Source organism: Sarcophilus harrisii, chromosome 4, assembly GCF_902635505.1.
Source record: "Sarcophilus harrisii chromosome 4, mSarHar1.11, whole genome shotgun sequence".
Taxonomy (NCBI): domain Eukaryota; kingdom Metazoa; phylum Chordata; class Mammalia; order Dasyuromorphia; family Dasyuridae; genus Sarcophilus; species Sarcophilus harrisii.
In genome coordinates, this window is record NC_045429.1 from 417,633,200 (window position 1) to 417,777,378 (window position 144,179).

At 38.3% G+C, this 144,179-nt stretch overlaps 2 protein-coding genes across 2 annotated transcripts; both read right to left on the bottom strand.

The window, feature by feature from the left end:
* Positions 1–866: 866 nt before the first annotated feature.
* On the bottom strand, positions 867–59,287 carry TSPAN2 (tetraspanin 2). Its single transcript, XM_031967351.1, has 8 exons — positions 59,109–59,287; positions 38,299–38,401; positions 17,103–17,200; positions 15,120–15,194; positions 10,414–10,506; positions 8,351–8,422; positions 7,909–7,995; positions 867–1,147 (listed from the first exon to the last, which is right to left on the bottom strand). Exons 1-8 carry the CDS (start codon positions 59,175–59,177, stop codon positions 1,082–1,084), a joined length of 663 nt encoding a protein of 220 aa, XP_031823211.1. The 5' UTR covers positions 59,178–59,287; the 3' UTR covers positions 867–1,081.
* A 9,043-nt stretch (positions 59,288–68,330) lies between these two features.
* LOC100927276 (lys-63-specific deubiquitinase BRCC36) lies at positions 68,331–69,938 on the bottom strand. The gene has a single exon (XM_012549624.3). The coding sequence runs from the start codon at positions 69,844–69,846 to the stop codon at positions 69,061–69,063; it is 786 nt and encodes a 261-aa protein (XP_012405078.1). The 5' UTR covers positions 69,847–69,938; the 3' UTR covers positions 68,331–69,060.
* Between the last annotated feature and the right edge of the window lie 74,241 nt (positions 69,939–144,179).

A 144,179-nucleotide genomic window follows, 5' to 3' on the forward strand; every position in this document is an offset into this window, starting at 1 on the left:
TCATTACATCCCAAAACACACAGGAGGGCTCCGAAGAAGAGCCCGTTCAAAGGCGTGGCAGCTGCAGTAGCTCGAAGAGGAGGCAAGAAAAAAGGAGGATGAAAAGGGCTACCGAAAATCTTTGCTTGCAGAGCTAGGGAAGTGTCTTTCAATCTGAAGAATTACAGGGACGCAGGATTGTCTGTGAGCCAGGCATTTGTTTCCAAATGGGGATACACACATATACAAACATCTCTACACATTGTGTGTGTGTGTGTATATATGTATATACATGCACACAGACATTGCATATATACATATATACATATTGTGTATATATATCTTGCATATACACATGTGTCTATATATATACTATATATATATACACACATTGTACATATGTACACCATATATATATACACATTGAATCTATACATATGTCTATATGAATGTGTGTAAATTACATATATATATATATATATATATATATATATATATATATATATATATATATACACATACACTTTAAGAAAGAACATTCAAATTTAACTGTCTTTGTTCATTTTAGTTTTGCCACTATTTTGGGCTCCAAGATTCTCCTCGGACCCATCACACATCCATAGTGCCCAATTAATTCCCACAAACAAATTCTTTCTCCTCTTCCCCTGAATCCCTTGGGCCCTCACTGCTGGTGTTTGATTTTTAGAAGCTTTTCCTGGCTTTGAACATTACCTTCTCAAAGTGAATCCTTGCTTTTTGGTTGCTGTTGTTTTATAAGCTGGCTGTTATCCCCCCCTCCCACCCCGATCCCGTGTGATCACGGAGAGAACCAGGAATCCCCCAATGAAGGGCTTTCAGCATCCCCTGCACATACAGATGTTGTGCAGCTGCAGACAGAGCTGACAATGTTAGGACACAATCACCTGCCCCCATGGCAGGAAGGCTATGTACCACACTCACTCACATACATGTGCAAATGTACACTAGAAGCCAAATTGTTTTAGACCTTAATGCCTTTTCACTTTAACAGCTGAGTAAGATGATCTCTCTTGTGACATTTAGTTATAAAGTCCTGGATTTTCGATATCATGCAGGTGGAGTTTTAGATTACATCTCTTGAGTTACGGATCACACAGCAGAGGACCATGCTGAATATCATGCCGAAGATCTGAAACAGAAGGAACAGTGTGTTAATGGACAAAAATGGTCCTGGGCTGTTGAATGTCCAGGGAAAGGGAAGAGTGAGATCTGGTCCACCTGGGACAAACTGATGAGTGCTGGGACTGGTCCTCTGTCCTATTCTAGAGCAGGCTATCTCAAACTTTTGGGAGAAGTCTGTGGACTCCTCAGAATTGTGCTTTTAAGTAAATCAAATAAAATACAAAGGAAACCAACTGCATAAAAACATAGTCATACAAAGTTATTGTTGTTGAGTCATTTCAGACTCTCTACGACTTCCTTTGGGTTTTTCTTGGTAAAGATGGTTTGCCATTTCCTTCTCCAATTTATTTTACAGATGAGGAAACTGAGGCAAGCAGGGTGGTAAGTAAGTGAAGCCAGACTTGTACTCATGTCCCCTTGTCTCTGGGACTAGTACTATATCCATTCCCCATCTAGCTGCCCTATAAAATATTTATCAATTAAAAAAAATCGAGTTCACTTTTATTCTGGGCATGGTGGACATTGAAATGGGCACTGTTGTTTCTGGTAGCTATTCTCCTCCTTCTCATAAATAATTGGCAATAATAATACAAGGAGGCTTTATAAAGAAGGATTCAGAGGAATTTTTTCCTCTTCCTTCTCTCCCTCTTCTTCCCCTTCTTTTCCTCATCCTTCCATCTCTGTCTTCTCCTTTCCCTCTTTTCATCCTCCTCCTTTTCCCCCTTCCCTTCCTTCTCATCACAACATATGTGACTTTGTGGGAAACACATTATCGTTGAACCTCAATTTCCTCTTCTGTAACATAAAGTTGATAGCTTATGTTTGTAAAATACTTTAAACTTTTCAAAGCATGTTCATGTACATATTCATGTATACCATTTTCTAGAAATTCACAGAAATAGATAAGATAGGAATTGTGCCCTTTTTACAGATGAAGAAACAGCCTCTGAAAGTGATATTCATAAGAACACCTAGTAAGGAGATGTGTCAAATTCAGGCCTTTTGAACCCAATTCATAACATCATCTCACTGTATTATATTTGAGATAGTGGAGTTAGGAAGACTAGAGTCATCCAAGAACTAATTCATACTGGTAGTTCTTGTTCTTCTTGTTCTTGTTCTTCTTCTTCTTTTTTTTTTTTTCCTGAGGCAATTGGGGTTAAGTGACTTGCTCAGGGTCACACAGCCAGGAAGTGTTAAGTGTCTGAGACCAGATTTGAACTCAGATCCTCCTGACATTAGGGTTGGTGTTCATACTGGTTCTTGATACCTAACTGTTAAATTTTCAAAATGAGCATTTATACCTTGGAAACAGGCAAATATGAGAAGTTAGGGCTTGATGTTTTGATGATAATCTAGACTTAAGAGAGTGATGGAGATTAAACTTAAATGTGTACCATGCATACATTTTTGTTTTTCAGAGAGTTAATTGTTAAATATTTATCAACATTTCCTTGGTTCTGATTCATACTAGCTGTGTGACTCTAGACAAGTCACCCAACTCCTCAGTTTCACAGACAGCTCTCTGAAACAATAAATTATTGATGGACAACTGGTTTATATTAGTAAAAGGATTTTACAAAGGATTTTTTATACACTGATAAAATCATAATTTTAGGAAACCCACTCTCCATAAACAAAACAAAGCAACCACAAAAAGGTAAGAACAATGTTCAAAAGGAAAATAGTTTTTCTTGTTTGGAGGAAAGATTGATGACGATGATGATAAATGACATTCAAAGCACTTTCCACACATGACCTCACTGAATCCTCAAAACATCCAAATGCAGTAAGTACTACAAGTATGATCTACTCCATTTTACAGATGGGGAAACTGCCATCTAAAGACATTAAATGTCTTGCCCAGTATCACACAGAAAATAAAAGTCTGGGGTGGGGTTTGAATTCAGATCTTTTACACTCCAACAGTAATAAACAAAATCCAACCCAAAATACTATTGCTCAACCCCCACTACCATACAATAAAGATACCCCATTTCAATCCTGACCTACACAATAATTATTTAACAAATCAAACAACTCAATAGCTGTAACAACCTCAACTTCGAGGGACATCATAAATCAAATCACTTCTATTAACAAAGTAAATACCAACATACTAAAAGTCACCAAATTCCCTGCCCAACTCTCCGGATACTCCTCAGTAGCCATAGCCACAGTATAACCAAACACCACTAACATTCCTTCCAGATAAATCAAAAATACAATCAATCCCAAAAAAGTACTACTTAAACTTACAACAATTGCACAACCCAAACCTCCACTAATCACAAGACTTAAACCGCCATAAATTGCACAGGAGAAGGCTTAGAAGCAAAAGCAACAAACTCAAAAATCAATAACAAAGACAATAAAAAAATTATCATCATTTCCATAATAGTTAGTATGGACTCTAACCATAGCCTATGGCATGAAAAACCATTGTTGTAATTCGACTACAAAATCTAATGACCAATCTACGTAAAACTCAACCCCTATTATATCATGCTGCCCCAATTGAGGGTTATTGTTAGTGGTCCTGAAAATAGGAAGAGCCATCATATTTTTTTCCAGTGGTGTTTTTAGAGACTCATCCCAACTCAAGCATAATATTTTAGTTTAACTTACAACATTGTCATTTTCATCTTTATTGTTGTTATGTCCACGGCCACATTTTTGTATAAAAATCTGTTGCTCTCTAAATATGTATGTTGCTGGGGAAGGTTCAAAAATTTGCTGTGCTAAGGGCAACAGTAAGAAGAATCTTGCCTCTCCATTTCAAGGTTATTGCTAAGTACAGTGGTTTCTTATAATTTCATATGACATTTACTGAATTCTCGTGATGTGATATGGTATTTGTAACTTCTTATTTTCTAAGGAGACACAGTCACAACAGGAAGTACCTAGTTGGTTGAGTGGGTAGAATGCAGGGTTTGCAATTAAGAAGACCTGAATTCAAATTCAGCATCAAACACTAATTAGCTATGTAACAATGGGCAAGTCACTTAACTACTGTCTACCCTAGTTTCCTCATTTGTGAAATAGGGATAATAATAATACTTATCTCCTAAAGTTGTTATAAGGATAAAAATGAAATATTGTTAATATTCTATAATATATAATATTATACATAATATTATATAATGTGATATATAATATTAATAATAATATTTGTAAAATTTTTTTGCAAACCTTAATAAATGCATTTATTTGCAATTATTGCAAATAAATTGCAAACCTTGCAAACCTATATAAATGTTATCATCATTATCATTGCTATCGTCATTGTTGTTACTATTATATTTAATTAAAAAGAAGACAAAAGACTGCTCCTGCCTAAAATTATCTCTCCTGATCACCTGCCAAAGTGGCTGGCCTGGTGTCTTACTCAGTTAGAAACTCCTCTTAAAAATAGTGCTTGGGGTCAGACCACAAAGGCAAGTCTAGAGTCTCCAGAAAGCACTTAGGAAAATGCCTAGAAAAGAGAATGCTCTGGGAGAATTGAGCCCCCCTTCCCTTCTTTATCTGGCAAAGTGACCTCATAGAGGCACAAAGAATCTGGCTTTACAAGGATGGAGCAGAATCCAAAATGGCTAGAATTGCCTAAATTAAACTGAAGTCTAATGAGGTCACATGATTTGCTCTGACTGGGATGAGGAGAAAAATAGTCTATTTCTTGTATAAGAAATGGAGCATCAATAAGTTCTGGAATAATTAAAAAAAGAGTAAGCCCTAGATAATGATAATTTGGGTCTGAGGCAGGTGTTGGGGCAGTGGAGGTACCTAGGGGAAAAAAAGAAGCATGTATCTTTTTGATTCCTTTTTTTGGTCCTCCTAACCCACTCCCTTCATCTCACTCCTAGCTCTGGCCAGGATCCACAAGCTACTGAATCCACAACAGGTGGGACACTTTGTATCATATTCTTTAAGACAATGTAGGGCTAAGAAAATGAAGTGGTGGAACCTTAGTGATGTAGAAATAACCTCCAGGTTACGGCCTTGGGAATGATGCAGGGAAAACCCCAATAGTAGTAGAGACCCCAGTCCTTTTCAAGAAATCCCCACGCTTGGGAATGATGGAGTCACTTTGGGAATGAAGTTATTGGGAGTGAAGTGGTACAACCTTGGAAAATGTGTGTGAAAGAAAGGGAGTTGGACCTGACATTTTTATTCCACTAAGTTATCCTTCAAGGATGTCTATTTGTCCTTCAAAGATCTGGGCTGTTATCTCACACCTGGACTCAAACAATGAATACTTCTTAGTTTCATGAAAGAAGAAAGGAGGTGGTTGTAAGCCCTCATTACCAAACTTCCCACCAATCATGCGAACCCAATCCCATGATGCCATTTTCCCTGCTCTGTTCTTTGTTCTGTACTCCCCAACTCCACCTCTAACAGTTTTCCCTATAAATTTACCTACTTTGCAACTTGCTCTTGGATATTTTTCTTTTTTTAATATTCATTTTTTTATCAAAGTTTTTTATTTTCATAACATACGCATGGATAATTTATCAATATTGACCCTTGCAAAATCTTGTGTTCCAAATTTTCCTTTCTTTCCCCTCACTTCCTCCCCTAGATGGCAAGTAATTGTATATTTTTCTTCAGCCTCTCAAATAGCAGTCATTTCTGCTTTGACCAGAAATCCCACATACATTCATTCATTCATTTAGATTTTTTTGGGACTAGGCTAAAGAAGAGCTTCTTTGCCTCAATTGTACTTAGTTTTAATCCCTGAATGGGTACAGCCTCAGTCAAACTAAGACCCATCAGCTTAAAAAAGCAAAGGTCTCCCTCCCATTGCATTCAGGGCCATCTATATCTGACCACTGGACCCAGAAGGCTGTTGGGGGGGAAAGAGAGGCAGGTGCCCTTGCACAGCCTCCCTCACTGAAATCCGACTCCCTTGTGTGTCATGGCATCTCCTCCCTTATGCCATGGTCCTCTTCGAGAATGAGGGACAAACAAAAACAACAACCTTCTAAGCACCGCATGGTTGGGGAGGCATCTGTTAGTCGCCTTGGTGACTAGATACCTTTCCAACCTGTTCCTGGGCCATTTCAGTCACGTCTGACTCTTTGTGACTCTGTCTGAGTTTTTCTTGGCAAAGATAATGGAGTGGTTTGCCATTTCTTTCTCCAGCTCATTCGACAGATGAGAAATTGAGTTAAGTGACTTGTCCAGGACACATGCGAAAAGCTAATGAGTGTCGGAGGCTGGATCTGAACCCAGGTCCTCCTGATTCCAGGCTTGGAGCCCTATCCACTGGGCCATCTAGCTGCCCAAGTTCTAGCCTACACATTTGATAATGATAATAGCCACAATAACTGATATTCATATGATGCTAACTATGCACCAAGCTCTGTTCTAAACACTTTACAATCACTCTCATTCACTTCTCACCACAACCCTGGGAGATAGAGGCTGTTTAAGAAAAGAAGGCTTGACCTCCTGGCATCCACCATAGCTAACAGATTTTGGAAACTCTAAGTCAGTGGTTATCAAACTTTTGTTTTCAGTATCTTTATCCTATTAAAAATTATTGAGGCTCTCTCCAAAGCGTTTTTGTTTATCTGGGTTATATTTATAGACATTTACCATATTGGAAATAAAAACTATTTTTGAATTTGTAGACCCTCTAAAAGGGTTTCAGAGATCCCCAGGATGCTCTAGACCATATTTTGAGAACCACTGAGACTTAGAGTCTAAGTGCTCCTAAAAATGTAGGACCAAGATACCCTCTCTTGCCAGAGAGGTGGGTGGGGGTATGGGTTAAGGGCTTCTCCACCCTTATCCTAAGTTGTTGTTTCCCTCTGAGATACAAGGGATTGATGGAAAGCCCCATTAGATAGCAGAATGGAACGGATCCAACAGTCCTGCCTCTTGAGAATTCACAGGATGGAGATTCAGTCTGGGATTGGGAGAGAGCCTCATCCTGCCAGAGAGGAGCTTTTCCTAGGGCTCTCCCTGCTTTATGCTTCATCCTGTGAGGCAGAGATTTACTGAGTCACCAAAGAAAGGCCACAGGGACCTGGGTAAAGAATTACAGCTTTTAACAAGATTAAAAACTTGGAGTTTGTTTAGCTTAATTACAGGTGGGAAGGATTAGTCTGATATTAGGTTGCCTTGACAGTCAGAAGAGACTCAGAGTTAGAAGGTATATGTTCAGTTCTGGTGCTAGATTTCTAGAATGAGTAGCTATAGAGATGGTGGATGTGCTTAAACAAAATTGGGCTATAGCTATTATTATAATTACTAATAATATTCATAAAGATAAGGATGACGATAGCTAACATTTATATAGCACTTTAAAGTTTGCAAAGCATTTACTTGTTATTTTATTTGATCAGATAGGTGCTATTATTATTCCCATTTAACAGATGGGGGGAACTGAGACACAGAGAGATAAAGGAACTTGCCAGGTCACACAATCAGTAATTATTTAACACAGAATTTAAACTCAGGGCTTCCTGATTCCAGGTACCCACTGCATTGACTGTACCTCCTAGCTGTCTACTTAGAAGTGAGTACCACAGGACTGTGGACTGGCACATCAAATTGATCTTGTTTTTTTTTTTCAAACTGACCCAGGGAACAAGAGCTGTGACAAACTGTTCCAGGCTCATCACTGATACCTTGTTTGGAAAGCTCTTCCAGGATACAGTCATAATCTAACTGAATACTAGCTGAGTCAAAAAATCTGGGGCAGAAGGAGTTTAATTCACTCCTCAAGAAACATGAAACAGTCAGCTAGAACATTTTCCTCACCGTGACGCCAGCTATTCCGATCCCGACAATCCCGATGAGCTGGAGTTTGGCACTGATCACGTTCTCAATCTCATCTATACAGTTCTTCTGTGGGGAAAGAAGATGGGCATTATAGGAGTTTCTTTTTTTCTCAAGGTACCTTCTGATGACTCATTAGCCTGACTTACTCCCACAGAACATCAGATAAAAAACAGTTCTTGTAATTCTGAGTTTAGGATTCTATTCCCTACACTAGACAGCCTCTCAATATTGGCAATATTGCAAAGATGTCCCTTTATCATTCTTCAGGACATTAATATTTCTTTCATTTATGAAACAACTGAGAGTGTGAGTGATTTTCCAGACCCCCTGAACTAAGCTCTAAACCTTTCTTTTCCCTATTGAATGAACACTCTCTCTTCCCTTTATATCAACAATGTTGGAAAGACAAAGAAAAACTTACTTTGTGTCCTAGGAGCTCCTTTGGGCATGTGGATTGTACCTGATCAGGACTTTCTTTTCCACAGCATAGAAACTAGAAGGAATCAGAAAAGAGAGTTTAAAATAAGGCAGAGAGGAGCAGAGAAATTCAGGCATTTTCAAGAATAAGCAGAGCACCTATTTAGTAAGCCTGCAATGAGCTATAGGGGTTATCATTCAAATAATTATATCTAAAAAGAGGAGGAAAATTGGAATCAGATAAAAAAATCTGTTGGAATTCTGATTGTCCCAAATCTGTGGAAAAAGCAAAAGTCTATTTTACTGCATTAAATGGAAAAACAGGATTCTCAGAAGTCATCTTGGAATTGGATGGTAGTGAGTGATACAAAAAGTCCAAGTAGTCTAGGAAATCAGTCATTGCTTTATGTGAAAACTGCTTTTTTTAGCCATTAGCATTATTCTTCTCACTTCTTTTAGGGAGGGTAGATTGTGGTACTGACTGATTCCTGCATCAAAACCTTTATTGAACAGGATTTAGAATGATGGCAGCAAACTCTTGATATGAGAAGCTCAGGGCTTGCTGCTCTGACTACAGACAGTGCCAGTTCTCATTGCTGGGAGACAAACAAAAGAATGATGGAGGCTGTTGGCAGAATTGAGAGGGTCTGTTCAAAGCATTCAATCAGAGGAGCTTCTATACTGATTAAAAACAGTGGATAGTCTGAATCCAGAAAATTCACAAGTAGAGCTATTCATCCAAATGGCCAACACATTGAAGTCTGGATGGAGAATTGAGAATCCACCTCTTTTCTAAAAGCTTCCCTGTTGTCTAATGCCAGTTACTATCTATCACTCTCGTCTTTACCTTCCCAGGAGCAAATTATCAAAAAATTTCAGAAGTAGAAGTGGTCTTAAATATTGGATTAGTGAATCCCCTTACTTTATTGAGGAAAAAAGAGAGATGAAGTGAATTCATTGGGGTCACAAAAGGTAACAGCAGAGCTGGGATTATAACCTATGTTTTCCAATTTGTAGCCCCAGGAGCTTCCAGTCTTCCTATGTCTACATCAGTGTTGTCCAATCAATCATGATATTTGGGTGTTTGAAATATATAGATAGAATACCAAAATGCTAGTGTAGGAGCTAAAATATGAATGAGGAAATTGGGGCAAAATAGAAGAAATTAAGTCTATTTTCATTATAAAATGACCATAAATATTTTTATAGTATATTGTTTAATCTGTTAAATTATATGCTGTACTGATTATATTCATGTATAAGAATATTTATACAATGACTATATAAGATTACATACTTATGTATAGCATGCAAATATGCTAATGTGTGAATATAATCAATCCTAGCATATAATCTAACAGATTAGATAAATGAAATAATAGATTAAATTATAAATTATTTAACAGATTAAATTATGTGCTAGAATTAATTTTATTAACTAACATTGTTATATATGAATTAATTATAGTATATCATATATACTATATAATTATTACATATAATATAAATCTACTAGCTAATGGATTAAATAATATGTTAGTATCATATTAATATATTAGCATATGATTACATATATTAAATTATTAGCATTATATTAGCAAATATTATATATACTAATATTAATTTGTTAACTATTAATATATGACAATAATTTTAAAATGGGTGGGGAAGATGGATATTGCTACTGTAGAAATTTTCTCCTAAAATTGTTTCATTCCTGTATAACAACAGGTTTCCACAAAAAGCTAGCTTGGCAAACTCTGGGCTCTTATCATTTGCACTGCTGTAGGGCTCTTACTGTAGGATGAGATATTTTTAGAGTGCACTTTCTTAGTACTTCCTTAGACAGAGGACAGGTACAGACTGACTCCAGGTTTTTTGCTCTTTCCCCACCCAGTGCATGAGACAGGATTCTGCACATAGAGGGCGCTCAATTAATGGCAAAGTTTATTTGCTGGCCTGCTTTTTCCTCTATCCACAAGTCAGATTGATGTTGGAAGACCTGGTCCAGGGACCATCTTTTGAAATGAGGTCAGTGAAGATGAAAAAATAAATGTAGCTACTTACTGATGAGTGGAAGGTGATGAGAGTTTTGTTCATTTTATCTTTAAGGTAACCGTTATATGCGTCTTCATACATGGTTTGAACTTCTCTTATAGCCTACAGAAAAGAGTCAGAGAGAATGACAAATTTCAGATTGTTTCCTGGCCATCAAAAGCAATTCCCTGCTTTTCTTCTTCTTCCTCCTCCTCCTCCTCCTTCTCCTCCTCCTTTTTCTCCTCCTCCTCCTCTTCTCCTCCTCCTTTTTCTCCTCCTCCTCCTCTTCTCCTCCTCCTTCTTTTCCCCTCCTCCTCCTTCTTCTTTTCCTTTTCCTCCTCCTCTTCCTCCTTCTCTTCTCCTTTTCCTTCTCCTTCTCCAAAACCAAAACAAAACAGAAAAGGCTTATGATTTTTTCCCCCCTGCTATTCTATATGTTCAGCTCAATTTTGTTTTTAGAGTGACAGGATACAGTCTATAGATTGCTTTAGGGAAGCTGAAAGGTATTTTGATTCAACAATTATTATACTAAGTGCCACTATGTGGCAAGCTCTGAGTTAGGTGTTGGGAACATAAAGAAAAAAAACAAATTCTGCTCACAAGGAGAATGCTCAAAGGATACTAATGTAGACAAACACACACAATAAAAGAAAAATGAAGGTGGGAGAGAGCACCATGGGAGGCATCAGGAAAAGCTTCCAGGAAGAGGTACTAACCTTGAAGGAAGACAAGGGAAAACTGAAATGAGGTGGGTGAATATTTGGAGAATGAGAACTAATTTATGCAAATGCAGAATGGGACATGGAGGATAGTGTTTGGGAAATAGCTAGTACTGTGAAAATTTGAAGAATATGAGAACAATTAGAAGGTCATTAGGACAGAGGTGATGAGCTGAGGTGATGAGCTGAATTAAGGAGGTGATTGTAGAGAGAAGGGAAAAGAGTGAGAATTGTGAATGTAAAATCGACAAGGCATGGCAAGGAACTGAATATGGGCAGGGAGGGTATGAGACAGAAAAAAGACATAAAACTAACTATGAGGTTCTAAAGATGGATAACTGGGAGAATAATGGTGCCCTCAACAGAAATAGGAAAATTTGGAAGAGGGACATGTTAGAGGTGAGATAAAATGAAGTCCATATCTAACAAATTAAGTCCGAGATGACGATGGCATATTTAGGTGGTCATGTTCAGAAAATGGTTATCAATCTGGAACTTGAGTCCTCAAGAAAGACTAGAGTTGGAAGTACAGATATGGGAGCTCCCCACATGAAGATGATCATTCAACTCTTGGAAGCTGATGAGATCTCCAAGAAAGCGTGTATAAAGAGAAGAGTAGAGACTTCAAAACAGAAGCCAAGGGGACACCTTCACTAAGGTAAGAAAAGATAGCTGATGTTCCAGGAAAGAATATTGAGGAGTGGTCAGACAGGAAGGGAGAAGGGGACCAAGAGATAATAAAGTCACAGAAACCAAGGGAGGATATCTAGGAGGAAAGGAATGGGCATTAAAGGCCATATGTAGTGAAGACTAAGAATGGCCATTAGGTTTAACATTAAAGAGAATTTTGGTAACTTGGGCAAGTCCAAGAGTAAAAGATGGAGAAGAGAGTGGGGAGTGAGGAAGCAGCAGAAATGGATCTAAATGACACTTTTGAAGATTGTCAGTGAAATAATACAATAATAATAGCTAGTAATTATGTGGTATTTTCAGGAAGGAGAAATACAGGATAATAACTTTGGAGACTGGCAGGATCATATGAAATTTTTTTAAATGGCAAAATCTGAGCATATTTGTAGCTAATGGATAAGTAAAAGATGAAGATGAACATGAAGGAATGATCAATGTGACAAGCTACTGGAGGAAAAGGGAAAAGAGAGGATGGAAGACATAACAAAAAGAACTGGTCATGGCCAATTCTTTTTCAGAAAGAGGAATAAAAGAGCAGAGAATGGGTAAAGAATATAAGGGTTTTAAAGTATGGAGCCAGGAAAGAAGAGGGAGCTTTTGACAGATGTCTCTATTTTATAATAATCAGAAATAGCTCTCTTAGATTAGCAAAACATCTTAAAGGTCTCTTCTCCTTTCTGATAGTTTGTAAGAGGGTTCCTCATTAAAGTAAAAAAATGTTTCACTCATAAATATAAAACCTACTTCCTTGAAAGTATTTTCCTCCTTTATGTGAAGCATGATTCACAAATTCAGAGAAACCTCAAAATGGCTTCTTATGACCACCCTATCACGCTTCAGGGAGCTATATTTAAGTCAGGCTAAAAAGATGATTACTTTTTAAAAATCACTATATAAAAGATATTTAACATATTCTATGTTCTTATAATTATTTTCATTGCTTTTATTCTATTATTCTGTCTCACTCCTAACTTTACTCTTGATCTTTTTAGCATGACCTCCAGTCCTTCTATCCCACCCCATTCCTCTAGCCTTGTCTCATTTCTAGACTTGTAATCCTTGTTTTGAAGTCTTGACTCAAAGTTGTCCAGTTTAACACTATAATATGTATTTTCTACACTGAAATCCTTTTTCTTCTTGTCCCTAAATTCTCACTGCTTGAATCTTGCCAGACCTATTCCTAGATTTCCCCATCATTGATTTTTCTCTTCCTATTCATATGCTACTGAATACTGCTAGAGAAAGTCAGGTATTTATGCTGATTTGATGTACTACAAATTGTTAGGTGATCTCAATTAGGTCCCCAATGATGCACAAAAATTCTTTCTTCTATAACTATCATATTCACTGAAGTATTCCAAATTTTGTTGTCTCTTTTCAAGTCCTGCTCTCAGCAGAGGGCTTTACTTCTTAACTATCTCTATATCGTTGATTATTTTGTCCTTATATGTTTTAGTGCCTGAGAAGGTGACTTTTCTTCTTACCAAAGCAAACCCAACCTTATCTTTTTATATTTCTTTGCAGAACTTGATCCTTCATTCTCATATTTATTCTCATTCTCATTCATTCTCTCTCTCTCTCTCCTTTTCCCTTTCTTCTCTCCTCTCTCTCCCCTTTCCTTCTCCTCTCTCTCATTTTCTCTTTTCTATTTCTGTTTATCCATTGTATCTTCTTCTCCCTCCAATTTTCCTTTTCCTCTGCTGTTGCTGACAAATATGCCCAAGTCTCCTTTGTCCTTAGAGGGAGATGCAAAGGTCAAATGAAGCTTTGTATCTTGTCATATCGTTGGTTTCTTCTCTCACACCTAAAACCTTAGGAGTCTCCATTCAGGAGGCAGCAATACAGTAAGAAACTGCTAAATTAAGTTAGAAGATCCAGGCTGGGCCACTTAGCTATCTAACCATATTATAGGAACTCGGGGAAGTCAATCTCTCTAGGTCTCAGTTTCCTCGAAAGGGTTAACCTAGATGACTTCACAGGTCCCTTTCAGTTTTAAATATATAAACCTAGGATCTTTCCCACTCACTTCTCAACATATCTTGCAATCTGGCTTCCAACTCTACTTCTCAACTGACACAATTCTCTTCCAAGTTACCAATGATCTCTTAATTGCTAAATCCAAAGGTCTTTTTCTGAGTTCCTTTTTCTAGTTAAGGGCAGTTAGGTGGTCCAATGGCTAGAGTGCTGGGCTTGGAGGCAGGAAAACTTATCTTCCTGAAGTCAAATCTGGCCTCAGACACTTACTAGCTGTGGGATCCTGGGCAAGTTGCTTAATCCTGTTTGCCTCAGTTTCCTCATCTGTAAAATGAACTGGAAAAGGAAATGGCAGACCACTCTAGTATCTCTGCCAACAAAACCTTAAATGGGACCACAAAGAGTCAGACAGGACTAAAAATGACCGGACAACAACATCTTACTTGAACTCTCTGAAACTCTCCTTTTGGAGATAGTCAAACTGGAAATAGTCAAACTCTCCTTTTGGATCCTCTCCTCCCTGGATTCTGTGTCTCTTGGTTCTCCTCTGATCCATTATGGCTACTGTATCTTAATGGTCTTTGTTGGCTCATTATTTGCCTCTCACCTGCAGGGCTGGGATAACTCTTGCCTGGAATATTCTCCCTATTTGAATCCCTAGATCCTTCCATGGCTCAGCTCAAGAACAACTTCCTCATCTCTCTAGATGACAGCACTTTTTCTTAGTTCATATTATCTTATATTCATTTATCTTGGTACATGCTGAATCCCTTAGAAGAAGGTCAGCTCCTTGGGGAAAAGGATGAATTTGCTTTTGTATCCCCAGTATTCAGGATACCAATACAAGTGTCTGGCATGAAGTCATTGCTTAATAAATATTTGCTGAATTGAATTGAATGCCATTTGATCTCCCAACTTCTTAGGAAATTTAGAGCTTCTCTTCCTTTACTCCTTTCCTGTCTTTCCCCTCACAGTTTCTCTTTGGAATCTACAATTCCCTGGCTGGTGTTTCAGTACCCATAATGCCCAGGATGAACTTAAAATCTCGTACGTCTGACAAGAATCAGGCCAAATTTTTCTCTATGAAAATGTAGCAAGAACTCTTCTCATTCTTGCCTTCAAGGGATAAGGATCATTAAACAAGAGATCAGATCACATGTTTCTCTTTTCCCCATAATTCTAATCCCTCCTTTATTTCCAGAGTGAGGATGCCTCTGATCGTTGCCTGTTTCTTGCTTTGGTTGTTCCTTGGTTATTCCATTTTATTTTGGGGATTGGCAATGTTACCCATATGCTTTTGGAAAGAATGCTTTAAACACTAAAAAGCAGATACTACAAGTTATTGTTACTTACCATTCCTTTGCCTATAAATGCAAATACTCCGGTGGTTACCTCTGCAGCAAAGATTACCAGCAGGCAGGTGAAAAACTGTAGAAAAGAAATATTGATCCCATTAATTGGGGTAACATCTTTTTAAAAATTCAAACTCCATTCTTAAGTCACTTTGAAAAATTCACAGGGTTGGAAGTAATTCATCAGGAATTTAGCAGGAAAAATTTCCCTCCAAAAGACATTAGGGCTTCTTTTTCTGGATTATGGGGAAGCAGGATATAAGGTTCTCTGGATAGATTTTTGCCTGGGCCTCCCTAGATTTTCCCCAATACAATCCTGGAAAGCCAAAGAGAGAGATGCTTGATTATCTCTTCCAGCTCATGTCCTATGCTTCTGCCAACATAGATTACATGGCATCCTTTGGACAGCTCCCAAGTTCCATATCAGCTCTTTTCCCCAGATGCTATTCCCTGTGTCCAGAATCCTCCCTATCTTCATTTTTACCTGTTGATACCCCCCTCATCCTAGCCCCAGATCAAATAATAATAATTCTGCAAAACCTTCCTTGATTCCCAGATCAAAGGGATTTTCCTTTCCTTTGAGCTTTTATCACTTTACACTCATCATAGGAACTTAAATTCTATTTTGTCACAGGCATCTGTATGCATGTCTTATAATGCTTCTACCCACCCTGTACAGATAATATTTTTGAAGTAAACTTATTGATGGTAAAAGACATGATTTCTTTATTTCTATTTTCCAAAATCGCTAGCCCTGAACATATGGCACATACCAAGTACTTCAATGATGAATGAATTCATATTCAGACCATTTCTGATTTCTTTAATTCTTAGTGTCTATCCTATTACTATGTATTGGGGGAATGGGTATTCATATATTTTATATGTGCTTATGTGTGAACATGCTGTTGGTAATCCAGCAGAATGTAAACTCCTTGAGGGAAGAGACTATTTAATTTTTGTCTTGTACCCCCTACAGAATACCTGCCACATAGGAAGTACTTGATAAATGCTGGTTGATTGATTGATCTCTTTTGTTCATCAGATACCAGCACAGATTTTACTCCACCAGGAGTGGGAAGACTTACTGTCACTGTTAAATAGAACGTGGGAGAGAAAGAAGAATGGGAACTATGAATCAGATGTCATTTCTGACACCTAGAGATTTGAAGGAGAAAGAACAGCTAAAAACTCTACAAAAGATACACTGTTTTCTGATAATTACTACTGCCTCTGATTCCCCATGGAGCAATACAGAACATCTTCTTTCTTCCTTCTCCCTTCCCTGTCACAGGCAGTTCTGAATCCCGCTGCACATTTCCTGAACTCACTTGATTTTAGTTTAAAAAAGAAACTACTCACTAAAAGAGACCTCAAGAGGGACATCCGGCCAAGTTGGTGATTTTACATACTCACTGTTCTTGTAAATAATAATTGTGTCCTGGCTAGAAGGCTGTCACTTATGGAATATCACATATATCATAAAATAGTTTTTTAAGGAGAAACAACCATAAATCCATAGATTTTTAAAGAGATTCTTCTTCCTACTTTCAAGAAGATGATTTGATTGATTAATTGATTGAGAATTAGTCTCCCTATCTTGGGCTAAGAGTATGGTTACACATAGTCTTGATCCCAATACTGATCGGTGCAGAAGAGTTTTCTTTCTTCATTTTTTCAGTCTGGGTCTCTCCTTAGGCAGTCTCATGGCCCAGAAGCTGAGTGCACCAATGCCATAATAAATAAAATTAGTCCCAGAACTCTTGAACTCAAGCAATTTATCAGTCTCAATCTTTCTTACTAGCAGAGATCACAGGCTTGTGCCATCATGACTAGCCACATGATCTCATTTAATTTCATATCATCCTTATGAATTGAGAAAACACAACTACAAAGAGAAAATCTGAGCTCCAGAGAGGATGCGAGAGCTCCCTGGCCAAGCAGGGAAGCCACGGTGGAACTAGGGCAGAATCCCTCCACTTACTGATCCGAGCAGACACTGAGACTCTCGCACAGCTCCACAGCACCCGAAGAATCCCACGGTCATCATCAGTGCACCTGCTCCAACAAGCACATACAGCCCTACCAGAGAGAGGAAAGCAGATGCATCAGCAAAAGAAGGCTAAAGTGATTTTAAATATTTTGGAAGAAAAGTAGGGCCTGAATTTTGGTTTTTTTTTTATTTATTTTTTTTTATTTAATAGCCTTTTATTTACAGGATATATACATGGGTAACTTTACAGCATTAACAATTGCCAAACCTCTTGTTCCAATTTTTCACCTCTTACCCCCCCCACCCCCTCCCCCAGATGGCAGGATGACCAGTAGATGTTAAATATATTAAAATATAAATTAGATACACAATAAGTATACATGACCAAAACGTTATTTTGCTGTACAAAAAGAATCAGACTCTGAAATATTGTACAATTAGCTTGTGAAGGAAATCAAAAATGCAGGTGTGCATAAATATAGGGATTGGGAATTCAATGTAATGGTTCTTCGTCATCTCCCAGAGTTCTTTTTCTGGGCATAGCTAGTTCAGTTCATTACTGCTCCATTAGAAATGATTTGGTTGATCTCGTTGCTGAGGATGGCCTGGTCCATCAGAACTGGTCATCATATAGTATTGTTGTTGAAGTATATAATGATCTCCTGGTCCTGCTCATTTCACTCAGCATCAGTTCGTGTAAGTCTCTCCAGGCCTTTCTGAAATCATCCTGTTGGTCATTTCTTACAGAACAGTAATATTCCATAATTTTCATATACCACAATTTATTCAGCCATTCTCCAACTGATGGGCATCCATTCAGTTTCCAGTTTCTAGCCACTACAAAAAGGGCTGCCACAAACATTCGTGCACATACAGGTCCCTTTCCCTTCTTTATAATCTCTTTGGGATATAATCCCAGTAGTAACACTGCTGGATCAAAGGGTATAGGGCCTGAATTTTGGAAACTTTCAGTACTGTAGACCACTGATTATCAGCATTGTTTTTTCAGATACTCTCTGGGTGTGTATATATGTGTATTTTGAGAGTGTATCTCTCTATCTCATGACTCTCTATCTCTTTGATCCCACTCTTTATGGGCATGGAAGCTTTGATCTCCATCTCTGATCTGGACTTGTTTTGCAGCTCCTTAGTCAGTCTGGTGACCTCCTGCTCCTGGGAGACTTGCCACATCAAGGTGGGACTTAAAGTGGATATCCAACTGACTTTCTGGCATTCTAAAATTCAGAATTCTAGAGCTCAAGGGATCCTTCAGCCTCAGTCTACCCAATAGTAGAGATGACAGATATGTAGCACCCTGCCCGACCAACTTTAAGAAATCACATAGAAATTAGGAATTGGAGGGGACCATTGGATCATGGGCTCATGAATCTAGATCTTGAAGGAGTCCTAAAAGTCCATCTAGTCCAAATCCCGTATTTTACAGAGGAAGAAACTAATCACCAGGAAAATTAAGTGATTTGCCTATTGTTACATAGATAAGAAGGCATCAAGCTTGGATTTGAACCCAAACCCTAGATTTATAAGTCTCTGACTCCAAGGACAGTGATTTCATTATTTCACCCAGGATACCACATTGCCTCCATCTTTGGAGATGATATGAAGAAAAAGCAGCAGGGCATTAAGAATGGCTGGTAGATGGTGAGGTCCTGGAAAAACAGAGGGAGTGAGACAGAACGTAAAAAGAGAGAGAGGCAAGGATTAAGGAAGGGAATAGACACTCCATTTCAAATGCTTAACATACTGCCTTAGTTTTCCTGGTGACTAGTTTCTTCATATATAAAATGTGGGGTTTGGACTCGGTGGACTTTTAGGACTCCTTCAAGATCTAGACCCATGAGTCCATGATCCAATTCCCAATTGCTATGGAGTTTCTATAAGGTTGGCTACACACCTGTCATGTCTGCTATTGGGCAGCCTGAGGCAGAAGGATCCTTGAGCTCTGGAATTCTGAATTACAGAAGGGCAGATTGGGTATCTAGCCTAAGCATTTTATAAAAACAATTTCATTCGATCCTCACAACAACCCTAACGACCCTGTGGAATGGATGCTATCGTTATTCCCATTTCATAGTTGAGAAAATATGAGGCAGACAGAGGTTAAATCACCTGTCCAGGATCATACTGCTTATAAACATCTGAGGCTGGACTTGAACTGGTCTTTTTGCCTCCAAGCCCAGCTCTCTCTCTACTGCATCATTGAGCCATTTAGAAGTATGTTTACAATTTTTTTTTTTAAAAAAAGGAAGAATAATAAGTGATCATAGAACTGCAGAATGCTAGAGCTGATAAGATCACCTAGGGCAAGTCCATCCAGTTAATCAACAAGGAAGGAAAGGCTATGAAAAGGAAACAATGGTTACCAGGATTGTTGTCCTAGACCCAGTCAGGAAAACAGTCCTGGCCCCAAGTCCTGTTCTGTGATTTACCATAGTCCTGTGAAACCCACCCAAATTCTTACTCTCAAAGTGATGGCTTCCAGTGGTTCTCAAAGTATGGTCTAGAGAATCCTGGGGATCTCTGAAACCCTTTTAGAGGGTCTACAAATTCAAAAATTCAAAAAATTCAAAAAAACCCAGATAAACAGAAACTCTTTGGAGATATCCTTAATCATTTTTAATAGGATAAAGATACTGAAAACAAAAGTTTGAGAACCACTGGCTTATTCTATATGGGACTGCTGGACGGTACAGTTCATAGAGTGCTGAACCCAGAGTCAAAAAGACCTGAATTCAAGTGTGGCCTGAGATACTTATTAACTATGTGATCCTGGGCAAGACACTTAATCCTGTTTGCCTCAGTTTCCTCAATTGTAAAATGGGGGTAATAATAGCTTCTACCTCACAAGATTGTTGTGAGGACCAACTGCGATATTTGTAAAGCACTTAGCACAATGCCAGACACTATATAAATGCTACTTGTTATGCTTATGTAACATTTTTAGTTTTTCATCCCCATGAAGATTCTCACTGCTCTGTGAGGTGGGTAATCTATCTATCCATCAATATTTCTTAAATAACTTATTAAATTAACTTATTAAATAACTTAAATAACTACTTACATGCCAGGTACTGTGGGAAATAAAAGGGCAAAGATGAATCTCTGTCCCTGCCCTAATGATGTTTGCCTTCTTTTGGGAAGAAACATTAAGTACTTGTAGAAGTAAATAGAGATGTCAGGTCCCAAAAGTCTGAATGCAGCTTTAAATTTTAATGGCTAAAATTTCACTTAGACCTTTGGGAAACCTTTCATCTTGTATTTTTGGGACACCCTACATATAGAAAGTAAACAACCAAAGTAATGTTGAGAGGTCTCTAACAGTTGTAATGGGGAGGGAGCATGGAGAAGGAAAGGAAAATGTTGGAGGTGGCTCTAGAAATGAGCTTTGGGGGAGCTCAGAATTCTTAAAGACAAAGAAAAGAAAGGCTCCCACTCTGGGTGTGGGTAGCAATGTATAAAACCATGGAGACTGGAGATGGAATGCTTCTTATACATGGAAAAATAAAAGATAGGCAAAAATAAAATAATTTGCTCCAGGTCATATGGCCAGTGGTATAACCTTGATAGACTCAGTCCAGTGTTCTTTTTTTTTTCTGTGCCATTTTTGCTTTCTGGTCTCCTTAATGATATTATTAGCTCCCTGATGACACAGACTCTACTTTATACTATCCTGTGCTGTAGCACAGAGCTAGGCACATAATTGCTCAGTAATGAGGCGCTGCCATGGAGAAGGAAAACAAACAAATCACTGACCTAGTGTAGGAAGCAGAGCCTTCTATTGGGATACTGGTGAGATCAAACTTGTTATTTCCTTTGCTGATCCCTAGATGTAATAACCCAGTGTGTGTGTGAGGCGGGGGGAGAGAGGGGGGGAGTAGCCCTCTGCCCGCTTCTCAGAATTCCCAGCATACTTAGGTTTCCTCTTAAGTCTGTACATTTTGATTGCATGAGTCACCCTGAAGCTACTGGTCTCGTTCCCAAAGTATCCTGGTTTAGTAGCAACCTGGCTGAAGGTAGAAGATGGGAATTGTAGGATTATGGCATTTAAAAATGTCAAGGATAGAATCGAATCTGATTTATAAATATAAGAGCCATTCCCCAAGTGATAAATAGTCAAGGGATAGAAACAGGCAGTTTTCAGGAGAAAAAATAAAAGCTATTTACATTGCTCAACTATGACCTCATAACCCCATAAACCATAGCATGTCAGTGGTGTCCATGGGCTTTTCTTGGCAAAGATACCGGAGCAGTTTGCCATCTTCTCCTCTAGTGGATTAAAATAAACAGCAGAGGTTAGGTGAATTGCTACAGAGCGAGTAAGTGTCTGAGGCTGGATTTGAATTAAGGTTTTTCTGACTCCACAGACCCAATGCTTTATCCAATGAGCCATCCAATTACCTCAAATATCATATAAGAAAAAATGCTCTAAATCACTATTGATTAGAGAAAAACTTAAATAACTCTGAGGTACTGCCTTACACCCATCAGAAAGGACAAGCACTGGAGGGGAGAGGGTAAAAGTAAGTATACTAATGAACTTTTGAAGGAGTATTGAACTGCCCCAAGGCCATAGCCTTTGATCCAGCAATATCACTACTAACCTGAATCCTTGAAAGGATCAAAGAAAAAGGAAAAAGGCCTCTATGTATAAAAATATTGATAGAAAAGAACTGGAAATCAAGGGGATGCTCATTAACTGCAGACTAGGTGAACGAGTTGCGGCATATTGATTGTGATGGAGTAATATTGTACTGTGAGAAATAATGGGAGGGGGGTTTGGAAAAACCTGGCCAGACTTATTTGAACTGACTCAAAGTACCATGAAAAGGATCAGGCGATCATTGTACACAGGAGCAGCACTGTTTTAATGCTGTGACTTATTAGTAAATAAAACTGTATACACACTTTTATTGACTGTGAAGGATGAGGGTATTCTGATCAATACAGTGATCCAAGAGAGTTATAAACAACTCACAATGAAAAAATGCTATTTACTTCCAGAGAGTAAACTGGTGAACTCTAAGGGCAAACTGAGGTATAATTTTCTCACCTTGTTTTTCTTGCTTTTTAAAAAATATGGCTAATATGGAAATATGTTTTGTGTGATTTCAGATGTATAATTGATAACATATTACTTGCCTTCTCAGTGAGTTGGGAGAGGAGCCATAGGGAAGGAGTATATTTGGAATTCAAAATTTAAAAAGGAAAGAATGTTCAAAATTAATAAATGATAAACTTAAATGAATGTTAAAGAAAACTGCAAGGACCTTTTGAGCCCAGCTAGTTTAACTGGCTCTCCTTAAATAAAAGGTAATTAAAAGGTACATGAATGTAATTATCAGATAAATTAAAGGTACTAGAATTAAGAGGAGTTGGGCAAGGCTTCCTGTAGAAGACAGGATTTTTTTTTCTGAGGCATTTGGGGTTAAGTGACTTGCTCAGGGTCACACAGCTAGGAAGTTAAGTGTCTGAGGTCACATTTGAACTCAGGTCCTCCTGACTTCAGGGCTGGTGCTCTATCCACTGCACCACCTCGCTGCTCCAGAAGGTAGGATTTTGATTGGGACTTAAATAAAGTCAGGAAGGTCAGTAGTCAGAGTGGAGGAGAGATAGTATTCCAGGAAAGGAATAGCCAGAGATAGAATGCATGGAATTGAGAGATGGACCAATCTGGTTTCTCATAATAATCCTGAGATAAGACAGGGAGGGACCTATTCTGTCCATTTTGTAGATGGGAAAACTGAGGCTGACAGGGGTTAAATCATTTGCTAGAAATTCAGAGGTCATTTAAATCCCAGCATAAGGCTTAAAAAAAAAAAACAAACCAGCACAAAAACTCAGTCAGTAATGACAATCATAAGATATCAATCTCTTTCCTTGCAGAATTTTGTTGCCTTCAGCTAAGCTGGCATGTCAAGAACCTAGTTCTTAAGAGCTCCTGCCTAGAACTTGCTGACAGCTAAATCCTGGTTTAAATCTTGGAGATGAAGAACTGGAAAGGGACCTCATCTCTTCTAAGTCCCTTCCTCTAGCATCTTTGGCATATAGTTCCAGGGACAGACACAGGACTGCTTAACAAATCTATTGACAAGGCTCAAGCTTGGGATAAGTCCAACACTAATACAGTCTGGTGAGCCCCTGAGGAACAGAGGGCCAAAAAAGATGTAAAATGGCCAAATAACGGGATCAGTCTAATGTCAAAATAAATGTTTTTCTCTAATGCAAAATGAGACCACCTGAAACCGCAGAACAATAGTTTGGTTGGATAACAGGAATTTTAAAATCTAAGCATTGGACTTTACATTACATTTATGATAAATTTTCAAATAAATTCCATTATACTAGAATCAGGTCAATATATTTTTCATAGCCAGACTCTACCATCCAACAAGCTAGTTATCCTTTCTAATTTTCATTTAAAGAGGCAGAGAAAAGGAAGGACAACTTCTTAGGAGACAGCCTGTGGAAGGACAGGAACAAAGAAAAAAACCAAAGTAGGCCATTTTGCCTGAAATGTAAAGTGGGTGAGAGGGTGTCTGTGCTTTCAGTCATTTTTCAGTTGTTTCCAGCTCTTCATGACCCCTTTGGAGATTTTCTTGGCAAAGATCCTGGAATGGTATGGCATTTTCTTTTCCCGTTCATTTTACAGATGAGGAAACTGAGGTAAACAGGGTTAAGTGATTTGCCCAGGGTCATCCAGTTACTAAGTGTCTGAGGCTGGACTTGAACTCAGAAAGATGAGTTCCTGACTCCAGGCTCAACATTCTACCTAGCTAAAGAGATGAACTTCATTAATCTGGGAAATTCACTTATAAGGAATAGACCATTCCCTAAGGATGATGGATAATGTATTTCTGTATTAATAATCATTAATTATAATGATTTTTAGCTTTAAAAAGAAATGGCCAGAGTTGCCTTCAGAATGAGCACTTTCCCTCCCGTATGGTACACCACCAGGAAGTTCTCTTTAAACATTCCCAGTGACCATCAAAAGCTGGCTGTAGGTTTCAAGATTCAACCCAAGGAGTGTCAACTTTGGGCCTTGAGCTCTGGGCCTGCTGAGTTGTTCCTATTTGTGTGGGCAACCTCTTCATGGAGAAATACTGCTAATATCCTCCAGGTGCAGACATGACTTCATCTCCTAAAGCATGTGCCTTTTCTTTATAGCTTCTTGAGGGCTGATGGGGTCACACTGCCCATTCTGCACTTGCTCTGGGACCCTTAGAAAAGCATCCCCAAAGAAGGTAGGAAAAGTTTAGGTAACTTTCTTTGAGGGACTCTACTAAGTCCACTGAAAAAAGAAGTACAGAAAGTCTGGCAAGTAAGAAATGCCTGAATCATCCTGCTGCCAGCCCTTCAACTTGTCCCTTCTTCCAAGCTACCAGAATTTCCCTTCCCTACTTTAGCAACCAGTCCCAAAAGACTCTTAAACTGGTTTTTTTTGTGGGGGAAGAAGAAGGAAAAATCTCTTAGGTAGTCTGGTGAAATCTATGGATTCTTTCTAAGAATAATGCTTTTAAATATGTAGGAGAAAATATACAGTGTTACAAAGGAAACCAGTTACACTGAAATAAAAATATAACTTTTTCTCCAATCTGGTTCAAGGACACTCCGGAGAACCAAATGTAGCCTTTGGGACTTAACAGAGATACACAATGAATGTGGGACTTGAAGAGGAGATCTGATTAGCAAGATCCAGTATTTGAAGAGCTGCCTCCCACCAATCACAGCTGGGTTTTGCCAACCTCTTTTTTTATTACAGTATGTTCTTTGTTGAATCTTTTTTCCTACTGGTTCCTTAGAAACCTCTAATCCTTCAATCCCCCACTGGACACTGAAATTGAATATCTATCTGGCATCCTGGTATCTTAGGAACTAACTACACTTATAGAATTGGTTGACTGATACAGAGAAAAAAGAAGTAATAAGTGATCCCAGAGAAATACTACTGACTTATAGGGATAAATATATTCTCATCCATTCATTCATTTATTGAATGCTTATTAAGTTCTTTCTATAAGCACAATGCTGTGTGAGAGGTAAAATTTAAGTAAAGCATCCTTCTGGACATATAAAGATGGCTTTCTTGAATTATAGTAGTGAAGAGGAAGAGAAAGAAAGAATGATAATTGAAAAAGACAGGAGAATGTATGAAAGGTTTTTTTTTAAGGATAAGGGACATTTGAACATACTTTCAGGCAAAGGGGAAGCTGACAGCAGATGAAGAAAAAAAGAAAGGGAAAGGGAGCAGGAGGAAGGAGCAAAAGTGGGAAACAGACAAAAAGAGATAGAGATGGGGAGAAAGAAAGAAGGAAAGGAGGAAAGAGAGAGACAGAGATAAAAAGAGATAGAGATAAGAAGAAAGAAAGAGGGAGAGAGAGATAGAAGGAGAGAGGGAAGAAGGGATGGGAACAGGAGAGATACATACATAAATATTCAGACCTTAATATCAGACAAACAAAAGCTAAAGGGGAGGACATCTGGAGCAAAGTCCTGGAGGGAGTAAGAAGTAATGGGTCTGAGGGAACAGATAGGATTATTAGCCTTAATAACTAGAAGGGAAGAAGGTCAGAATTGTTGATTGGAGATTAATGCTGAGAAATTTTAAAGGATGTTTCTCATTTTTTCTTCCTTTTTGATCTGCTTTTTCTTATGCAACATGAAAAATGTGGAAATATATATAGAAAAATTGCACATGTTTAGCATATATTGGATGGGAGAAGGAAGGGAGAAAAATTTGGAACACAAGGTTTTGCAAGGGTGAAAACTGTCTTTGCATATATTTTGAAAAATAAAAAGCTAGTTTGGAACTATGCCCAAAGAGTTATCAAACCCTTTGATCCAGCAGTGTTTCTACTGGGCTTATATCCCAAAGAATTCATAAAGGAGAGAAGAGGACCTATATGTGCAAAATGTTTGTTCTGCCTTTTAGTGGCAAGAAACTGGAAACTGAATGTCTGCCCATTAGTTGGGGAAAGGTTGAATAAGCCATGGTATATGAATGTTATAGAATATTATTGTTCTGTAAGAAACGACCAGCAGGATGATTTCAGAAAGGCCTGGAGAGACTTAGATGAACTGATGCTGAGTGAAATGAGCAGAGCCAGCAACAACAATATTATACAATGATCATTTCTGATGGACGTAGCTCTCTTCAATGAGATGATTCAGACTTGTTCCAATAATCTTGTGATAAAGAGAGCCAGTTACACTCAGAGAGAGGACTGTGGGAACTGAGTATAGTTCACAACATAGCATTTTCACTCTTTCTGTTGTGGTTTACTTGCATTTTAGTTTCTTTCTCAAGTTTTTCCCAGTTTGATTTGATTTTTTTTGTGCAGTAAGACAACTGTATAAATATGTATGCATATATTGGATTTAACACATATCTCTACCATGTTTAACATATATTGGACTACTTGCCATCTAGGGGATGGAGTGGGAGAAGGGGGGAATTGGAACATTGCAAGGATTAATATTGAAGAATTATCCATGCATATGTTCTGAAAAATAATAAGCTTAAATAAAAAAAAAAGAAAAGAAAAAGCTATTATTGAAAAGAATTTTTTTTTTTTAAAGAACGGATGAATGGGCAGGAGAGAAACTACATTAAGTGGCTTCAATTTCTTGTTCCTGTTACATAATAAAGAGATTAACTTCCTAGGAGGTAGAAAGCGAGTCAGCATAACCTCTTGATATTCATCTCAATAGTTGAATCTAGGAAGTTATGATATATTTCCTGTAATAGCTACTTGAACCCAACCAATCAAGTTTAACTATTTTTACCAAGTAACAATGATATTTTAATGGACTAATTGACTTCATTGCTTTGGAATGGGGCTCTGAAAAATGCTTCATTCAGCTAGAACTGAAATCTCCTGGTCCAAAAGCACTCAGTGATTTTTCAAGATTTAGCGCTGATATTTTAAAACTTCATATTGCCTCAGAGTCCTTAAGTGGTATCTCAATGCATTTTAAATTTTATTGCTAAAAGATAATTATACCTCTTATTTGAAATATAATCATTATTTGTAAAAAATTGATTTTCAGTGGACATTATGGGAAGATATGGAAGGGGAAAAAAGGAACTGTAACTCTTTGGACAATGAGTTCCCTTGTTCTCAATCCTATGGGGCTTTTTGCCACAAATGTAAGAGGAGGCAAGAGTCAAAAGACCTGGATTCCAATCTCATGTTTATCATTACACCTACCTGAGCCTTAGTTTCCACATATAAAAAAATGGAATGGAAGGAAGTTGGACTAGACAACTTCAAAGTCTTTTTCTGTCAAATATTTTGTGATTCCATAGTTACCCAGTTTCCTGAACGAAGAAAGACCTGAAGTATCATTTGCAGCTTAGCTAGGTACTGTCTTGGAAAGGGAAAAATAGACAAGGAAGGAAGAAAGGAAAATAAATGAAAACAAAATGTACTACCAAGGGGCACTCTGTGGTCACTAAAAGTGACAGAATAGATATAGGCTCTCCAAAGAAGTGGTCTAATAGCATCATACTTTATACATTATATCTAAATTACTGATCATTATGATTTTGGTTTGTATCAGAAGATTCGTAAGATTTTTCAATTGGGATAAACAGAAATGATTTGGAGAATTGAGGTGGAAGACTTCTGTTGCACTCATGGGTCTGTTGCTAATTAGCTGCTAGAATTTGTGTACATCCCTTAAACTCCAGAGACTTAGTTTTTTCATCCATAAAATGAGAGAGCCTGCTTTATTTCTAAGGTTCCACTCAGCTCTAAATTCGATGACCTAATTCAGGAATATATTTCTGACAGTATTTCTGACAGATAGAGATTCAGATCTTAAAATATACTCACTGAAGGGTTTCTGGGCTGTGTGACTCTGGATAAATCACTTATCCTGAAGTCTTAGATTCACAAATGGGGAAAATAAGAACATGTACCTCTCAGATTGGGTATAAAAATTAAATGAGACAATATCTATTAGGCACTTTGCAAACATTAAAATATTCATTGTCATTAATTATTATCTCTTTTGGCAGTAGATTCGATCTGGAACAACTTTAATCGTTAGAAAGTTTTTCGTTTTGTTGAGTTTAAATCTGTCTTTCTGTTTCCCTTAGATTGTGAGCTCCAGAGAGAAGGGATTGTTTTTTGCCTTTCTCCTTTTTCCAGCACTTAGCATAGTATTTGGCACATATAGGCATTTAATAAATGCTTATTGATTTGGCTTATAACATTTCTCTAATAGTTCTTTTTTTTTTTTTTTTTGGCTGATGGGGTTAAGTGACTTGCTCACAATCACACAGCTAGAAAGTGTTAAGTGTCTGAGGCCAAATTTGAACCCAAATTTGAAGTCCTCCTGACTTCAGGGTTGGGGCTCTATCTACTGTGCCACCTCTTTATTAGTTCTTTCTGTACTTTTAGAACAATACTTAACTCCATTCCCTAAAACCTAGAATCATTTCTTAATTCCATAGGGCTAATTCATTAGGTAGGTGATGGGAGTTTGAGTCACCATTTGCCTCAGTTTCTCATCTATAAAGGATAAATTAGTATTTTCAAACTGTTCTATAACTGTCACTTTAGTCAGTTACTCAGTCTCAAACTATTTTTGACCTTTCAATGTCCTATTCAGTCATTCAGTGAATTCCTGTAGAATACTCACTTTGTTTTTCCAATCAAGCTCGATTTGGGCATTAGCCTCCAACTGGCCACCCTACTCCCATTCTCCCTGCTCCCATTCATCCTTCCCAGCTCTATTTATCTTTCCTTTCAGTCTTCTTTCACAATGCTCTCCTTCATAGAGTCATTATTACAGTCAAGCTGGACCACTATCTGATCCTATCTGATCTGTTCCTATATACTTCTGTACCCACTTTTGCTCATGTCTTCCTTTACACTTACTATTTGCATGGCCTTAGGCAAGTCATGAGGGAGGCTGGGAAGTACATGGGACAGAAGATGGACTCTAGATTCAAAGGAGCTAAATTCAAATCCTGCTTACAATGATTCCTGCCTGTGTAACCATGAACAAATTACTTAACCTCCCTGGGATTTATTTCCTCACATGTAAAATATGGGGATTGGGCCTATGATCACCCCTGATTCTTCAGAAGAAGAAATGTCCCCCTCCCTGAATCTCACAGTTCAGCTCTGCTTTTCCCAAGCATCTGTCTCATCTCTCTTATACTACTTCTATAGAAGTATTTGAGACAGATGCTTCTAATAGATTTTAAGTTTTTGTCACTTTTCATTTTTGTAGCCTTGGTTTTTGAGCATAGGTGAATTCTTAAAATATTTGTTTTGTCATTTTTTGGGGGGGAGGCAATTAGAGCTAAGTGACTTGCTCAGTCACTCAGCTAGTAACTGTTAAGATTTTGAGATTGGATTTGAATTCAGCCCAGTGCTTATCTACTGCACCATCCAGCAGCCCCAGTTTTGTCATTTTATCCCTCACTTTATAAACCTTTGCTGGCTTTCACTGTTGCCAAGCTCAAGTCCCAAACAAATTCTGTCATCTGGAATTCAAGGCCCCACACAATATGATCCTGAGCTATTTTTAGCTCACACCCCACTAGGGACCCTCCCCTCCTGTCAGACTGGTCTACTTACTCACTGTCTCCCAACCATATCTTCACATTTCATCCTGCAAGCTTCCATTCATTCTCTTTCCCCTACCTGGTATGTTCTCCTCTTCTCTGCCTAGCCAAATTTTCCTATTTTCAAAGTTTGGGACAAGTCCAACTTGCTCCATTAAAGTTTTTTCCAGATTACTCTAGTGCACAGTGAATACTCTTTTATTTTTCTGAACTCTCAATCATCTTTCTGAAACTCAGGCTCCCCATCTATAAAATGGGGATAATAACAGCATATACCATTATAGAGTTATCGAGAGGATCAATTGAAAAAATATATGTAAAATGCTTTGCAAATATTTGTTGTTGTATCAATCATTTCAGTCATGTTTGACTCTTTGTGATGCCTTTTGGGGGTTTTTTTTTGGCAAAAATAATGGAGTGACATGCTATTTCCTTCTCCAGTTCTTTTTACAGATAAGGAACTGAGGCGAACTGGGTCACAGAGCTAATTAAGTGTCTGAGGTTAGATTTGAACTTCCTGACTGCAGACCCAGCACTCTATGCATTATGGCACCACCTAGCTGCCCTGCTTGCAAATATTGCCCTTGCTAATATGGTGCCACATAAAGTTAGACATTATGATTATTGACATTTCTACTTCTACTACCAGTTACCCAGTTAATTTGTCCATGTTTTTCCATAGAGTTTAGGTTGGAATGGATCTCAGAGGCCATCCAAAGTACCTCATACCTGAAAAGAATCCCCACTACTGCTTCCATAACAAACAATTATCCAAATTTTGCTCTAGGAACACTCAAGGTCTTCCAAAGGCAAGCCATTCCATTTGGGGGATCATGCCAGTTTTTCTTGACCACAAGATCATAAATCTGTCTCTTTGCCCCCTCCATCTGGTGTTCCCAGTTTTTCCCACTGGGTCCAAAATAGATGACACATAATCTTTCTTCCATTGACAGTCCCTCAAATACTTGGAAGTCATAATCATGTCTCTCCACCAAATTATCTCTCCTTTGGACTCATAAGTATCTCTAATTCCTGGAGCCCAGTTTGGAGTGACATGTTCTCAAGTCTCCCTACCACTGTGATCGCTCTCTTCTTTATACCTTAGTTTGTTAGTACCTTTTCTAAAGTGTGGGGCCCACCCCATATTACAAATGTCATTCTATGGAGATAAAATACAACCTTGAAAGTCTTGGACAATTTTCCTTCTTTCATGTGGACTACAGCTGAACGAGCTACTGATTCACCTGGAACCTGGAGTCAACTGAAACCCCTAAATCTTTTTCACATGAACTCCTTTATAGCAGTCATTTAATAAATGCCTGATTAACTATTGAGTGCCATCTAATTGATTTTAATCAATTGATTTACCATAAGACTTCACATTGAAATGGCAAGGTAGACAGATAAAGTTCTGGCCTTGTAGGGAGAGAGGCAGACCTAAGTTTGGCTCCTGACTCAGACACTTATTGGGTGTGTAACCTCCTTGAACATATCTGTGCCTCAGTTTCCTCATCCATAAGATGGAGATATTAACACCATTGTGCTAAGATAGGCATAATAGCATCATAATGCCATAAAGAGTTGTGAGAATCCAGTGTGAGAGTATGTATAAAGTGCTTTAGAAAGTATTAAATATTAGCTATTATTATTACTATTTTTTCTTTGCATCCTGAGCATAGTGACTACTTAGATTGTGATTTTGATATTTAATAAGTGCTATTGAGATTGTACATGTATAACTTATATCAAATTGCTTACTGTCCAGTAAAGGGGGAAATGAAAGAGGGAGGGGAAAAATTTGGAACTCAAAATTTTAAAATAATGAATGTTAAAATTTGTCTATATACATAATTGGTAAAAATAAAATTTTATTTTAAAAAATAAGTGTTTATTGAATTGAACTTTAAATTTTGAATTGAGTTAAATTTAAATCCTATTAAATTTTGGTTCACAAGATTTGAATTCATCTTAATTAGATCTTATATTCCCTAACTAAATTTGACCTCTTAAAGACAGCATCGATACTGTCTACTTTTTTTTTTTAATTTCCCACAGTGCCTAGCCCAGTACTTTATAAATTAGCTCCTCAATAAATACTTCATTGACTCACTACTCTGTTATTATTTTCTAAAATTAGAGTATGGGCTAATAATGCCAAATATCTAGAAGAAAAACCAAAAAGACTTTGCCAACTCCCTGGACATTTCCAAATATCCAAATGCTTAGTGGCACATGGGTGTTGCCTGTACTTCTTACATATCCCACATATGACCCAACTTTTAAAATAGTTTTCTTTAATATTCTTGGGCAATTTCTCTGTTAGGCTCATTGAAAAGTCTTTTTTTTTTTTTTTAAGAACTTCATGTTCTCTTTCTCCAAAATGTAGGAGAAAGTACAGGAGGTAGGCAGATTTACCAAGCAAACTTCTGAATATAATGACTAGCTTATGCTTTTCTATGAGAATCAAACAATCTCTTTTTCCTTCCTGAGCTCCTACCCAAGGGTGGACCCCCTGCCTCCTCTGGGCACAATTGTACTTTCCAAGCATTAAGCCTCAAGGTTCAGGGCTGGAAAATCCTGGCAGTCAGAGTAGAGGGGCCAGCACGTCTGGAACAGAAGAATAGGCCAATGTGATTCCTGGGCACACCCTGGATAAACACTGCTCCCTCAGCCCCATGCTGAGGGCTAGACAGACGGAACACTCAGGAACAGCATGCTCTGGGATTTGTAGCAACAAACCGAGTCCGTGGCTCCACGTTGCTCTGCCCTGATGGAGACAAAGGAACTTCTTGCTTTCTGGCTCTGGATGGAAGGTTAGAATTGGGTTGCCTGCGTGACATCAGGAATCCTGCCCCACTGTCTGAACTACACTCCCTGTACCTCCTCAAGCCCTGCCCAGGCTTCCAGGCCCAGGAATGATTTTACTTTTGCCATAAGGCTTTCCCCAAACACTCTTAAGCCCACAAGCCTCTTCTATTCCTCCAAACTCATAATGCTAATTGCTTGGGCTCTTCCATTGGTTCTTGACAACCACTCCCCCCAAAATACTGGAAGGCATTCAGAGGAAGCCAAGCTAGAATGTTTGCTACGTGAGCGCACTTGTGGGGAACTGGAAACTAGAAGGCACCAGGAATATAAGATAACTGTTGTCAAGTACTTCAAAGGTTCCCTTGGGGAAAGACCATGAGGTTTAGGATCACAGGATCCAGAGCTGGAAGGAACCTCAAAGACTATTGAGACTCATCCCTTTATTTTACAGATGAGGAAACTGAGGGATCTGTTTAAGGTCATCAAAGTAATTCAAGAAACAGAATTTGAACCCAGATCTCCTGACTCAAGAGTCAGTGTTCTTTCTTTCCACTGTATTCTAGTGCCCTTTTCTTACTCCAGAAGCTCCAGAGGCAGAAATAGGAACAATGATGAGAAGCTATATTGAGGCAAACTTTAGGTCGGAGTCAAAGAGAAACAAACAATGATAATGATTCAGAAGTGGAATAGGATGTTCTGTGAAGAAATGGGGTCTCCCACAATGAAGGGAGAACAGGGAGTTCCTGTTCAGGTCTGGCTTGGACTGCTATGTGGCTGCTGAGGTGTCATCTTTCTCAGGGGTTCTGGGATTGATTCTGTGAAAACCAGTCCCATCCCACTCTGGGGTTCTGGGATTGATTCTATGAGAACGGTCCCATCCCACTCTGGGGTTCTGGGATTGATTCATGAGAACCAGTCCCATCCCCCTCTGGGGTTCAGGGATTGATTGTATGAGAACCAGTTCCATCTGTCTGGGATTCTGGGATTGATTCTGTGAGAATGGTCCCAAATCGCTCTGGGGTTCTGGGATGATTCTATGAGAACTACATTAAAGGGGAATCTCATTCCCTAAGAAGGCAGCTGTGCTGCTAGACAGGCAACATTTCAACTATAAATACTTAAATTAGAACTTTACAGAGACCTTGGGACTCTATTATCATTATAGCACTCATCTGAACTCCTCTTGTCCTTTCTTACTTCCAAGGATCATCAATTCTCGCCAAACACCGTTCAGTCCTTGGATGCAGGGAAGCTGCCCATGCATGGGTCAGCTGTCATGGGACACTGAGCTGCCCCTTACACATCCTCAAGCCTCTTCCCAGCAGTTTGTGGCAGCCCCGGGGAGAAAGAGAAACTAGAAATCAAGAGTGTCATTTATTTATTTTCTTCCATTTCAATTTCTCCAAAAACTATAAGTGATAAGGGCCAGGGCAGGACTGAGTGGAAGGGGAAAGGGTCCCTTGAGATTGACTGGGACTACAGGGCTTGTTGTATTTCATTTCTATCCCTGGTATTTATTACAGTGCCCTGTACATTATAGTTGCTTAACAAAATGCTCATTGATTAATATATTTATTTTATTGGATCTGTGGAAAGAACAAAGTCTCAGGAGCCAAAGGACTGGGATTCAAATCAGGCTCTGCTACATACAGGTAACCTAAAACCTCAGTTACCTCACATGTGACACAAAGGAGTTGGACAATGCAGCCTTTAAGATCTATTCCAGATACAGATGTAATGATCCCATGATTTATGCTCCTTACAACTCTGGGGAGAGAGGTGCCTCATTCCCATTTTTTTGACCAAGCTTGGGGTTTCTTAGTTTAGGGATCTCCCATAAAAGACAGCCTCCACTCTCCCCTTCCCCCATTGCATCAGTTAGGTCTTTGAGGGAAGGGACTAGCTTTTCCATTTTTCTGTATCCCTAGAAGTGCTGGCTCATAGTAGGTGCTTAAGAAATATTTGTTGATTGATTGCAGCAGTTTATATTCTTAGAGAATTGCCCAAGACATTGAAAAGTGAAATTGCCAGGGTCCCATAAGTAGTGTTTGTTGTTGTTTGTTCTTCATTCTGGAAGAGGACCATGACATTGGTGAGGAGACATTTTGATATGTGGTGAATTGGATTTAAGAGGGAGGACTGTGCAAGTCGTCTGCCTCACTTTCCCCTCCGGAGCCATCTGGGTCCAGTGGCCAGATACAGATCAGGATTGGATGTGGCCCGATTCTGAGACCAGCTGCCTATTTAGTGAGCCATACAGAGCTGATATTCCCATTTTACAAATAAAGAAAGTAATACTCAGAGAAGTAGTGACTTGCTTTTGGACACACAATCACTAAATGGCAGAGGGGAGATTTGAACCCACTTATCTCTTAACCCCAACTACAGGACTCTTCCCACTATACCACATTGCCATAGCTGGAATTAAGTGTTGAGGACCACTGGTACAAGTCCTCCTTTATCATTATAGTCTCTCATATATCACACTTATTTGTCTATTTGTCCATTCCTCCAATTAGACTATAAATCATTCACAGGCAGGCTTTGTATCATCAGCCCTGCATGCTCTTTATTTCTGCCACAGAGAATAAGGGAAGCAGTCGTGGGAGCTTTCTTACTGAGGGCTGGGTCTAACTGCATGGGGCTGGACATATGGGCAACTAGGATACTGCCTGAGGAAGCTGAGTTCAAATCTAACCTCAGACACATTAACTGTGTGACCCTCAGCAAGTCACTTAATCTCAGTTTGCCTCAATGACCTCACCTGTAAAATGGAGATAATAAAAACACCTGCCTTCCAGTGTTGTTGTGAGGTCTTAATGAGATAATAATTTGCAAGCTCTTAGCACAGTAACTGGCACACCAGTAAATACTGCATAAATGTTAGCTGTTATAGAAACAGGCAGATGTCCTCACGACCAAGTGCGGCAAATTGAGGCGATTCCTCACCTTGCTCAATGACCCAGAGCCCTACTATTTGTACTGATACTAAATGAGATGATGCAGAATGATACAGATGTAAAAACCCTAGAACAGTGGTTCTCAAACTTGTTTTCAGTATCTTTATCCTATTAAAAATTATTGAGGATTTCTCCAAAGCATTTTTGTTTATCTGGATTATATTTATAGACATTTACCATATTGGAAATAAAAACTATTTTTGAATTTGTAGACCTTCTAAAAGGGTTTCAGAGATCCCCAGGATTCTCTAGACCATACTTTGAGAACCACTGCCCTAGAACCTAAGTTACTGTGGGTGGCTCTCTTAAGCCTCAGTTTCCTTAACTGCAAAGTGAGGAACTTGGACTAGAGGGTCTTTAAAGTGCCTTCCAGATGAACAACTATGACTATGACTGCATCACCTTCTGAACCTTGAGCCTTGTCCTTCACTGCTCCTCTCAGAACTTGGGATTTTGGTGCATCTACTTCAGAAACTCCTACCCTGCCTCTTTCAGCTCCCAAACTAGTCATGGCTTTTGATCCTGTTTTGTTTTCACGATATTGCCCCCTAACCAGAGAGGTAACTTCCTCCTTATCTCTCTTCCCCTCCACTAATCCAACTCGTTTTTCCCAAACTGAGGAAGCTTCAATCCATCTGCCCCATAGAACCTGCTCAACCACAAAGACTCCAGACCAATCTTGCCCAGCTTGGGGCAGTGGGAAGTGTGTGGCTTTGCCCACTGTGATAGAAATGTTGAATGACATTGCATCCAACTGGAGAGAGGTTTCAGGAAAGCATCCTCAATGCCCTTTTAAACCAACCCCAAGGAAACCAGCTGAGTACATGGCAGTGCCGAGGGCCAGTCTTGTAAGAGAGGGCTTGGCAGAGAACTTGAAGAGAAGGAATAGGAACTCTAAGCTTCCTCTGAGGTGCCTTGGTGAGGTGGCTGGAGCTTGGTGAGGTCCCAGGGCACCATCTTGCTGCTCTCTGTGGGACATAGTTCTGCCTGTGATTCACTTGGTGACCAACTCCCCTGGCCCCTATCTTCATGAAGCCCTTTCACTAATCACCGCCAAGCAGCTGGATGCTCTTCTGCCCTCTGCCTTAAAATAACCATGCACCAAAAATGAAGGCAAGAGAAGTAACTATTTTCTAAGTCACAGCTGGCTTGCTCTTAATGGAAACACTTTATTAAATCAGGTGAGAGAATATGAGAAGTCCATATAGACTGGAGTGATATTAGGTTAGAGATATTTTGGTAGAAGAGACAGCATTTAAAAAATAATTTTAAAATATGGTCAGTCCCTAACTGATAAATAATTGACTATTAATGACATTATGGCCACAATCTCATCAGTGCCCCTTTCCCCAGAGAAGCAATGTGACAGAAGGAGAGGACATTGAATTTGGGAGGCAGGAGGGACCTGGATTTGCCTCCTCATTCTGGCATTTATTGGCTGGGGAATCCTGAGACAGTCACTGGTTGAATCTCTGTTTTCTCCTCTATAGAATAATAAGATTTTGAGCTGGAAAGGATCACAGAATCTCAGGTCTCCAAGACTATTTTGAATCACATCTGAACAAGAATCCACTCTACATAGAAAGTGGTTGTCCAGCTTTTGCTTGAAAGCTGCCAGTGAAAAGAAACTTGTTCTCTCCCAAGGCAACTCAATCCACTTTGGGATGGCCATTTGGTTCAACTCCTCCTTTTTTTTAAATGGAGAAATTGAGGTCATAGAGATTAAATACTTACAAAGTTATAAGATCATAGAACAGAAACTAGATCTCTGAGTTCAAATACTACCTCAGACACTTAGTAGCTAAGTGATCCCGGGCAAGACACTTGTTTGTTTTAGTTCCCTCAACTGTAAAATGGGGATAAAGATAGTACTAACTCCCAGGATTGTTGTGAGGCTCAAATGAGATAATATTTGTAAAGCATCTGACACATTGTATAAATATGAGTTATTATTATTATAAAGACCAGACTTGACTTTAGACCTTATCTTGTCATCCTATGTTCGATTGGCTACACCGAGGGAATTATTGATGATGCTCTTTCAAGCTTGATCAAATTTCTTAGACTTGCGAGGTCTCAGATTTCTGATCTATAAAAGAATGGGATTCAAAGAGAAGCTCTCTAAGATTTCTGCTAGTGCTAAGACCATACGACTGACTTTTGAAAAGCAGCCTGGGCCAACAAATCCCTGGGATATCAGGTTGTTGGGCAGTTTCTGAGGGCTTGGGGCACTGCTGACTCCATCCTTCTTCCTGTTGGATATTAATATGGAAATGACTTCAGAAGGGAGGCACCATTCCCCTTGGCTTTGTCACTGTACCTTAAAGAGTAGAGGGTTTGGCAAGGGTAAGGGCTGGTGAGGGAATAGCTTTCCATCTGACTTGGGGGCTGACATCTCCTATATGTACTATCTCCTCCATTAGAATGAGAGCTCCATGAGCAGAGACATTTGTATTCCTAGATCTTTGTACATAGTAAATGCTTAATAAATGCTCATTTATTTATTTTCCCATTTTCCTCTTGGAAAAGTGGAATGGAAACTGTACCAGACTGACAGGCAGAACACTCAGATTCAGACACTGAGTCTAACACTGACCTTGGATAAATATGTCCTAGAATTTCTCTGATCTTTCATTTCTTAATCTGTCAAGTGGGAATCATTATACCTTGCCATTCTCTGCCTTTCTGGGTTGGTGTGAGGAAAGAGCTCCAAAAATTCATTTTTGTTATTATTCCTCCTCCTACCTTCCCCATTCCCCATCCCCACTCCCACCCTTGTCTATCCTAAGCTAAGTTTAGGGAATCTGAATTCACTTACCCATGTAGAAATACTCAGGAGTTTTACCCTCTGAGGACAAATCCTTCACTATGCCTCCAAACCGAAGCCACAGGCCAAAAGCAATGACAGTGGATCCTGCCAACTGAAAGATAAACAAGATCATTAATATCTGATCCAGCAGCTCTGTGAAGGCAGCTAAAGGTGCTGCCAGTGTAAGAGAACAGACAAAACGTGGATGGGAAAGGTAAGAACACCATCAATATAAAAATCAATAATAATAATAACCAATATTCACTATATGGCTCTAATATTTACAAAGCACTTTCTATACACTACCTCATTTGATCTTCCCAATAGCCCTGGGAGGTAGGTGCTATTATTACCATTCTTTTACAGATGAGGAAACTGAGGCAAACAGAAGTTAGACAGCTAGTGTCTGAGGCTACATCTGAACTCAGGTTGTATGATAATAATAACAGCTCATATTACTGGAGAGCACTTTACAAGATTTTCAAAGTGTTTTCCGCACAACAACCCTTCAACGTATGTAGTACAGGTATTATTATCATATCCAATTTTCTAAAGCTCACCAAACAACTTGCTGAAGGCTTCAGAGCCAGGATTTGAACCCAGCTCTTTTGAATCCAAGTTCAGTTGCTCCATTACACATGTTACCACAGAATAGGAAAACTACTTTTTTTTATTTTCATTAGGAATTATTTAGGACAGCTGGGTGATAGTAGATAGAACACTGGACTCATCTTTATAAATTCAAATTTCTCCACAAATTTTTAGCTTTGTGATCCTGGCCAAGTCATATAATCCTGTCTGCCTTAACTTCCTCTATGAACTGGAGATGGAAATGGCAAACCACCCTATTATTTTTGCCAAGAAAAAAACCCAAATGGAGTCAAGAAGAGTCCCATACGATGAAACAAAAACAGGAATTCTTTCCCCCCTTTTCCCAAGTCTACATTGCTGGTACTTTGAGCTTGGCAGAAGGCTCTCAAATAAGACGTGAGCCCTTTGTCATGTGGACCTACACAACAACACCACGGAGTAAGAAATGTCAGTAGACACTTTGAGAGCTGCAAAGTCACACTGAGTGAAATAATCCCCTAAATCCTGGGGTGGAGAGATGGGGGAGGGGAGAAAAAGAACCAAACCCACAAAGTAGCTGACCCACAGATCTTCTGAGTCTGCAGTCCCCAATTAGAAAGTTTCCTCAGATGGAGCCCATAACCCTTTCATCCCCCACACCCTCTCTGCCCATAGCTATTGCCCACTATACTGACAAGTGATGATGGTGCAGGGAGACAGCCCAGGCATATTTTTTTTGGTTGCTATTTTGAGTTTCCATGGAAAGTGAGAAAGGAAAAAATAATTTTCTGGAAAAAAAAAAAAGCAAAAAAAAAGCATGGTCTGTGTGCCGTGTCGCCTGAAGTGGAGTCTGAATTGCTGGCCCAAGCAAAACTTGGGCAGACTCTGCAGCTGGTAGAGTAATCACTCCACTTCCTTTCTTTCACCAATCTGAAGCCTTCGATTTGAAGGCTAAGTTTTAGAAGCTAAAGCTGGAAGTCTTCCTGCTCCCATAGACCTTGTCTCTCCAGAACTCTGGGATATCTGAAGACTGGCCAGTGGCCTCGAGGTTGTGAGAAGGCTTCCCGTGTCCTCAAACGGCCTACTTGAATTTTAATGAACTCATCGATGAACAGAAATTTATTGAGTACCAACCGTATGCAGATGAATCCTGAGATCAGAATTGACATTTTATAGTCAAACTCACACGAAATGAACTATTTGCAAAAAATCTTATTCTCAAGCATATGTGAACACACATACACATACTTTCTCCCTCTCTCAAACATATATGAAAACATAACATATGTTTTTTCTTTCTTCTCCTTTTCCTCTTTCCCCTTTTCTCTCCTCCCTCCTTCTCTCTTCCTTTCCTCCTTCCATCCTATCTTCCTCTTTCTCCTCCTTCTTTCCCCTTCTTTCTGTCTCTGTCTCCTCTTCTCTATGTCTGTCTGTCTGTCTCTCTCTCTCTCTTTCTCTCCTCTCTCATCTTCCTCAAAAAAAAAGGCTATTTATATGAGATTCAGGAAGTATCTGGCCTATATGTCATCTCAATAGAAGGAGGGAAGAAACCTTTCTATAAGTATAATAACCAGACCTGTCCCAAAATGAAATCAACCTTTTCAAAAAGTAATAGGTTCCCTCTCACCAGAGGACCTTAGACAAAGGTTTGATGGATATTCATTGACAGGTATAAAGGACTTTCCTCCTTGGTTCCCTCTGACTAGTATTTCCTCTGAGATTTTTTCTAACTCTGGAGTTCTGTGATCTTTGAGGACTTCTTCCATGTCTGTACCTTCCTTCTCCTCCTGCTCTTCTTCCTTCAACTTCTCCTCCTTGTCTCTCCCCCCCCCCCCAAATCCAAGCTCAAATCTAAGAAGATGACCTAAGAAAATAAAAATAATGTTGCTCTAGCAAGGAAAAGAAAAGTAAGATCACCACATCAGGAGAGTCCCAGCCAGTGGACCCTAATATGAAATAACTGGGAGACTCTTTAATACTAGGAAAGAAGGCTAATTGAATAATGAATATGATACATAGCTGTGGAAACAGGGCCTACCTGCTTTTTAATATGATTTTTGTGCTTCATAGAATTTGATTTGAAAGCATGTCATGGCATCTTCATTTTCAGTCCATGAAAAGAGTGGAAAGAACTGAGCCGGACAGAGCTTGGTTTGGAAGGAGGCAGTAATGGGATTGTGGGTTTCCCCCATGTAAATAGAGGGTTTATCCCCAAGATTTGTACCCTCCCTGGCCAGGACAGGAGGTTTCTTCTATGGACCCTCTGAGGGAAAAACCTCATGGCCAAAAATAACATATTTTAGCCTGTGGAATTATCTTAGGGAATGACGAGTTTTCAAAAATACAACGCAGAAATGCTATTGATAGAGGAAACCCGTCCAAACCTGTAACCACGGAGAACCCTGAGGAGGAGGAGAAGGAGGAGGGAAGGAAGTGACATGGGCAGGGAGATCCCACGGTGGGGCCACATTTTTGGAATCTCTGTACACAAACTCTAATTTATAGCTGTCTGGGATTATTCCACCCAGACGGAACACATTTGTCCACTCTGGCACTGATGGATTTGATGCCAAATGGAAAATCAGAAGAGGGGTTGCAGTTTAAAGTCGCCAGGCCACAAAGGAGCTCTGCCCTCTCTCACCCACCCCCTGAAACCACAAGGATATCCTCCAGGGTCCAGGGAAGGGTGACTGACATGAATTTCGTCACTATATGGCAGAAGGGAACTGGCTTATTGGCGTGATGGCTCACCAGCATGCACATGCATCCCTGGGATGGTTCTGACCAGACTCTTTTAAACTTAGGGTGAAGGACAAAGCCAGTGCTATCTTGCAGTCATTAGTTATTCCAAGCACCAGGCTCTCACCAGCACTCTGTCAGAAAGATCTGGGGTTCAAATCCAGCCTCAGACACTTAATATTTCCTAGCTATGTGACCTTAGGTTAGTCACTTAACCCCAATTGTCTCTCCCAAACAAAACAAAACAAAATAAAAATCCAACAGCAACAAAAACAAAAATAACATCAGGCATGATTCTGGTACATTTGAGTTCAACAAATCCACAAGTGCAATAGGGAAAGACCCTGTGATTTCACCAGCATGGAGAATTCCTTTTATTTTACTCTATCTACTATTTACTAATTTATTTTCTCTATCAATCTCATTATTAACACTATTTTTAAGTCTAGACAAATAATAACAATAAATCAAGCCCTGACTTGTAGCAGTGCCAGTTTCTGAGGTATAAATGTTCACATTGAAAACTTAGAGGCTGGCTCCAGCTAGCTCCCTGGTAATAATAAATCCTTGGAAGCATCTGAAAGTAAACTAAACTCCCTCTATCAATGAAGATCAAAATCTATCTTTGGTTCAGTAATACGCAGGAGCATTGCTAGGCTCAAATGAGATAATGGCTGTAACGAGCTGAACAAACCTTAAGACACTATATAAACACCAGTTATTGTTATTGTTGTTATTATTCTTATTAGCTTCCAGTTGCCAGGCATCCAGTTTAGTAATGATTTAATTTCTTCTACTAAAGTGTTAAACTCAAGCAGAACCTATAAAGAGGTATCCTGGTAAATGTTTAAGAACTCAGATGGGCGGTGGAGAGGGAATATGCGTGCAGACACACTTTCACATTTAATCTCATTATTAACACTTTTTAAAGTCTAGACAAATAATAACAATAAATCAAGCCCTGACTTGTAGCAATGCCAGTTTCTGAGGTATAAATGCTCACATTGAAAACTTAGAGGCTGGCTCCAGCTAGCTCCCTGGTAATAACAAGTCCTTGGAAGTATCTGAAAGTAAACTAAAGTTGTGACTTACATGGGATCACACAGCTAGTATCAAAGATGAGATTTTATTAAGATAATACATTTAGAGCCAGAAGGGACCCTGGGGGCATCAAGCCCAACCATCTTCTTTTATAGACGAGGGGAAAAAAAAAAAGATAAGGAACCATTTTCATGTTACCAATCCCTGGAGAGGCTCCATGAAGAAAAGAGAGCTGGTCTCAATCAACTAACATTTTTAGAATTAGAATGAGAAGACCGGGGTTCAAGAGCTGCTTCTGACATATACTGACTTTTGTCACTTGGTGTCTTAGCTCTCAGGACTATAAATGGCACAGAAGGTATGGATCAGTACTGGAGGAGTCCCAATACCAATTAAATCACAAGTCTAGCCCTACTCCTATTCCCTATTTCCTAAAACAGAGTATGGTACATAATAGGTATTTAATAAATGCTTGTTGAATTAAATACTTTAGGAAAAATTTATGGTAGAAACACTATTACTTTTTTTTTAAATTAAAGCTTTTTATTTACAAAACATATGCATGGGTAATTTTTCAACATTGACCCTTGCAAAGCCTTCTGTTCCAAATTATCTCCTCCTTCCCTCACCCCCTCCCTTAGATAGCAGGTAGTCCCATACATGTTAAATGAAACATTATTACTTTTGCAGAGACTTCTATGATTTTCCACAAGTCAAAGAGGCAGGTTGCAGTCCACATGAGATGGGCTTTGCTAGCATTATTTGAGCCTGAAGGATTCTTACTTTCAACAACCAATGCCCAAAATAACACCAGCATTTGAAAATGGGACAACTGTAAGCGGTTGGGAAAATTATGTTCACTGTTTATGCAAGGAAGAGAAGGAAGATGGAAAATACTAATGGAAAGATATCAGTGGAAGAATTTGCCAGTGCCATCCAAACCAAGAGAGGATTGTATATTTTCATGTGTAATTTATAAGAAGAAGCTGGATCTCAAGAATTTCAGTAGCTAACTATATTTCAGAGAATTTTCAGAATATGAAATTACAAATTACAAGCATATGTCTTTAGAACACGAACTGCCTCTTCAAGAAGTTTTTTTTTTTTTTTTTAAATCAGAATAGAAGAATCCCAGAAGGGATTAGAAAGCATTTAGGCAAAGTGGATGAACAAAAATATTTCCTTTAGGTGTGGCCATCTGCCCAAACCATGTCAATTAGAATGAATAAGAATTTCTTAATGGATTTCAATTTTATTATCCCTTTTCTGAGGATTGTTGATGAAGTGACTATATTTGAGTATGTTTAATATCAATTGTCAATTAACTTCTTCAGCATTTCTTGAATAAGTTCCCTTCTTTTTACTCACATTGCCACCATCCTCATTCAGGCTGGCCCCTGTCATGTTAGAATAGTCTTGGTACCTCTGGTGTCTCTCTGCCCTTATTCCTTCTCCTTCTTCATCACCACTGGTTGAGTAAAACACAGCTCTGAACACATTACTCAAAAATCTTCACAGGTTCCTCATTGCCTAGCAGCATATAGGGAATAAATTCCTTCTTTAACTTCCCACAATCTGAATTCAACTACCTTCTCTTCTATGATTCTTTTAAACCTGGATTATTTAATGTATGCTCTGTGTCATCATCTCCCTTCTCATACTGCTGTCTTCTAACTTCTTTCTTCATATCAATGCTCTCAAGGGATTTAGAATATAATTGGGAAGAAGGAACTGAGACATGTAAATAATGGACGCCCCCCTTGTCATCTCCACCTTTCAAAACATCTCCCTTCTTACAAACTCAGATGACACTTCCCTTATTAATGTCTTTTTTTTGATTTCCCTCGTCTGAAAATCATTTCTAACTTCTATGAGATTTAACATTAGGTACCTTGCCTATATGATTATCATTCTAATTTATGTTATAGTTATGTATGGCCATTATATCCTATTATAAATGATAAACTCTTTGAGGGAAAAGGCTGTATTTTTATTTGATCATTGCAGCCCTATCCTTATTAAAATGTTATTTTAGAGAAGGCAATGGTGAGGATCATAGTGGGGATGAGCAGGCTGCAACTTAGAAACAATGAGGAAATCTCCAGAAGAACAGGAGTGAAAGTGATAATCAGAGAAATGTATAATAAATAGGAAGAGAAGAAGGGTTGGTGATGTATCAAGGGTGAGGGATGACAGGTGGATGGCCAGAATTTTCCACTGATATCCAAGTGATATCAGGAGAAAATAAGGAACGCCCCAAGCATGTTAGGTTGGCCCTCTAAGGCAAACTTCTGAGAGAACATGAATAGGAATCACAGAACAGACAAGCACAAATGGGCTGTGATCTGTGGAGAGAATTTCCAAGTGGATGAGATCACTGATTCATGTGCTACATGTTGTTGTTGAATTAGATCAAAGCGAAGGAAATCTAAGACCACTTTATGATTCACAAGCATGATTAGATTGTTAATCCAAGCAACTAAATGATATGCTGGGTTGGAAGTTAGGAAAATTCAGAAACTTCCTAGCTGTGAAACCGGGGCAAGTTATATCACCTGTCTGCCTCAGTTTTCTCATTTGAAAAATTTAATAATAATGGCACCTGCTTCTCAGAATTTCTGTGAGGATATTCTTTGCACACCTTGAAGTGTTATAGCAATGCCAGTTAATGTTATTATTGTTTTTATTATTTTGTTTTAAAGGACAAATGGGCGTTTGTCCAATTGTGCTAATTGGGGAAGTTCCTTTTCCTTTGCAAGGTTCAGTGATTGCTGCAAAATGACAGGGGTGGAGCAGATGATCTCTGTGGGTCCAGCTAGCCCCAACATTCTGTGAACAATAACTAGTACTTTGAGCTCTTTGAGATTAAAGAGTCTGACAAATGGATCTGTGGGAGTAGAAACTCTGTTTAATGTGGTAATTTATTCATCTACTTCTAGCATAGCTGCTCAACTTTAATCATCAGGCCTAATAGTGTTACTCTAATCAGACAACCACAAGGTCTTGAAAATACTATTCACAGTACTAATACAACATCAAAATTTCTCCCGAAGTCCTTTCTCCAAGAGATACTTGAGGAAATTTCTTAAGTAAGAGTTATTGTCTCTCCTAGGTCTGCCTTTGGTTAACCCATCTGAACATCTTTATGAGAGGCTGGAGGTAGAGAACCTGAGTTCTAATTCTGATTCTGCTACTTCTTAAGTATGTGATCTTGACTAATAAATAGAAGGGATTTTTTTCCCCTTGGGAATCGGCTGGTAGATGTATTTTAGGTCCTTTCTTGCTCTGAGATTCTAAAACTGAGTATTTTTGGACCTCAGTTTCATCATTTGTAAAATAGTCACATTTCTCTAAGGTTCCTTCCAGATCAAAGTTCTGGGATTCATTGAACTTGCATGTCAGCAATAGTGACAGAGAACCATCATGTGTCCTGGGAGCAAGAAAATACTGATAAGAAACAGTGGGTTCAAGAATTCAAATTTGCTCAGGAAACACTATACTAATACTTCTGGGAGTACTTTAGAAAGCTTCAGCCAAATATAGTCAATCAAATTCTCTTCCAGTGCAAAAAAAAATGGCAACGTTGGTCCCGTATAGCTAACAATTCATAATCCTATGGGTCTCTGTAATTTTTATACTGGACAAGTCATTTTAGTATAGGGGATGAAAAATTTCCTTCCATCAAAGCAGGATAACAAATATCTCATAATTCAATAGTCATGGAGAGTTATTACCTTACAGATATTACAGATATTACCTTTTATGGGTGAGGAAACTAAGATTCAGAGAGTTTAACTGAATTGCCCATGGTCATATAATTGGTAGATGACAAGAAAAAAAATGGGAATCAAGTCTCTCCCAGCTCCCACTCCAATGTTCTGTCGATCACGCTCCACCATTTTACATACAGCTTAGTCTGCCTTAATCTCTACGGTAAATTCAAATAAGAACAAAAACATCATCTCAGGCCTAGAGCTGTCTTCATTAAAAGCTTTTACTTGATAATTACTCTTGTTGGGAAATCAGATCACAGATGGGAGTTTCATTGCAGGGCACTCTTTCCAATTCTGGTCACAAGAACTCTTAGGAGTTACAAACCAGAAGCACATTTGCTCTAGCACCTGATGTGGCATTTTTTTCAAGGAAGAAGAAAAAGTAGGTTTTTCTCCTATTATTATGTAGTATCGAAATTGGGGAGATGGCAGGAAAGGGGTATGAATATAGGGGATTTGAGAGAAAAAAACAACATTCTGGAAACAAATATATTGCTTTCACTTGGAAAAGAATCCAAGGGACCACTCAACTGAGTTTTTCCCAGCAGGTCTAGGTGAGATAGAATTGGGTAAGATGCTAATGGTTCATTAGTCTGGAAATACAGAACACTGAAAGTACCCTGAGCTGCTAAGTTATACTTCTTTCCTCATGCTCTGCATGAGGCTTTCTGTGAAGTTCCTGGAGGACCAGGATTGCATCCTGGGCCATCTCCAGTTGTCCTGATTTCTATCTGGACACTGGACCCAGCTGGCTCTGGAGGGGAAAGTGAAGTGGGTGACCTTCACAGCCCTCCCCACTTAAATCCAGCTTACTTGTATGTCATGGCATTAGCTCCCTGATGTGGGAACAAAGGATAACAACCATCAAAACAACAGCAGCAGCAACAGCAACATCATCTTCAGATCAGGTTATATTTATATAGTCAACATTTGATTCCCTGAACTAGAAAAGCAGCAGATGGAAAGTCTAAATTGTAATTATATGATCTTGGTGTGGAAGGCATCTTTTTTTTCCCTTTCAGTTGACAAATTCTGCTTGATATGAATCAGGGATTCTTAACTTTTGGGGTATTATGAATCCCTTTGGAAATCTGGTGAATTCTATGGACCCCTTCTCATAATAATTTTTTAAAGGCATAAAATTAAATATATAGGGTTATAAAGGCAAGTAATTATATTGAAATATAATTATAAATTTATAGCTGTATATATAAAATCAAATACAAAGACACCAGGTTAAGAATACAGATCTAGGGATAGCTAGGTAGCACAGTGGATAAAGCACCAGTCCTGAAATCAGGAGGACTTGAGTTCAAATCTGGCCCCAGACACTTAACACTTGCTAGCTGTGTGACCCTGAGCAAGTCACTTAACCCCAACTGTCTCAGTAAAAAAAAAATACCAGATTCAAATCATGAAAATTATTTGAAATAATATTTTCTATTAAAATTAACATGCAGAGAGAACTGTTCAGTTCTGCACACATTATATATTGTGTGCAATATTATATATTGAGATATATTGTGACATATTTAACTTGTATAGGACTGCTTGCCATCTGGGAGAGGGGGTGGAAGGAGGGAGGGGAAAAGTCGGAACAGAAGTGAGTGCAAGGGATAATGTTGTAAAAAAATTACCCAGGCATGGGTTCTGGCAATAAAAAGTTATAGCTATTAAAAAAATTAACATGCATTCCTTGAATATGTATCATTTGGTAATAGAGTGGAAGTGATAGGGGTGTGAATGATGGTGGAGGAAGAAGGAAATAAGAAACTAAAATGTTAGCTTTAAAAAGGGATTCTTTATCCTGCAATACTGACATACCCCATGTTCCTATCAATCAGCAAGTAAAGCATAGAATTACTGTGATATTAAAATTTAAAACAACCACTACAACAAACCTGCCCAAATCAGAAGGAGGAAGATAAATTCTCTTCATTCCTACACTGTCACGGTGAAGGGAGATGACTGTATCTTTTTTTCCTCCCTTTTTATAACACTGACCCCCATAGTTCCTGGCACAGCATCATGCATGCTATGGGTCAAAGATGAAGAAATGAGTGCCCTCAAGAAAGGTAATGAGAATTTTTTCATTCTGTAATTGATGTCCTCCCCCTCAGCTTTTCTCACATTCTCCTACTAGCAAAGACATTGCTAAGGGCATTAAATGGAGTGTATAGAATAAATGCTAATTTTATTATCAGGAAGACCTGAATTCAAATCTGCCTCAGACACTACCAAGCTATATGACCCTGGGCAGGTAACTTAACCCTGTTTGCCTCAGTTTCCTCATCTTTAAAATGAGATGGAGGGGACAGCAAATCACTCTAGTATTTGCCAAGAAAACCCAAAATGGGGTCATAAAAATTGGACTCTATTGAAAATAACAACAAATATGGATAGACAAATACGTAGCTCTGTAGGTAGATATAGTTTCTTGTTTTCTAGATTGCCAACATTTCTACTATTTATGATTGTTTTCACCATTTTTAGCCATGCCAGGAGTTGAAAGCAAATAAAGAAAAAAATGCTTCAGGAAAATATTGGTTTAGACATGGCAGGAGTGTTGGTGGCAACAGCTCTCTGTGGTCAGCCCAGTTAGCATTATCTAGGCAAAATATATGCTGTGAAAAAGCTAGCTTGGACAGCGTTCACTAGGAAACATTGGCTTATAGCTTGGGTTTTGATAGTGCTTTTCCTCTATAGCATTTTCACAGTGACTCATTCGGCTTCACCACATCCTTATGAGCTCAGTAAGGCAAGTGGTATCTACTCTTCTGAAGAAAGGGAGACGTTGGGTTTAAATGCCTCCCTAAAGACAGGCAGGTCAATGGCCAAGTTTGCTTAGCACCCAGAACTTCTGCCTCTCCTTGTAGGTCAAATTCTGCTTGATTTGAACCAGGGATTCTTAACTTTTGAGATGTTATGAATCCCTTTGGAAATCTGTTGAATTCGATGGACTCCTCATAATAATATTTTTTAAAGGCATAAAATGAAATATATAGAATTATAAAGGCAACTGATTATGTTAAAATACAGTTATAAAAATAAATAGCTGTATATATAATGCTGTTACTGAAGGGGTCAGAAACCCAGGGCACACTTGCCCCCTAGAGCTCTCTGCCAAGAGTCAGAGGCTCAGAGCTTTGGTCTGCTTGGTGTCTCTGGCATTATTTCTGCCAATCAGCTCCTCTGGGCAGGATGCCCACAGGAGCCGATGAGGCTGCCAAAGTTCTCCCACTTTCCCCATAGGAGAACTACTGTTGCCCCAACTGGGCCCTTGACCCGGCACTTATGAGTTGCTACCACCAACCATCTTTGCCAGTCTGTTTCTCCCCACTACCGTGAAGCCAAGTAACAAGAGGGGGAAAGAGAAACCTGGCAACTCTTACATAGGAACATATCTCTTTGGGAAACTTGGATTAAATAAGTCCATTCAATTCTCTTTATTCTAATCCATCCACCAAATAGATCTAAAATCCCAAGTGTAACTATCTCACCTGCCCCTCTCCCCCATTCAGTAAACTTCAATGGCTTCCTATCATTTCCAGGATCAAATATATTTATTATATTTATAAAATTATAAAAAATATTATATTTATAAAATAAAATATCTTTAAAAATGGGGTTCACGGGCTTCTATAACCTGTCCCTCTTGTATCTTTCCAGGATCCTTCCACCAGATTTATCACGATCCCTTGTGCAATACAATCACCTGGACCTCCTTGTTGCTCCTTAAACAAGACCCTCTTTGCAGACTCTGGGTATTTCCCCATACCTAGAATGCTCAATTTCCTCATCTGTGCTTTCCTAGCTTTCCTGGTTTCTTTTAAGTCTCAACTAAAATCCCACCTCCTACAAGGAGACTTTCCTGAATCTCCTTCATACTAATGTCTTCTTCTCTGTTGATTCACTCTAATTTATCCTGCAAAGAGCTGGTTTCTACATAATGGCTTTCTTTGTATTATCAGTGCCTAGCACAGAATAGGAGCATAATAAGTATATGTTGACTATGTGCTAGATATGGAATGATTTTTTTTTTCTGTCTCAGACTTATGATTTCATGCGTAGGGAACTCCAAGTGTGAAGACTCCCTCCCCTGATGCAGATCTGTAACTGGTTTGTAACTTGCACTCACTGATTGCTCAGATTACTACTTGGTATCAGAGACAGGATTTAACCAGCTCTTCCCGACTTCGTGGCTAGCTGCTTTTCAGGCACCAGGGATACAAAATAAAAAAGACGAAATGGTTCATTTGCATGATTGTGACTTTATAGAGGAAGAAGAAATACTGGGTTGGGAATCAGGAGGGCAGGGTTCAAGATCTATCTTGAACACTTTTGTGAAACTTTAGGCCAGTCTCTTAACTCTATAGGCAACCAATGGATAAGCACTGGATCTGGAGTTAAGAGGACCCAAGTTCAAAGCTGGCCTCAGAAATGTACTAGCTGTTTGACCCTAGGCAAGTCGATTAACCTGATTTGCCTTAGTTTCCTCATCTGTCAAATGAGCCGGAGAAGAAAATGGCAAACCGCTCCAGAATTTTTGCCAAGAAAACCCCAAATTGGATCCCAGAAAGTAAAAACACAACTGACGTAGCTCAACAATAACTTTACCTTCTCTGTCCCAGATTTCTCCCCTGAGGCATGATGGAGTTAGACCAAGTCTGTTTCAGTTCTATAATTCTGAGAGTTTCTCACCATCTCTATGATATCAATAATAGAAATGCTAATGCTACATTAAGATTGAAATTTTATGCTACATAAGAAATACTTCCCAGACATCAATAGTTTGGCTTGCCATTATTTAGTTGTTGTTACTGTTTTTAAGTTCTACACTGCTTGAATGGGTGACAGATTTTTCCTGGCATTTAGCCTCAAAGTTTGGGGCTTTTAAAAAAATACTCTTTAGTTTTTCCAAGAATAAGAGAAAAGATGGAAAATGGTGTTTTTGTGGGAGAGAACCCCAACCCCACACTAAGCATTTTTGTTATTCCCTGTAGATCATTCAAAAAATATTGTTTTCGTTCAATTCAATTCAATTTCATTAAAAAAATACAATCTTTCTTTGTTCCAGTATAATATTAGGCATCATATGGCAGACATTGTTTCCCATTAGTCTTTGTCTTAGTGTCTAGTGCAGTGCATCTTACTTGAGGAAAATCAAGGCAATCTGGTTGAAATGCCAAGTAAAGGAAGAGGAGTAATGAATAATAAGGTTGGAAAGGTAAGTTTGTGTCAGGTTGTGAAGGACCTTAAAAATAAATGGGATTTTCTATTCAATACTAAAGGCAAAAGGGAGACACCAGGTAATTTATTATGCAGGACACAAATGTGTTCAGCTCTGCACTTTATATAGAGGATAGCATGGAGATTGAGATTTGAGACAGAGATCAATTAGGAGGTTATTGTAAAAGTCAATGTGGAAAGCATTGAGGACCCAAGTAAAGGTAATGGTTTAAAGAAAGATGAATACAAGAGTATTTTAAGAAACAGAAATGGAAAATTTGGCAAGTGACTGGATATGAGGGATGAAAGAAAATAAGATGGTGAGAATATCATTGAGGTTGTGAATTTGGGGGGTGATCCTCTGAACAGATATGGATGTTTGAAAGAAATGAGTTCTAGGGGAAAGATAATGAATTCCGTTTCCAACATGGTTTTGTCTGAGATTCCTATGATATCTAATTTGAAATAATTAATTAAGCAATAGAGATCGAGCCCTGGAGCCCAGGAAAGAGATGAAGGCTGAGTCTTTTCTAGGAAACTCTTAATTTAGCCAAACTTGTCCTCTGCAAGATTATCTTCTTCTATGTTGTTTCTATCTTGAGAAAATTCAGTAGATGCCAGGCCACCGACAATACTTTTAAAGTATCTAGAACAATTCTGCTTCTTTTCCACTCTGAAAAGGCACAAAAACAAAGAAGTGTCTATGGGCAACAAAGCAAAATGCTTTGAAGCTGTGGGAGACTGGTTTGTTCCTAGTAGGGGTCCCAATACTAATAATGCAAAGCTTTCCCAATGAGTCTTCTCTCTTCCAATCCATCCTTCATATGAATGTCAGAAAAATCTTTCTTATGTATAAATCACACTGCTTCTCCACTCAAATACCCTCAGTGACTCCCTATTACCTATTAGTGAAATTAAAATTTTCTTGTATTCAAGGCCCTTCACAATTTTCCCACCCTTATTCCCCTTTACTTCCTTCCACATATTATTTTGTGTTCTTGCCAAACTGGACAACTCTTGGCTCCAGGGACACACACTAGGCTTTCCTGTTTTGGTGTCTTTGCTCCGGCTTTTTAATATCCCCTGTCTAGAATGTCTTCCCTTACCTCGTCTCTTCACCTGTCCAGCTCTTACTCTTCCCTTAAAGGCCAATGCAAATGCTACTTCCCTTGTATAGTTCCTCCAGTTGGGTACAACTTTCCTCATCAGATTTCACATAATTCTCTTATTTCATAACTTTCTAGCATAACTACCTAGCATCGGGAAATTCTGGGTATTAAAGCTATCTGCTTTAATATCTTATTCCCCAATTAGGATGTAAACATTTTGAGGGGAGAAACTGGTATATGTATACTTTGATTTTCACCCCTTTCCTCTCCCCCAGCTCTCCCCCAGTCCTTACTTAGTTTCTTAGTTATACACAGCAGAGGCTTAATGATATATGTTTGGTATATTGTGTTGCAGTTATTTTTTTACTCAACAGATCTCTCAGAAAGCAAGTTATAAAACCACAGATACTATCTCCTGACACTACATTGTAGCTGGATTAAGTGGGGGATGAGATAGGATGTGAGCTGAAATTACTCGGAAAAAGTAAAAAAAAAATTCCATTCCCAATTCAATGACATTAGTAACTCCATTGTGAAATATTAAAATTAATTAACAGAGTTTGCTTGGAGTCCTAGAAAGAGTGTGGACCTGGGAGGCAGGACATCCTTGAGATCGAATCTTATTTCTGACGCATTGGCTCTGTGACCCTGGGAAAATTTCTTAATCTCTCTGAGACTCAGTTTCCTTAACTGAAAAATGGGGATAATATCTTTAGTGCCTACTCCTCTCACAGAGATGTGGTGAGATCCAAATGGCTTGTGCTTTGTAACACTTAATGGGCTATATAAACGTCAGCGTTATCGTAGTTGTGGACATGATTTTCTCTTCTCCACCCCAATGAGGGTGATAACGGCCTGCTCTCTATCTCCATTGCCCCACGAACAAGGGTCAAAAGCAAAGTGGAACGGCTCTGTTTGCCATATATGGCATCTGACTTTCCTCATCTGAGTAGCTCTGTTTCCTGTTGGGTCAGTAGAGCCTCAAGAGCCCAGGGTACAGAGCACAATGTGAGGAAAATGCTGAGCTCACAACAATATACCAAGGAATAAACAGCTCTTAGGTTTGTCTTTAAATCACCGTAAGTGGACAGGGTGGGTGGTGGCGTGTTATTCATATTGCTATGCAACAGGGGAAAAAAAATAAAGGTGATTTCACCAACAGCCCCAGAAATACTTTGTTCTATCTGTCTGAATTTAGACATGCTAGAGGGAGGGCTTTCATGTCAGACATCAGCCACAATATCAGAAAGTAATTCCAGGCTAGTGATTGCTGATTGTTGATTTTTTCCCCTCTTGAAATTCCACAGTGAATATATTTAGAGGCGCTCAGGGAAGGGAGTATGCTGTCAGAATGGGTTTGATAGAGTTCAATGTTTATAAAGCCAGGATCAGAATCTTGGAAACCAACTCGCCACAGGACACAAAATGATTCCTCAAGTTGTGGATTAAAAAAACTACACCTTGTAGAAAAGGCTCAGGGCCAGCCACGACACTGGAGGATGGGGAGATCCTAAAAAGGAAGAGGAAGTGCTAGCCTGCAGAATTCAGGGAGCGTGTATCTCAGGAGAGCTCAGAGGTACCTGAATACATATGTAAATAAAAGATGTTTAAGGACAGTCACCCTCTCAGTTTTCAGGGAAATAATTCTTCATCCCAATTCCCAACAGCACCCTATCGGCCAAATCGCTTTGCTCAGGAAACAGCTACTAGACGAACGAGGTGAGGATTTTTCTGGATTTTGGCCTCCCACACAAAGTGGAGGCAATTATTTAGGTAATTTGTCCCAAGTAAATGCTGCTTGCCAAATCATCTCTCCTCTTTACCAGAATGTGTTATATTGCTAGGTTGGGCTGGGTTGGCTGGGAACAAGGACCCTGCTTTCTCCTCTGGGATCAAACAATGTAATAAATTTTAATAAAGGTACCTAATAAATACTTGCTAAATTGAATCGAATATCTGAAAACTAAAAATGAACCAAAAGGCAAAAAGCAGAACATAAAGGCAAGTAAGACAGAGGGATAAAGGACAGTTGAGATCTGCACTTTTGGAAGGAGTTTCCACACTGAGATGACAGTCATTAAAACACTGTAGAATAAGGCAGACCAAGTGACAAAGGGGGAGAGTAAAGATTTTTTTTCTCTCAAGATGCAGCTAATTAAAGTCACTAACCAGACTACCTATCAAAAGGCATACTATATTTATCCTCCCTCATAGCTCATCAGGTTCCCTCCTTTGTCCCCCGCCCCCTAACCTGGCAATGCCCTTTGCTGTCTTTTATTTAGTTCGTACTTATCCTTCGATGGGCCAGGTGTAAGGGATGAAGTGTGAGATTTGGAGTTGGGAAGACCTGAATTCAAATCCAATCTTAGACACTAGCTGTATGATGCTGGGCAAGTAACTTAACCTCTGTTTACTTCAATTTCTTCATCTGTATGATGGGGATGATAATAGCACCTGCATCCCAGGGTTGTTCTGAGGATAAAGTATTTGTGCAGCGTTTTATAAACCTTAAAATGTTATTATATAAATGTTATGGTTATTATTTTAAAATAATAATAATAATAATAATTCCTCCATAAAGTTTTTTCTGACTACTTGGAAAGCACAGTGAAAGGGAAGTCAGGAAACCTCACCCACTAACTGTTCTAATCTTTGAAAAGTCCCTTCTTTTCCCCTTCTGGAATTTATTTTCTTTATATCAAATTAGGAGACGGGCCTAGATTCAACAATTCAACAAATATTTATTAAGCCTATACTATGGATCAGATCCCATGGCACATCAGTCTCCCTAACAGGAACTCTTCTCTCCCGTGACACTGGTCTGTGCTCTGTGCCATGAACAAGACACTCCATTCCTGGGCTCCAGGCATTTTCACTGGCTGTCCCCCACTCCTGGAATGTTCTCCCTCCTCATTTCCATCTCCTGAATTCCCTGGCTTCCTCTAAATCTCAGCTAAAATCCAGTCATCTACAGAAACCCTTTCACTACCCCTCTTAATTTTAGTGCCTTCCCTCTATCAATTTATTTCCTATTTATCTGGTATAACCAGCTAAGTGGGGCAGAAGGCCTGGAGTCAGGAAGTCCTGAGTTCAAATCCAGCCTCAGCCACTTATTAGCTGTGTGACTTAATCCTTAGCCTCAATTCCTCATCTGTAAAATGAGCTGGAAAAGGAAATGAAAACCACTCCAATATTTCTGCCAACAAAATTCCAAATGGTTTCACAAAAAATTGGGCATGTTATCTTATAGTTAGTTTTGTTTGTTTACAAATATTTGTTTGTTGCCTTTCCCCCTCCTCTCCCCCTCCCAATGGATTGTGAACTCCTTAAGGGCAAGGAAAGTCTTTAATCTCTTTTTATATCCCCAGAGTTTAGCACAGTAGCTAGCTCATAGTAGACACTTAATAAATGTCGATGGATTTCCTCTGATACTTTCTCGATGTGAGACCATAAGTATCATTTAACCTCTCTATCCTAGCACAACTCTAGAAAACAAATGAACTCTAAAACTTTTAGAATTCTAGGAGATAAATGAAGAGAGGACTTTTTGATCTGCATTGATAGAGGGAATTTCTGTATCTGGGAGTTTCCTACATGAACGAACTTGCAAATTTGATCCTCTTCTCAAATGTGCAATGCCCTGTTGGGGATTCAGAGATGAAAAACAGCAGGTCCCAGTCTCAAAGATTTTATCATTCAAGAGGTGGGGATAAGACATCTATGCAGACAAGTAATAAATATAGTGAGAATACAATTAGGACAGAGTCAAGATCTAGAAATTTGAGGGAAGATCCGTATTGGAGTTGGATGATATCTTAGTTCAATCTCTAAAAAGGTTAGAGGAGACAGACTGAGATAAGTTAGGTACCTTGCCCAGACAAGGAGAGACTTTAGAAATTGAACTCAGATCCTGGGACTCCTTTTCTATCCTGATCCACTGCCTCAGACCACTTTCAAATTCAACATTCCATAAGTCTATACTTATCTAATCCTTGTCTAATCCTTAACATGCAAATTGATACCATACAATTTCCTGTCCATTAGTAAACTGTGGTATTATTAATTGGTTTTTGTCACAATCTTTAAAAAAAAACAAACAATAGAATATCAAAACCCTTAAAGGCAGGAATTATATTTTATTCTTCTCTTACGTGCTATTGCGTTATTCTGGAGAGTAACTATAGTATAGCCTGGGAAGTCAGGAAGTGTTATGTTCAAGTCAGGCCTCAAACACACAAATTGTGTGACAATGGGCAAATCACATAACCTTTCAGTGCTCCAAGATAAATCTCAGTCTCAGTAAAAGAGAAGTTGCCCAGCTTCATTTCTATATCAGAGCCCAATTGTTCTCTACAGTGATTGAATCATAGGTCAGGACCAAAAAATCAAATCCCCTTGCTAGATCTAAGACCAATTCTGGCCATATAATTAATACTCTGTAAATATAAATTAATTACCTCTCTAATTATACTCTTTTCAGGCAGATGTTAAAATTAATTCATCTCCATGAAGAGAAGGGGAAAGATTATCCAGAAAAGGGTTGCAATTGCAATTAAAAAATGTGTGGCCCAGGATCCAGAGTGGATAATTTGCATCTGGATAATTAAGGCCTGACAACACATTTCACATGAAACTTTACAATCTGAAATTTCGTATCCTGATAAGCATTTATTCATAAGATAAACTCGGTGAAAATGCTTTGCCTGGCAGAAATCATGTGTTTGACATTTTAGGAGCCATCAGCTCAGTTATATGTTTCTCTTCCAAACCTGCTATGCTGGAGACTCCTGCTGAGGGCAGCTCGGGTCACGGGAGAACATAGTCTTTGAGAAGATCCAAGTGGAGACTGCCCCACTCCCGGGGTCCCATTTTTTATTTAGTCATAATTGGGAGGTCTTTCTAAAAGTGAACACCTTTCCCAAACCAGAAAGAATACTTTCCCTCTATACCTTCCTGGAAGACTGAGGAATTACAAATGGCTCGGATCACTCGAATGCCCCATTCTTCTCTCAGAATACCTTAAATTATTTAATACTTTAGTGTTAATAAGGTACTTTCTTCCCAGCAATCTTGATAGTTAGGTGGGTCCTACAAATATTATCTCCATTTTACATATGACAAAACTGAGGTTTAAAAAGTCACCCTCACACAAAGCTAGGAACAAGAATCCAAACCCAGATTTCCTAATCCTGGTCCCAAAGTTGTTGTTTCTACATCGCTGCTGTCTCTCAGATAGCAAAACAACCCCCCCCCCCCCCCCCCGCCCCCAATCTGTTGTCCTTTGAAGCAGTTCCCCAGCCCAATGGAAGTTTGCATCTTGTGATAACCCTAAAAGGAGTTGCTAAGGGATAGAGAGAGAACATTTAGACCCTGTTTGACATGGAATGGGGCAATAGGAAGGATCTTGTCTCAATCCTGCCGGCAAGGATTTGAAGTACCCCCGGCACCACGACCCTCCGCCGGAGACCAATGCCTCCACTTATGAAGTAGGAACCATATTTGGTTCTTGCCCCTCCTATTGTCAATGCAACAAACTCCTTGGGAGTTGGATGAGATCATCTCTGAAAAGCAAAAGGTGCTGGGTACATTGGAGGATTTTGAGAGATCTGGTTGGCTGCTGGGACGAGACTGTTTACCTTGGGGAAACCCCCTTACACCAACCTCTGGTCTCCAGCCAGTACTTCCTCCTCTGGTCCTGGGTCTAAGGTACACCAGCGTCCTCCCTGCAACTCCCCCGCCCCCCCCCCCAAGAGATTTCACTCCAAATTTGACTGCACCTGCCAGGACCTTCCCGGCCCCTTGATCAGACCCTGGTTTTCGAGGGGAAGCAAGAAGAAACTGGCGGTGGGAGGGGAGGCGGGGCTGGGGAAGGCAGAAAACCCACACCTGGTGGGGAGAAGCAGGTGGTGCCCCATTCAGCCAGAACTGCCGGGAGGGCTGGGGGAGGCGGGAGGAATCCCTGCCCCGGAATGAAAGCTCAGTTTAAAATTGCTGCCCCCAAGCCCGCCGTGTCTGCCTCCCGCGCTGGCTTTTTCCCTTTATGCCTCTCCATCCCCTTTCCCTTCTGGTTCTCTGCTCTTTGTGTCTCTGACTGTCTTATTTCCCCTTTAGGTTCGCGCGCACACACACATGCACACACACACACATGCACACACACACATACATGCACACGCCCCTTCCCCGCCACCCCCTCTTCCTCGCCCGCTCACTGTCCCTCTCGGTCCCACGCCCGCCCGGACCGGGACTCAGCCGCTGCAGTCGCTCTTTCCCTCCCTCCCTTCCTCCCCGGGGAGCCCCTCATGCGCCCCGTCCCCCTCGAGCTGAGAGCGCCCCGCTCCGTCCCCCGCCTGCGGCTCACCCAGAAAAGCAGGTTGAAGGCGAGGAGCATGTACTTGATGCAGCGCAGGCCCCCGAGGACGCGCCCCATCCTGCGGCCCCGGCAGCGGCGGGATCCCGAGTCCCCAGGCCCGGCTCCGAGCTCAGCTGGAGCCCCGCGGGGAGGGGGCGGGGCCACGCGAGGGCGGGGCGTCGCGGATGGGGAAGGGAGCGAAAAGAGAGGCTGCAAGGGGAAAGGGAGCGGGATGGAGAGAGGAGTGGGAACGCGAGGGCGTAGGAGAGTGATGGAGAGGGGAGGGGCGTGGATGGGGGAGAGGAGAGCCGGGGGAATGGGGTGGGGGCCAGAATTAGCAAGTGTTATGCTCCCTCCTCGGGAGCAGCGAGGGGCTCTCTCTCACCTCCCCGCGCCGAGCGGAGAGCTTCCTTTGACACCCCAACAAAGATAAAAGGAGCTTTTGGTGAGAAAAAGCCTTTCCATCAAGAACCGTTAGCCTCATTCGGCTGAAGGAGAAAGTGACCACCTCCGTGGGCTTGTCTGTGCGCAGGGAAGGTAGTTTCAGGTAGAAGAGGCCAGTAGATCAATCCAACAAGCATTTGTAAGGTACCTACTCCAGGCGGGTATTGGGGATACCAAGTCAAAAATGAAAGCCGCCTGCTCCAAAGAGCGTAAGCATTCTCTGGGGAGTAAACACCGCGCGCACACATGGTGTAGTCCAAAGAAATGATAGCTATGGGCAAGACCCGTGATTTCATTGGTATAAGGCGATCTTTAATGAAAAATCCCCCAACGAAGGCAAGTCACTACTTTTTCTGCAGCTTAGTCTTACAGAAGGTGTGTGAAATGAAACAATGGGATCTTTAGGTCTTTAAAGTCAGTGCCTTCTTGCAGTTTAGTCTTACTGAAGGGTGCAAGGAAGAATGGGACGTTTAGGTCCTTAGGGTCAGCACTTTCTTTACAACTTAGTCTTACAGAAGGTTGCAAGGAACAATGGGAGGTGTAGGTCCTTAAGGTCAGTACTTTTCTGCAGTTTAGTCTTACAGAAGGTTGCATGAAACAATGGGAGGTGTAGGTCCTTAAGGTCAGTACTTTTCTGCAGTTTAGTCTTACAGAAGGTTGCATGAAACAATGGGAGGTGTAGGTCCTTAAGGTCAGTACTTTTCTGCAGTTTAGTCTTACAGAAGGTGTGTGAAACAATGGGATATTTGGGTCTTTAAGGTCAGTGCTTTCCCTGCAGTTTAGTCTTTCAGAAGATTGCATGGAACAAAGGGAGATTTAGATCCTTAAGGTCAGTACTTTCTCCATAGTTTAGTCTTACTGAAGGAGGCAAGGAACAAAGGGAGGTTTAGGTCCTTAAGGTCAGTACTTTCTCTGTAGTTTAGTCTTACAGAAGGTTTCATGAAACAATGGGAGGTGTAAGTCCTTAAGGTCAGTACTTTTTCCGTAGTTTAGTCTTACAGAAGCAAGGAACAATGAGAGGTTTAGCTTCTTTAGGTCAGTACTTTCTTTGCAGCTTAGTCTTACAGATGGTTGCAAGGAAAATGGGGCATTTAGGTCCTTAAGGTCAGTACTTTCTCTGCAGTTTGTCTTGCAGAAGGTAGCATGGAACAACAGGAGGTTTAGGTCCTTGCCCTAAGGTCAGAAAACACATATTGTGTCAAAAGTGGGACCTGAACCATCTTCTGGGCTTGGAGGTCAAACTATCTATGTAAGACATTCATACAAAGAAAGTACGATGTACTTTTGGGAAAGATGCCCAAGAACTGGTGGAATTGGGAAAGGCAATGCTTAAGGTTGGGGTTAAAATGAAAAAACCCTATGTAAGCGGATACTATAGACATAATAATAATATCTAGCAGTTGTATAGTTTGAAGGTTTACAAATCACTTTACAAATAAGATCTCATTTTATCCTCATTGTGTATTATTGTGCTCACTTCACAGATGAGGAGACAGAAGTGAAATGACTTTTCCAGAATCACACAGCTAGTAAGTTTATGAGGTTGGATTTGAAGTCAGGTCTTCTTGACTGTTAAGTTCTAACACTCCACTTTCCCCAGTTGCCATTTATATGTGATAATTTAAGGAGGAGAAAGCACACTAAAAATGAACGATGAACATGAAAGGTTTTCTAGAGGAGAGAGAATATTAGCTGAACCTTGAAGGGAGCTAGGGATCCTGGGAGATGGAGGTGAGGAGGAAGTGCATTCCAGATATAGGAAACAATTTTTGAAAAGTCAATATGGAGCTCCCGGAACTGGGAGCAGTCCTGAGCTTAGCCCTGTAAGGAAACTTTTCTGAAGTAGGCTGGAAATGGCTCCAGGATGCCAAAGCAAAGGGCTGGTAGTTCACTTTCCCTTTCCCCTCCTCCTCCAAGAAAAGTAAGATTCATGTCTCATCCCACAAAGAACAATTTCTCTAGGGAGACTGTGCTGGGAGGAGCAGGATTCCCCCTTCCCCCCTCATCTTCCAAAGAAGAATCCTTACCTTAATAGGCATGAAGTCCAGAGACAGCAGGGAGACAGCTGCCAGGAGGATCCCAGCTGCGGTCACCACACCAGCTCAGCTTGCCAGCTAAGTTTGTAGAGTAGGAGGGCTGACACCAGCTCTGGACTCCTGCTAAAGTCTGCTAATGAGCGATTTTGAAAAAAAAAAAAAAAAAAAAAAAAAAGAATCCAAATCATCAAGATCTAAACAGTATTATGGAGATTTGAACAAAGAAGCCAAAGAAGGTTTCTCGAATAGGGTATTCTGATAACTAGTAGTGAGACAGACCTCATCTAATCCCACATCTTCATTTTTCAGATAAAAAAAAAAGTGAACTTCAGAGGAATTAACTGATTTTTTCAAGGTCACACATATAAGTAGATATCAGAGATATTTGAACCTAGATTCCCTAACTTCAATCCATCAGCTGGGTACCAATCCATCCTCTGACTTCAATCCATCAAACTGAGTGTTTACTGATCACCTATGACCCAAAGATTTATTTTGATTACTGTGCAGAAAACCAAAGACAGGTAGAATTAGAGTTGGAGTTGTGAGTTGGAGGGGACCTCAAAAGTAATCTAATCTAAACAGTAATTGTAGAATTAATCCTTTCTACAACATACTGGATAAGGTAGAAACCCACTGTTGTCTAAAGCAAAGCACTCCATTTTGGGAGTACTCTAATTGTTAGGAAGTGTTTCCAGACACCAGGCTTAATTTCTATCCTTCAAAGAGCTTACAGCCTAGACTATATTGGTGTGTGTATATATGTGTGTGTGTGTGTGTGGAGGCTGATGGTAGACATCATCAACAGGACACAAAAAGGGAAAAAGCTGTGTGACAATTGATCATCTCATACATTTCTGTGCAGTTGCTTTCCCCTGACTCCTGCTCTATCCTAAGACTTCCCCACCAGGGTCTGAGATGTTAGTCTAAAATTTACTTTGGAAAGGGGTCTGGCAATGGAGGAAGAATATGCATTAGAACAAAAGTGTCAAATTCAGGTAGTCTCAAATATTGCTCACAATACTCTGGAATGGGGCAGAACTAAATTAAAATGTAATTGGGGAATATTTAACAAGATAAATAAAACATAGATAACATTAGATTTTAAAACTAAGTCAATAGGTGGCCTGCAAATATGTACAGATTAGTGGCCCCCATTTCTATTTGGATTTGGAAATATTTAACAAGATAAATAAACCATAGATAACATTAGATTTTAAAACTAAGTCAATAGGTGGCCTGCAGGGATCCATATGTACAGATTAGTGGCCCCCATTTCTATTTGGATTTGACACCACTGCATTAGAGTATCAATTGAATAGGTGACTCCTAAGGAGCTATTTTTCCCTGGAAAGCCTAAATGAAGTTATTTTTCATTAAGTCATTAGTCTCTGCATCTTAAGAATAACATGGGTTCTTTTGTTATGAAATTTATAGGAAAAAGTTATCAGTTTGTATCATAACTGCCAATGAATAAATATAAACATGCTATTCATGATGAGTCAACATCTTACTTATATTTTGCATTTTCCACCTCAACTCCCTCCATGCCTACTTATAGTGCCAGGCAAACAATAGGTAATTAGTGGCTAATGAATTGGACAAATACAATTAAACAGTCTATGATTAAAAAAATTTGAAAATGAGCAATAGTTTATTCTAAATACAGCATGATAAAACCTCAATCAAAATCTAATAACTAGAATTTGACAAGGATTGTTCTTGAGCTCTGAATTTTGGAGATTTAAGTGTCTAGAGGAATTTTAAAAGGGTTCCTGTCCTATGTATGGCTGCAGGTTATGCTTCTCTGCTTTTGCCTCTTGAAATCTGTTGACCACTTTAGCATAAAATCTCCTGATTTTTTTACTCTTTCCAGTAAAGTGTTTTGAGCCTTTCAACAAATAATCTACATGTATTTCTGTACTGGTGTACTATGTGCATTATAAACTATAGACATAAATAGAAGCTTCAAAAGGATGTTAAAGATGATAGCTTTAGTAGAGCTAGATATGCCATTTAGATGGCACTTTAGAGTTTGAAAAGCTTTATCTATTATCTCATTTGATCCTCACCACAAACCTGGGAGGTAGGTAGAAAAGATGGAATAAACAATTTAAAAGTATTTTATTACCAGCATAATAAACTCTCCTGTTCTGACTGGCATTACTGTAAAATATACTGAGAGCTATGTAATTGAATAGACTTTATTACTTTTTAAAATCTTGGCTTAACACATTATGATAATAATTTAAAAGTTTGCAGCTCAGTTTATTTCCATTTTATTGGCTATGATTGGTGAAAAACATATGTAGATCTGAATGGAAATGTATTGTTGGCAATGCTTACCAAATTTCAATACTAATTTTTCAATCCTACCCACAAGTAAAGCAAATGTTTTTGTTGAAAATTTGCCAGTAAATTTCCATTTTCTTTGATAGTCTTGCAAACTAACTGGATGGTGTAACACTTTTATATATATATATTTTTAGCAGATTCAAACTGACTGAAATCATTTGGGAAAAATTTTAAAAAGAGTTTAGACAATTCTGTTTCCTAGTTTAAATATGCAGATATCAGTTAACACATAGACACACTCACTGACATAGACATAGACACGTAGACACACACACTATTCCTCCCAGAAGATGTTTCGTTTTTCTCTTATATTACTAATGCTTAACACAGAACCCTATGTATTTTTGTTGTTGTTTTTGAGCTGTTTCTGTCATGATCTCATTTGGGGTTTTCTTGGTAAAGATATTGGAGTAGTTTGCCATTTCCTTCTTTGGCTCATTTTACAGATAAGGAAACTGAGGCAAATAGGGGAATAGAGCTAGTAAGTGTCTGAGATTGGATGTAAACTCAAGTCTTCCTGGCTTGGCTTGATGCTCTATTCACTGACACCTAGCTACACAGTTAATATACATATACATACACACACACACACACACATACACACACACATTATATATATATCACCTAATATATATAGTAGGCAGTTAATAAGTGTTGAATTGAATCAAAGTGATCTGCTCAAAAACCTTCAATAGATTCCAATGCTCAATTAATAAAACTAAAACTCTTTAGCTTGTCATTTTAGGTCCTCCACAAAATGGCACCAATCAGCTCCAATTCCATTTCTTTACTACTGACACAAATGAATCCTCCATTCTAATTAAAGTATCCTACATGCAGTTCCCCAAACATATTCTGAACTTTGGTGCCTTGACACCTTTGGTCATACTATTCTATTCGATTAAAATTCCTCTCCCACTGCCTCTATTTATTGAAATTCTACCCATCCTTTAGAAGCCAGCTCTAGGGTTACCTTGGAAACTTTTCTCTGAATAATTGCCATGATGTATAATTGTCTGGTTCAGTCAAATGCCATTTATAGGCAGCCATCAACATATTTCTGAATTTACACGGGAAGAGGGAATAAGTATTTATATAGTCAGGCACTGTGCCATGTACTTTACAAATATAATCTCATTTGATGCTCACAACTCTCACTTTTTGTCGTTTAGGTTATTTCAGACTCTTTGGGAGCCCACTGGGGGTTTTCTTGGCAGAGATACTGGAATGGTTTGCCATTTTCTTCTCCAGCTCATTTTATAGGTAAGGAAACTGAGGCAAACTGTGTTAAGTGACTTGCCTACAACTATTAAGTATTCGAGGCCAGATTTGAACTCAGGAAAATGAATCTTTCTGACTCCAGCCCTGATGTGCTAATCACTACCAATCTGTCTCCATTTTATAGTTGAGAAAAAGTGAGGTTAAGTGACTTGCCTAGGATCATAGAACTTGTAAAGGTTTGAAGCTGAATTTGAACTCTGGTTTTTCCAACATCAGGCTCAGCACTCTACCTATTATACCACTGAGCTGTTTTTATTACAGCATCTGCTAATGACAGAATGTTAAAGCTCAGAGACATTAGAGACCATCACACTATTATATAAATTAAGAAACTGAGTCGCAACAAAGTCAGTGGATTTGCCTGAGATCCCACTGGTAGCATGTCACAGAACCCTACTCCAAGCCTAGGATTCTTTCCATTCACTACACACTGCTTTCTCTTCAACAACCTCTAATATCCTCTCAATCAACTACCAATGTCCAGACCTCTTCCTCAGCACCCTTCCTCAGCACCCAGCCTCTGATGAACACTGTTAGTGACAGTGAACTTATTACCTTCATAAAATCCAATTTTGTAAAGCTGTGATCATTAGGAAGCTCTTCCATATATTAATCCTGGCTCTATCCTCTTGAGTGAAACCAGATAAAAATAATTCCTCATTCACATGAATCTTTCAGGCATCTGAAGACAGTAAATGCATCCTCTGTAAGTCTCCACTTATTCAGTCACCATGGTTTCGTTCTTATTTGAGTTACTTTCTAAAATATAATGGCTAGACAAATACGATACTTCAGATGTGGTCTGATTAGTTCTGTTAAAACAATAAGAAGTCATTAGGTCTCTAGAAGGCACCTCACAATATTGATTCAATTTATTTTTCAAATGAACTAACTATCCATATTTTTCTTGATCTATAATTGTTCTGGCTTTTGAACCCATGAATTTCTTTGTTGAATTTTATCTTTTGGGGTTTGGGTCATTCTTGCAATTTGTGAAGTTCTTTTCATATCCAATATAATAGTTCTTTCTCCCAGACTGATATGTATACTCAAATCTACCATTTCATCAATGTGAATGTTACCTTCAATAAAGCAGATTACAATTCATCCATGCCTGATCACTCTCTGTGAATCTTGTCTATATCCTTCCATAGATCAAAGAAAATCTTCCTAATGTGTGTGGAGGATTTCTCTTCTTCTAATATCTTGGGAATACCAAGGAAGAACATAGGCTATCCATCTGTTATTCCTTCTCTTGCCTTATCACGAAACAATTATTTTAATTTAGTAAGCCCACCATTAAAAATTTTCCCTTGACATTCTTCAACTATTTGTCATGTTTCAGCCTGCTCAAATCCACAATATTCCTCTTCACTGCCCTCTGAGTAATATTCATCTTAAATTCTTTGCTGACTATTCTATAACTAGCCACCATACATGGATAAAATGTTGATATTAAAAAAAAATGGGCCTGTGTTTCTGGAAAAAATTCAGGTTACCAAAGATCTAGCCCACTCTCCTCCTGCTTAATCAGAATTAAGAATTAATAAGAATTAATGGCCTATCAACCATTTAAGACAAACCCTTGTGTATACACATAGGGTATATATCATGTAAAAAACATTGGCAGGTATACAATACATACATACACTGGTTGGGGTTGTATTAAAATATTATATTAATTAATACTGATAATCACTTTAAATTAAAAAAGAAAATTCTATTTAAAATTATTTATATATATAATTTTTCTATATATATTATATATATATAAAAATTTTTTTATATAAAATGTGTGTTTTATATATATATATAAAAATTTTTTTTATATATATATATGTGTTTTATATATATATAAAAAATAATTTTATATATATATACATGTTTTTAATAATATAAAATTATATATTATATATATATATAAAATGTTTTTAATATATTTATATAATAAAAGGTGTGTGTATATATATATAATTTTATATATAAAATTAATTTTATATATATAATAATATTATATATATATATAAAATTTTATATATATATAAAATTTTATATATATATATATAAATTTTTTATATTATTATTATAAAATTTTTATATATATATATATAAAATGATTTTATATATATATAATTTTATATATATATATTATATAAATAAAATTTTTATATATATAATAAATTTGTATTAATATATATATAAAATTTTATATATAAAATAATAAAATTTTTATATTTTTTTTATATATATTATATATATATAAAATTATATATATATATATATAAAATTAATTTATATATATAATTTTATATATATAATTTAAATATATAAATTTTATTATATAAAATGGTTTTATATATATTATATATTATAAAATAAAATATATGTTTTTATTATTATTATTATAAAATTTTTATATATATATAAAAATGTTGTGTTATATATATATATATATATATAAATTTTTAATATATTATTATATAAATTTTTATAAATTATATATATATAAAATGTGTGTATATATATTTTTAAAATTATATATATTGTGTATATATATTATATATATATATTTTTATATATATATATATATATAAATGTTTTATATATATATTTTAAAATAAAAATTTTATATATTTTATATATATATATATATATAAAATTTTTATATATATATAAAAATTATTTTATATATATAAATAAATTATATATATATATATATATAAAATAATATATATATATATAAAAATTTGTTATATATATATAAACGTTATATATATTATATATATAAAATGTTTTTAATATATTTATTAATTAATAATGGGGATAATTAATATATAAAATTTTTATATATAAATGTATTTTATTAATATATATTAATTTTATATATATATATTATTAATTATATATATAATGTATGTGTGTATATATATATATACATGTGTGTGTGTATATATTATATATATATATCAAATGTGTGTGTATATATATATGTGTGTATATATATATATATAAAATGTATGTGTATATATATATATCTCAGTTGTATGTGTATTTTTTATATGTGTATATAAATACAATATGTATCTTGGTGTATGTATATATGTGTACATATACATATATAAACACATATACACATTAGGATACATGGATACATATTAGTTAATATGCCTGAAGCATCTAATTACATCTGGGCAAGAAAAGCCATCTTTAAATGAAGTCTTTCCCATTCCATCTCCTTGATCCCCACCATCGTGCTTTGATCCTTACAACAACCCTGTGCAGTGCGGTAGGTGCTATTATTAATGCCCATTTTACAGATGAGAAAAGTTAAAGTGTGAGCCCTGGACTCACAAAACTAGTTCTCTGCAGATTCCAACTCAGGACTTTCTGACCCTAAGTGTTCTAGTACTGAGTCACTTACGGGCCTTTCTATTTTGCACACATCTGTACAGAGGTACATGCTGCCATCCACAGGCTCCAGGAAGGCTCCTTGCACCTCGGACAGGGCATGGTGGCGGCTCCGACCCTTCCCAGAATGCCCATTTCTCTCTTCCTCCGCACTTCTTCCAATGCTTGCTATACTGGATTCGGTCTGCTCATACCCACAACGGTGCTCTTCACTGCCCTCTGAGTAATTAAATGCACAGACAATTCTCTTGGAGTTTTTGCCAAAATACTTTATATAAAAACCGGGTTCGTCCATCCTCGGGCCACGGGGAGTCTCTGTACAAGTTTTGCTCTCTAGATCTGCGGGCGATCCCAGAGCGAGCGAACCCAGGAGCAATCGCTAGGAAAGACCCCTCCCCCCGAGGAACCCCGCCCCCTCCCTCCTTGCCCCCGGCGCCTCAATCCAGGGTGGCCAGCTCCTGCAGCAGCTGCTCCTTTTCCCGCTGCAGTTCCCGCGCGCGCTGCTGGTTCTGCTGCAGCCGGTCCTCCAGCCACTGCAGCAGGGGCCCGCTGATGGCCGACATCTGGCTGCAGAGGTTCTTGGTGAAGACGGAGCCGTTGTGGATCATGGTGACCGAGTCCAGGTGGGAGAGGCTGTGGATGCGCCGGTACGCGTCCTGCTCCTCCTGGCAAAGGATCTTGGGTAACTCGATGGCCGACTCGAGGCACACCTTGCCGATGGTGTCGTGCGGCACCACGTGGATGGGGATCTCGATCCGCTCGTAGTCGGCGCTCTTCTGCGCCTGCACCGACTGGAAGCACGTGTACAGGAGGCGGCCGGTCTTGGTGTTCTTGTCCTCGATGAAGCAGGAGAAGATGAGGCCCACGAAGCCCTGGTCCATCATCTGGTACATGGCCTGCGTGCGCACGTCCACGTGCGACGGCCACACGGTGATGTGCGGGTGCGAGTGATACCAGCCCACCACGCGCACCGGGCGGCCCGTGAGCTCGGCCAGGCGCTCGGCCTCCGTGGACGCGGCCGACAGCTGCTCGGGGGAGATCTCCACGCGGTCCTTGCGCTTGTCCGAGCGCCGCAGGATGATCACCGAGTGGATGTGCACGATCTTGCAGGCGTCCACCTCGCCGATGCACAGCCCCATCACCTCCTCCTTCTCCGTGCTCAGGGCGTGGTTGAGGCACACCAGGAAGGCGTCCGAGTCCAGGTGCACGGCCACCACGGCCATGGCGAATCCCGCGTTGCCCACTTCCGGTTCGGAGGGCCGCTCGCCTAATGCAGCTGCGGCGCTTGCGCAGACCCAGCGCCTTCCCGGCGGAGGCGGGGGTGGAGGGGCGGGAACGGGGCGGAGCTCGGGAGAGGAGGAGGGAGGAGGTAGTGGGAGAGGAGAGGAGAGAGGAGGCGGAGCCTGGGCCACGCAGGGCAGCCTAGGGGAGGAGCAAGGAGAAAGGAGGCGGAGCTTGGGCCATTCAGCGCTGCCTAGGGGAGAAGGGGGTGGGGAGAGGAGGCGGAGCCCGGGCCACTCAGCGCTGCCTAAGGGAGGAGGGAACAGGGAGGAGAGGAGGCGGAGCCCGGGCCACTCAGGGCAGCCTAGGGGAGGAGGAAGGAGAAAGAAGGCGGAGCTTGGGCCATTCAGCGCTGCCTAAGGGGGAGGGAACAGGGAGGAGAGGAGGCGGAGCCCGGGCCACTCAGGGCAGCCTAGGGGAGGAGCAAGGAGAAAGGAGGCGGAGCTTGGGCCATTCAGCGCTGCCTAAGGGAGGAGGGAACAGGGAGAGGAGAAGAGGAGGCGGAGCCTGGGGTCGTTATGTCTCATGTTTTTAAACTTTGCGTTGTGAAAAGTCATCAACAAATATCTCAATATACAAAGAAGGAAGAGACTTGTATAAGAAACTGATCTTGTACTGAATACATTTTAAAAATTAAAAGGTTAAAAAAAATAAATGCATAATGAGCAATGTATTAAAATTTTAAAAGAAATTTGTATGATAGATATTAAAATGTAAAGTATTTTTGTTATACATAATACATTTAAATATAAAATATCGATTATGTATAACATAACATTAAATTTTTAAATGACATTAAGATATTTTAATATTTTACTTAATTTTTATAATAATTTAATATTTAAATATAAAATAGATTTTGTTATACAGTATTAAATGTGATCTAAATGTTTATATAAATATCAATTACATGATATGAGCTAGTAATGTATTTTATATCGCTTATACTGGATAGTATATTGAATTGGGTCTGGACATGCCATTTCATTGATACTATGTGCTCCCAGTAAAGAATTCTCTATACCCATGCAGGGAGGCAAATTAACCCCTTCTTTGCAACTCATAGTCTTAGAGAGTCAACTAAAACACGGAGAGTTTAAATTATTTTCCAGGGGCTTTCTCTGTTCCCCCCCACCCTCACCCCAATTTCCTCCCCATAGGAACAAGCAATCCTCAAATGAAGAAATGTAAACTAACAATCATATTGTCAGGTCGCCATTTACAAGGAGATACACAAATTTGAACAACTATGGTTTACACACCTGTCAAACATTGCCCAAAATGCCAATAATGATATTTATATAGTATTTATTATATGTCGAACTTTACGATTATTTTCTCATTTAGCCATGATTCAAATCCAGGTGTTTCTGCCTCCCAATCCAAGCACAAGACTTGCAGACAAAGAGACTGACTGAGGAATGCTAGTGGAATCTTCAATTGACATCCATTTTGGAAAAAAATTGTAATTATAGCCCCAAAATTATTAAACTGCATGTAGCTTTAAGTAAATCCCTCTCTTCAAATAAAGCTCTCCTTCTAATAAATATGTAGTCAAGCAAAACAAACACATTGGTAGCGTTTGAGAATATGTCTCATATATATTAGGTAAGGTATAGGAAGAGAAACATGTTCTACCAAAGATGTTTGCCACCATCATGGAAGATATCCAGGACAGAGTTCTGTTTGAATAAGGATTCTTTATATGTGCTAGATGTTCCTCTTTACTGAAGTCATGTACTCATTGCATCAAGAACTCTGTGGAGACTGTAGCAAGTTCATTACAATTCAGAGAGCTCGTCTTAACTACCCACAAAGGAAACTTTGATGGCTACTATTGAGTGGGCTATTTTGGGGTTAATTCTTTCCTCCCCTCTTCCCCCTCCTCCTGGGGTTCAGATAGATGCTCACAATGGTTGCTTGAAGATTCCTGAGTAAGGGAAGTTGGGGCAGGTTGTACTCAGAGAATCAAATAATTTTACTGTGTGGATGGGATGTCTTGTTGGAAGAGGACTTTGGCCAGAATTTTGTCCTATTGGATCAAATTCATTTGACAATAAACACTAGGCAGTCGAATCTTGTAAGCTCTATATCTTTCAGTTGATTTATGGAATAGTAAAGATATATTATGCTAGTGTTTCTATTGAACCTATATCCCAAAGAAATCTTAAAGGAGGGAAAGGGATTCACATGGGCAAAAATGTTTGTGGCAGCCCTTTTTGTAGTGACAAGAAAGTGGAAACTGAGTGGACGCCCATCAGGTTGGAGAATGGCTGAATAAATTATGGTATATGAATGTTATGGAATATTATTGTTCTGTAAAAAATGATCAGGAAGATGATTTTAGAGAGGCTTGGAGAGACTTACAGGAACTGGTGTTGAGTGAAGTGAGAAGAACCAGGAGAACATTGTACATGGCAACAGCAAGATTATAAAATGCTCAATTCTGATGAACATGAGTCTTTCCAACAATGAGATGATTGATGCCAATTCCAATAATCTTGTGATGGAGAGAGCCATCTGCACCCAGAGAGAGGACTGTGGGAACTGAATGTGGATCACAGCATGACATTCTCACTCTTTTTGTTGTTGTTCGCTTACATTTTGTTTTCTTACTCATTTACTCTCTTTTTTAAAATCTGATTTTTCTTGTGCTGCAAGAGAATTGTATAAATATGTTTATACGTATTAGATTTAACATATACTTTAACATCTTTAACATATATTGGATTGCTTGCCATCTGGGGGAGGTGATGGGGAGAAGGAGGAGAAAATTTGAAATATAAGGCAATGCAAGGGTCAATGTTATGAAATTATCTGTGCATATGTTTTGAAAATAATAAACTTAAAAAAATTGATTTTGGCTATATATGTGAAGTCCTGCAAAATATATTTTCATTAATCATGTTGTAAAAGAAAAGACAAATTAAAAAAAATAAAGTACATAAAAAAGATATATTATGCTATAAAATATCATTTGGAAGAGCCAGTGGATTCCTTACTAATATTCTTGCCATGGATGTGCTCAATGCACATATGGATGATTCTTGATAAAATGTTATGTAGTTGGAAAGTAGGTATACAAAGCAAATATTTATTGATGCTTTTTGACTACTTTTTGGGGATGAATAAGGTTTCAAAAAATTTTTTTTGTATACTTCTAGTACCTCTCCTCTTTCAGATATCTCATGAATAGATCCTTTAATGCTCTAACAGTCATATTGCTTTTAGCATTTCTTTCATGCATAGTTTATCTACACCCACTATTTTGGGGATTAATTCACATTTGCCATCTAAAGTCTTTTTAAAGTTCATTTTGTCTTCTTATTTTAGTTATATATAGCTAGATAAGATATGTATTTCAATATCCATAAAGATCTCTCTCTCTCTCTCTCTCTCTCTGTGTGTGTGTGTGTGTGTGTGTGTCTTCTCTTGTCTCTCTCTCTTTCTTTCTGCTGAACTTCTCTATGGGGGCAGTTAGGTGGTGAAGTGGATAGAGCACTGGGCTTGGAATCAGGAAGACTCATATTCCAGTTAAAATCTAGCATCACTTATTAGCTGTGTGACTCTAGGCAAGTCACTTAACCCTAGTTGCCTCAGTTTCCTCATCTGTAGAATGAACTGAAGAAAGAAATGACAAATAATTCCAGTATCTCTGCTAAGAAAACCCCAAATGGAATCACAAAGAGTCAGACATAACTAAATAACAACATGAAGTCATTAGAGTCTATGTTTTCCCCTCAAATCCCATGTTTTCATAATAACTTGTTTAAACAGGTCCAGTTGGAGTTGTTTTTATTGCACACCATACCCTTTTTTACCCTTTTAAAATTCTCATAGCTTTGTACAATTTTGTTGACCTTTGCTCTAACAAGTTGGTGTTCTGATTTTATGCAGATTCAGGGATTGCCTCCCACTTTGGTAATGAGTCATTTCCTGTCTGTTAAAATATAATCAATTTCATATTTTTGTCTGTGATGTTATTTGTTTTTTTTCCATGTCCAATGATTTTCAGTTCTTTTCTCTAAGGATTCTTAATATATGGGTGAGAGCCTTGTCTAAAAGTCTCTGGTCTTTTGTTCCTTAGTCTTGATCCATATTTTTCAATATATTTCTCACTATCCTCTATTCATATCAAAGTCATGGAATACTTAAATAGATATTGATTTATTTGGAGGCTCTTATTGATCAAGGCTTTCATAGAATTCATTTTCTTTTAGTTCTTCTGCAACAGTCATTGTACATAAGTAATTTTTTTCATAGTGGTCATTTTTGCAAACATATTCATCACAAGCTATTGAATAACGAGGTAGCTAATTGTTTCATAAAATCATGTTTCTTATTGCCATTGGAAATGGAATTTAGTCCCGAGGCTTCTGACTCTAAATCCAGCACACTTTCCACAGAAAGGAAACAGAGAGAATAGCACAGTTTGGCTAGAACATGGCAGTGTTGAGGGAAAGCAGAGGTGTCTATGCTGGACCCAGAGTCATGGCTTTGGAAGGATGAGTGTTAAATTTTCAATGTGAGTTTTTACTACAAAGACTACAAATCAAGGTTTGGTTTATTTTATTGTTTTCTACATGTAAGAAAATAACGGAGAAAACAATAATGCAGATTAAAATTAAAAGTGTCAAACTATCTTTGGAAAGCTGGTTGTTAAATATTTACCAGGTTGTTAATTGAGCATTTATCCCTAGAAGTAGGAGATAAAGTGGAAAAACATCTGGCCATATCACAGCAGACCTAGAATGTGAACCTAAAGAGTATGGATTCAATTCAATTGGCAGTGAGTAAAATTTTTGTGTATTATATCAAAATGGCTAAAGTTGTGTTTAATGAAGAGTTATCCAGTGGTGTTGTTCACAATGGATGGGTTGGAGAGAAGACTAGAGATGCAAATTTAATCAAACAATTAGTATTTATTTTTTTAATAGTATTTTAATTTTCCAATTACATGTAAAATTAGTCTTCAACATTTATTTTTGTAAGATTTTGAGTTCCCTGACAGAAAGTTTCCTTTGTTGGTATATCTCCCCAGCACTAAGTATAGGACCTTGCACCAAGTGAAGCACCTCTACTTTTATTCCTCTGGTGCTTTGTTGAACACTGGCTGGGGATTTCTTTATAGCTGGCAGCTAGTTGTCTACTTAGTTCTTACTCCATGCAGGGTGTCTGCCTCCCCAGGCTCTTTCTTCAGAGCAGCCCAGTCCAAATATGCTTTCTCTCTGAGTTGTTCTTTGGCACTGACTACTAGCTGGGGCTTCCGTTGGCAGGACAGGGAGCTATTTCCCTGCCTGCTGAGTTTGCAGTGTGTTGATGGTGCTACTAAGAAGCTGTTGATGGAAAATATCTGTGGGCTCCTGGGCTTCTTAGCAAACTACCCCCCAGATGACAGGGAAAGGAGGAAAGCTGGGGCCTCAGATTCGTGGCTGTCCAACGTCTCCATGGTCACAGGTTTCCTTCCCCCACCTCTGACTCGACTTGCAATAGCAACAGCAGCAGCAACTGTTTCCTTCCTTAGCTGGGCAACGTCTGGTGTTCAGTGATGGAAGGAGAGAGGGAGGGTCCAGGATGCATCCAAAAGGTGGATGAAATAAGTGGAAGAGGCAGTGTAGGTCTTTGATGGAAATTGGAGAATGTTGAGACCATAAGGAAATTGAGAATATTTTCAGGGTCCTATTCTTTGTCTGTTTTGACTGTCTCTCTGATGCTCTCTCTCTCTCTCTCTCTCTCTCTCTCTCTCTCTCTCTCTCTCTCTCTTTCTCTCTCTCTCTCCCCTCCTCTCTTCCTCTCTCTCTCTCTCTCTGTCTCTTTCTGTTTCTCTCTCCCTTTCTCCTTTCTCTCTTTCTTTCTTTGTCTCTGTCTCTGTCTCTCTGTCTATCTCTGTATTTGTCTCTGTGTGTCTCTCTGTCTCTGTTTCTCTCTGTCTTTTTCTCTGTTTTTGTCTTTGTCTCTGTCTCTTAATGATGTAACTTACTCTCTTCCCCCATCAGGAAGAAGCTATTATCAGACAATTCTATTATCAGATAACTCCCAGACTATCTGAGAAAGAACTCTTTATCAATCTTTATTATCCATCCCCCAAGCTCTGAGTATCTTCAAACAACCTTCAGAGACATTGATTAGCATATTTTAGGCAGGTCTGGGAACTGGTCTGCCACATTCCTCCATCGTTGAGCTCCCTGGCATTTCCTCTCCTTCTTGTTCCCCCCTCTCTCTTAAGTTCAGGCCTTTACACCTGAGAAACCCTCAAGGCTATTCTTTTCCTTATAAAAGATCTGCTTATGATGAAGATCTTTGCTATTCTTCAGGACTAAGCCCACTATGTCTCCCTCATAGTTCCTTCCCTTCAATGGCACCTTTCTCCTTGGTCTGCTAAATTCCTCTCTGGTTCTTACTTTCCTGTCAATGGCATGCTTAAGCCTCATGGCATATTCCTTTAATGGATTCTTCCAAAAACCTTTCCTTTCTTATTTTATGCTTTCCTAACTCCATTTCATATTTACCATTCCTGGTGTCTATTGTATCCCTTCATGTTGTCTATAATCTATTCCCGTAAATAAATCTACCTTTGGTCAAAGAGAATGGCCGTTGTGAATTTATCACATGTTTATTTTGAAGTAAGTATTACTATCCTCACCACAACATTAATAGTGAGGTGATTTTATAGAGAAAGTAGGATAGGAATTAGAGATAGAGAATACAAGAAGGCCCAGGCTGAGATGGAAGCCTTGGCTCCTAATGATTGTTTGACCTTGGGCAAATAATTTAACTTCTGAGTGTCCCCAAGTGACTGTCCAAAACTATAAACTATGGACCCCATCCAGACCTACCCAGATGAGGAATTTCCTCATCTGAGAGTTTCCAGTAACAAAGAAATCATAAATTTAATCCCAGTCCACTTCCCCAAAGCAATAACCAAGAGGTATATTGTGGAATAAATAGCCCCACTTGGAGTTCTGAAAGTCTGAGTTCATATCTTGCCTCTGACACATACTAAGTTGTTTGGTCCTGGGTTAGTCATTTATTTCTGGGTCTTATTCCTGGGTTCAGAGCAGAAAGGGACCCTTGAGGAGAGACTAAAATGAGCAGGAGTAAGGTGTAAGAAAGCTGGAGAGCAGAGGATTCCGGGAAGATGGCAGATTAGAGTGTAAATTTTAAGCTCTCCCGATTTCCCCCACAGATAGAACAAATTTGCTCCTCAGGGAGAGCATAGAGTGATGAAAAATCAAGTAGACTTGGGGTAAAACGGGTCCTCCACATACAACCCAAGAAGATCTGAAGAAAGACCAGGGGCCAAAATTAACTTGTATAAGTGCAAACACTTGAGGGCTAGCAGGGCAGAAACTGCAAGTGGGGAGCCCTGGGGCTAACTGGTGTGGCTAATTGCAGGAACTACTGAAACCTTCATCTCCTGGACTACTTGTGGAATACAAATCTAAGTCCCAGCAGACTGAAGAAACCTCGGCTGATTGGGAATGCCAGGCTCAGCTGTGCTGCACGACATGGTCCTGGGTAAGAACAAACCAGCATCCAGTGAGTGCAGAGGCAGCGGGGCAGGGACACTGCTGGCTGTGGACCCTTGCAGGAGGGGGAAGCTCTTGGCTGGGGGTTCCTGGTTAGAAGGAAGAGCTGAAGGGAAGCCAGAGACACCATCCCCTCCACCCCAGGATTAGAGATGCTTACATAATACCTCTTAATTAAAAAAAATGAATAGACAAAGAAGAAAGAACTCAACCATTGAAATATACTATGGGAACAAGGAAGACTGGGGTTCATTTTCAGAGGAGGACACTGAAGTTAAAAAAGCTTCTATGCCTAAGAGTAATGTGAAATGGCTTCCTGTCCAGAGAGAATTTATACAACTCAAAAAAGAATTTAAAAATCAAAGGAGAGACCTTGAGAAAAAACTAAAAAATAAATAAAAGCGATCCAAGAAAACAAGAAGATTATGAAAAAAAAGTTAACCAACTAGAAAAGGAGATACAGAGTCTCAAAGAAGAAAATAACTTTGAAAATTAGAATTGGACAAGAGAAGCCAGTGAAGCTATGAAAGACCAAGAATTAACAAAACAGATGATAAAGAGTGAAAAATAGAACAGAATGTGAAACATTTTATAAGAAAAATGACAGATTTGGAGAAAAGATCAAGAAGAGAAAATATAAGAATAAATGGACTGCCAGAAAGTTGTGATCAAAAAAAGGACCTTGACACAATAATGCAAGACATAATCCAAGAAAATTGTCCTGCAGTGGTAGAACGAGGGAAAAAATTCAGTGATCACCACTTCAAAGAGATCCTTTATAGAAAATATTCTTGCTAACATTATTACTAAATTTCAGAACCCCACATCAAAGAGGAAATTTTGCAAGAAACAAGAAAAAAACAGCTCAGATACACTGAAGCTACAATTAGAATTGTACAGGGCTTAATCAGCAGCCACAATAAAAGACTGCAGATCCTGGAATCATATTGATAGACAATCAAAAGAACTAGGCCTGCAGCCAAAAATATCATATCTAGCAAAATTACTTATAATATTGAATGAGAAAAAATGGATATTCAATGAACCTGCAGATTTTCAGGACTTTCTTTTTTTTTTTTTTTTTTTAATAACTTTTTATTGACAGAACCCATGCCAGGATAATTTTTTACAACATTATCCCTTGCACTCACTTCTGTTCCGATTTTTTCCTTCCCTCCCTCCACCCCCTCCCCCAGATGGCAAGCAGTCCTATACATGTTAAATAGGTTACAGTAGATCTTTGATACAATATATGTGTGCAGAACCGAACAGTCTCTTGTTGCTCAGGGAGAATTGGATTTAGAAGGTATAAATAACCCTGGAAGAAGAACAAAAAATGCAAGCAGTTTATATTCATTTCCTAGTGTTCTTTCTTTGGGTGTAGCTGCTTCTGTCCATCCTTGGTCAATTGAAACTGAGCTAAATCTTCTCTTTGTCGAAGAAATCCACTTCCATCAGAATACATCCTCATACAGTATTGTTGTTGAGGAATATAATGATTTCCTGGTTCTGCTCATTTTGCTCAGCATCAGTTCATGTAAGTCTCGCCAATCCTCTCTGTATTCACCCTGCTGGTCGTTTCTTACAGAACAATAATATTCCATAAAATTCATATACCACAATTTACTCAACCATTCTCCAATTGATGGGCATCCATTTATTTTCCAGCTTCTAGCCACTACAAACAGGGCTGCCACAAACATTTTGGCACATACAGGTCCCTTTCCCTTCTTTAGTATCTCTTTGGGATATAAGCCCAGTAGTAACACTGCTGGATCAAACGGTATGCACAGTTTGATAACTTTTTGAACATAGTTGCAAATTGCTCTCCAGAATGGCTGGATGTGTTCACAATTCCACCAACAATGTATCAGTATCCCTGTTTTCCCACATTCCTCAACATTCTGTGTATCTTTCCCTGTCATTCTAGCCAATCTGACAGGTGTGTAGTGGTATCTCAGAGTTGTCTTAATTTGCATTTCTCTGATCAATAGTGATTTGGAACACTCTTTCATATGAGTGGTAATAGTTTCAATTTCATCATCTGAAAATTGTCTGTTCATATCCTTTGACCATTTATCATTTGGAGAATGGCTTGATTTCTTATAAATTAGAGTCAATTCTCTATATATTTTGGAAATTAGGTCTTTATCAGAACCTTTGATTGTAAAAATGTTTTCCCAGTTTATTGTTTCCCTTCTAATCTTGCCTGCATTAGTTTTGTTTGTACAAAAACTTTTCAATTTGATATAATAAAAATTTTCTATTTTGTAGTCAATAGTGATCTCTAGTTCTTCTTTGGTCATAAATTCCTCAGGACTTTCTGTCAACCAAACTCAAACTTAATAGAAAATTTTAACAAATAAGAGCCAATATCAAAGATCAGTTCCAAGGAACTCAACATGAGCAAAGTGTTTGTTTTTTTTTTTCAACATGGGAAATTTATAGCATATGTTTAAGATCGATATCAACAATATGACAGACCAAAAGAAAGATTGGGGCAGAGTTAAGGTAAACAGTAATTTTGTCATACAAATTAGGTGCAGAGGCATTAGAGGGGGAGGGTGACTCAGTTCTGAAAACCTACTCACATCAGGAATGGGTTAAATAAACAACATTACATATATGCTATGAAGGGTATATCACTCTCCAAAATCTATAAAAAAATAAGGGGGAAGGGATGGGCAGACAGGGATGAAGAAGACAAGGGAGGGATCCATGGGTGGGGGAGAGGTTAAGTAATAGCAAGACAAATTATGAGCAAAGAGTAAACAGTTAGCAGGGATAGGAAAGATATATGTGTATTTATGTATGTGTATGTGTATGTATATATCTATACACATATATATAAATGCAACTTTTTTTAACTATAGCTTGCTTGGGGGAAGTGTGGGAGATGAAAGGGGGAAAAAAAATAAAGTAAAAACAGTATGCAGTAAAGAATAAAAGAACAATTTACACGAAAGTAAACATGGACACTCCTGAATATAATTTCTTCTACTAATATATACATATATATATATATATATATATATATATATATATATATATATGTATCACACACACACATACTTTCTTGATCTGGTATTTGTTGTTATACATTTTGAATCTGTCCTGATGTTCTGTTGGGCACATGACAGTGTTCTCTTTTGTTTTGTATTCCTTTTCTGTTTTTCTTTTTTCTTATTTTATTTCTTTAAATAAAATAAATTTTTGGGAAAAAAGAGAACTGAAAAGCTAGGAAGGGGCCATGTTAGGAAAACTTTAAAAGCTAAACAGAGAAACTAATATGTTGGGAAGACCAAGTTAGCATCCTGGATACCTTAGAATCAGCTGGAGTCAGGATAAGCAAAAGTCTTTAGCCTTTATTCTTGGTCTTTAGGGGTAGGAGTGAATTGGATGGACATAGGATCTCCATGACCTCTCCTCTTCTTCTCCCGCCCCAAAGTGACTCTGACTAGTCTTACTCCATGCCCTAGTCCCTCCTACAATTCTCTGTATACACCAATTATTGAGCCAGCACAGAATAGTGGGAAGGGCCATTTTCCAAGCATATGCTTATAGAGTATTGTCCAGTTGATAATTAGCCTTAAGTGCTTGGTTGTCCCACCTCGGTACATTAACTCAAGAGTTTCAGCCCTTTACATCTCCCGCTTTCTTTTGTTTTAGAACACGGGTGGTCACGCCATCCCTGACTTCTCAGGGAGGTAAAAACACCAAAAAGAAGGTGATCACACCCTCCCCTGACATCTCAGGAAGGGAGATGAAAAGCACTAAAGAGAAGTGGGGATTGCTAGCGGGTTTCTGGGCTGAAGGTCTTATTAGAAACAGGTATGCACAAACCCATCAGCATGGGAAATATTACACAGGCATATAGCAATAACGCACAGGCTATTAGTGATAACTCTCCTTACAGTCAGTGCAGGCTCAATGTGGTGTAACAAACATGAATGTACATGCAAGTAGTGATATAACAAACAATATGAATCAACACGGTATTGTATTCTAGCCACAAGCACTGGGTAAGGAGTAAGACTTTGTTCTGGTTGTGTGGGGAGTTTCACCCACTCTATCACACTGTCTCCTTGATGAAGGACTGCTGTGGGTGCCTCTTGTGTAGCAAAAACTGATATTTCCAAGGGTTTTTGAGTGACTCTTTCAACCACATTGGATAAAGTCAGTTCAACTTCTCTCAAAGCCACTTGAACTTCTTTTATAAGCTGGTGTGGTGAGTTTAAAGCATTGTCTCCCCTTAAAATGTCATATAATGATTGCAATTGATAGGTAGTCAAGCCTAACACTGGATGCATCTATTGGATATCTCCTATCAATTTCTGAAAGTCATGTAAGGTTTTTAGCTTCTCTGTTCTTATGGAAAGTTTTTGTACTGTGAGCACCTTAGGGTATAATTCATATCCTAAATATTGAAAAGGAGCATGTCTTTGAATTTTTTTCTGGAGCTATGTGCAATTTGTAGTTCCTTAGTGTTTCCATGGTCTTTTGTAGACATGCTTCTAACATTGCCTCTCCTTCTCCTTTCCCTATTCCCCATACCATCTATTATCATACCATCATTGCCACTCCATCTATGTTTCTAGCCACATGAGTCATCTCCTTAACATGGTCTTACCTTCTGATACTTACCTTTAATCCTAAAATTTTATCATTTTTGACAAGAAGATGATCATTTTCTTAGATTGCAAGTCATTCTCTTCTTCCTTACTCTCCATTTGCAATCAGTTACCAACTCTTGGCAATTCTACTTATGTGGCATTTATCCCCTTTGTCTCCTCTTTTCTCATTCACCACCTTAGTTCAGGCCCAAATAACTTTTCATCCAGACTATTTCAAAAGACTCCCAAATGATTTCTTTGCTTCCTTTATCTGTGCTCTTCAATTTTATATTCGCATAACCACCAAATTAATATCACTTAAGTAAAATTCTAATCAGGTTCCTCTTCCTATTTTTCATATTTAAAAAAAATGGTTTCCTATTGCCTATAAAATAAAATGCAAAATCTTTAGCTTGGAATTTTAAAGCCTTCTATAATATTAGTTCCCATCTATTTTTTAAAAATACTTTATAATCCTCTACACAGAATAAGAGCTAAAGAAATTTCTCTAAGGTCATTTTCACTTCTAAATCTTATAACTGATACACAATCTTTCATTTTCATATTTTCAAGATTGAAATTTTTCTAATTTGATAGGACCTTTGAGGACAATCACTCAATCAAAGCTGGACATTAGAAAGATTATTGGTATAGAATCTGGAATGGATTAATGAAGGGAGAAAATGGAGGTAAAGAGAACATTTAGATGGTTATTGTAATAGTTGTAGTAAGAAGTGATGAAAACCTGATTTGGGGTGGTGCTTTTGGGTGTAGAAAGGAAGAGATTTGTTTTTGAGACCTTAAGAAGGAAAAATGCAACCATTTTGGTTAGTAATTGGATAAGGGGGGAGGAAATCTATGAAAACTTTGAAATTTTAAATTCAAGTGTCTTGGTAGGAAAATGGTACTATTAACAGAAAGGTAGGAGAAGGATTTAATTTTGTGGATAAGATAATAAGCCTGGTTTCAGACACATCGAAGTGGAGACCCAGGGGTAAATTTGGGCCTGGAAAGGCCTCAGCAAGACCTTCAGAGGTCATTATTATCAGAGTATTTACACTGGAAGGAAGCTATGCTAAATGCTTTAAAATATAATTTCATTTGGTAATCCCAACAATTCTGGGAGGTAGGTACAATTATTTTCTTCATTTTATTGAGTTGAGAAAAAATTTGCCACTCAATATCTTACAAAAATGAGCATTGAAATATCTTTATATGGAATTGGAAAAATAAAATACTGTAAAGAAAAAAAAGAAGCTAAGTAAATGTGTGACTCCTGAATGTGTCACTTAATGGCTCTTAGCCTCAGTTTTCTTGCCTCGGCCCGAGAGGCAGAGTGTGTGGACCCTGGAAGAAAAGAGATAAGGGCAAGAGAGAGGGGACGTGCAAAATGGAGGCAAGTCAAATCATTCTGATCAAGCCTCATTTTAATGGGTGCAATAGTACAGATATATATAGCAGTAGAAAAGAAGGCAGGGTTGTACAAACACAGTACAGGGTGGGGGTCCATGACAAAGGGTTGGTATCCCGCCCAAGGATGAGGTGCTCAGATGTTTCTGGTGGCAGGAAGCTCTATGATGTGATTAGGCGATGCCTAGATATCTGCCTATTCAAAGTTAGGATGGGATTAGGAGATTCCTATTCAGGAAGTCTTTGGTATAATGTGATTAGGAGATTCAGCCTATTCAAGGTTGGCCTTATGTGGTTGTAGATTAGTGCCCGCTCCCCACATTTTCTCATTTATAAAATGGGGATGATGCTGATAGTACCCACTGCATGAGGTTGTTGGGAGTATTTGATGAGATAACATATGTAAAAATTTTTTCAAATTCTTAAAGCACTGTGTAAATGCTAGTTATTATTGTTAGCATGTTTTTATGTACGTCCACCCGAACTAAAGAGATCTGTCAAAGTAGCAATAACAAAGCTCTTTAATTGAAGCAAAGAAACTGTAATTCTGGAACAGCTCACAACACCTGAATGCAAGAGAGCTTAGGAGGGCTGGGAGGGGCAGGGTTTAAATATAGTTCAACATGGAGGAGTGCTTGGGAATATTGTAGGAAGGCACAGGAAGAAATAATTAATGGCCGGGCAGTGCACGTGCATTGAGTTTTCAGAGACATCATAAGACCTTTTGCCAACATGAGGTCAGTGAAGTGAAGGCAGCCCCTTCTGATGACTGCAGTCAATGTGGATGAGAGAGTTATTTGGGCTAATCTGCCTTGTTCCATCAACTTGACTTTCAGGATCGCTCCCTAGTCCTTATAACACAGAACCTTTCAAGCAGAAACGTTGAGATATTTGAATTGAACTGTTGAGTATGAAAGTCAAGGAGGATTTCTTAGTATTCCATAAAACACACCTGCCTCAATTTAGGAAAGTCTCTGAACAGGATGTTCCGAAAGCAGGCTAAGCAAATGAACCCTGGATTTTTCTTCTTCCCCTGGGAAAACCACAAAATATTCAGATTATAATATAAGTAAATGCCTCATTACTCCCAGAGGGAGCCCATTCTAGCTTAGACTGAAGCAGGTTGGACTTTTTCTCCTTGCTAAGATACCAGTATTGTCTCTTTTACAATGATTTTGACACATATGGCCGGTTAGTAGATACAAGTCCCTTGGCAGCTTGTGGTTATCAGGGGCCAGTGCCTGCCACCTCCTTTCTGGGCTTAGTCCAGTCAAAAGGATTATTTCTTATTCTTTTTTCCCTGGGGTCCTTTTCATCCCACCACTAAATACTTAGGATTTCCTCCTGGTTAGCACAATTTTCTGCGACCCTGATGGCTCCTGATCCTGGAAAGTAGTTTTACTGGGGCTCATAGCCTGCTCCCCAGAATCCTCTGGGCTCTGACTTTTCTTCCCAAGATGGATCTTGCCTGATGTACTTCTGGCTGACTTGGAACTCTGTGAGCAGGATTGTATTCCTCGTCTGTACAGAATTTATCCCTAGTGCCTTAATGCCACCTCCTGGGGACTTGGAGAATGTTTTCCACTTGAGTGATTTGAGGGCTGAGTTTTATACTATATTTGCTATCACACTGAGCCCTTGGGCATGCACCCCCTAAAAAGCCTAGTGTCAGGCATTTAGAGTGTGAAGAGATTCTAAGTGTCTTTTGGGGGTAATCCTGTTTTTCTACAATTTGGGACCCTCAGGCCCAGAGCTGAAGGCACTTGTCTAAAGGCATACAAATAATTAAAGAGGAAAATTAAAAGTCAGCTAGCACTGGGGAGAGTCTATTGTAACATTTTCAGCGTCATTATTTACACCTCTGTTATCAGCAAAGGTGATTAAAAAAATCAGGGCTCAATTTGTTTTGTTTATTGTCTAGACTTTAGAAATGATTGCAGAAATGTTAAGAATACAGATCAAATTGAAAAATATATCTCTGGAGAAGTGGTGATAAAACATTGACTGAACTAAGCCCCAAAAGGGGGTGGCAGATACTGGTCCCTGATAACCAATAAGGACAGAGCAGGGATTCCAGACGAGATCTTCTTAGTAAGTTGCTTTTCTTCTCTTACATTCAGGCTAAATCTGCCTCTTCATTTTGACCATGATTTAAATAGTTCTGGCAGCACAGTTGGGGCAGCTGGGTGGCAAAATGAATAAAGCTCCTGGCCTGGAGTCAAGAAGACTCAACTATCTGAGAACAAATCTGGCTTCTGACACTTACTAGCTGTGTGGCCCTGGGAAAATCACTTAATCCTGTTTGCCTCAGTTTCCTCATCTGTAAAACAAACTAGAAAAGGAAATGGCAAAGCTCTGTAGTATCTTTGCCAAGAAAATCCCAGATGGAGTCATGAAAAGTAGGACATGAGTGAAGTGACTGAACTAGTATAGTTAAAATTTTCAAGTATAGAGCCTGTGCCATTTAAAAATATTTGTATCTCTACTAGTATCTAGCATGGTGTCTTGTACAAAGTAGGTGCTTAATATATACTTGAATTGAATTTCTAATACAGTCCCAGTAAATGCCTCTTAGAAGTCTGGTTTAATGCTGGAAATTTTAAACTGACTGTTGAATTCAAATTGAGGTCCTAAAATTCCTATTTCATTGCTCTATCTGCTTCTAAAGGTGACTATTTTGCCTATGAAAGCACCATTACCACTCTTGGGAATACCAGTTGTTCAGTTGTGTCCAACTCTTCATTCTTTCAGGATTTTCTTGGTCAAGTTTCTTGACAAAAACACTGGGGTGATTTGCCATTTCCTTCTCCAGTTCATTTTACAGATGAGGAACTGAGGCAAACAAGGTTAAGTGACTAGCTCAGGGTCACACAAATAGTAAGTGTCCAAGACCAGATTTGAATTCAAGAAGATAAGCCTTCTGATTCCAAACCCAGAACTCTATCTATTGTGTCTCCTAGCTGCCCCAATGGGAAGGCCAGAGCATTTGCTAAATTGAGTGCTTTGCCCCGGTTTCACTCCATCTTGAAACCTGTAGGACAACAGAGACTGGATCTTTGGCCTTAATCCTGTTTGCCCAGGATGGGCAGATGGACAGAAGGACAGACAGATGAATGGGAAGACAGACAGAAGGACAGGCAGGTGAATGGGAAGACAGACAGAAGGACAGACAGATGAATGGGAAGATGTCTGACTGAATGTATGACTGAAGATTCAAGAGAAGGACTTGCGAAGGGGAAGAGGAGGAAGGAGAGAGTCATTGTGGCACTCCCACCATTGGCCTCCCTCATTCCTTTGCATGTAAGTGATCCCCTCCTTTCTTGAATTGCCTTTGTCTGCAAAAAGCACAGCCCCCTAGTTGCTCTCAATGGTTTGCCCTCACAGAGAAAAACACTTGTATGGAAAATTCAGAAGAGAACTTCATCCCTAAGGGAATCATACCAACACAATTTGAAAATACAATCTGATTTTGGAATACGATCCCTGCATCTTTTGTCTCCAAGTCCAATCCTCTTTCTGGTTCCATGTCTTTGAAATCCTTATTAGCTTCTGGGGTTAACCTGTTCCCTTTGTCCTTTGTGATGGTGGTGGGGAGCTGTCTGAATACCAGAGAAGGCAGGAGCAGTCCTGTCTTGTGGCATAAATCCTTGGCATCAGAGGGGCTTGCATGGTATGGTCTCTTAATTCCTCTAGGCCCTGCTGTCTGTTTCATTTGAAACAGGCTTCAGGGCTTGTGGCTTTGGTGCCCCCTTTCATTGTTTTCCTGTTGTTTTTCTTCCTCTCTTCTCAGGTTCACAGGTTCTAAGTACCCCTATCGAGACAGTCTCCCTGAGGTTTGTTTGCTGGCAATAAAGATTGTTTAATTTTTCAATTGCTCATTAGCCCCTGGGCCAACATATCCAGTTCCTTTGTATCTTGGTTTTTCTTCCCTATAGAACCTTGAAGGGCCGCTGCATCTATTCTTGCACCAGATCCAGAAGATGACAGTTGGATAAGCGTCTGACCCACCTTCTTCCCCCAGCATCCCTATCACTCAGTCCAGAGCAGTAGCCAAGTCAGCTGTAATCTGTGATGGGTAATTAGTCAGAGTAGGAGGTTTTAGCCTTTTTCTGGAGCTTCTTTTCAGATAATAGGATTAACCCTGTTACCTCTGATGGCAACTTTATTTTATTTTAATTTTGACAAAAAGTATTTTATTTTGACATCTGAATAAGTGCTGACTCCTCAGGACCCGATCTTTGACATCTTTTCTGACTTGTTGCACCATGCCCTTCTCAGAAACAAAGATACCATTCAAAAATTTTCTGCTATCTTTGTTTTTGACTGTGGCGACTTGTTGGATCAGGGCAACTGAATTTGACACAAGTTCAATATCATTTCTTTCAAGAATTAGCTCACTGAGCCATCTACACCCAGAGAGAAGAGTATAGGAACTGAGTGTGGATCACAACATAGCATTCTCATTCTTTTTGTTGTTGTTTGCTTGCATCTTATTTTCTTTCTCATTTTTTCCCTTTTTGATTTGATTCTTCTTGTGCAGCAAGATAACTGTATAAATACATTTGCACATATTGGACTTAACATATTTTATCATGTTTAACATATATTGGATTACTTGCTTTTTAGGGGAGAGGGTGAGGGCAAGGAGGGGAAAATTGGAACACAGGGTTTTGTAAGGGTTAATGTTGAAAAATTATCAATACATATCTTTTGAAGATTAAAAAGCTTTTATTAGAAAAAAACTGAGGCAAAAAGTATAGTGATTTTTCCAGGATTATAGAGTTTGTAAGTGTCTGAAGCCAGATTTGAACTCAAGAAGGTGAGTCTTCTTGACTCTGGGTCTGTCATTTTGCCACTTAGCTGCCCTAGTAGGTATTTATTAAATGCTTATTGAAAGCCTGCATGACTGACAATAGATAATTAGGACCAAGTGTTCTTTCTCTGTCCCCTTCCAAAAATATCTTGTGTTTATTTTGAATATATGTTTTATTTATGAAATTGTGTATGTTATCTGCCTTTTTTGTCCTAGAATGCAAGTTTCTGAGAGGAGGTGCCTTTTTTGTCTTTATATTCCTGGCACCTAGCACATAACAAATAACTTAAATAATACTTACTCATTGATTGACTGGCTGAAGTGCTATTAAATTGAAATTCTTCTTTACCAGGATATCTCTAGGGACAAGAAAAAAAAGTTAAATTCCCTGGTCCTTTTTATTCCTGAAGGAATAATGACTTCTTGGAAGTGATGATGGATTTATGAAGCAGAGAAAATTCTCTCTCTCTCTCTCTCTCTCTCTCTCTCTCTCTCTCTCTCTCTCTTTCTCTCTTTCTCTGTGTTAATTCAATTCAAATATAATGGGAATTTTGAATTTTAATTTTCTTTAATTATACCTGTAACTTTCAGTTAATATTAATGCATCCCATAGGATGTGAAAATTTACTTAGAGCTTTCGACATTCCTTAGATAAAAAACCAGAGGAAGGATTTCAACTGTCACTGACTTTTAGTGACATGTGAATCCTCCTCCTCATTCAGTCTATTTGTCAACCCTCTGAATTTAGTTTAATCTATAACCTGACTCAGTTTAATTATAGTTTATTTGACTAGATTTGTTTCCTTAGGGGATACATAAGATTATGACTCTGTTTTATTAGGTTTGTTCAAATTTGATGACACTGAAGGAAGCTTGGGATTGTCTATCTATCTTCTCTTTAACTTTTTTGGTCTAAGAAGAATGTACAAGATGGTAATACATAACTTAATTATTTTTTCTGCCATTCTGATGTTATTCTGCTTATTAGAGGACTTGTAAGACCCTTAATAGGGATTTTGGTTTTATCTAAGGCCTGAAAATATGCTTGAACATAATAATAAAAGGCTAGGGTTTTACCTCTATAATTTTTGCAAATATATTTTGACATCATTCAACCTTGCATATGAACTCAAGGAGTTTCTTAGGTGACACAAGCAACAAATATTTATTAAGTACTTAAGACTGTGCAAACTACCTAGTCCATTCATTCATTTCTTGATTCAAACAACATACATGTATTAAATGCCTACTGTTTGAAATGTATTATGTGAAAAGCACAATGCATGGCTCTGAATGATACACCTAGTTCATCTCTTCCTCTCTCCCTCCCTCCCTCCCTCTCCTCTTTTCCTTCCTTCCTTCCTTCTTTCCTTCCTTCCTTCCTTCCTTCCTTCCTTCCTTCCTTCCTTCCTTCCTTCCTTCCTTCCTTCCTTCCTTCATGCAGAGCCTGCACTAGCTTGTGAGTGAGCTAAAAAGTTCAGGGGTCCCCAAACTACGGCCCATGGGCCAGATGAGGCAGCTGAGGATGATTATCCCCCTCACCCAGGGCTATGAAGTTTCTTTATTTAAAAGCCCACAAAACAAAGTTTTTGTTTTTACTATAGTCCGGCCCTCCAACAGTCTGAGGGACAGTGAACTGGCCCCCTATTTAAAAAGTTTGAGGATCCCTGGAAGTTGGCCTGAATTTCAAAGTTTAGTGGAAAAGGAAGAGACCAATAGAGACCTTAGCTCCTGAATATTCTACCTACTGGCCTGACAGCCTGATGATTTTCTTGGCCTGCTTTGGAATATCAAAATATATAAAGCACAGGGCTATAAGGATGGAGAAGTTTTTCTAAAGCTCGAGTGCTCATTGTGGCTATCATTGGTTATTGCTTCTGTCTGAGAGAATGTCAAAGCCAAATATTCCACTGGAGGCAAAGTCTGAGCACTTCAAATAAGTTAGTGAACCATCAAGTCTGAGGGGAATAGGAGACTGAAATACCCTGCCGGTTACAGGAACATTATTCTGCTAATCCTCTTGAAGATGGATGACCTGCTTCTTTTGGTGTTTAGGTTTTGAAATTTCCTTTCTTCTTAATAGAGGAAAAAAAGGGTTTTATCTGAGGCTGGTAAAAGTGGTGGAGACCTCTGGCAGCTTCAGTTAGCAGAAAGTGAAGGTATTGTGCTCTCAAGTCTAACTATATATATAATCTCAGGGCTAAAAACATCATCTCTTAAACCTGGGATTCTTTTCTCTCCTAGATCACTTGGTGGAAGGAACTAGGGCAGATCCAGGCCATTGGTTTCAATCCCTTGAAAGAAAGATATTCATTTGACCAGGAGGGAGTGGGATGGGGACTATGCAGTACAATGGACAGAGTACTGGCTCTCCAGTTGAAACCTATCCAATGTCAAATTCTTAAAAACATTAAAAAAATTTATTGCGAAGTTAATTACAATAGGACAAAAAAGAAGAAAAAAAGAGAGAGAATATTTCCAAGCACATAGCACAAGATAAAAAAAGGAATCATTATAAACCCATGAATTTCCATTTCACAGTTTACTTTTTTTGAAAAATGGTATTATAAATACTATGCATCAATTTCTTTTTTTAGTAGTGCATTTTTAAAATTTATTTTTTGATTAAAGCTGCTTATTTTCAAAACATATACATAGATAAATTTTAACATTCACCTTTGTAAAACCTTGTGTTCCAATTTTTTCCTTCCTTTTCCCCCACCTCCTCACCTAGATGGTAAGTAATCCAATATATGTTAAACATGTGCAATTCTTCTATACATCTTTCCACAATTGTCATGCTACATGAGAAAAATCAGATCAAAAAGGAAAAAAAATGAGAAAAAAAAACATAAAGCAAGCAAACAACAATAAAAAAGATGAAAAATAGTATGCTGTGATCTAAACTCAGTTCCCACAATCCTCTCTCTGAGTGTATATGGATCTCTTAATCACAAGACCATTAGACCTGGCCTGAATCATCTCACTGTTGAAAAGAGCCAAGTCCATCAGAATTAATCATTGCATAATCTTGTTGCTGTGTACAATGATCTCCTGGTTCTCCTCACTTCATTTAGCATCAGTTCATGTAAGTCTCTCCAGGCCGCTCTGAAATCATCCTGCTGATCATTTCTTATAGAACAATAATATTCCATAACATTCATATACCAAAACTTATTCAGCCATTCTCTAATTGATGGGCATCCACTCAGTTTCCAGTTTCTTGCCACTACAAAAAGGGCTGCCACAAACATTCTTGCACATGTGGATCTTTTTCCCTTTTTATGATCTCTTTGGGATACAGATCCAGTGGAGACACTGCTGTTTCAAAGGGTATGCACAGTTTAACAGCCCTTTGGCCATACATCATTTTCAAAGCTACCCTGTTTTTCTGTGCTTCCTTCTAAGCTTTCTTTTGTTCTCTGTTCACTTTTTTCCCTTTCCTCCTCACCCTATCCAATAGATATATTTGTTTGTGTGTGTATATGTGTGTAATATATATATATATATATGTATATATATACATATATATATATATATATATATATATATATATATATATATATATATATAAAATCTCCTCTTGTAGAAGGCCACAGACATTGGGGGAACTCTGGGTGACATATAAGATCCTTCGGCCCAGAGGGAACCTGCTGACAACATCTGGTTCAGCTCCCCTTCTCCCCTAAGGGCTTTTGGCCTTTCTGAGAAGTCAGGGGTGGTGACAACCTGTGTTGTGATTGAAGCAGAGTGATAGCAGGTGGAAGAGTGATAGCAGGTGGCAAAGAGTCATCTACATACAATAGCAAGTTGTTCATGTGGTCCCACATGTGCAGTATATATATATATATATATATATATATATATATATACATGCGCAGTATTCCTTTAGTTATATTAGGGTATTAGGGTATATAAAGTTGAGAGAATTTGGAATAAACAGACTCCATGTTTGACCATCCATGTGAGTTCTGCCTCATCACTCCTCCACTAAGACCAAGGACTCAGGCTGCTACTGAGATCCTCCAGAGAGCTAGTCCGGACACAACATCCTCTGAGAAGCTTCCCCAACTCTCTTTGATCAGTTCTTTACTCTGAAGTCTCTCAGTAATTATTTTTATTCATTCTGCATTTTAGCTCCCCAGTGTCCCTTTGCATCTTCTCTGTTAGGACTTGCTCAAAATCTCTCCGATAGGGGGAGGGGTGATGGTCCTGCCAGTTTTTATTTCTAACTCATAATCCCCTTAGGTACTTTCCACTTCTCCCCCTACCTCCAGCCCTCTGACAGCTCTGCTTGAAATGAATGATTAATGGATATTTCTCATTTCACACTGCCAGAGGGGAATAAGAGTGAGAAAGCTGAATGAATGGAAGAGAAGCCTTAACCTAGGGACTGGGGTAGAGTTCTTTTCTTTCTTTCTTTTTTTTTTTTTTAAAGTAGAATTTAGCAATGTTTTGGGGCATTATAGAATACTTACAGAGATCCTTCTGTGGTCAGTCATATGATGAATTTTCAATTAGGATTTTAAAATTTTATTTCACCACTATGGGAAACATCACCCTTTGCAGTGATTCTAAGCTGTTCATTGCTCTCAGAGTCCATATTTTTATTACACAGTTTTTTCAATATTGCTATATGGTTGTGAATCAAGGAACAAAATAAATTTTAGAAGAATCATAAACTTCAGGAGATCCAAAGGGAAATGGAGAGGTTCAGGGTAGGTGTGGGTTGTCTGTAGCATATTGTTCACATATGGAAATTGGAATAGAAGATATCATCAAAGATGTCCCTTGGGTCACCATTTTATTTTCTTTTTTCCCTGAGGCTATTGGAATTAAGTGACCTGCCCAGGGTCACACAATTAGGAACGTTTAAGTGTCTGAGACTAGATTTGAAGTCCTCCTGACTTCAGGCCTGGTGCTCTAGTTGCCCTGGTTCACAATTTTCTTTTCTTTTCTTTTCTTTTTTTTAATAGCTTTTTATTTACAAGTTATATATAGGGTAATTTTACAGCATTGACAGTTGCAAAACCTTTTGTTCCAATTTTTCCCTTCCTTCCCCCCATCCCGTCCCCCAGATGGCAGGTTGACCAATACATGTTAAATATGTTAAAGTATAAGTTAAATACAATATATGTATACATGTCCAAACTGTTATTTTGCTGTACAAAAAGAATCGGACTCTGAAATATTGTACAGTTAGCCTGTGAAGGAAATCAAAATGCAGGCGGGCAAAAATAGAGGATTAGAATTCAATGTAATGGTTCTTAGTCATCTCCCAGAGTTCTTTCGCTGGGTGTAGCTGGTTCAGTTCATTACTGCTCCATTGGAACTGATTTGTTTCATCTCATTGCCGAGGATGGCCAGGTCCATCAGAACTGATCCTCATATAGTATTGTTGTTGAAGTATATAATGATCTCCTGGCCCTGCTTGTTTCACTCAGCATCAATTCGTGTAAGTCTCTCCAGCCTTTCTGAAATCATCCTGTTGGTCATTTCTTATGGAATAATAATATTCCATAATATTCATATACCACAATTTATTCAGCCATTCTCCAGTTGATGGGCATCCACTCAGTTTCCAGTTTCTGGCCACTACAAAGAGGGCTGCCACAAACATTCTTGCACATACAGGTCTCTTTCCCTCCTTTAAGATCTCTTTGGGATATAAGCCCAGTAGTAACACTGCTGAATCAAAGGGTATGCACAGTTGGTTCACAATTTTCTTAAAAATTTAAAAATATCTACTATGTGCCAAATGAGCATGGGGCAATAGAAGACTAGCTATAAAGTCAAAATGCAGGGTGTAATGGATAGAAGGCTAGTCATGGAGTCAAGAAAACTCAACTTCAAGATCCACTGGTAACATATATATGACTTTGAATAAGTCACTCAAATCTCCTAATGTTCCAGGATACTCTCTTAACACAATAGATTTCAGAAAAGTTCCTGATCTTGCTGGGTAGCTCCTCAGCAGGAGCTCTCTGCATCCATGACACCACAAGTCTGAAGCCAGAAGCATATCGGACATTATTCTAGGTATTGGGGATCAAAGAAACATGAAAAATTTCCTTTCAAGGAACTTACCTTATGTTAAGGAGGATGGCTAGAAAAGGAGGTGGGAAGAAACATGATCTATGTTTAGATAAGTAACTAATATATATGTATATATATATATAATATATATATGTGTGTACATATATACATATTGATAAATAGCTAGATAGTAATTTGGTGGGAGAAGGGAAGGCCTTAAAAAGTGTGAGTGCTGAAAAAAGGCTTTGTATAAGAGGTAGAACTTGAACAGAACTCAGAGGAAGCTAGTTATTCTAAGATATGGAGCTAGTATGTAAGAATTGAACCTATAACTAGAAAATATTAAAAGAGCCATATATATATATATATATATATATATATATATTTATTTATTTAGTCTTAGCTTATCGGGCAGCTCTTCTGTGAAAGGTTTCTATGGTTGATTGGTTAATATCCTTCATTCTCAGAGGACCAAAAAAGCATCTCAATGTTAAAAAGGTATCTTAATGTTGTAGTCAAGGTACACAATGTGTCCAACTGTGACTGATCAGACCCATGTGAGCTTGGAGGCCTCTGCCACAGGTCAGCCACAAATAGTTCACATTTGGGCATCTTGTGTTTCTTTTGAGCCACTGCAATTCTGCTTTGCTTATAGAGCACAGTGCCTTCTTTGATGGGGGCACACTAGGCTGGGTGGTCCTGTGCTCGTGGCTCTTGCAATTGATTCCAAAATTCTTCAGAGAGAAGGGTTTCCATAGAGATTTGGACAAGCATCTCAAAAAAGATAAATTGGCATAAATGAGTTGTGATAAAGATGTTAGGCCCCCTGAAAAACTGATGTATTAATAAAGATATTGCCTGATAGTTCCAAAATGGAAATTAGGTCATTCAGTCAATCTTTTGTTTATGTTATTTATGTATGTGTTGCCTCCCCCCTTCTCCAATAGAACATAAGCTCCTTAAAGCAAATGTCTTTGGTTTGTCTTTATATTCCAAGGCATGACATACCTTACATGTGTTGTTGTCCCCCAGCTTATTAAGCTGTGGGTTGCAACCCCATATGCGGTCTCATAACTGAACGTGGGGTGTGAAATTGTGAGTTATTATCAGTAAATGTTTGATTTGCATATCTATTATATATATATATATATATATATATATATATATATATATACCCGAGGTTTATGTAAAAATTTCTCCAGCATACTTCCTAGCTATGTGACCCTGGGCAAGTCACTTAACTCCAATTGTCTCAGCAAAAATAATAATAATAAACAAACAAACAAATAAATTCTTGGGGAAAATCATGAATAGAGAAAAAAATTTAAGAAACCCTGGTTTAGTGGATCAATTGTGTCTGAGTCTTCATGATCTTGTTTGAGGCTTTTTTTTTTTTTTGAATAAAGATACAGGAGTGGTTTGCCATTTCTTTATCTAGCTTATTTTGCAGATGAGGAAACAAGGTTAAGTGACTTACTCAGGGTCACACAACTGAGTGTCTGAGGTTGGACTTAGATCAGGTCCTCCTGTCTCTAGGGCTGGCACTGCTTTCTCCTAGAAGCCTCTGCTTATTCACTTGAGTAATAGATAGTCAACAGATATTTATTAAATTGAATAGAAAGGAACTGAGTATCTATAACTCTGAGGAGTTGAGGGAAGTTTTTCTAAAGGGAAAGTGAAACAGCAATTGTAAATCAGTATAGTACCAGTAGGTGACAATGGTGGAAACTCTTTAGAGAATATTTTGGTAGAAACAAGATGTAGGGGGAGAGGAGGATGCAACTCTATTCTCATTTCCTTATGACTTCAGAAGAGAGAGGACTGGTGTATTCCTGGATCTCTGGATTTTCATCCTTTTCTACCGGACCTTTTCCCTTTGTGCAGAGAGGCAAGGTTAGAGGATGATCTTCTGAAGAGTTTAATGCATATTTTCCCATTTTGTTGTTGTTGTTGCTGTTCAGCCCTTTGAGTCATGTCTGATTCTGTGTGACCTCATTTGGGGTTTTCTTGGAGTGGTTTGCCATTCTTCAGCTCATTTTACAGATGAGGAAACTGAGGCAAATAGGAGTAAGGGATTTGTCCAAAGTAATATGGGGAGTTATATGTTAGGATTGTTAGGATGCTCCATAGGATAGAACACTCAAGTTTTCTCAACTAGCCCAGAACTGCCTCAATTTCTGCTTTTCTTAGAAGCGTACACATAACAGGGTTGGTCTTGAATGCCAAATAGTCAACTGGAAGCTTTTCTAAATGCTCTGAACTGGAGTCTGTGAGAATTGTGGTTAAATACCAGGGATGAAGATAATAATAATATGAATGAATGAAAAAAGCATTTATTAAGTGTTTATTATGTAGCAGGCACTGTGCTCTGGGGATATTGCTATAAAATCACAGACAATCTCTGTCTGCAAGGGGGAATAGATATATACACAGGGGAATGGAAGCCAGGCAAGAGCACTTTTTTTTCTAGAAAGTTATAGGACTCTTGGGATATATGGGAGTAGATTGACTACCCCCATCTAGGAAAAGTGGAAGAGTTGATTTGACCATGGTTCTCTGTTTTTGTAATTTGAATGGAACAGGAGGCTATGAAGTAAAGTGGTTGGAGAAGAGGGAGGGAAATGAATGAAGCATGCCTGGGATTTCCTTAAATCATGGACCAGAGAAGGCCGCCATGATAAACAAAGTATCTATGATTTTTAAAAACTCTTGGTGTGGTAATGATTATCACTATATAAATGGAAAGAGCAATCATCACAAAAAAGCTAAAAAATAAATATCATAAAATCAACAAGAACAAGTATGACTCCAAAGAAGTTATGGGAAGATATCCATGGCAGAAATGGGTGGTTCATGAGTATAGAACACTGTTTGGATTTTCAAGTTTTTTTTAAATGTATTGATTAGTTTTGCTTATCCCCCCTTTTTTTCTTTATAAATATTATTTATTATAGGGGATAGTTCTGTGGGAAAGGATGGGGAAGTGATACTGGGGGAAATTCTGAATATGGGAAAACAAACAATATTAATGCAAATTTATTTTGAAAACAAATTCCATGACAAGTGGTGTGGAAATTCTCTTTACCAACATAGTTCTCATACTCTTTTTGTTTTTTTAGTTCTCATATTCTTTATGACTTATCAAATGAATACTAGAAAGTTGTCTGAGGTTCACAGAGATCAGATGACCTGCCTAACCAACCAACCAACCAACCAACCAACAAATCAATCAGTAAGTATTTATTTAATATAAATCATTACAGGGTAAGCCAAGTTGTAAAAGGTTTTAAATGTCAAACAGAAGAATCAGTACTTGATCTTCGAAGTATAATAAAGATACTCTGGACTTTATTGGGCAGAGAAATGGCATGAACAGAACTGAGTTTTAGGAAGAATGATTTGGCAGTTATGTGGAAGATGTGTTGAAGAGGAAAGATATCTAGGCAGTCAGAATAATTACTGAAAAAGTCTGGGTCAGAGTTGATGAGGTTCTGAACTAGGGAGGTAGCCTATGAATAGAAAAAGGGGGATGAATATGAGAATTGTTGTGGGGCAAGATTATTAAGATATGGCAACTGATTGGATTTTTGGAATCCAATGGAAATGAAGAATTGAGGATGTCTCTGGAGTTGTAATCTTAGGTACTTTGTATGATAGTGACAATCTTTCAAGTAACAGGGAAGACTAGAATGAGTTAGTTAAAGGGGAAAGATGGTGAGCTTTGTCTTTTTATATAAAGTTTGAGATGCTAACAAATATTTCAGTTTGAGATATTTGATAGATAGTGATGTGAGACTGGAGCTCAGATAAGAGACTAGATTTGAGAATCTTCTACATAAATATGATAACTAAACCTATGGTATCTTATGAGAACCCAAAATAATCATTTTGTTTGAATTTTAGCCTTTTGGATTCCAAATCCAACATGTCAGTGACCATGTTATGGTGCCTAAGAATAACACTTGTTATTCTCATTGCATTGATATAGTACTTTTAGGTTTGTTTTATATATATAGTGTTATATTCATCGTTTTGTTTTGATCCTCACAATATTCCCACATAGCAGTTACGTACAAATATTGTTACCACATTTTATTGCTAAGAAATACTTATTACAACAAATATTATTACATTTTATAGATGAAAAAAATGATTTGCCTAGAATCACACACCTTGGAAGAGGCAAAATTAACATTTGGAAACAAATCTCCTGATTCCAAGCCTAGTGATTTTTTTCTTTTTTTCCCACTATAACACAGCTGCCTACAGGGCAAGAAGGAGAAGACAGATGAATAGAAAAGATAGAATAAGATATCTAGAATATTGCAGGGAAAAGAGTATTTGGAAAATCTGCATTCAGATCCCATCTATGGCACTGATTGGGAATAATGAGTAAATCACTTCTGTTCTTTAGGACTTAGTTTTCTCAAATATAAAACTGATGTGTTTGAAAATATATTAGATTGGGAGTCAGAGGACCTAGGTTTGAATTTCATTATTACTATTTATTGTCTGTGTAACTTTGGGAAAGTTTTTTTTTTAAACCTTTCTTTGTCTCAATTTCTTCATCTGAAAAATGAAAGGGTTGGACATGATCACTGAAGTCCTTCCTGACTCTATGATTCTGTTATAGATATATTCTATTATAGTTGCACTGGGGTAAGAGGTGGAATCTAAATTCCAGGAGAGAGTTCAGAAAACCAGACTTTGGCACACTCTTGGAATAAGTTATTATGGTTGTATCCCATTAAGCGGCTCCACCAAATTTAGGAATCTAGGTTTAGAGAAATCTGAAGTATATATATATATATTTTTTTGTGAGCAAGCTTGCTGTAATCTTCAAATTGCCTCCAGCTCCCCCCACCCCCAAGCTGGAATGGGTTGGAAATGACCTCTTCAAAGCTGACTGGGAAAATCTTCAGGATGCCAGGCCAGTGGGCATGATTCCCAGGGTAGCAGGCAGATGCTATTTCTTTCTGCCATGGAAAATTACAGAAAGTGTAGGTGCCTTGATAGCTTTGGAAGCAAGGACCAGAATCCCCCTGGAGGAGGGAGGGGAGTCTCAGGAAATTCACTCCTTATAGAAAGTCAAATGCTTGACATAATCCATGATGAGGAAAAAAAAATCAGTCTCCAAAAAGAGAATGAGAAAGAAGGGAAAAAAGGTAGAAAGTGTAAATCCAGAGCATCTGAATGGGGGTGGGAAGTTCTCTCAGATGGACCTCCAGCCACAGATTCCAAAGTCCTGCAACAAAGCCAACATGGAATGTGAAACTTAATCACTTGGTGGAATAATGCCCTGTGTGCTTTTTTTTTTTTTTTTTTTTTTTACTTTCCATCCCAGTTTTGGAGGCCCTGGGGATCTGTCACACACTGGAAAATCCCAGTTTCCCAAGAGGCTGTTTTAGATGCCAGTGGTTCGGCTCCTGGGTGAGTCAGGGTATTTAGCCCATCTCCCTAAGACTTTTAGTTAAATCCATAGAATGATGGAATTTTAATTCTCAATAGATCCTCAAACAGATCACTTAGTAAAACTTCAACCACCCTTTCCATTTTATGAGTGAATCCTGCAGAGGTGAATAGATTCCATGTAGGTAACAGCAACAGCAGTAACATCTATATAACTTGTTAAAGTTTGCAAAGTTTACATGTTTCCTCATTTGATCCTTACAACGACCTTGGGAAGTAGATGCTGTTATTATCCTCATTTTACAGCTGTAGAATTTGAGACCCAGAGAGCTTAAGTGACTGGGTCAGAATCACATAGCTAATTATCAGAAATGCAAAAACTGTTTCCACCCTTAAGGAGTTCTTGTTCTAATGGGGGAGTTAACATGCAAATAATTATGCACATACATGATTTATATAGATATTCGTGCAAATGGAAGGTAATTATAGAGGGAAGGGATTCTTTGTAGGAAAGAGTAACAATATCAGTTTAGGATGGAGCTGGGACTGGACCCCAGATTTCTCATTGTTCTCCTAGATGTTTGGATGTTCTCCTAGATGTCCACTAGATGTTTGAGCCAGATATTTGAATTATTTGTCTCTTTTCTAAGAGGTTACTTAGTGGATACCCTCACTTGCTACCCCTAGGGAGAGATACTTCTCTGATAAATGATAGGGCTTTGGCTCTGTTACATAAAACGATCAACTTCTCAGTCCCTATAATGAATTCCTAATGGAAAAGTAGTGTTGGACTTATTGCCAAGAAGACTTGAGTTCAAAATCTGTTTTTGACATTTACTAGTAGTAATTTTATATGAATCAAATAAGATATGAAAATGTTTTATAAACCATATAGCATGATAGAAATAGGAATTATTTGCATAATTATCATTTAATATAGGTATATTAATTAAAGATGTATTCATTAGATAGATCACTGATCTTAGAATCAGGAGCACTCATCTTCCCGGGTTTAAACCTGGCTTTAGACACTTACTAGCTATGTGATCCTGGGCATCTGTAAAATGAACTGGAGAAAGAAATGTTCAGACACTGCAATACCTCTGCCAAGAAAACCCCTAATGAGGTCATGAAGAGCTGGATGTGACTGAAGTGACTCAACAACAGCCACAAAATATTGATCGAGTTTAACTTCTCAACCTCATTTTTCTTATCTGTAAAACATGGTTAACAATAAGTAAAGTACTTAACCTTACATGTTTATGAGCATCAAATAAGAAAACGTAAAGTGTCTTAAGGTTTACAAATCAAAATGAATTATTTTCTACCATTATAATATTAATGTATTAACTATATTATTTACATAATTACATCATATATAGTTGTATTGATTGTGTCATATATTTTTATACTAATAAAAAAGTTAAATTAATAATAGCTAATATTGATATAGCACTTACAATGTACTACACACTATGCTAAGTACTTTATAATTATTATCTTATTTGATCCTCACAATGATCCTGTGAGATAGATGCTATTATTATCCCCATTTTGCAGATGCAGAAACTGAGGCAATCAAAAGATAGGTGGTTTACCCTGGAATGTCACATAGCTAGTAAATATCTGAAGCCAAATTTGAATTCAGGAAATTTATCTTCCTAATTCTAGGACTCACCCTCTATTTACTGAGCTACTTAGAGGCCCCCCCATAACATAGTTATGTTGCTTGCATAGAATTGGTGATGGTGATGATGATGATGATGACGATGGTGGTATGGTGGTGACATCAATCATCATCATAATGTCTGTCATATGGAAGGCATTATGATGGTTCCAAACCTACTTTTATAAACCTAAAATGGGAAAAGTATGGCTAGATACAGCTGGTCTGGAAAAGATCTGGGATATTTGTCTATTGCAAGGTCATTTGTGAATCATTGTGGCAGCTCCAAAGGCCAATGTGACCCTAGCCTTCATTGAGGGGCATAGAGATCAGAATGAGGGAAGTGGTAATCCCAATGTGTTCTGTCCCAGTCAGAGGGTTGTGTCAGTCCTAGATGCATTTTGGGAAGAATATTGATAAACTGGGAATATCAAGGGAAGGGCAGTCATGTTGGAGGAGGACCTCAGATTCATTTCAAAGGAGCAAGGAACTGGGACAGTTGAGTTTGGAGAAGAGACTTGGCAGGTAGTAATGCTAGAAGTTCTCAGGTATTTGAAGGATTATTAGATGGAAGAAGGATAATATTTGTTCTGTTTGGTCTCTTACGGGCAGAACAAGGGATAGAGGGTAGAAGCTGCAGAGAGACATTTAAGCTTGATGTCAGGAAATGCTCCCTAAAAATGACCTATTTGGGAGTGGAATGGGCTGCCTTGGGAGGACCTCTTTATATGTATATTTTCAAATTATGTGTTGTATATATTGTAGATTCCTGTTCAAATGAGAAAACATTTATACATTCTTCAAAACTTAAAGCACTGAATAAATGTTAGCTGTTATTGTTGCTGTTATTGCTATTGTTGTTTTGGTATGAGTTGGACATCATGACCTTTGAGGTCCTTTCTAGCTCTGAGGTTCTATGCGATTCTGAGAAATTCTACAGTGAACAGAACCACAGCTTAGGAGTCAGGCTCAGCTCTTCTGATAATCACGTGTAACTTTTACTTTTATCTTTGGTCATTACTAAGGATTTGAAACATCCCATCTATTCCAACATAAAATTTTGTTGAACAACTTGCGGTATCCTTAAAGGTTCAGACTAAGAATCATGCCATTTGAGGAACCCTTCCCTGATAGCCTTCTTTGGAAGAAAGTTCCCCTTCTTGTGAGTTCTGCAAGAATTTTCAATCTGTCCTTTAAGATGATAAGCTCCTTCATTAGATTCTTGAGAACCAGGATTGTTTTTGTTTTTGTTTTTTTGACTTTTTGTATCCCCAATGCTCAGTATAGTGCCAGGAGCATGAAATTGCTGCCATTTTCCAGTCATTTCAGTTGTGATCCCATTTGATCCCATTTGGAGTTTTCTTAGCAAAGGTACTAGGGTGCCTTTCCATTTCCTTCTCTCACTTATTTTAGAGATGAGAAATGGAGGCAAACAAGATAACATAGGGTCATCCAGCTAATAAGTTTCTGAGGTTCAATTTGAACTCTGGAAGATGAGTCTTCTTTGTCTCAGTCTCCGTACTCTGTCTCCTGTGCCACCTAGTTGTCCACAGGTGTCACAGAGTAGGCTCTTAATAAATGTTTATTGCTTGGTTGTTTTAATTTAATTTAAATTACTTGTTATTTTCAAGCCAAGAATGACAATATAGCTTTTGGGAAAAAAATACCAAGTTTGAATTCTGAAAACTTGAATTTTGTTTTCTCTGATAATTCCCCTCTCTGACACTCAGATCCCTTTCCTATAAACCAGAAACAATAATATTTACACTTTCCATGTCATAAGTCTATGAAAGGAATCAACATGTATTATTGTTATTTTGTATTAATATAATCTTATTATTTAGTATCTGTAATACATTACTATTTTGTCAATATAATTGATTGTTATTTTGTATCAGTATGATAATATTGTGATTTTGTGTTAGTAAGATTGTATTATTTTCTATCAGCATGGTTATATGATTGATATTTTGTATAAATATGATTGCTTATTGCTATTTTGTATTATTTATAATTTATTTAAATGTCTCCTTTACTTTACAATACAGCTTATTCCTTGAAGGAAGGAACTCTTTTCTTTATCAGTGTCCAGTCCTTAGGAGATTTTCCAATGAATGAATGATTGGAATTTAATTGGTTCATTCACTTCACCTTCCAGGGCTTTAGATTTCTTACCTCTTGAATGTGAGAACAGAACCAAATGTTGCTTTCCTATTTTGAAGTTCCAGGATTTTAGATTATATTGAATGACTTAGCCTGACCTCAACTAGTTGTTTTACAGTACTTCACTTCATTTCCTTTCAAACACTCTCTATGCTCTATGAAGGGGAAAGGAAGGACATAAGCATTTATATAGCACCTATTGTATGCCAGACACTGTGCTAAGTGCTTCACAAAAATTGTTCAATCATTTTTCAGTTGTGTCCCACTCTTCATGACTCGACTTGGGATTTTCTTGGCAGAGATATTGGAATGGTTTGCTGTTTCTTTCTCTGGTTCATTTTTAGAGATGTGGAACTGACGCAAACAGGGTTAAGTGACTTGCCCAGAATCACAGTTAGTAAGTTTTTGACACCAGATTTAAATTCAGGAACTTGAATTTTTCCCCCGACTTCAGGCTGAGTACTCTAGCCACTATGGCGCACCCTACTTAAGAACTACAAATTGAAAACTACAGGATATAAATATGAATAAGTCTCTAATCTTATATTAGGTTTTTTTAGTTTAGACTGAGACAATAAGAATGATGTTTCCACCTCCTTTTTCATACCTACATACTTAACTTTCTCCTAATCAACAATACATCTAGATAAATGTAAATTTTAAATTTTCTTTTAGGTTCTTTCCTCTACCCCCAAAATGTGTAGTCAAACACAGTTTTAAGTTAAATCTGATCATTAACAATTTCTCCATTACTTTAAATGTAGACAATCAACAAAACAATAGAGCAAGTCATGATGTATATAGTATTTACTGATTTTTGAGGTATGAATACTCATATTGAAAATTTAACCATTAGCTTTTGAGATCTAGTTGATCTAGCTCCACCATTATAAAATGAGGCCAGTCAAGGTAGACATTAAAACAATTATTTCCAATATTTTATTCCTCCCTCTTTACATGTAAAAAAACATTTTTTAAACATTTGCTTTAAAAAAAATTGAGTTCTAAATTCTCTTCTCCCTTCCCTCCCTAACTCCTTGAGACAGCAAGCAATCTGATAAAGATTATATACATGCAAGCATGTAAAATTATTTCCATAGTAGTCATTTTATGAAAGAAAGCCCCCACCAAAAAATCCTAAAGAATAAAGAAAGAAGGAAAATGAAAAATAATATATTTTGGTTTGCATTCAGAATCTATCAGTTTTTTTTTATTCTGGAGACAAATAGCATTTTTCATCACAAATCCTTTGGAACTGTCTTGGAACACTATATTGCTGAGAATAGCTGTCATTCACAGTTGATCATCATACAATATTGCTATTATTGTGTATAATGTTCTTCTGGTTCTGCTCACTTCATTCTCCATCAGTTCATGTAAATCCTTCCAGGTTTTTTTTTCTGAAATTATCCTGCTCATTATTTCTTATGTACTAAACATTGGAAATACCAAAAAAAAATCAAAATACTACCCTTGTCTTCAAGAAGTTTATAATCTAATAGTATTCTACTGTTTTGCAATCATATACGGGGTTGTCATTCTTGCTCTGTATATGCCCATAGTGCCCAATTCTGGGGTCTGTATAGGGGTAAAGCGAAGAGACAGGGAGAATACTAGAGTGGAGTAGGGTGGGATTGGAGGATCTGTGAGGATTGTGAAAGAAGAGGAAGGAAAATTAACCGTGATAGGAGGCAACATAATATAGTAGAAATGATGTATTTCAGAGTTGGAAAACCTGGATGCTCCTTCTTACTGTCTGCAAGACACTGTACAAATCATTTCTTTTCTGTGGATTGTAGATTTCAATAACAATAAATTATGGAACTAGATGATCTTTTAGGTTTCCTTTTTAATCTAACAGCCTATGTTTGGGTATGGGCCACAATGACCAGCAATTTCTCTTCCTTTCTGTATTTTGTTAGACCATCATCTTTACTCTGGTTATATTCTCCTCCCTTCCTGACACTACCCCTTTCATGAAGTAATTCTACTTTGCTTTATCTTCTACTCTCAATTCTCTTACTCCTTTGTCCAATTGTTGCTCCTACCTTGACAAACCCCAATTTTCAGTGCCTTTGACCATCTACCTCCTTGATCCTGTGTCAGTGTTGCTGAATGGAGATGGAAGAATTCACGTAACTGCTTATTTGGTCCACTACAAACTGATCTTATTTACCCTAAATTGACACCTCAACAAGATAATTCTTCTATTTTTGTCCAATTTTCTACCCCCTCTTCGTAGAGCCTGTTCTAAACCTTTTCCTTTTCTTCAAGCATCTAACAATAATTCCCCCCCGGTCTTTTCATTTAAGGCTCCCATCTCATACTTTACTTAAAAAATGAAGGTGTTGCCATGAAGACTACCCCATTCCCATTCCCCCCCATCAGTTCCTTCTTTCCTCTAGTCTGAGATACGCAGTTTGAAATGTTGAAAGCTGGTTATCAAATTCAGCATGCCCCAAAGACAACTTATCATCCCTCCTAAACCCCCAAATTCTTCTGAATTTCTCTGTTTCTATTTGAGGAGTCACTATCATCTTTTTTGTCATCCAGGTTCATAATCTCTATGTATTCTTTTTTCCCTCCTGAGACATTTGGGGTTAAGTGTCTTGCCTAGAATCTCACAGTTAGTGAGTGTCTGAGTGTCTGAGGTGAGATTTGAACTCAGGTCTTCCTGACACCAGAACTGGTATTCTATCCATATCTAGTTGCTCATTCTCCTATATCTCATCTATTTAATCTGTTGCTAAATCTTGTTGATCTTACAAGGCATGATTTTTCTCATATAAATCTCTCCCTTTGCATTCACATAATTACTATTCTAGTTTAGATTCTTATTACCTCTTCTCTGGACTATTATAATAGTCTCCTGCTTGGTCTCTGTACCTCAGGCTTCTCCCCCCTCCAATTCATTCCCTATTTAGCTGCCAAAGGGATCTCTAAAGCTATAAAGATGCAGAAGAGTTGCAGATCTGTGTTGGTGGAGGGAATTTCCTTCCTGGGAGTTCTATGAAACCATAGATCATTCTCATCTCTCCTCTGCATGTCTCAACAAGCTATTGCTATTGGCCTATCAGCTTGTATGGGAATGGGCTCACCTGGCTCCTTTCTGGCTCCATGAATGAAACTCACCCTCAGAGGCAGGTCAGGGGTTGGTATGGATGTCATGTTCCTAGGCAACAATAAGATTTATATGTAGCGATCCCCCATTCTTGGAGGAAATAGAGAGGTCCCTGTGTAGGTCTTGGTTTTGAGAATGTGCATCGTGTGTGTGTGTGTGTGTGTGTGTGTGTGTGTGTGTGTATCTAGCAGTGGCTATGGACTGTGGATTCTCTAACCTGTCTACCATGTTTTAAAAACCATTTTATTAAATTTACAGTAAATGGTTTATAGGGCTTTCCTGGAAGCTTCTCATTATGGAAAATCTTGTGCTGGCAGTTTGGTTGCTGGTGTCTGGTTTGCTTGGGAGAGGTTGAGTCAGGCCTTGTCCCAGTGGAAAGTTCCTGCCCCAGGATCACTCCAGGGGAGTCACCATCTAGGCTGGAAGAACTGGGGCCTGCCTGAGAACTTGGGGTGGGATTGAGGCTCTCCTAATGTCTGGAGCCTTGAATGAACTCACATTCCCTAACTGGTTCCTGTCAGATCATCTTCCACAGGCAGTGAAAATTAGTTTTGCATAATAACTTTTCACTGTTGTTCTGTTTCTTGGAAAAAAGACATAAGGCTCCTGGACAATGAGAAGGTTGCCCCAGTTGTTAAAACCGATTTCTTTGTTTTCCACGTATCTGAAAGAAATTAAGAACTGTTCCACTGAAGGAAACAGACCAACTCCAAGAAATGAACTTGGTCATTAATTACAAACAGTAGAAACATAAAGGTCACACTGAAGGGAAGGGGCACATGTGGATGCATATGTGTGGGTCCTTCAGACAGTCAAGAAAAATTCGAACTCCACCATGAGAATCAGATAATTGCTCCTCTTCCAAAATCAGTCTCTCTGTGTGTGTCTCCCCCTCTCTCTGTGTATCTCTGTCCCTTTTTCTCTGTCTTCTGGTATCTCTCGGTGTATCTCTGTTCCCATCTCTCTCTTTGTCTATCTGTGTATTTCTATTCCTGTCTGTCTTTGTCTATTTGTCTCTGTCTCTCTGTATATCTCTGTCCCCATCTCTGTCTTTGTCTGTCTTTCTGTCTCTCTGTATATCTCTGTCCCTGTCTTTGTTTGTTTCTATGTGTATCTGTTCCTTCTGTTTGTCTTTTTGTATGTCTCCATCTCTCTGAATTGTTTGTCTGTCTCTATGTATCTATGTCTCTCTATGTATTTCTGTGTATCTCTGTCTCCATCTGTCTTTGTCTGTTTCTCTGTGTATCTCTGCCTTTGTCTCTGTCTTTGATTGTCTGTTTTTCTTCACCCCTTCCCCCTTTCTTTTGGCTTAAACCACACTATTCAATACACCCTTGCACTTAAACCTTGTATTGCACCCACGAACTCTGACTTTACTCTTACTCAGACTTTCTATGGTAGAAATGCATACAGATTAGGCACATGAGAATCAGCTTCCTAAACTCAGTTGGAGGAGGCTCAGAGGTTGTGACTTCACGGTCTTTGAAAAAAGCAAAATTGTGGCTGTGTCCAGCTAGAGATGCCTTGTAGTGAGGATCAAAAGTTAGTAATCTCCTTTTGTCCAACTTGAGTGTATCCTACCCATCCTTCAAACACCAACCTATTGTCCCTTTCCCATGTGCATTCCCTTTTTACGAAGCAGCAAAAGTAAAATCTCCTTTCCTGAAAACATCTCCAGTTATGCTGATCTTTATCTTGCCACTGGACCCAGATGGCTCTGGAGGAGAAAGAGAGACTGGTGACTTTGCACAGCCCTTCCTCATTAAATCCAATTCACTTGCATGTCATGGCATCACTTCTCTGATGACAAGGTCCTCCTCAAAAACTAAGGACTAACAACAAACTTGTTTAATTCTTTTTTCTTTTTGAAGGTCCTTAGTTTTCTTCTTGACTTTTTAAAGTTTTGATTCCCTAAGGAATTGGTCCTTTTCTGTTCTCCCTTTATACAAGCTTCCCCTTGATAACCTCCTTCACTCCCTTTACTTCAAACTTTAGAGTGAGCAGATGATCCACAAATCTACATGTTCCATTAGAACAGAGATTCTGACTTTGCATCATGGACCCCCTTTTTGTCAGCCTATCAACTCATGAAGATCTAGAGACCCTTTCTCAGAATGTTTTAAAATGACAATTTAGATCCAGAACAATCTTAGAAAATACTTAGTTTAACTCCCTAATTTTATGGGGAAGAAGTTGACATCTAGATAAGGAAATTAATTAGGTTAATTTATGAGCATTTGAGTTCCTGTTTAGGTAAAAGATAGTCCCTGCCCTCAAGGAACTCACAGTCTGTGGGGGAGATGATGAAACAATGTGCAAACATGATCTCTCTCTCCCTTATTCCCTCCCTCCCTCCCTCCCTTTGCTTCTCCCTCCTCCTCCTCCTCCTCCTCCTCCTTCTCCTCCTCCTCTTCTTCCTCCTCCTCCTCCTCCTCCTCCTCCTTCTCTTCTTTTTCTTTTTCTCTTCTTCTTCTTCTCTTCTTTTTCTTCTTCTTCTCTTCTTCTTCTTCTTCTTCTTCTTCTTCTTCTTCTTCTTCTTCTTCTTCTTCTTCTTCTCTTCTCTTCTTCTTCTTCTTCTTCTCTTCTTCTTCTCCTCCTCCTCTTCTTCTTCTCTTCTTCTTCTTCTCTTCTTCTCTTCTTTTTCTTCTTCTTCTCTTCTTCTTCTTCTTCTTTCTTCTTTTCTCTCTCTCTCTTTCCTTCTTTCTATCTCTCTCCCTCCCCATCTGTCTGTCTCTGTCTTTGTCTCTCTGCCTTTCTCTCTCTCTTGAAATTTCTATCTATATCTATTTCCATACACAACATGCATGTAAATCTTTATCTATCCATCCATCTGTCTATTTAGATATAGATAGATATCCAGCAGAGAAAAGGCACTAGCATCAAGAAGAATCAGGAAAGTCTACTTCCTTCAATAAAGTGGAATTTTAGCTGAGACTTGAAGACACTCAAAGAAGCCAGGAAGTGGAGATGAGGAGGGAGAAAGCTCCAAACAAAAGGGATAGTCAGTGAAAATGTTTGGAGTCAGGAGATGGAGTATCTAGTATCTAGCAAGGAGGCTGCTTTTAATGAATTGCTTGAAACTGAGGGCAGCTAGGTGATGCAGTGGATGGAATGCTAGACCTGGAGTCAGGAGCTCTCATCTTTGTGTGTTCAAATTAGCTGTATTACCATGGGCAAGTCATTAAATTCTATTTGCTTCAGTTTCTCATCTCTAAAATTAGCTGAAGAAGGAAATGGCAAACCATTCCAGAATCTTTGCCAAGAAAATTCCAAATGATGTTTCAAAGAATCAGACATGGCAAAAAAACCCTGAACAGTGAGGGGTTTGTATGGAGTGAAAAACAGGAAAGGTAGAAAGGAGTCTTATAGATTCTGGAGGCATTAGAATACTACTGGAGTTGATTGAGTAGGGAGGTGATATAGCCAGGGCTAAATCTTTGGGGAGATCAATTTGACAGCTGAGGGGAGAATGGACCACAGTGGGAAGTGATTTGATACAGGGAGACCGAGTAGTAATCTGTTGTAATAGTCTAGGTGAGGACATGCATTAGGGCCAGAGCAGAGAAGGGATTTGTTTGGGAGGTGTTGTGAAGGTAAAAATAATAGGACATGGCAACTGAGTGGTAAAAGGTGGTGATATGAGAAAGTGAAGAAAAGAAGTGAAACCTGTTTTTATCCAGGGCCATCTCTAGTCGTCTTGATCTGTATCTTGCCACTGGACCCAAATGGCTCTGGAGGGGAAGGTGAGGCAGATGGCCTTGCACAGCTCTCTCCCACTTGAATCTAATTCACTCATATGCCATGGCTTTACTTCCCTGATGTCACAGTGCTTTTCAAGAACAAAGGACAAACAACAACAACAACAAGAGGAAACCTAAGTTTTGAGCTTGGGTAACTGGGAGGATGGTGGTATCTGAGAAAATCATAGGAAAGTTAGTGGGGGGGAGGGAGACTTGGTGGTAATAAAGATGACCAGGAATCACAGTTACTAGCTGTGTGACTGGAATTAGATTTTCTAAACCTCAATTTCTTCATCTGTATGATGGGGATAATATAATACTTATGCTCCCCACTCATTGACCGAATGAGAAAATGTTTATAAAGTACTTTGCAACCTTTAAGGTTCTTGGTATAGGGCAGATATCATCTTATTAAATGATTTTTGCTTTTAACACGTTATTGATGATAATATTCTAATCTAATCAATCAACTAATTAATCAGCAAGCAGTTATTTAATGCCTACAATATATTATACTGTTTTTGTATAGTGTCAGGCATTGGGGAAACAAAACCGGTTTTTACCTCTGAGAAGCTTACAGTCTAGATAGGGGAAGATAAGATATACATAGAGCAGCTAGGTGGCTCAGTGGATAGAGTCAGGAAAACTCATTTTCCTGAGTTCAAATTTGGCTTCAGATACTTCCTAGCTGTATGAGCTGGGCAAGGCACTTCACCTTGTTTGCCTCAGTTTCCTCATCTATAAAATGAGCTAGAGAAGGAGATGACAAACCACTATAGCATTTTTGCCAAGAAAATCCCAACTGGGTCACAAAGAGTTGGACATAACTGAAAAATGACTGAACAATAACAACAAACATGGACGTGCACATAGATTTAGATATGAACAGTTCTGCTATAACACGTTTTGAAATGTGAATTTGTTTTAATGCAATTGATACATTAGGTAACAGTTTGATTATAACATGAATTTTACATTTGCCTATGTGGGATATTGTCATTTAGGAAAACCATAGTGGAGGAAGTGGTGTCTACTGAGGAGTTGAGGCAAGCGTCACCAGCTTGTGATAGGGCTTGTGGGAAGAGAATATATTTGGCTCTAACTAGGGCAAAGCAGTAAGATGGAGACACTTTCCTCCCCCTAGGTGGTGGTGAGAACTAGTTAGGGGTGGGGTTATACCACTGTGAAGGTGAAGTAGAAATGAGGGTGGGGATTGGGAGATTGGATTCACGGAATGGAAGAGAAGAGAGGGAAACTGTCAACCTACCTTCCCCACTCCTCAGAACAGACCTATGGTGACCCAGAACCTTAGCTGCCTCTGTGGAAACAGGCTGGCATACTAGAAGTGTACCACTGTTAGACACATGACAATCCCTCTTACCTCCCTCACAACCAGGATCCCTTGTTAGGAGCCCCCCATGTTGTAGTTGAAGTGGCTTCCCTTAGGACTCACTTTCAGTGTTGTCCCTCTAATTTCATTTTCCCCACAAACCCTATGGGTTTTATAACTATTTTGTAGAGCTCAGTGATTTTTAGGAACACATGGTGAGTTACAGCAGAACTGCTTGTATATACAACTTAGAAACACGATGATTTGGCAAGAAAAGTATTAGCAGCTGGGGGGACCAGGAAAGATTTCAAGTAAAGGATGGAATTTGAGCTGTCTTGAAAGAAATTAAAGTTTCTAAGATATGAAAGTAAGGATCCAGGGCCTCTTACTCTAAATCTATTGCTGTTTCAACTCTCTGTGTATGTCATATTATAATGCATAGAGTTCTGGACCTGGACTGAGGATGTCCTGGATTCAAATTCCATCTTTGATACTTTATAATAACAACAGTAAATATTTATATACCCCTTACTATATGCTTTGTACGGTGCTAGGCAACAACCCTTGTGAGGTAGGTGCTATTATCCTGATATTACAGACGAGGAAACAAAGAAATTTGGGGCAAATCACTTAACATTCTTGAACCTCAATTTCTTCATCTGTAAAAGAAGGGACTAGGTGGTGCAGTGGATAGAGTGCTATGTCTGGAATCAAGAAGATTGGAGTTTAATTCTGGCTTTTGACATTTACTAGCTCTGTGACCCTGAGCATGTCACTTACTCTCTGTCTCAGCTTCTTTATTTGTAAAAAGAGCTGGAGAAAGAAATGACAAATCACTCTCATATCTTTGCCAAGAAAGTACAAATAGGAACACAGAGAGTGTAACACAATTGGAAATGACAAAGTAGCAAGAAAAATGTCAATCGTCTCAAAAATCCCTTCTGCCTCTGAATCTATGAATTTATAATTCTATGAACTAACTGGGTAAGAAGCCTTTCCAGTTTTGTTTTCTTAGTGTTATGGCTCTGAAGCTTATCACCAACTAGGTAGGGATGGAGAAGTTATAATTTCTCCTATTCAATGAATTTTTTTGATTCAGAACTTGGTTACTTCGGTGGAAAACCCTCCTGTAACTTATGGCGACGAAAAGCATCACATTTCTCAGGTTTCAGTTGGGTTTAATACAAATGAGTAGCTGGGATAAAAAGATACCATCTGAGGACAAGTTCACTGACTCTACTGGCCTCTTCATATGCAATTTAGTTATTCAAAACCTTAGAGTTCCCTGTAAAGTATGGAAATGATTCTTTATACTGTAAAAACTTTACCTTATTATATCTTTTTATCTATCTTGGCCTCCTACAATCTTCAACTTTGCTGAAATCTAATGGAGGCACTGGCAAACGCATTTTACTGCAAAAAATACATTTTTTGTACATTTAAGTACAATAGAAATTTGAAGTAAGGAGAAAAAAGTGGGATGGGAATATTCTACGAAAGTTTCACCAAGAAGGTGATGTTGAACCTCTGTAGGAAGAAAAAGAATTCAATTTAATTTCAGATCAGTTTAATTTATGCCTATGAGACTGGATATAGAGGTAGGTTAAGTGAGTTTAAATTACTGGACTTATACTTATTATCAGTGTAACACTGGGCAAGTTAACTTCCCATCTTCAAGTTTTAGTTTTCCCAGCTATGAAATGAGGAAGTGACTACTAGATGATCTTATAGCTCTGTTCTCTGGTGTGTATTTGTGTCTGGTTCTAAAACTTGCAAGAATACCACAAATAAAATTTGACTACCCCAAATCCTTTAGTTAGCCATGAAATCCAACTGGTACCTAATTTGGAATCCTCTTGGCAGCATTCCAACATCCTCACTGATCTCTTGGTTGAATGGTGAAAGTGAAGAAATCTTTTAAATATTTTTTAAAAAATATTTATTTTTAATGAAATATTTCCTAATTACATATACGCACTTAACAGTCATTTAAAATATTTTTTTGAATTCCAAGTTTGCTCCTTCTCTTCCCATTCCCACCCCTTGAAGAGACAGCAATATATCGATTATACTTGTGAAGTCATGTAAAATATATTTCCTTATTAACTGTATTGCAAAAGAAAACACAAACAAGAAAAAGAGAGTAAAAAATGTATGCTTCAATCTGTACTCAGAGTTTATCAATTCTTTCTCTGGAGGGGATAACATTTTTCATCATACGTTCTATGAAATTATCTTGGATCAGTGTTTTTTTTTTTTCAGGGTAGCTAAAATTTTCAGTTGTTCATCCTTACAATATGGCTGTTATTATGCACAATGTTCTCTTAGTTTTGCTCCTTTTGCTTTGCTTCAGTTTGTATAAGTCTTTCCAGGTTTTTCTGTAAGCATCCTGCTTGTTATTTGTTAAACTATAAGTGGAAAATACATCACCATCACATATCACAACTTGTTCAGACATTCCCTAGTTGACAGGTATTGTGAGGGACTATTAATACACTGTCCTCTATACAGCTTGGTTGTACAGCCTATATTTGAGAATGCAGGTATGAATGACTCAGGCCTTAAGTTCCCCCTTTCACTGTCCTTCCATATTTCAGATACAAAACTCATCTTTTGTACATGAATGGAATCATAGTCCATACAACCACAGACCTTACACAGTTAGAAAGTCATTTACTCATAGACCGTAAGATTATAGAGACCTTGGGTGTTATCTAATTCAACTCTTTCATGATTTGCCTTTAGGTATAATACTGTAATTTTTGAAATCATGTCCCAGTACTGTTTTTCTTATCATTTTTATTGATTATCAGGGTTACTACATTTCTTCTAAGGGATTCTTGCCATCAGTAGTACACGTAGTGATCATCTCAATGAAATTCACCAATTCACATCCATTTGAATTCACTGACACCCAGAATGTCCATGTTTAAAATTTTCATCTCCTGTTTGACCACATCCAGCTTATTTTGCTTCATGCATCTTATATCTCAGATTCCTTTGCAATATTGATCTTGATAGCATTCAGATTTTCCTTTTGTCATCAGACACATCCATAGCTGAACTTCCTTTAGGTCATGTCCCAGTTGCTTCATTAGTATTGGAGCTACTTGTAGTTGTCTTCTGCTTTTCCCAGTAGTGTGTTGGACAGCTCTGGCCTGAGGGGCTCATCTTCGGTCCCCATATCTTTTATCATTTTAATACTGTCCATAGGACTTGACAAAGATAGTGGAGTGGTTTGCCACTTCCTTCTCCAATGGATTATCTTTTGTCAGAACAGGTCACAAAGGTTACATATAAGGTGAGGATTCAAACCCATGACTTCTGAATCTAAGAAAACAATGTGTGTCAGACTCCTTGTAAATGTAAACCTCTCTATAAATGTAAGCTATCATGAGAGTTAGTATTATTTCTTTTGTTTGTATTTGATTTTACTGGCACAGCAGGTTTTCTTGTTCAGTTTTCTTTCTAGTTATATTTGCCTTGGGCTAATGACAGAGTTCTGCTATTTCTCAAATATGTATTTAGTTGAGCAGTTGGGAGAAGCAGCTGAGGATGTCTTGTTTGATAAAGAGACTCATTTGGTTCATTGTATTTAATCCACAGGTAATTTGTAAGTGGTTTATGGAGAGCAGTCTCTGTTAATTGGCTCGAAGTAGGTGAGTTGTTCTCCCCACTAGAGGGTGCTTTTGTTGTATACTATTCCCTTCTATAAAACACTAATTTGTTTGACAGCATCCCTCCTGTTGTAGAACAAAGCTGGAACACCCCAGTTTGCTGGGAGCCTCACAAAAGACATATGTATCTTGGTTTTTATTCTGGGACAACCAGAGGCAGAATTTTGAAATAGACAAAGTTTTTTTTTTTTTTTTTTAAATCTCTTCTACCCTTGTTATTATTATTATTATTTGTTTTCACTTTGATACCTTTTGCTCATGACTTAGCAAAGTTAGATCCTTTGCTATCATTCTATATTCGTACCTACTCCTCTAGTTATAGTGGCCCTTTTCTGACTTTTTTCTGATCTATTTCATCAGAATTTACCTGTTATAAATATCATTCCCTCAGGGCCTATCTAGGTGACAGGCTTTAATCTGAGAAACTAATGAAAAATAGTGTTAATGGTTGATAATGACTTAAGGTGTTTCCCTTTCCCATAATATTTACATTTTAACTAGAGCCCTCAGTAATTTAAAACAAAGGAGTGAAGAATGTGGGAATTTTAAGACTTCCTGTTATGGGAATATGATTTTAGTCATCCCTCTTTCCATTCCTGCTTTGGAAATATCTGTAGTTCTTAATCCAAATTTATATGTCACCTAATTCCTACAATTGAATTCTGACTGCTGTTTACTACACGTGTTATGTGAGTCAGAGCCCTTCTTCTCCTGATTTGTATCCTGAACTATAAAAGAAATGGATTAGGGCAGAGGTAAGATGGCAGGGTAGAAGGAGGCAATGTAGCTGAGTTCCCATCCACAACTCTTCTACAAACTGCGCCGAAGTCTGACAGAGAAATCCAGAAAAACTCACAGTGAGTCCTTTTATTTAGCCTAGATTGCCACAGGAAGATACAGAAATTCTTTTCCTCCTTTTCTTCTTTTTTCTTTTCTCATTCTTTCCTTTGCTTTCATTCCTTTTTCCTTTACTTTGTTCTTTCATTACTTTGTTTCTTTCTTCCTCCCTTCCTCCTCCCTTCCTTCTTTTCCTTCTTCCCTCCTTCCCTCCCTCCCTCCTTCTTCTCTCCCTTATTTCCCTCTTTTCCTTCCTTCCTTCCTTCCTTCCTTCCTTCCTTCCTTCCTTCCTTCCTTCCTTCCTTCCTTCCTTCCTTCCTCCCTTCCTTCCTCCCTCCCTCCCTCCCTTCCCTCTTTTCCTTCCTCCCTCCCTTCTTCCCTCCCTGCTTCCCTCCCTCCCTCCCTCCTTCCCTTCCTTCCTTCCTTCCTCCCTTCTTCGCTCCTTGCTTCTCTCCCTCCCTCCCTTCCTTCCTTCCTTCCTCCCTTCTTCGCTCCTTGCTTCTCTCCCTCCCTCCCTCCCTTCCTTCCTTTCTTCCTTCCTTCCTTCCTTCCTTCCTTCCTTCCACCACAGTTTAGGACAGGTATTGACTAAGTGGCACACACCCAGAGGCAGGTAATTAATATAGCGAGGAGCTACTCCAAAGGGAAGTAAAAACAATATGTTACAGGGAAATCAACTTTAACTTAACATATGGAAAAAAAAGGTTTTTAACAGATCTTTCTTGAAATGAAACATGCTGCTTCATAAAATAACGACCTCCCTATTTTTGGAGGTACTCATACAGTCTAGATGGACTATCATTCAGAAATATCATAGAAAGACTTCCTGCACTGGTGGAGTGGTGGTGGTAGTAGATAAATTCGGACTAGATGATGGCTGTGATGATATGAAAACTGAAGAGTTCCTAGGTTTAATGAAGGACTTTTCACTCAGTAGCTATAATCTAGACAAGTTTCCTCTATTTGAAAAAGAGGATTGTGGGTATGGGGTGTTCTTCAGGTTTGGTGCTGTGAGATTTTCCTGGAAAGTTCTCTTGGAAGTTGTAGTTGAGCTACAAGGCATTTAGATTCTTAAAATGATACTGGAAGACAGTTCTGCATTCAGACACCATGCATTTCAGGTGCCATTGGGTCAAATGAGAAGCTGTATATGTATCTCACTTACCTCCACCATTGTTCTTCTCCTCTAGCTATTCTGAAATTTTTGGATTTGCTATGTTCTTGGGCCTAGATTTGTGCATTTCCCAACTAAGACCTGGACCTCTGGACATATTTTATACCTTTCCCCAGGCATGGAGCTAGAATTTTGGCTCCCATAGATTCAAAGCATTAAAGGGATAATATACTTGCATTGGTTCACAGATTTAAAGCTGGAAGAGGTGTCCTGTGTTACCTGGTCTAAACCCTTCATTCTATAGATGAAGAAACTAAGGTTGAAAGTTACAATGCAAATGAGTACCAGGGACAGATTTAGAACCTAGCTCTCTGGAATTCAAATACAGTGATTTTCTCACTACAATCCCCTTTCTTCTTGGGTGCAGAAGGGGAAATTGAGGCACAGAGTAATGCCATGTTTGTGGCCCTGTGCAAGTTTTTTTTATGAAGTCCTTGGTGCTCTGACCATATATTTTAGTTTATTAAAATAGGAATCATGGAGAATAGATTTAGAGTTGGAAAGGACTTTGTTATCTAATCCATTTTACTGAAGAGAATCTCACTCTGGAGAGATTAATCCCAACTCACACAGTCATTTGGTGAATAAATATTTGTGAAGTACCTGTCTAGTCACTAGAGCCACATGGTTCCAGAGGAGAAAGTGAAGGTGGTGACTTTGCACAGCCTTCTCTCACTTCAGTCCAATTCATTAGCATGTTATGGGTCACCCTCTTACCCATGTCATGATCTTCTTACAGAATGAAGGGTGAACAACAACAATATGTTCCAGGCACTGTGCAAAGTGCTGGGGATACAAAAAGAGACAAAGGCAGGCCCTGCCCTCAAAGAATGGTAGTAAATGATATAATTCTCTGGCTCAATATTTAGCTTTTTTTCCCCAACACCACAACGGTGTTCCTAACCTAGGAGAGCAATAATATAAGACTGGGAGGATTTTTAGTTTCTTTTTATTAAAAGAAAGTAAAGGTGGTACCTTTGGGTTTGTTACTGCTGTCTAATTCCTCTGGCATACCAGTCAAACAGATTTCCCCTGGGATGCCTTCAACTCAGAAGATTTTTAGAGCTCCGAGGAGTTGAAGAATTTCTTATATGTTGAATAAGTTGTAATCTTTAGGGAAAGAAAGTTTTTTTGCTTCAGTTTTTATCTCTTCCTTCTCACTATCCTCAAATTCCAGACTTGTGTAATCTTGTTGGAACAATTAGATTCACATCTGACACAGCCAAAATGGAGCCAATGAAGAGGCCAACATTTGGGGGTCAGCTGCCCCTTCCCCAGCTGTGTTTTCTCTCTCTTCCAGAGGAGGACATTTTCTGTAGCTCTACCCATTCTGTGCTCTGCTACCAATATGAAACTTACAGGTTGCTGTTGTCCAAGAAGTGATGGCTCTTCTGGGAGGAGGATTAGATTTTTTTTGCTTAGGGAAGGTTTATTTGCATTCCAAGCCTTGGATTAACACTCTTGGGTCTTGTCCAGGCAAAGCTGAGAAGTGGGTTCCGGATGCCCCAGGGCTGGGAGAGGAGTGGAAGTGGGGAGTATGCCCGGGGCCTCAGGGCACCCTCTTCTTCCAGGTAGGTCTTGTTTGCAGCTTTTGTACCAGGTGGCAATTTCAGGGTTTCCCTGCTTGTCTGGAGCCCAGGGAGGAGACCCCAAGCAATCTGTGACATAGTGACATACTTATCTTCCTACAGCCTTAATTTTTATATGAAAAAATAAGTTCCAAGGCCTTTCCTTCAACCTTTTGGGAATTTTCGTTGCTTTAGGCAAGTATTGCTGCTAAAAAATTCATCTTGAGTGGATGAAATGCTTTTCTTTTTTGAGACAACCATTTTTTTGGGAGGGGTCAAATTATGGAATAGTCACAGTTTATAGGTCTGGGAGATATGAGTAACCTATAGTGAATGCAACTTTGCCTTAGGGATCCAGAATCCAGAATCCAAAGGAGGGGAACATTTTTGGTATGAAGAGAGAAGAGGGGTTTCTCCTCTTCATTCACCTTCTAATATTCTGCTAGCCTTTCCAATGGTTACCTTGGGGGGGTGTCTTATTATTGTGGTCTTTTCCTGTGCCCACCTCAATTTTCTCACTTCCTCAGATCTGAAGGTCAGACTGCTCCCTCTCCTGTGACTACACTGTTTTTCCTATCACTATAGAGAAAGCCTTCCCCACTATTTCTTCCCACCCAGTTGACTGTTTTTTTTCCTCAGATGGAAAAATTAGTTGCAGTCCTGCTCAAAATACTTCATGAATTGAGACAATCAATCAACCAATCAAGATCTACTATGTTTGAGACACTGTGACAGAGGCTGGAGATGCAAAAATAAAACAGAGCCATCCTTCCTTTCAAGGATTTATATTATGTTGGAAAATAAAACCTATATATGTTGTTGCTCAGTCATGTCCAAGTCTTTGTGACCCTATTATGGGGTTTTCTTGGCAGAGATACTGGAGGAGTTTGCCATTTTCTTAAGGAAAACAGATGTTAAGTGATTTGACCAAGAAAGCATAGCTCTAAGCCTTAGTCCTTTAGCCACCCAAAGCACCTACCTGCCTAATTAAAGATGATATAATTAGGAAGATAAGATGGGAGAATTAGATAAGATATTATTTAGAAAGTGATATTTGAACTGCATGAAAGAGAGTGGTTCTCAGAGGTAGAGGTGAGGATCAAGTTCATTCCAGGTAGTCTGTGCAAAGACATGGGGAAGCTCCTCTCCTATCAAATGCTTATTATATAAGTCAAGGAAACACTCTTATGGAAGCTAGTAGTAAAGTTATACAGATTACTTTGGGCCAAAGATGGAATACCTTGTTGATAGAAAGATTGGCCAGAGAAGGTCAATGTGGGAAAGAGAATAATATCCAATGAAGTTGGAAAGATAAGTAGGTCTAGGTTGAGGAGAGACATGCTTATTGAGGAAAATCATTTGGGAAGGAATGAGACACAGACAACAGAAACAGTAGCTACCAACAAATGAGTTCTTTAGGGCTTTGGAATTCATTGTTGCTTTTGATGTATGTTTTATCCAGATGCCTCATCATGATGTTCAGGGCACTTGGTGGTCTAGAAGACTATACCAGTGGAGGACAAGCTTTGGAAGGTCTTACCCTCCAGAAAGGTCTTGATGATCTCCTGAGAAATGGTGTTGGCTTTGGGAAAGCTCGAAGGACTCAAGATCATAAGGATTGAATTTTTGGGCAATAAGAATTAATGGAAACAGTTACAAGATATTGAGAATTGCCCATACATACACACACACACACACGTGTATGTGTGTGTGTGTGTGTGTGTGTGTGTGTGTGTATGAATACAGTCATTAGACTGTATTTGCTGTTTACACTGCTCCAAGAGGTTATGTGCTATAGTAGATAGAGGCCTAGACTGGAAGATAGGGATTCTAATTCTACCTTAGAATACTAATTTTTATTAACTTCTTTTGTTTTTTTAATACTGTCTAGATCCCCCCTGCAGCTCTGCCTTCCCTCAATCAAAGAGCCATCTCTTATAATAGACTTAAAAAAAAAAAAGCAAAGCAGAGAAAAAAATTCAGCAGAATCAATTAAAGCATTAACTACCCACCCCCAAGCTCTCCAAACACCTCACTCTGGCATTCTGTGAAACAACCACATGCATGGACATTCTAGCTCTGTAGGAATGTATGTGTCCGGGGTGCTGTCTTATTCCTCTTTTGTACGGTTAGGCTTTTTTTTGTTGTTGTTGTTGTTGTTGCTATTCTTTTGCAACATTAATTTTTCATTGTTTTGTGTTCAATATTTTTTTCCTTTTGCATTATATAGAAATTTTACATTAATTTCTTAGTTGTTTACTTTGTAGCACTTCATAAACATCCTCCCAGGCTTTTCTATTTCCATCACATTCATTTTTTCTTCCAGAATAGTAAAATTCTGTTATGTTCCTGTACCTGATTTTGTTTAGCTACTCCTCAATCGAATCTCAGATGATTTATAAGCTCTATGACCCCAGGTAAGTCCTTTAACTTATCTTTCAGTTTCTTCATTTGTAAAATGAGGATAACATTTTATATATATGTATATGTATATATATATATATGAGGATATAGCCTCATACACATATATATAATGTATATATATATACACACACATATAGATGTATGTGCAAATGTAAAATATATATGTATATATGTGTGTGTGTATATATATATATATATATATATATATATATATATATATATATATATATACTTGTTTTAAACCTGAGACTTCATTAATATAGGGAGCTCCCAATGAAGAATTCATTATCTTATACCATTTATCAAAATAAGGTCAAAATGGGGGCAGCTAGGTACATAGAGCACCAGCCCTGAAGTCAGAAGAACTTGAGTTCAAATCTGGCATCAGACACTTAACACTTCCTAGCTGTGAGATCCTGGGCAAATCACTTAACCCCAGTTGCCTCAGCCAAAAAAAAAAAAAGGTTAAATAGATACATGAACTAGATATAAAGAGAGATATTACTAGGAAATTAGAAAAACATGGAATATATTGCTTATCAGACTTATGGATAAGCAAATAATTTATGAATAAATAAGAGATAAAGAGTTAGGTGTAAAATGGATAATTTTGATTATATTCAATTTAAAAAGTTTTTGTACAAATAAAACAAATGCAGCCAAGATCAGAAGGAAAGCAGAAAGTTGGGAAATTTCTTAATAGATAGTTTCTCAGATAAAGGAATCTTTTATACTTCAATTTTTGATTCAATAAGCATTTATTAAATATCTACTATGTTCCAGACATTATGCTAAGCATTGAGGATGCAAATACGAGGAAGAGACAGTTCCTATCTTTAAAGAGCTTACAATCTAATGGGCACAGTCAGCTCACAAAAGGAAGCTAAAATAGGGATGGTGGTACAGGGCATCAGAGGGTACTCCAATCAAAGTTAGTCAGGCAGGTAGGTATTCCTGTGGAGTGGAAGCCAAGCAAAAGTGTTGATGAAAGCTCTCTATGGTAGAAACTCTGTATAATAGAACATTTTGGGAAGAGTTTAATGCTCTACTTTCTAGCCTGCTTGTGAGAAGATAAGAGTCTCACACACACACACACACACACACACACAGTGGGGAGAGGGAGGGAGGAGGAAGATCACTCTTCAACTTTGAGTTGCCTGGGTCACTGAGAAATTAAATGACTCCCTCAGGGTGATCCCAGAAACACATATCCAAGGTGGGACTTGTACTTAAGTTTTTCTGTCTTTAAGACAAGTTCTCCACCCATTGTACACCTTATAACTTTATTATTACAGATTATTTGTGAAGGTTGAATGAGTGTTTGTAAAGTGCTTTTCAAATCTTAAATGCTCTGTAAAAATCAGGTATTATTATTATTATGATTGTTGATTAGTCTACCATTAAAATGAGTTTGGGACTCCAAACTCCTTCAATTCATCTATTGAATCAAGAAAGTTAACTTGGGAGCATGTCAGGGCCATAATCCAAAATGTTGACAGATTATTATATACTGAAATAATTAAGAAAATTAAGATCTGACTGTTTTGTTATTGGGAGATTCCATTTCTCTGGCACAAATCTACAAAACCATTATTTTTCTCATTCATTCATTCAATTGGAATTCCCACTGTGTGTAAAGCCTTTGTGGGCATAGTGGGAGACACAAAGGTAAATAAGACATTATCTCTGCCTTCATGAATCTTACACTCTAGTAAGTAAGATAAGACAAAGGCATAAATATTATAGCATAAAATAGAATATTTACTTGATATTCAAGGCTCTATTCATTTTGGAACAATTCTACCTTTACAGTATTTTCTCAATCTATTCCTTTTCTTTCCTTCTATTTGATGCTCTAGTCAACCACACCCACCAATCACTTACCATCCTTCATCACACCCTGTACTTTTCTTTGTCCCTTTGATCATGCTGTTCTTTTTGCTTGGAAGGCTCTGTCTGCTTTCCTCCCTGGCTGTTGAATTTATATCTATTCTTTAAAGCCCAACCCCAATTCTTCTTGCAAGAAGCTGCCCCTGATCCTTTCAGTCAGGAATAACCTGCTGGAAACTTATTAAGTATTTTGTTTACACTTCTCTTATGCATCTCGAAGAGTTTGAAGTGAACCACAGAAACTCAGTGTATATAGCCTAGATACAAATAGATATGGAATGCTTCACTTTATATTTCCAAGGAAAAGGGGTGATTTCTGAATTTGTGGAGAACAGTAGGATGATCATGACTTGGTGATCTTTCCTTTGCTCTCCTATCTGCAAGAGGAATGGCAATGATTATCTACCTATTCATCCATCCACTCATCCATCCATCCATATCTATCTGTCTATCTATCCACACATATACATACATGTGTATGTAAACATATATGTATACACATATAACATTGACAAGCCAAGGGGACAATGCTCTTTTGGGATTCAAAATAAAAAAAAAACTTTTCCTTGATTGCTGCCAATGAAAAATAATTTTACTCCAGGAAGGCATAGTAACAATTAGTTTAATTTTGGCCAGTTTAGCTACTCTTAGGTAGTCTTTAGCAAGACTAAATAGTTATCACCCAGTTTGTAGGTTCCTGGGGAAGGAAAGATTTGAACATCAGTTTTCTGATTTCATGTCTAACCCTGCATCACATACCATATTATTCACAAAGTCAATTTTAATGTAAGTTTGAATTTCATGGGGATCTCTAAAACTTTTTGATTTGGCAGCTAAATGGTACAAGGGATGGTGTTGGACCATCCAACAGGTCCAGGAAGACCTGCCTCCTGCCATAAAAATGGACTGGGCCAGGAATGACAAGCCACTAATGAAATCATTACAGATCACTTTGAATTTGTGAAAGACAATAACAATGATAACAGTAATGTGCTTTGTGTTTCAAAGGGGGACTGTTCCCTCAGACATGGTGTTCACGGGGAAGACATTCTTCGCTCTATGCAATGCCCTATAAACTGATTGAGATCATGTGGGAAACACTTGTCAGAGAGATTCCTGTGCCTGGGTGTGGTAATTTTGGCTGCAGACTGGAGGAGATGCAGCAGAGAGAGACGTCCTGAGTTGTTAGGGGCCAGCCTGGATTTTGTGACAAAGATGTCAGTTCTCCTCTTTATTCAGGTTCTGCTGAAGTTGGCTTAATCCTGTCAGCCTCACTGTGTCACCTATACAGAAGTGTTTTGTGACCTGAATCACCTATAAAAAAAAGCGAAATCATCAAGGGCAAGATTTTTTCCACTTCCAGTCCAGCAGTTTTCATAATTCTCATGTTCTCCAGTGGTACCCATTATCATCTAAGAAATGAGCTTCAGGTAGATTAAAGCTGATTTGATCAAACAACTTCTTCTTAGCTAGGATGATGTGTGATTGGTAATGGTATTAAATATGACTATACTTGAAAGTGCTTGACACTTTGGTAATAATAACAATAATAACAGTTCACATTTGTATTATATTTCAAGATTCAAAAAATGATTGTGCTTTCTTGGTATAGGTTTTGAGAATCCAGGAATACCTTGATGCCACCATAATGAGGCATTGTACTCTGACTTTAACAGAGACTTTAATGAAAAATTTTACTTAAAACATTTATAATTCAATTATGATTGTACCAGGTGCTAGATTTACAAGTTTAAAAAATGAAATGATATTCACTTGCATGGGGCTTATAGTCTGATGAAAAGGCACATGAAATTATATGTAGAATACATACATACACACATATACATACCAATTTCCATGTATTTAATTCCCATCTCTTCACTGATGATTCTCAAATCTATTTATCCTGCTCCAATCTCTTTATTTACTTCTGATTTCTTATCTACAATTTCCTTCTTGAACTGAGTATGCAGTATACATTTTCAAGTCAATATGTCCAAAATTGAACTTATTCTCTCTCACCCCATTAAAATCTCCCTCCAGTCCTGCCCTTATTACTATAGGGGGCAACATGATCTTCCCAGTCTTACAGGGACTCATTCTCTCATCCTCTACTCTTCACTTTCTCCTACCCTTCACATCTAATCTATTGCCAAGGTCTGTGAATTTCATCTCTGTAGCATGTCTCAAATGTTCCTTCTTTTCTCCTCTGACCCTATCACTATTCTCAGATAGATCTGCATCATCTCATGCTTAGACTGTTAAAATAGCCTGTGGGTAGGTCTGCCTGTCTCAAGTCCATCCTCCACTCAAATTCATTTTCCTAAAGCAGACTATATCATCCCTCATCCCCACTCAATAAACTCCAATGACTCCACATCACTTCGAAGATGAAATATAAAATCCTCTGTTTGGCCTTCAAAGACCTTCATAATCTGGCAGCTCCTGCCTTTTCAGTCTTCTTTTATCTTACTTTCACCTTATTTTCTTTGACCTGGTGACACTGGTCTCCTGGCTGTTGCATTTCAAACAGAAGATGGTGTCTGAGATGCATTTTAAAGGAAAAGATGGACTCAATGAGGTAGATGTAAGAAAGGATTGTGAATATGGGAGAGAAAAAAGATCAGTTTGGCTGGATTGCCGAGTAGAAAGGGTGAAGGGAATAATGTCTGATGAGGCTGCCAGTTCTTTATGAAATCTTATCTCTGTCACAATACATGAACTCGGTAATATGTTCTATCTCTGGGGTCACAACTTTCTCTTCTGTACATGTGGAATGGAGGGTTAGGTTAGTATTGTGGACTTGGCTTTGGAGTTAGAGGGTCTGGGCTTCAGTACTGATTCTGCTACTTACTCTCTCAGGCAAGTCTCTGAGACTTAGTTTCTTTATCTATAAAATGAAGAGTTCAGACTAATTGCCCTCTAAGGTATTTAAATGATAGGAAAATAAATGGATTGTTTCTGGGTATCTGGATATCTCATTTCAAAGATCAGTTTGATCCATGCTCCTCAGTAGTATCTATTAACCTGCCAATATCCTATTTGACTTAACAATGTGCTGCTTAATGAATGTTGGTTGATTTCTTTCTAGCTCTAAATTGATGACCTCAGGATCTCTAAGGCTTCATCCAGCTTTGACACTGTGCTGCTTCCCTGCCAGTTTTGGATCTGTCCTAGGGGTATACTCTCCTAGTGCTTATTTGTTTAGAGAAATATTTGTTTATAGAAGGGTGCTTCTTTGAGCTTGGCTGCCTCTTTTTCTCTACTTAGGTCAAGAAGAGCCATTGTGCATCTCCATTTTCTTTTTGGGAAGGAACAGGCAAGAGAAGATGCTCTTATTCAGAGAACTCTCTTGAATGGCATTCTTGCTCTATGGTGGTTTGTCCTTCTTTTTTCTGCCTAGAATCCACTGCCATTTCCTTCCAATTCCAATTCCATCATTCTTATTTTGTCACTATTTCTCTGAAGGAAAATTTACAGACCATTAAAATAAAATTCCAACAGAGGTTTGCTGGGTTCAGAAAGCTCTTTTACTAATTGCAGAGATTTGAATGCTTTAAAAACCAACATCCAACTTTAATTTCAGACATGCTTCTAGTGACTGAATATTTGCATTTTTATTTGGCTGTTGCTGCAGTTGAAAGGAAAAGGAAATGTAGAGAGGAAATCCTCTGGAGCAGTAGAAGGAAAAGAAAGGGAATTCTGAGGAGAGGAGGAAAGCGTCAAGAAGAAAGTGATTTTAAGTTGGGTAGCTAATGTAAGGGTGAAGTTAAGAGGCCTGAAGTCAAACCACCAGCTTGTTTTTAGGAAGAAATGTAAGTATTTGGAATTTTTTTATAGTCAATGTATAGCACTTAACACTTTCCCTAAAATATCTCTACAGTTACAAGCTAGCAGAAAATTACAAGGCTAAAATAACAAATGGCTCTAGAATTCAAAGTAAAGTTTGGATGCTTTTCCATTTGTGTTCCCATGTTGATGTACCAAGTCCTGTACAAAGAAGAGCCTATTAGCACAAATGCTGCATCAAAGAGCTTGTACTCTAACTTAATTCTGAGTCAGACAGGTCGTTTTAATTTTTTCAATTTCTTTGCTAGTTTAAAAAGTTTTATTGATGCTGTTTTTTCTTTATATTATAATTATTTTTTTAATAAATACAAACTTTCCCTCCTTTCTTCCCACCCTACAACAGGGAGAGCCCTCACTTGTACTTGAGAATTGATAATCAAAACCAAACAATACAGACTCCTGATATTACATATCAGCATATGTAATATTCGTCAACTTGTAGTTCACTTGGCCAGCACCTCTATAGAAAGGAATGAGTTTCTTACATCATCTACCCTTGTTAACCAATAGTGGTCATTGAATTGTAGGGTGAATCAAAGCATGGAGGTTTGTAACCAACCACAGATACCCAATGAAAGAAAGTATGTGGCTGGTGAGGATGGTTTTGTCCTTGAGATCAAAAAGGAGTTTGGGTGTGGGGGAAAATGAGGGTAGGAATGAGGAATGAAGAAAACTGACATCTATTAAATCCTTTTGACATTTGTTAGAAGGCAGCCCCTGAAAATGATTTAAGGGAAATATTAATTTGTAATCTGGAATTGAGAAGAGCTAAAATGAATTAATTAATCAATTCTAAATCAGCCAGTGGCATAGGACAGAAACTCCTTCTATTAGGAAGTAGTTGTTCAAAGGTCAAGTGTTTCTAGGGAATAGCTGACAAATTCCTCTTCTTAGAAAAAGTAGATGAGATTTTCTTTCCTATTCCAATATCTGGTTTTGTGAAGGCCCTTTATAAAAAAGCCGAAGCTTAGGTTTTGAGGATTAAGATAAAAGAGGGATGAAAAATCCATAACTGGGTAGTATCTCAATAAAGGACTCCAAGTGTAATCTAGGAGAAAGAGAGAGGTTGGAGCAGAAGGGCAAGGGCAGCTACTTGAGGACCAGAGGGGATATGATGCCTAATGAAGATTAGCAGAAGTATTAAGTTTAGTCAGAATCGCAGAATCACAGATTTGAGAGTTGGAAGGAATTCTAATGGCATCTAATATAACCCATATATGAAAGGAGACCCCACTATATCACACACAAGGAGTGGTCATCCAGTGTCTGCCTCAACATTTTCAAGGAGGGGAGACCCACCACTTCTTGAAGAATCTGGCCATTATAATAGTTAGGAAGTATGACTCTAATTGTTAGGAAGAATTTTTTTTTCTGAAACAAGCCCAAATTTACTTTTTTGGGTGATTTCTACCCTTACTATTTTTTTTTGTGCTCATTGAGGCAAAATAGAACAATTTTAATAATGTCCCTTCACTATGTTAGTCACTCAAATACTGGAAGATAGACAACTTGTTTCCCCTGAGCTTTATCTTCTCCAGACTAAACATGTTCTTCACCATCCTCTTGTAGACCTTCTCCTGCTAATGAATATCTTTCTTAAATTGTGCTGTTCAGGACTGAACATAATATTTCAGATAAGACCTGACAAGGCTAGAATTATGTAGGAATATTCCTCTATTCCTGGAAGCGTTGTTAACTTTCAATTCAACCCATGATTACATTAGTTTTTTTGGCTGCCATGTCATACTACTGACTCATATTGTTTGCAGTCCACTAAAATATCCAGGTCTTTTATAGACCGACTGCTGTCTACCCATGTTTCCTCTATACTTCTGAAATTGACATTTTGTACCCAAGTTCGAATCTTTACTTTTGTCCCTGTTACATTTCATTTTATTAGATTCATCCCAATGTTCTAGCCTATCAAGATCCTTTGGATTCCATAACCCACTATGCTAGTTATTTCTCCAAACTGGAATATTTGCAAACTTGGTGAATGTACCATCTATATCTTTATCAAAGTTATTGATAAAAATGTTAAAGAGCAGCAGGTCAAGTGTGGATAACTGGAGTATTCCACTGGCTAGAGCCCTCCTGCCACATCGACATTGAGGCATTTACAATTACTATGAGTCCAATTATCCAACCAGTTTTCAATCCATTGGATTATATTATTGTCTTGTCCATATTTCTGTATTTTCTTTATGTATATGAGTCTCTTCACCAACTGCCTTGCTAAAATCTAAGTAAACTATGTTCATAGCATTCTCTTCATCTATTTTAAAAATTCCTTCCAAAAAGGAAATGATATTAGAGCAGAAATGACCGATTTTTGTCCTTGTCAAAGCTACAGTGAGTCTTTGTACTCACTGCTTCTCTTATTAGCTATTTACCAACACTGTAATAATCCATTTAGAATTTTCCCAAGAATTGAAATTAGGCTCACTAGGGTTTGGAGACTTTATTCTCCTCAGGAGATATCTGAAAGTCAATATGTACTAAACTAAACTCATTAACTTTCCATTCAATTCCTCTCCCCTCCCTTTTCCTAACTTCCCTATTACTGTTGAGGACACCATGCTACTTCCATTTACTCAGCCTTGCAATATAGGTGTCATCCTTGATTCCTTTCTCTCCCCTCCACCTCTCTATATCCAATTGGTTATCAAATCCTGTTCTTTCTAACTCTGTCCCCCTTCTCTCCTTTCACTGACACCCCTGGTGCAGGGTCCTTTCTTTCTTTCTTTCTTTCTTTCTTTCTTTCTTTCTTTCTTTCTTTCTTTCTTTCTTTCTTTCTTTCGCATCTAACTTCCTTTTTAAAAAATCTTTTATTTATTATTATTATTATTTATTTTTATTATAATAACTTTATTGACAGAACCCATGCCAGGATAATTTTTTACAACATTATCCTTGCACTCACTTCTGTTCCGATTTTTCCCCTCTCTCCCTCCACCCCCTCCCCTAGATGGCAAGCAGTCCTATACATGTTAAATATGTCACAGTATATCCTAGATACAATATATGTGTGCAGAACCAAACAGTTCTCTTGTTGCAAGGGAGAATTGGGTTCAGAAGGTAAAAATAACTTGGGAAGAAAAACAAAAAGGTGCAGTCTTTCTTTACCTCACATATGGACTATTGCTCTAGCCTTTTGTTGGTCTTCTGCCTTGAATCTCTCCTTACTTCAGTCCACTCTTCTCTGCTGAGTTAGAGGGACAGTACTGCCTGCTTAATCCTATACTGAGGAAGTCAGAGGAAGAAGAAAGCTGCTTCCATCTTATCTCTGCCCTGAGCCTGAGAGTTGAGTGGGAGATAGTGCTCTTGGGTCAGAGACTCAACACTGTGGTCCTGATATGAGCCTGAGGGCTGAGCAATAGCCATGACATCTTGTAATAAGCCCAAAGTCTAGATTTGAGTTGCAGATCTAAGACTACTCCTTGTTCTACAGTTCTTGCTCTGGTTCATTTGCTTGTGGATCAATTTTGTGATCTTGTACTGGAGAGATGAGCAACTGTGCTTTCTCCTTAGATTTCCAGATCATTGCTCGCTGTTGAAACAGTTATGGGGAAGTAAGGTAGTACTTTGTTCTTCCTACTTCACCATTTCTTTTGCTCTACTATTCATATTTACTCTGAGACTTTTACTTTTTTTTATAAGGAGGAGGATGGGAGAGAGGAAAGTCAATGCTTGTTAATCGGAAAAAATAGTAAAATTAAACTTTTAAAAAACAAAATAAATAACATCATAAAAAGGAACTGGGAGAAAATCATGGATGTTCCAAATTCAGGAAGGGAGAGGTCAAGGAAGCTATTATCTCATAGCTAATTAATCCAGGAAGGCTCCAGGGAAGAAACTTGGTTACAGGAGCAGCTTGAATGTTAGGTGAAAGGTGGCTTTGGCAAACAAGAGTGCAGAGGTTGCTGTCTTTAAACTTGATTTACCTTCCTGTCAGCTTTCAGTCACCTGTCAGTTCCCCAGGGCTATAGGCTTGGTGCAGTGACTTGGAATTTAGTCCAGGAGTTACGATTGAAGTGAGTGACTCAGATTTAGGTACTTGAAACATTACATGCCACAATGGGCTTGTCAGCATATCCTGAGCCAAAGGAGATCCACATGAGTAATAATTCCCTGCAGGGTTTCAATCTGTCTCCATAGTTCCTATTTATGAGTTATATTTCATTGGGCTGGTTGTCATAAACTGGCTGGAGAATGAGAGAAAGAGACTCTTAGAAGGGAGAAGGAGCTTAGAGGTAATTGAGTTCAAGGCCATTTTTTGTCAGATATAGAAACTGAAGCATAGAGAGGCCTGAGTCTTGGAGAAGTGAAGTGACTTTCCTAAGTTCACACAAATTGGCACAGAATGGAGAGTAGGACTCAAATCTCTGGCACAGTGGATAGAATATTAAACTTGGAGGCAGAAAAATCTGGGTTTGACTCTTGTCCCAGATAGTTATAGCTATGTGATCCTGGATCAAGTGGCTTCATCTCTAAATTTCAATTGCTTGAGCTATAAAAGGGGAAACTAAATCTTATCCTATTCACAACATTGTGATGATTAAATCACATAGCATATATAAAACACTTTGCCAATGTTAAGGTGCCATATAAATATTAGTGTTTTTCTACCATGATTTCTATCCCTTAGTCTTCAAAACCTATTTCCTCTAACTCCCTAATTAGCTCCAACCAATTTTGGTTCACTCCTTCATTGAACCTTTGTACGGACACATTCAGGTTAAAAAAAATTCATTTGTGATTACATTGATTTGTATATATTTGTATATATTTTTCAAGTGGATTTTTCAACTTTTCAGCTAGATTATTAGATCCTCAAGGATAGAGACTGCCTTTTCTAATATCCTGGCAAAGAGAGGCTAAATGATTTAGTGGGAAAAACCCCCAATGAGTTCAGTAACTGGGTCTATTACTTGCTAATTGTATATGTTCGTGCTAATCTTCACATCATTACCCTTCGTGATCTACTTTGTCTAGTCAAACTAGTCTTCTGGCTATTACTGTCAGTGTCCTCAGTGTTCTTCCTCTTAGAGCCATCTCTTACCTTCTCCTAGTGAAGACTTTCCTAATGACATCCCACACTCTTCTCCTAACCCTTCCCCTACTGCTTCTGCTGTCAGAAGTCTCCCTATTCTGAAATCACTTCATGCAAAGATGATTGTCACTTTCTAGCCCAGTGTCTTGCATGTGGTAGGCAGGTAGGTGGCGCAGCGGAGCTCTGGATTTCAATTCAGGAAGGTTCGAGGTGAAATCCTGCCTTGGATAATTTCTAGCTTTGTAGTACTGTGTAGACTCAATTACTACCTAATCTCTCTAAGTCTCAGTTTCCTCCTTGGTAAAATGGAACAATGACAACTACCACACATGGGTATTATGAGGATCAAGTGAGATAAAACACAAAAAATGTTATATAAATCTCAGTTATTAGTATCAGACTTCTAATCAGTCTTTGAATTTGAAATTTTCATTTCATTGAGTCTCAGTTTCTTTATCTGTCAATTGAGGATAACAATGTACTATCTTCCAGGCTGGTTAGATTAAGTGAGATAATTAGAATGATTAGGAATAGATTAATTAGATAACATAAAAAAATGACTTAAATTTGAGTGGTTAGTATTATTCCTTTCTCTTTTCTCTTCTTTCCATAGAAGTAACTATGCAACAAATTATTAAAAATGGAATAATTTGTTAATAGTGTATTTGGATGTATGATAGAATGGCAAAAACCATGGAATGGGAATCGGGAAATCTGTTGCCACTTTCCCCCTTCACTAGCCCCATGACCTGAATTAAGTTCTACTTCTTTGGGCTAAAGTTTTCTTGTTCATAACACAAAGTGGTTGAATTAGATTATCTCTAAAATCATGTCCAGTTTGAAAGGTCCAAATAATTCAAGGTTGTTTAAATCTGTGGGTGGTGCACCATAGCTTGTGATAAAGAGCTTCCCTTATATATGGGTCTAGTTTGGGACAAGGAATATAGGAGGATCAAGGAATCTTAGGTTTCTTTTTGTAGTATAGGATAAAGCAGGAAAGAGAATTCAGAGTGAGGCTCTGCTGGGGGCAATTACATATTTGTTCAGGGATATACATAGCAGAATACATTTTTATCCTTTCTAGACTTTCCCCAGTGATTTCGATATACTGCAGGTTGGCCTAAGAAATTAAATGGGAGTTTTGGGGAAGCCATAGATGATACATGAAGGCCAGTAGATGGCACAGAAAAAATTCAGAAACTCACAGATGCATAAAACATATGTATAGTATTGTATAATATCAATATATTTTATCTTTTAATATCATGAATACACACTTTAAAAAAAGTTAAAAGGAATAAAAAGTTAAAGTTTTGAAAAAAGAACTCAAAAGTTGGTAGATATTACACAAAGGGTAGCTTTTTTTTTAAAGATTGGCTTTAATATAGCTTATAATCAAATACTTAACCTAAATTTTACAATAAAGTATTGTAAAAAACCATAAAAGAAAAAGAAAAAAAATCACATTTCTTATTTCGTGCAAAGAGAAGACCAAAAAATTCACACGGATTTTCCAGATCTTGGGGGCACCATTGCTAATTCCCATGATGTGGCAGGTATAACTATATTTCCCATCTTGAGTGAGGGAAGAAGGCAGTGATGACCCAAGTTTCTGGGAAATTTTTCCTAGTGCATGGTATTCTGGAGCTTTCTCATCTTGCTTTGTAGAAGTTTCTTCCATCCTAAGGGATTGGTTCATAATCAGGATAGCTGATTATGCTAATGGAGAATGAGCAAGGGGTATGCTGGTAGAATATTTAACAACTAGATCTCTCAAAAAAAAAAAAAAAGGATGCATGACAAACTGAAGTTTAATATTCATTTTTCAGTTTTCTCTATGACTTTCTGATGTCTAGAAATTAGCACAACAATAAATCAACCTCTGCTTTGTGGGATGTGTTAACTCCTGAGGTATGAAATACCTGCACTTAAAATTTAACCGTCAGCTCTCATGAGCAGATTTGAACTGGCTCTAGCAAATCCCTGATCTGGGGTCCATCTTGTCTTTGTCTGTTCAGAGAATCAGATAAGGATTTTTTCAGAGAAAATAGAGATTGTAGAAAATAAGGAAGATTTTAGTCATTTGGTTTCCTGAAGAGGACATTGTTCCTTTTGCCTGAGCTATCCATGGAACTGACAATTGCACTCTTTAGGGAAATTTCATTCTTAAAGCAGCAGATTGTAGAAATCACTTTGTCATTGACAAAACTCAAAGAGCCAAAGATTATTCTTGGCTCCTCCATTTAGCTTTGTCATTGCTGCAGAAGGAAGAACAGAGTTGCTATCTCTTAAGGTCAATTTTACTTGCATCCTCTCCTAGTTTGCAGAGGTTTCCAACTCCTGTCTAAATACTATGAATTTCAGAGAATGTGGTTTCCTGCATCTGAGAAGGTGTTAGAGTTAAAAGGAATTAATAGCTTTTCATTTGTTTATCAATTCAACTATTCAACATTATTATTAGAAACTGTGGTGTGGAGGGAAGAAAGATAGCTCTGGAGTCAGAAAAGAACTGAACTTTGAATTTTGACAATTCTACATCCTAGCTGGATGACTTTGGAAAAGTCACATATCTTTCTGACCTTCTTTTGCAAAATGGGATTAATAAGAATTGCAATGCATATACAACCTATATCATATTGTTTACTGTCTCAGAGAAGGAAGAGGAGAAAGAGGGGAGGGATAGAAATTGGAACTCAAAATTTAAAAAAACCCAACAAATGTTAAAGATTATTTTTATATATAATTAAGGAAAATGAAATATTAAAATAATGATTGCAATCTCACAGGATGCTGATGAGGAAAATATTTGCAGATCTTGAAGTACTATGTCAATTTGATTTTTTTTCTTATTGAAGTTGTCTGAACTGTGCAAAACACTTGGTACTAGGAGCATTTTTAATGTAGAGTATAAGTTGCAAAGGGTAATCCTATTAGCATCATTAGTTAAAAAATGTAATTTAATTATAAGATGGGCAGCCGGGTGGTGCAGTGCATAAAATGCTGGGCCTAGAGTCAGGAGAACTCATCTTCAAGAGTTCAAATCTGGCCCCAGACATTCAGTAACTATGTAGAAGTCACTTAACCCCATTTGCCTCAGTTTCCTCATCTGTAAAATGAGCTAAAGAAGGAAATGGCAGCTCATTATAGTATCTTTGCCAAGAAAACCTCAAATGATATCATGAAGAGCCAGACCAGATTGAAAAATTCCTAAGCAACAACTGAACTTTTCAGTTAATGAGCACTTGTTTTCTCTCCCTCTCATCTACTGCCCTTCTTTCCCCCCAAAAGGAAAACCCTCATAACAAATATTTAGAGTAAAATGAAACACATTCTTGTCTTGGCCATGTCCAGAAATATGTCTTGTTCTGTATCTTTTATCCATCCATCATCTCTCTTTCAAGAAGTAAGAGTCACCATTAAGAATACCCCTGGAAAAGATGTAATTGATATAAAATGCAGAATGAAACATATATTTTTGAACATGATCAACATGGGAATGCATTTCTCTTGAATATGTGTATTTGTTTTGTTCAATTCAAGTATTTCAGTTATGTCCAATTCTTCACGATCCCATTTGGGGTTTTCTTGGCAGATCCTACAGTGGTTTGCTATTTTCTTCTCCACCTCATTTGACAAATAAGGAAATTGAGGTAATCAAAGTTAAGTGATTTGTTCAGAGACACAGATAGTGTCTGAGGCTAGACTTGAATTTAGGTCTTCTTGACTCGAGGATTCTATCTACGACATCATCTAGCTGCCCATGTATATTTGTTACATAAATCTATGAGAGGGAGGGGGGGAGAGAGGAGAGAGGGAAGGAAAGAAAGAGGAGAGAGAGAGAGAGAGAGAGAGAGAGAGAGAGAGAGAGAGAGAGAGAGAAAGCATGTTATAGTAGACAGAAGGTCAAAATTGCAGTTAGGAAGGCTCTATCTATTGAGCCACCTAGCTGTCTCACTTGGCACATAGTAGGTGCTTAATAAATGTTGATTGGTTGACTGACAATCTTTCAGTGCTCTAGGCAACTTTATAGGACTACAGATTTTAAAGCAGGTGTAGATTTGCTTTGGTGGAGTGAGTTTTCAAATTGAGAATCCATTATAGAGATAAATTAATAGATCTAATCCTTCTTTCTCCTTCACATTTCTAAGTGTTATTTAGAACACTGAATTATAATCCAAAAGTTTCTTTAGATTCATCATATTCTTGTCTTTGGAAATCATAGCATGTTTATTTCAACTTTTGACTCCCAGCTTTTAGCTTTCATGTTTGGGATCCATTGGGTGTAGCCTTTGAGGATATAAATTAGTCCTAGTCTGTTGTTTTGCTCTTTTAGATTTTCAGAGTGTAAGATTCTACTGAATGACCTCAGTGGTTCCCATCAGAGAAGAGATGTGGTGGAAAACAGTAGGAGAGAATGCCCTTTGAGGACATAGAGGTTATAGGGAAAATTCTCACTTTCACTGCACAACTGGAGTTTTGCAACTTTCCTTTCAGTGATGTGTGTATATGTGGAAATATTTATAAATGATCTGAGATGTTTCTCAATGATCTAAACGTGATTCACCAGTTATTTTCATGTGCCTCTATCTCCAATAAGCTTGATGAGTAAGTGTTGGTTTTGTCTGGTCCATGTGTCGACTGATTTCCTTCAGAGCCTGCAGTAATATAGATAATATGCAAAGGAACCTGTAATCAAATAAGTGTTTCTTGTGATGTGGCAAAACCCACTAACCAAACTGTTGGCTTAGGATTCTTTATTGCTTCTTGCATTATGGATGGAAATCCAGAATTACATTTTACAGGATTTCCAGCCTTTCCAAATATTTTCCATCCTTAATCTCACTCACAGATTTCTCTCTGTTAAAGGCTTCAGAAAGTGGCAAATAAAAGTTAGCTTTTTTTTCCTTTCTTTTTCTGTCTAAAAATAAGAGGGAGAGTTTGGTGGTGCAGTGGATAGAATGCCAGGCCTGAAGTTAGGAAGACCTGAATTTAAATCCAGTCTCAGACACTAGTTGTATGATCCTGAGCAAGTCATTTAATTGTTTGCCTCATTTTCCTTATCTATAAAATGATCTGGAGAAGGAAATGGCAAACCACTGTAATATCTTTGCCAAGAAAACCCCCAAAAGGATCACAAAGGTTCAGACATGACTGAAATTACTAAATAACCAAAAAATGGGCAGGGAAGTGGTGTAATGAAAGATTGCTGGGGCTGAGACAGGAAGTCTCATCTTCCTTTGTTCAAATCCAGCCTTAGATATAAGTCTAAGCATGTGACCCTGAACAAGTCCCTTAACTCTGTTTGTCTCAATTTCCCCATCTGTAAAATGAGCTGGAGAAGAGTGGCCAACCACTCTAGTATCTTTGCCAGGTAAACCCCAAATAGAGTCATGAAGTCAGACATGACTGAAAAATAACTGAACAACAACAATAAAGATAAGAGGTCTCTTTAAAAAAAATTGAACTGAGAAATTTCTGGATTTATTTGCATTGGTTTAATTTTGCATACTTTTTAAAAATATAGACTCCTAATATATAGAATCCTAATTCCATAGGTGTAGGGAACTTCTAGGGTGAAAACTCTTAAGGATTGCCCAGGTTCACAGAGCTAGGTCTTAAACCTAGGTTTTCTTGATTCCAAGATTGACCTTTAATGCTGTATTCTTTGAAGCCTTTCTTGAATGTTAATTAACTTGCAAATTAATAGAAGGTTACTTTAAGAGTCTGACATGGTCCAAAAACAATCATGTCAGGAATTTGAAATTTAAAATGAATTGTGTGGTTGGCAAGGGAAGCTAGCAAAAAGGATTTCTTAGCCATATTGGGTCAAAGAACTGAAAGAAAGAAAGAAAGAAAGAATATCGGACCTCTGCTCTGAGTGGATGGAATAATGACAACTGACGAAAGAGAGAAAGTAGAGATACCCAATTCTTATTTCACTTGTTTCCTAGCTAAGGAGAATGTCTCTTGCACTGGAATGATAGAACAAAAATGGCTGATGGAATTAATATCTAAGATAAATAAGGAGTGCATCTAATTACCTATGATAAATTCAAGTCATCAGGCCTCAGTGAACAGCATCATTGGATACTGAAAGAACTGGAAAATGTGATCACCAAGATCCTTCCAGGGATATCTTTAAAGATCATGAAGGAAAGGTGCTATGAAACCAGAGACAGGAAAATATTGTTGTGATTTTCAAAAAAGGGAAGAGAACAAAGTCTATAAATGAAAGACCAGTGAATTTGACTTTAACACCTGATAAAAATTCTAGATCAGGCCATCGTAGATATGATTCATGAATATCCAGAAAAGAAAGTGGCAATCACAAAGTTCCAGGATGGCTTTAATTTTCTAAGATGAAATTCAATAAGTGATCATCTTGTTTCCTTTTTGGAGACAGGATTATTAACCAATAGACCAACCAATTGCAATTGACATGGTTTACCAAGATTTTAGTGAAAAGTATAAAGAAGTCTATCATACCATTCTTGAGGAGAAGATAGAGATATGAAGACTGGACAATGAGCCAATTAGCTGGATACAGAGCTGGTTGAGTGATTGGACTCATAATTAGTATTTCAATGGATACTTGTCAGGAGGTTTCTAGCCAAGAGAAAACTTGAGGGAATCTGTGTTTGTTTCTGGGCCATTTAACTTGGCTAAAGGCATAGATGACATTTTCATCAAGTTCACAGATGATGTAAAGCTGGGAGGGATAGTCAACACAAGGTTAGAATCAAAAAAAGATCTTGGCTATTTAGAGCAAAGGTGTCAGACATGTAACCCACAAGTCACATAAGGCCTACAATGTCTCTATGTGCAACCTGAGTCAGATTGAAATATAACTGCAAAATACCCAGCAAAATAAATAAATTAAATATGGATAATTTACTATTTTAAAAATTAGTGGCCTGCAGGGATCCTTAATTATATTTTGTTTTTCAGTCATGTCTGCCTCCTTGTGATCCCATTTGGGGTTTTCGTGATAAAGATACTAAAGTAGTTGTCCTTTCCTTCTCCAGCTTATTTTACAGATGAGGAAACTGGGGCAAATAGGGTTAAAGGACTTTTCTAGGGTCACACAGCTAGTAAGTGTCTGAGGTCAGGTTTGAACTCAGTTTTCCTGATTCTAGACCCAACACTATATTCACTGTATCTCCTAAATGTAGGGTTTAATGGTACTTTTTCCTCTCTCCCTTTCTCCTCCCTCCCTCCTTCTCTCCTTTCTCTCTTTTTTCACTCCCTTCCCTTCCCTCTCCTTTCTTCCTCCCTTCTTTCTTCTTTCCCCTTTTTCTGCCTTCCTTCCCTCCTTTCCCCCTTCCTTTATTTCCTTATTTGACTTTGATACATTGGGTTGAATCTGCTAAGACATAACGCAATAGAGAGAAATATGATCTTATCATTGTGCTTTAAAAAATTCATTTTCATAAGCACAGAAAGGGAAGGTGTGATTGGACAGCAATTTGCCTAAAAAAGATCTAGAGTTTAGGTGGACCACAAGCTCAATGTGAATCAGCAATGTGACTCTAAGAGAGATGCAATTTCCAAGAATAAGGAGGTCAAAGTCCCCCTATACTCATTCCATGGTCAGACTCATCTGAAGTATCATATTCAGTTCTGGTACCACAATTTAAGAAGGATAACTTGGAAAGTGGCCAGAGGAAGATAACTCAGAATAGTGAAAGATCTTGAATTCATTTTATATGAAACTCAGTTAAAAGATCTGGAGATGTTTAACTTAGGGTAGTTTGGAACCTGTGATACCTGTCTTAAGAAATTTGAAAGGTAGAAGGGAAGTAACTATCATGTGCCAGCTAAGCACTTTACAATTATTTTATAATTCTTGTAAGTGTGTGCTATTATTACCCTCACTTTGCATTTAAGGAAATTGAAGTCAAGATTAGGTGACTTGCCTAAGGTCACATAGCTAATAAGAGTCTGGGGTCAAATTTGATTGCAAATTTTTCTGATTCTAGACCCAGTGTACTATACACGGCCATTTCTATTTATCTATCTGCCTCTGGTGGAAGAATTTGATTTGTTATGTTTGATCCTGGAAGACAGAACCAGGAATAATGGATAATAGTTATAAATTTAGGCTTATGTAAAGGAAAAACCTAATAATGAACATTGTCCAAAAATGAGTTGTCTTGGAAGATGAAGGATTTCCTTCTCTTCAAGCAGAGGTATGGATGAATACTTGTACAGTATAATATACTGGAGGTTCCTATTGGTCATGGGCTGGACTAGAGGTCTTTTGCGATCCCGTTCAACTGGGAAATTTCAGGATTTTATTTTAAATTCATAGAATTTAAAAGGCAGAAAGGATCTTGGAGATTATTTTGTGAAGTGAGATCAAGAGAAATTAAAGTGACTTTCTTAAGGTCATACAGCTATTTATTGAAAGGGATTCCTATTTAGGTGACCTCTGAGGCAGGCATCCCGTCCAACTCTGAGCTTCTGGAATTCGGTGAGATCAGCAGAGCAAGGATAGAGACCAAATCTCCTGACTTCTAATTCAGGGCTCTATCAACCACACCCACGCTGACTCTCTAGAGATGAGAAATGAGTCAAGATGAAGTGGAAGATGAATGGAGAGGCTTTCTGAAGCTGGGTCTCTAGATTAAATTTAAGGAATGTAGAAGAGGGAATTGCACAGATAGTTTCCAGAGATGATTGTGAAATATTAAGGTGAACTGTTGGACAAGTTGTCCCGCGTGCACATAATTAACACTAAGAAAGCCAAAGGGGATTTTTGCTGGACATTGTCTAAAGTTCACTCAGTTCGCAACAAACCTCTGGAATGGCATGTGTCCATGTTCTTCAAATTACATATTCTTCTTCTGTTTTTATCTCCGTGACTGTCCCATTTCTCTTTCTTCTTCTGTATTCCACCTCCCTTTCTTCTATCCATTTAAGCAGTCAATCTTTGTTTTATCCAATAAATTCTGGTATAGTCAAAAGCAATTTTAGTGTCAATAAGTCATTGGGCCTGAAAGAGGGCCATCAGCCCTGGATGTGCCCCCAACCAGGTAACCCCAGATCCTGGACAGGAAAATTCATAAAGATTCCCATGAAATTAGTCTAAACTAACTTGTTTGCACTAGCCTTAAACAATCAGACTTAATCCCCTACATTTCATCATTTTGGAATAATTGTTTTCATTTCCATCAGCTTCACTTTTAGCCCTTTGTTGTCATAATTGCTCATGAATTGCTCTTTAAAAGGGGAAATTCTATTCAGCAATGATAATTCCTGGAGCTTATGCCTCATCATGATGCCAAACATCTGCATATTTGGAAACATCTGGATGACTGGCTGAATTTTACTCCCCTCTAGATGTTGGGTGTAGTGTAGACATGGCCGACTCAGTCATGAGTCTGGATTTTTGTCTTACACATTTTCTTCTAATTCTCTCCTATTGCTCTGCTCATAGGGTCAAGAAAAATTTGTTCATATAGGAGGCTGACACCATGGTTTGACCTCATCAGTTGGGTAGGTACTTTTGAGGGTTTTTCTGTTGATTATTCACCCAAACCTCTCGGTTGTTATCATTGGCTCAGTGGATTAAAAATTCTCTTGAAGTCTCTCCAGGGTATAAGATTTAGGGTTTAATGGATTGACTGACCAGGATTTAGGGTCTATTCTATGGCTTGGAACATGATAAAGTTCAAGCATTACATGATTCTGTAAAAGCTAACTATTCCCTATAGGGTTCAAACCTATGATTTCATTATAGTGTTTCTTTAACTAAATGAGCTAAATTGGCTAGAATCAAAATAACAATAATATCTTTGCTTGGATAGCATGTGATTATTTTGGGAGCACTTTTCCATGTTCATCTAATCTGGATCTCACAAATAATTAAATAATTCTGATGATGGGCTTATCATCCCAAGATTGTAGAATGACTTGATGCTGTTAGTGTGTTTAGGAGAAGGACTTTAAAATGAGATATAGTTGGAAGAGCATCAGACCTGGAATCAGAAAATAGAATTACAGAATATGAGAGCTGGAAGGGACCGTGGCAACCATTGAGCTCAGCCCATACACAAAAGGAACCCATCATTAAAACATACCTGACAAGTGGCCATCCAAGGTTTGCTTGGAGACTTCTAAGGAGGGGGGACTCATTACCTTTAGGAGGCAGCCCATTCCACACTGACACAGCTCTCATTATTAAGAAATGTTTCCATGTTTCAAACTGGTATCAGCCGCTTTGTGATTTTTACCCATAGTTTCTTGTTCTGTCCTCTGAGGACAAACAGAACACGTTTATTTCTTCCCCTACGTGGCAGACCTTGAAATATGTGAAAGCAGCTATCATGGCCCCTCTGAGTCTATGCTAGTCTTGTGATCTGTCAACTAATGTTATTTTATTCATTTTTTTCTGTCCTGCGGGCCTATTATATACTGTGTATAAGTAATAACATGGAGCAGTGGAAAGAGTAGTGGGTCTGGAATCATTAAGACCTGAGTGCATATCCAGACTCAGATATTTACTAGCTATATAACCCTGGGCAAGTAATTCTGGTTGCCTCAGTTTTCTCAGCTGTAAAATGAATATATAATAGCATCTAGCCCCCAGGCTTGTTTTGAGGATAAAATGAGATAATATTTATAAAGCACTTAGCACAGTGGATGGCATATTAGAGATTATTTATAAATGCTTATTCTTTCTTCTTCCCCTGCCTCTCTTCTTTTCTTCCCTCTCTCCCTTTCCTCCCTTTCTTCTATCTCTCCCTTCTCTCCCTTTTCTCCTTTCCTCCCTTTTTCTTTCCCTCCCTCCCTTTCTCCCTCCTTTCCTTCTTTCCTTTCCTCCTTCCTTCTTTCCCTCTCTTTCTTTCTTTCTTCCTTCCTTTCTTTCTTCCTTCCTTCCTTCCTTCCTTCCTTCCTTCCTTCCCTCTCTCTCTTTCTTTTTCCTTCCTTCCTTCCTTCCTTCCTTCTCTACTTCCTTCCTTCCTTCCTTCCTTCCTTCTTACCTTCCTTCCTACCTTCCTTCTTTCTTACCTTCTTTCCTACCTTCCTTCCTTCTTTCCTTCTCTACTTCCTCCCTCCCTCCCTCCCTTCCTTCCTCTCTCCCCTCCCTCCTTCTTGCTCTCTTCCTTCCATATAAGTAAATTTAATCGTTATCTATATGTACATATATATATATATATACACACACACACACACACGTGTGTGTATGTGTTGTATGTATGAATTTTTTGGTTTCTATTGATTTTCACCTAAATACTCTTATCATCCTTTCCTCCCCTGCCTCTCACCCCAGGTTCCTAGGCTTCTTTCACATGTTCAACTCTATTGTCCAGCTTGTTGCCCATCTGTACATCTGTCCCAGATGTAATAGTATTGAACAAGTTCTATAGAGTGTTCATTCACATACACGATGGAATTTGGCCACTAGACAGTTTCATACACTTATTCTTTCCTATGTGGATGGACAGGGCGATTCCTTTGGTGATTACAAATTTTTTCCTACAAGCATCTACACTCTTCTGAAAGTTTGATGTCATCAACAACAACTTCACCATTCACAGGAAATCCTTTTCCAATATAGACTCTGTGATAGTGCTCTTCTATTGCTTTTTGGGAGTCTTTTTTGTGGAAGACATTCAGGATTAAGTGACTTGCCCAGAGGAACACACAGCAAGTGTCTGAGGCTGGATTTGAACTCAGGTTTTCTTTACTCCATGGATGATGTTCTATCCATTGTGAAGCAAAGCTGCCCCTTCTCCTGCTTTGGCAAATATTTTTAGGAAGTACATGGTATCACCCTGTTTTATGCTCATGTGATGATTATTATAAAATTTCAACTAGCAATGTTATTTCTGGTTCATCTTCTAAGGACTACGAAATGATCTTGGTTTAGTGTTAGAAGCAACACCTTGTAAAAGGCCCTGTAAAGTATTTTGTCATATTGAGTCCAATTTTTTTTCATAATCAACAAACAATAAGAACAATGGCAGC

Excerpts from the sequence above, each read along its gene's own strand:
- TSPAN2 (XM_031967351.1), bottom strand. The coding sequence starts at position 59,177 with ATGGGGCGCGTCCTCGGGGGCCTGCGCTGCATCAAGTACATGCTCCTC. Across the intron at positions 38,402-59,108 it reads CCTTCAACCTGCTTTTCTGG|TTGGCAGGATCCACTGTCAT; the intron begins GTGAGCCGCAGG and ends TTTATCTTTCAG. Across the intron at positions 1,148-7,908 it reads TCGGAATAGCTGGCGTCACG|ATCTTCGGCATGATATTCAG; the intron begins GTGAGGAAAATG and ends CTTCTGTTTCAG.
- LOC100927276 (XM_012549624.3), bottom strand. The coding sequence starts at position 69,846 with ATGGCCGTGGTGGCCGTGCACCTGGACTCGGACGCCTTCCTGGTGTGC.